At 49.7% G+C, this 121720-nt stretch overlaps 6 protein-coding genes across 9 annotated transcripts; 4 read left to right on the plus strand and 2 right to left on the minus strand.

The window, feature by feature from the left end:
• The first annotated feature begins 7679 nt into the window (after positions 1-7679).
• On the plus strand, positions 7680-14369 carry LOC128849159 (pulmonary surfactant-associated protein C-like). Its single transcript, XM_054049541.1, has 5 exons — positions 7680-7811; positions 9178-9315; positions 10998-11114; positions 12678-12797; positions 14286-14369. The coding sequence occupies exons 1-5, from the start codon at positions 7686-7688 to the stop codon at positions 14367-14369; spliced, it is 585 nt and encodes a 194-aa protein (XP_053905516.1). The 5' UTR covers positions 7680-7685.
• A 3222-nt stretch (positions 14370-17591) lies between these two features.
• Positions 17592-43875, plus strand: FAM118B (family with sequence similarity 118 member B). Of its 2 annotated transcripts, none has more exons than XM_054004855.1 (10): positions 17592-17716; positions 24193-24327; positions 29673-29749; positions 32845-32925; positions 35641-35893; positions 36992-37219; positions 39410-39538; positions 40958-41243; positions 42884-42940; positions 43394-43875. In XM_054004855.1, the coding sequence occupies exons 3-10, from the start codon at positions 29724-29726 to the stop codon at positions 43432-43434; spliced, it is 1101 nt and encodes a 366-aa protein (XP_053860830.1). In that variant the 5' UTR covers positions 17592-17716; positions 24193-24327; positions 29673-29723; the 3' UTR covers positions 43435-43875. The 2 variants fall into 2 exon arrangements, with proteins under 2 accessions (XP_053860830.1, XP_053860831.1); XM_054004856.1 differs by having other exon boundaries at positions 24275-24327.
• Positions 43876-51016: 7141 nt separating this feature from the next.
• Positions 51017-77398, minus strand: SRPRA (SRP receptor subunit alpha). Its single transcript, XM_054005759.1, has 14 exons — positions 77175-77398; positions 72596-72679; positions 69686-69849; positions 66508-66668; positions 65325-65490; positions 63719-63872; positions 62849-62958; positions 62015-62133; positions 60302-60388; positions 59210-59382; positions 57681-57894; positions 56638-56801; positions 56374-56472; positions 51017-52533 (listed from the first exon to the last, which is right to left on the minus strand). The coding sequence occupies exons 1-14, from the start codon at positions 77298-77300 to the stop codon at positions 52405-52407; spliced, it is 1950 nt and encodes a 649-aa protein (XP_053861734.1). The 5' UTR covers positions 77301-77398; the 3' UTR covers positions 51017-52404.
• Positions 77399-77811: 413 nt separating this feature from the next.
• FOXRED1 (FAD dependent oxidoreductase domain containing 1) lies at positions 77812-95621 on the plus strand. Its single transcript, XM_054005760.1, has 11 exons — positions 77812-78006; positions 79936-80156; positions 82621-82731; positions 83514-83632; positions 85276-85370; positions 86738-86839; positions 88339-88412; positions 89501-89661; positions 90275-90404; positions 91478-91582; positions 92081-95621. Exons 1-11 carry the CDS (start codon positions 77871-77873, stop codon positions 92333-92335), a joined length of 1509 nt encoding a protein of 502 aa, XP_053861735.1. The 5' UTR covers positions 77812-77870; the 3' UTR covers positions 92336-95621.
• Positions 95622-97433: 1812 nt separating this feature from the next.
• On the minus strand, positions 97434-108831 carry LOC128823431 (cryptochrome-1-like). 2 transcript variants are annotated; one of them, XM_054005698.1, is made up of 12 exons: positions 108760-108786; positions 107648-107810; positions 106877-107151; positions 105198-105392; positions 104940-105058; positions 103660-103814; positions 103012-103152; positions 102122-102289; positions 101049-101189; positions 99857-100008; positions 99105-99334; positions 97434-98613 (listed from the first exon to the last, which is right to left on the minus strand). In XM_054005698.1, exons 3-12 carry the CDS (start codon positions 107089-107091, stop codon positions 98537-98539), a joined length of 1593 nt encoding a protein of 530 aa, XP_053861673.1. In that variant the 5' UTR covers positions 107092-107151; positions 107648-107810; positions 108760-108786; the 3' UTR covers positions 97434-98536. The 2 variants fall into 2 exon arrangements, with proteins under 2 accessions (XP_053861673.1, XP_053861674.1); XM_054005699.1 differs by lacking the exon at positions 107648-107810 and having other exon boundaries at positions 108760-108831.
• Positions 107993-118859, plus strand: TIRAP (TIR domain containing adaptor protein). Of its 2 annotated transcripts, XM_054005700.1 has the most exons (5): positions 107993-108561; positions 113893-114095; positions 114458-114508; positions 116747-117349; positions 117779-118859. In XM_054005700.1, the coding sequence occupies exons 3-5, from the start codon at positions 114502-114504 to the stop codon at positions 117820-117822; spliced, it is 654 nt and encodes a 217-aa protein (XP_053861675.1). In that variant the 5' UTR covers positions 107993-108561; positions 113893-114095; positions 114458-114501; the 3' UTR covers positions 117823-118859. The 2 variants fall into 2 exon arrangements, with proteins under 2 accessions (XP_053861675.1, XP_053861676.1); XM_054005701.1 differs by lacking the exon at positions 113893-114095.
• Positions 118860-121720: the final 2861 nt, after the last annotated feature.

Here is a 121720-nt window from a genome sequence, read left to right on the forward strand (position 1 = left end):
AGAGCTGTGACAATCAGCTGTATTTTGTATAAAGAGTAAGACAGTGTTAAAGTTTTCCATGACCTTTCCCCAAATATTGTAGCGTGAATTTGTCACTTTGCCCCCCAGCAGTGTCTTGGGAGTGGACAGGGGTAGTGACATCGTCCCACCTTCATGAGCAAGCATAGAATTGAACAGTTTGAATAAAAGTGAAAAAAAGCAATGTAAGCTTCACTTACAAAAGGACAATATTATGAGAACAGAAGCATTATGAATCACAATGTGGATATTTAATGTTGAACCATTAAACTGATTTTTTAACTGTCCTCTTATGTTGGTCTGAGACAGTTCCGTAGTATGTATCCAGGCATTAATTATTGGTTTGATCAAATTTGATGTACATATTAGGGCTGACGATTAATTGCAGTTACCTCACGTGATTAACTCAAAAAAGTTAATCGTGACCACGCCATGCTAGTAGCAAGTAATCTGGTATCATTGCCTGACAAAGCCTGGCAGCGTATGGTCCCGGTGTTTGCTGGCATTCAAGCAACATCCGTTCTTTATCTCGCTGTGTAATCCTCAGGAGAGTGATATCGCTCATGGTAACCTGGTTGAAATACGGGAATTTAATTAAGGGGACAGAGGTGGCCATTCCTACTGGGCTGTTTGCCTGTGGCTGAAAAGAAATCCTTCCCTGCAGTTAGCCAAGCGCGGGGGGGGTGGGGGGGAAAGAATTGGCGCTGAGCTTTTTGCCTTTGGCTAGCAGGGATCTTCCCTGATACCAGCCACGCGGTGGGGGGAAGGGTACAGCGATCATCCCAGATAATACATGGCGGGTGGGATGGGCAGGGGGTTAGTTTGGTTTCTGCAGGGATCTTCCCTGATACCAGCCACACGGTGCGGGGGAGGGATAAAGCGATCATCCCAGAGAATTGGAAAACCGCAGCAGTCAACTGGCTTTGCTTGGTATGTGGGAAAGGAGGGCGCAGAAGCCGAAAGACAATGGCTTACCATGGCCGCATGCAAGCCGAATTCTGTTGCCCAGACCTGCGTCTGTGATCTCTAACACCAAAGCCACAGGCACTCAATATTAAGATGGAAAATGCGACCTTTTACTGAAATCACATGTGCTATGAATTGTGAATAGTGTTTTTCACCGTGAAAGAGTATAAGCATTGTTCTGTAAAATGTATCTTTTTAAAAACTTCTCTCCTTTTTTCCATCCTTCCAGCAGCTGCAAATTTTTCAAGCCTCCCTCCTCCGTCCTGAAGGCTATCTCAGATAAGGCGGCGGAGAAAGAAGACGCGAGACGAGGTGTTCTCGGAAACAATAGAATGCACCCGCAATGAAAGAGCTCATTTGAATGAGTGGAAGGACACGGTATCTAAGTACAGGAAAGATGCCAGTGAACGTGAGGTCATGAGGGACGCTCGAGATGAGAGGTGGCAGGCTGCAACGCTGGGGCTGCTGCGTGATCAAATGGACATGCTCTGGCGTCTGGTGGAGCTTCAGGAATGGCAGCAGGATAACAGAGTGCTGCTGCAGCCGCTGTATAACCTCCCTCCCCCCTCACCATGTTCCATAGCCTCCTCAGCCAGACGTGTAAGAACGCGGGGGGGAGGGGGGGAGTCTCCGTGCACCCTCCCACTCCACCTCAGTGGACAGCCCAACCAAAAGGCTGTCATTATAGTGAATTTTTTCAGTGGCCTTTTACTTCCCTCCTATCCTCCTCCCAAACCTCATCCGGGTTACCTTGTCAGTTCTCTCCCTATGTTTATAATCAATTAATAAAGAATACATGATTTTTAAACGGTAGTGACTTTATTTCCTTTAAAAGCAAGCTGTGATTTAAGGGGGGAAGGTGGTTTGCTTTCAGGGAATGAGTCAATCAAGGTGGTGGGTTTTCAACAAACAGAACTTTCACACCGTAGCCTGGCCAATCATGAAACTGGTTTTCAAAGCTTCTCTGATGCGCAGCGCTTCCTGGTGTGATCTTCTAATCGCCCTAGTGTCTGGCTGCGCATAATCAGCAGCCAGGCGATTTGCCTCAGCCTCCCACCCCGCCATAAAGGTCTCCCCCTTACTCTCACAGAGATTGTGGAGCACACAGCAAGCAGCAATAACAATGGGGATACTGGTTTGGCTGAGGTCTGAGCGAGTCAGTAACGAGCGCCAGCGACCTTTTAAACGGCCAAATGCACATTCTACCACCATTCTGCACTTGCTCAGCCTGTAGTTGAACAGCTCCTGACTCCTGTCCAGGCTGCCTGTGTATGGCTTCATGAGCCATGGCATTAAGGGTAGGCTGGGTCCCCAAGGATAACTATAGGCATTTCAACATCCCCAACGGTTATTTTCTGGTCTGGGAAGTAAGTCCCTTGCTGCAGCCATTTAAACAGAGTAGTGTTCCTGAAGACGCGAGCGTCATGAACCCTTCCCAGCCAGCCCACGTTGATGTTGGTGAAACGTCCCTTGTGATCCACAATTGCTTGCAGCACCATTGAAAAGTACCCCTTGCAGTTTATGTACTGGGTACTCTGGTGCTCCAGTGCCAAGATAGGGATATGAGTTCCATCTATCGCCCCACCACAGTTAGGGAATCCCATTGCAGCAAAGCCATCCACTATGACCTGCACATTTCCCAGAGTCACTACCTTTCGTAGCAGCAGCTCAGTGATTGCTTTGGCTACTAGCATCACAGCAGCCCCACAGTAGATTTGCCCACTCCAAATTGATTCCCGACTGACCAGTAGCTGTCTGGCGTTGCAAGCTTCCACAGGGCTATCGCCACTCGCTTCTCAACTGTGAGGGCTGCTCTCATCTTGGTATTCTGGCGCTACAGGGCAGGGGAAAGCAAGTCACAAAGTTCCATGAAAGTGCCCTTACGCATGCCAAAGTTTCGCAGCCACTGGGAATCATCCCACACCTGCAACACTATGTGGTCCCACCAGTCTGTGCTTGTTTCCCAGGCCCACAATCGGCATTCCACGGCTATAACCTGCCCCATTAACAGCATGATCTCCAAAGCACTGGGTCTCGCGGTTTGATAGAATTCCATGTCCATGTCCTCATCACTCTTGCCGCCGCGCTGCCGTAGCCTACTCCTCGCCGCCTGGTTTTGCAGGTTCTGATTCAGCATAAACTGCACGATAACGCGCGAGGTGTTTACAATGTTCATGACTGCTGTCTTGAGCTGAGCGGGCTCCATGCTTGCCGTGGTATGGCGTCTGCACTGTTCACCCAGGAAAAAGGCGCAAAACGGTTGTCTTCCATTGCTTCCCTGGAGAGGGGGGAGGATGTATCCAGAACCACCCGCGACAATGTTTTTGGCCCCATCAGGCATTGGGATCTCAACCCAGAATTCCAATGGGCGGAGAAGATTGCGGGAACCATGGGATAGCTACCCACAGTGCAACGCTCCGGAAATCGATGCTAGCCCCGGTACATGGACGCACACCGCCGAATTAATGTGCTTAGTGTGGCCGCATACATTCGACTTTATACAATCTGTTTCCAAAATTCGAATTATATAAATTCGGATTAATCCTGTAGTGTAGACATACCTACAGCGTATTCCTTGCTCTGAAGGGTTTACGATCTCCAACCACAAACACACATGAAACAGCACTGGACAGTGCAGGGATAGGAGGGCGTGGGGTGTTATTGGGGAAGTGAAAGAGGGATTACTGAAGAGGTACGGGGAAGGCAGGATTTGAAGGAGGTGAGAGAGGGCCCTGGTAGACTAGGACTCGGTAAGTGATGCAGATGTAAGAGGGCAGCATAATGGAAGGGATGAAGCAGAGCACAGGGGGTGAAAGGGAAGCAGTGTGCTTCCTACATCACAACCACGATCTCTCACAACAGACACACTCCTCTAGAAAAATTATGCAAGTGACCAGTCGTATAGATTTCATAGGCTCATAGTTTCCAAGGCTAGAAGGGACCACTGTGATCATCTAGTCTGAACTCCTATATGACACAGACCAGGAAACTGCTCCAAAATAATTCCTAGAGCAGAGCTTTTAGAAAAACATCCAATCTTGATTTAAAAATTATCAATGATGGAAACTCCACCATGACCCTTGTTACAATGGTTAATTGACCTCCCTGTTAAAAATGTGTGTGCTATTTCCAGTCTGAATTTCCCTAGCTTCAACTTCCAGCCATTGGACCATGTTAGACCTTCCTCTGCTAAACTGAGGAGCCCATTATGTAGTATTTGTTCCTCATGTAGGTTCTCATAGTCTGTAATCATGTCACCCCTTAACCTTCTCCTTGTTAGCCTAAACAGACTGAGCTCCTTTAGTCTATCACCATAAGACATGTTTTCTAACTCTTTAATCATTCTTCTTGTTCTTCTCTGAACCCTCTCCAATTTTTCAACATCCTCCTTGAATTGTACACACCAGAGCTAGACACACTATTCCAGCAGCAGTCGCACCAGTGCCAAATACAGAAGTAAAATAACCTCTCTACTCCTACCCGAGAATCCTGTGAGCCTTTTTGGCCATAGAGTTGCACTGGGGGCTCATGTTACGCTAATTATCCACCACTTCCTGCAAATCTTTTTCATAGTCACCACCAGGATAAAGTCCTCCATCACTTAAGGACAGCCTTCATCACTCCAAATTAGTGGGTGCTCAGCACCCAATGGCAGCCAAGCTCCCCCCCACTCTCCTCCACCCCCCAGTGCCTCTCCCCCACCGGCGGCCCCCCTCATCACTCCTCCCCCTCCCTCCCAGCACCTCCTGCCCTCTGTGAACAGCTGTTTTGTGGAGTGCAGGTCAGCTTTGGGGAGGAGCGGGGATGGGGTGCAGTCAGGAGATGGGGCAGGAAGAGGCGGGGCGGGGGTGGACCAGGGGCGGAATGAGGGATTCGGGGAAGGGGTGGAGTGGGGGTGTTGCGGGCGCAGACCAGGGGCAGGAAGAGGCAGGGTGGTGGCAGGGCCTGAGTGGAAGGGGTGGATTGAGCACCCCCCTGGGTAGAGGGGAAGTCGGTGCCTATGGCCTTCATCATTTGTTCCCAGATGTATACATTATTTTTAGTCGCATTAAAACATATATTGTTTGCTTATGCCCAGTTTATCAAGTGATCCAAATTGCTCTGTATTAGTGATCTGTCTTCTTCCTTATTTATCACTCCCACAATTTTTTTGTCACCTGCAAACTTTATCAGTGATGACTTTTTGTTTTCTTCCAGGTCATTGAGAAAAATGTTGAATAGCATCGGGCCAAAAACATATCTCTGTGGAACCCCAGTAGAAACCAGGGGCGGTTCCAGGCACCAGTGCAGCAAACACGTGCCTGGGGCGGCAAGCCGTGGGGGGCGGCCTGCCAGTCGCTGTGAGGGCGGCAGGCAGGCGGCTTTCGGCAGTATGCCTGCAGGAGGTCCACCGGTCCCGTGGCAATTCGGCAGCGGGGACGCCAATGGCACGGCACTGGCGGACCTCCTGCAGGCATGCCGCCGAAAGCCGCCTGCCTGCCGTGCTTAGGACAGCAAAAAACATAGAGCCGTCCCTGCTAGAAACATACCCATTCAATGGTGAGTCCCCATTTACAATAACATTTTAAGACCTAGCAATTAGCCGGCTTTGAATTCATTTAATGTGTGGCATGTTAATTTTATATCATATAGCTTTGTTTAATCCAAATGTTGTGCGGTACCAAGTCAAATGCATTACAGAAGTCTAAAAGTATATTACATCAACACTCTTACTTTTATCAACCAAACTCGATATCTTTTCATTCACATTACAAGTTAGTTTGACCCAGGTTAACATACATATTTTCCATATACCCATGTTAATTGGTATTAACTATATTACCCTCCTTTAATTCTTTATTAATCGAGTCCTGTAGCAGCTGCTTCATTATTTTGCCCAGAATTGATGTCAGCCTATAATCACCTGGGTCATCCCATTTGGCCGTTTTAAATATTGACACCATATTAGCCTTCTTCCAGTCTTCTGGAACTAATGTAGGAAGGTTGGTTTTAGTGGACCTGAGAAGTTCAATCCAGACTGATTGGACCCAAGGGGAACCAATCCCTATGCCAAAGACCCTTCTTGGAGAATACCCTGCCAGAAGCCTCCTCTCCTTTAAACACACATTTTAAAGTTCAGCAGAACTTATGTCCAAAATGTGATTCCAGCTGCTTTTTTAAAACCTTCCCAGTTCCCAGACAAGAGATGATTTTATGAGGTCCTGTTAGTAATAAATTTGATAGTTTTATAATGGTTTGTTTCTATTATCACGTTTGGACAATCATGAAAAATTCCTGCAGCAATAACAAGGAAGTTCAGGGCTTTAAAAATCATACTGGGAAAAAGAACACTGGATCCCTGGATCCTTTATAAAAGAATGGGCTGGCTCCTGAGAGGGAAAACCGTTGCCTTGGATTTACAGGGAGGGACAGAAAGGATGGATTGCAAAAGTACTACCGAGCTCACCATGCCTGCTCAGCCACCTGTAAGTAACATATAATTTTTGCAGTGGTTAGAAGGAATTGGATACCCCGTTGGTAGCGTGTGTCTTCCAGAAGTATTTCATCAATGCCTGTTAGCTAGTGATTTGATCAAACAAGGAGTTATGTGCAGAGTGTATTTGTCTCAGATGAATCAGCTTGATGTCACACACCTCGATTGAATAGGAGACTGAAGTCTGTCCCCCGGCCATGTTTTTAAACAGCCTGCATTCTTCTAAGAAAGGAAGAAAGCACATTCCCCAGTTAATATCTCCCAATTGCTAAACCAGGATAATGGTATTTACCCTTACTGGGAGGGGGGGCGGAGGGAGAGGAGGGGGAATCTTGTCCCTAGGCTTAGAGAAGATGGTTTGAGGACAGCTCTGTTCAAACAAAAGGTCCAAGTGGTGGGTAGATCAATACAGGTGGGTGGCAAGAGGACAGGTGGGGAGAATGAGAGGGCCGATGGGGAGCAGCTGGGGGAAGTTTGGGCTGAAGCAAACTCCGAACATTTCAATGTATGTATTAAATCTAAGATGCTCTTCACGATGGTAGGGAAGAGCATTGGCAGCATGTCAGCTCAGGGAGGTGAGGCAGATGGCTGAAATGGGGACTTACACATTTTAGACATTGTTTTTAAAATTGAATATCTAAAAATGCATGATTTAAATGAGGGCTGGTACGCACACATTCTAAATATCTTCTCTAGAAATTAAACCTTAACATTTAAATACCTTTCTATAAAGTACACCACTGCCTTCGGTCAGCACTCAGCCCCATCTGGCCTGGGGAAGCCCTTGGCATGCACACCCAGAAGATGCTTATCTTGACTGAATGCACAACCCATTGTATGTTCTGACTTGAGTTTCGCGCAATTTAACGTGAGGCTAGAGAACATACTTCAAATTCAGCTCTGCAAACAAGATTTTTTGGGGGGAGGAATGTTTGGTTTTTGCTTTTGCTACCTCTCTCCAGTTTTGTTCCCCTCATTTAGGGCCTAAGCCTTTAAAACTTTACTCACACTGCTAGTATTTACTCATGAACATAGTCCGCCAAAGTCAGCTGGACTAGTGTGACTGAGAACTACTTATCTGAATAAGGGTTTGCAAGATCAAACCATTTAGTTAAGACTTTACCAGGAACAAGTCTCCTATTTCTGATGTTATCACCACCAGACATACTTTGTAACTGGGAATTATCAATAACACAGGATATTTATTTCTCTTCAGGTTTACAGCTCCATGCCCAAAGTGAGCACAAATCAACAAAGAATCATCCTTGCCTCAGTCATGGTGATTCTCCTGGGCTTCTTCATAGTTGCCGGTGCTTTGGTAGGAGTTTACCTGACCCAAAAACACACAGAAAAGGTGAGTAGAGCAGTCAGTGGGAAGCCTGTGCCATCACTCTTGTTTGTTCAACATGCCTCCGGCAATTTCAGCCACAAACTGTTCTCTGAGATATCAGACCTGGCACAAACATGCATTTCTGTCCCTAATGCACATTTACCAATCCTATCAATAATTCTTAAATGCAAAGTTTTCACCTTACCAGCTCAAACTGTCCATTTCAGACAGCATGACATCATGATCTAGAAATCATCGTGACATCAAGGCACTATTCTTAAACTCAGGTTTATAAACTTCAAAAGGTGTCTGAAAGGGCTCTGATATATATTCATATCAAAGCACGGACTTTTCCAGCTTATCCCTTGGCGGGCGATTTAGCAATGGGTTCCTTGCAATTTGCATGTGTCATTCTAATCAGCCAGCACTATTTATACAGACCCTGCCTTTAATTTAGAAGTTACATCAAGAACTTCCTTCGAAGGTAGGTACTTTTCCCCTATTTACACACACAATATGTACAATTTTATAGAAGTTCTTGATTGTAATAAGTTTGATTGTAGTAGAGTTAAGAAACGAACTAAGATAAATCCAGCTCAGTGCCTGGGGAATTTAGCCATGCAAATTCCTGGGGAATTTAGCCATTCACAGTAAGAGTGGGCAGCCTGGTGCACCACTTTGAAAATTCACCCCCTATTGGCACAGTTAGCCCTCTGATGCGGTCATAGCTCCTGCTGAACTCAACAGAAACCCTATCGGCACAGAGGACGAAATCTGGCTTCTGGCTATAATTTTGCGACCCCTACTGAATTATATTTGCCTCTGGGTGTCTTTTTGTTATTTTTATTCTTGTATTTGTGTGAAATACACTGGGCCAAACTCTACCCTTGGATGCACATGCAGGGTCAGATTGTGTCACTCAAGTGGCTACTTAATGAACTGGCATTAGCAGCAGCCTTTAAAAAAAGCTGATTGTATATCTCCTTTTCTGTACATGGGTGGACTCCCAGCTGCCTCAGGGTACGTTTACACAGCAAAGAAAAACCTGCAGCTGCCCTATGCCAACTGACTCAGCTCCTAGGCTTGGGCTACAGAGCTGTTTCATTGCTGTGTAGACTTCTGGGGCTCTGGGCCTCTCCCACACCACAGAGTCCTAGAGCCTGGGCTCCAGCCCAAGCCCAGAAGTCTACAAGTAATGAAACAGCCTTGCAGCCCGCAAACCTGAGTTGACTGGCAAGGGCCAGCCATGGGTTTTTCTTTGCTGTGTAGACATACCCTCAGAGGCTACGGGTCTTTGGAATGGCTCTTGGCTCACTGCACTTTCACACTTCCCTGACGAATATGCTAGGGTCTACAGATGGTATTTCATACCCTGAAATGTTTCTTTGAGGTCCTTGACATGGTCATCCAGGGAAACAAGGGGGAAGAGGAAGAGCAGACGGCCATGGTAAATGAACGGGAGAACGTGGCCGCTTTCCACATCAAAAGAAAGAAATCCACAGCCACTGTTGTGTACAACTATAACCAAGTAAGTGCAAGCAAATGGGCCGGAAGAGCTGGATTGTACTGGAAAGAGGAAAAGGTTGAGTTCAGATAATCAACAAGCCAGGGCCACTTGTGCTTATGCCAAGAAAGTTCTGCCTTTTCCACTGTGTTCCAGGAATTACAGCAGAGGACCACAATCTTTGCCAATCTGGTCTCTGATAAGCCCTCCCACTAGAATAGGTTCTTCCAGACTACTGTGCAGGAGACAGTAGCTTTTACTTAGGCAGGGAGACCAGGCGGGGCTGTCCCATTCCGTTATTAGTGAACCTATCCTTGGAGCGTGCATGATAAATGGTACAAACAACATTTGGAAAGATCATTAAGTGGTCCGCCGAGACCCTAGCAATTTTCAAGTGGTCCGTGAAAACAAAGTTTGAGAACCACTGGTCTGATCCAAGTCACTAGGATATTCTGTACCTGCCAGAGCACGAGGTAGCCTCTCTCTAACTAATTTTAAACTTTACTGAGCTGAAAATTACACCATCGCTCCTTATCTGAATGGCGCCAGATGGAGGCAGAAATGCTGGATAGACCAATGTTAAACTAAACACCAGTTCATCTAGTTGGCAGACTGCAGTTCAGAGAGAGTTAAACGTAAGTTTGAAACTATTCTAAAACGTACATCCAGGGTTTTATATTTCATTTTGAATTTTCAAGAATGAGCCAATTTTTAAAAAGTCATTATTTTTGCTCAAAAATAAACTACTATTGAATGAAAAGCAGTCTCCTTTTCACTGAAGATCTAAGTGATATTTTCAAAAGTACAAATTTCAAATTTCCTTTCCGAGGAAAACCAGTTGCTGTCAAGACACGTAGAGCCAGATTCTTGACCCCACTAAGGCAAAGCAGGCAATCCAGCCCCTGATCCTTTGTGTAAGGGGGAATTAACAGGTGGACTAAAGCATAGTGGCTCTTCTCCCCCACGCTCAAGCTCCTGGTGTATGGAGAAGAGTTCCCAGAAGAAAAGGGTAGGGTTAGCATATCCCTAAACTTCAGTCATCCCCAGCTGCCTGAGTGGACCCTTGGAGCTGTGGTACTGGGTATAATTTAGTGCAGCATCCAGGTTGCTCTAATGCCAGAAGTTCCAAGATTAGAGGAATGTAAAGGTGGCTTCAAGCTATATTTTCCTCTCTGCTTCTTGTGTCCTAACAGAAAATGTAGCCCTTAAAGTTTAGAATTTGGCTATTCCACAAACATCCACTGAAATTCTAGGTTAAATTATAAATTAATAGAGATATCCTATCTCCTAGAACTGGAAGGGACCTTGAAAGGTCATTGAGTCTAGCCCCCTGCCTTCACTAGCAGGACCAAGTACTGATTTTACCCCAGACCCCCTATGTGGCCCCCTCAAGGATTGAACTCACAACCCTGGGTTTAGCAGGCCAATGCTCAAACCACTGAGCTATCCCTCCTCCCTCCCATTTGTGAAATGGCCCAAAAGAAGAATGGATGACAGCGTTTGCAGTAAACTGTGAAAACTTTTCATAACCTTTGCACACCTTCTCTGCTGGGGGCATAGGCAAGACCAGCCCAGGCATCTCTACTGGGGAAATAAACAAGCTTTTACCCAGGGAAACTTCACAGGTTATCTTGTTGGTCAATGAACACTTTGAACTTTATTTCTCACAAGTGCCTCATACTGATGTTTTGGATGTTTGCTTGTAGGGTCTAATAGGTCTCAGAATCACCAACAGTAAAAAATGTTTCGTGATGAAGATGGATAAACTCAACATACCAAGCTTGGATGAAATTTCCAGAGATCTCCCACATTTTAACGCCAAAGTAAGATTCACAAGTCTGGGCTTTTATCACATTCTTGTATTACTTACTTGTAGACTTTGATTGAAAGCAACGAATTTTAAACCTGGGGTGCCAAACTCCTGGCCTACTTAATGTATTTATCCAGCCTCTCTGAAAGAATCAGATTCGGTAGTATATAAGATTTCATATTTTTAAAGTTATATTTCTAGCCCATATAGCTTGAAAATAAACTTTCAAAATGTAGTAACACTCTCATAGACTGAAGCAGCTCTAAGAGAGATATAAGCTGCTCCAAATTCATCTTGGTGGGTAGTTAACCCTGAAGCCTAATGATCATCTGGGGACAATTTCCAAGTCACCTAAGTGTACAAATTTAGCTAATTTGTGCTCACAATTATATAGGGATACTAAACTGCATGTACAAATGACCAAATAAATGAAGGGAGGAAATGATTCTAAAAGTACCTGGCATCATTTTCCCCACCGAGTAATACTGAATGCAACAGTAACTAGAATATAAGGTTCATATTCTACCCTCAATCATTTGCAAGCCTCCTAGACACAGCAGTGGCCAGTCTGGTTTGGATCCTTGACACTAACTTAATAGACCCAGTCCACAATCTATAACTTAAATTGTACTCTGGCCCCCTCCAAGCTGGACACCCTATTTTAGAACCCACCTTTCCCCTGCAAGTGAGTTTCTGAATTACAGTTGGATACATTGAGTGTACCGGATCTCCCCAGGCAGCTGGTGGAATGGCCAGTACCATACTCTCTAGGATGGCTCTGAATGACACTAGCTGTTTGCTATATAGGGCTCAAATCAGAAACTCAAAATAGCTGTCTACAAATGTGCTTTCAAAGGCGTTTTTCCCATTAAATAGAGAGCTGCTGCACTCTCTGCTGCTACCAAGAGATTCTGCTCTTGGCATACTTGGACACAAAATTCTCTCACCTCAGCCTCTTAGGGTACATCTACGCTGCTTTTTAAAACCTGTGGCAGTGAGTGTCAGGGCCTGGGTCTACAGACATGCAGTGCAGACATGCCCTTACTTTCATGGCCCTTTTATGTCCCCTCCCTCTGACAGAACCTAGGGATAATGTTAGAGATGGATTGTTGAACTGCAGTCCCTGGGATGTCTGACTTCGGGGGTGGGAGAGGGGAGCTGGATGAGTCTCATAGGACTCACAGTGGTCTCAATCATCCACCAAGGTTCCGCTTACAGTTCAATAGATTACTTCTCATTTTAAAAATCTGTAAAAAACTGACCGAGGCACCTGTCCTGCCCTGCAGGGGAAGGTATCCCCTGGTAGCTAGGGTCACGAGATCAAATTGCTGAGTGGCAGCCCAATGTTCTGCATTTGGCTTGATGTCATGGTCATGGGTGTGAAAGGTAGTTCTTGTGACTTTGAGAGAGATTTACTTCTCTAGGTAACAAAACTGTGCTCCACAGCTGCTATAGGAAAGCTACAGAACATTTCCACTGACTAGAGCTCTACTTGGTTTCTTGCTTGCTGGTATCAAGCACCAGTGCTTGTACCTTGCTCATATGAAGAGCTAGACTGTGGCAACTTCTTTTCCAGCAGGTCTCTGGAGACAAAATGTCTTACAACTTCACAGAGGCAGAACCGGCTGACCGTACTACACTGGGAACAACTCTGAATATTCTCTGCAGCGACATCCCCATCTACTGGGCTCTGCCTGTGAGTGTTAGTTTCCTTTTCATTTTAGATTCATTTGGAGAGGGGCAAAAGCCTAAGTCAAAACTCTCCTATCTGAGTCAATCAATGTGGCTTCCCTCCTTCCCCGACTTACTATGCATGCAGCTTCCGGGGCATTTCAGTGGAGTCAGAAAAGGAGATAATTCCATCTCTGAAGCCAAAGTGGAAGAATGTATCAATGATAAACCATCCAATCACACCCTAACCTGCCACTGCTAAGCAGAATGTCATGATTTGGGGGTTCAGCACACTCAGTGCCTGGACATTCACTCTGCAAAATCATCATGTCATAACCTACCTGATTCAAACCTGTCTCAGGAGAGAAGGTGCTCCCTTGTTCAACTAGCACTCTCTTTCCACCCACACCCCACGGGTAGGCACACAAAGCATGGGCTCCTCTGAGCTGGTGTCACAAGGTGATGATGTTTGTGTCATAAGGTTAACATGCTCCTGTAGCAACACAGTTGATGGGAAGTGGGGCATCACCACACCATGTGGCTAGAACCAGAATCCAATCCTACTCCAAAGAGTCAAAAGCTTAGTTCAGTACTGCCCATAACACTTTGGCTTTGAAGAGGTGGGTGTAAGTGAGCTGAATATGCCTAAAGCAAAGCCTCATGTGGACTGACATTTTGGGAGAGTTGCATCATTTATCCAGAGCAGAAAGGGTTCAGTGAGGAGCCTGGATAGCCCAGGATGCTGATAAGAAGCTGATCTAGGGTGGATGGCCTGCTCAATCATAATTCTGATAGGGGTTCCATCTTGTAAGGCTCACAGGGTATGAAAATCATCCTAAATTGCCAAGGGAGCTGATGCAAAGTCATAGTACAAGACTGGGAGGTATGAAGACAGCAGTTAAGATAAGCAAAGACTGAAGTCTCATTCTCAGTAGGCAGGATGAATAGGCCTTAAAGGGAGGTGAATTAGACATTTGGAGAGTGAATGATTTGCATCTGGCGGGTTAGAGTTGCTCCATCCCATTATTTTTGTGACCTGTTCTTGCAAGTTATTAAAAGCATCCCACATTTTCCTTGGGGCCAATATGTTTCTTTGCCCTGCCCTGGCTATGTAATAGCATACCCCACTCAATCACGCCAATGATCTGATCACTATCCAGGAGGTCAAGGTTTAAAAGTTCTAGGCTGTGATTCAGACATTGGATTTCAGTTTGCATCCAAACTACTTAACCTCCCTGCTTCTGGATCCGAGTATGAGGAATGGGTTTGGTATTCATCCAGTGGATCACATGTAACACTTCTTGTCACTATCTTACCTTGAAAGCACAATCTTGAAAATAAGTTTTGTGACTCACCCCGCAAATTTGTTTTTTGAAAGGTAGTCAGATTTAATGTTGTTTACAGTAATTCAGCCATGCTCCATCACTTTATATGAATAACCAGGTACAGCAAAATGGAAACAGTCGGTAGGAGTTCTTTGAGTTTCTGAGTTTTTCCTTTGTTTCGCCCCCAGCGCAAGATCCAAGGAAACCGCAGCAGTTCTGCTCCTTTTGGCTCCCCATGGTGTTTCTTTAGCTCTTTGTGCTTGTGCTTTTGATCTGAAATCTCAAGTTACTGTGTGAATTATGCCTACTTGTCAGCACAGACCGCAGAGTCTTGGATGAGGCAAGCATCAGAATAAAAACAATTTTACAACTTTTTGTACTGGGGTAATATATCAGATCCCCCATGTGTTTCAGAAAACCCTTCACAACTGGACAATGCCATCCTGCAATATGTAGATCAGATACTGCTTCCAAAGCTTTGACACAAACATTTTGGAGACTGTAGGAAATAAGATTACTGCAAAATAGGGAAAAACAAATCCAGTATGGGAGGGAATAAGCAGGAAATTAACACTCTCTAGAGAGGAATGCCCCTCAGCCCTGAAGGCTTCGTCACCAGTTTCTATAAAAGATGCTCTGACATCTGACATCAAACCATACAAGAAAAATTCACCAAAGTTTTTGAGAGATTAAACAAAGCAAAAAACTACTTCTGTCCCCAAGAAACATAGCAAAGCTCATTAAGGCTCAGAATCATAACTATCCCCAGAGCAGGAAGACTTTCAGTTTTCTGCAGACCAATATCCAACATTAACAATCTGAAGACAGCACTGTTTGTCTAATGCAGGAGAAACTATCTCCACTATTGCAAACTCCCACCCATTATAGATTTTGGCACCTGAAGGACAAGCTCTCACTATGAGAGAAGCTCCTTCATTCCTATGATTTTCAGGGCTGCCCTGTGGCAGCAGCAGCTCTTCTCTAACTGCCCTCCCTTCCCCGCCTCCAGCTAACCCCAGCCATTATCGTCTGCCCATGATCTGCCACTGCTCTACCCAGGGTTGTAGGAGGTGGGGGAAGAGCTATTGGATTTCTGGCAGAGATGTGGGACACAGGGGGGAGTCAGGGAAGTGCTGCTTCTTGGAAAATTCCAGTGTTTTTACTGTAACATTATTAATTACATGAATGATTAAGTTATGTATAGAAAGTCATGATAGTGTTATTTTGAACATTTTGAAGTGTTAATGGCTAACCCTGGTTAAAATCCTATTGTAAAAGGGGCAAGTCAGTTTTAACACATTAATTGTTTGAGAACTATTTTCCTAGTGTAGATGTGGCTAATGTTTCAATACCTACCACTCTCTTTTGTTGACCAAAAAGGAATCATTAAATGCCACTTCTTCATATGAAACAGAAACATTGCTTGAGACAGATTGCTATGTCATGGATTCACATGTGTGGGTTATGCTCTGGCCTTTAAACTGGCTGCCAGGGTTAACCCTGTAGTGTGCCAAACCTCCAAGGGTCACCCTTTTCCATAAGGATAGGCCATGTGGCTTCAACATCTCCAAGACAAGGTCTTCAGGCTCCAGCACTCCTTGTTTCTCGCTATGCAAGTACTGTACAGCGAGTCTGACTAAGGTAGGCTCCTGTTCAGAGACTTTTTTACTCCCTTTAGGGGCCAATGCAAATCAATATTTGCAGCGATTCAAAGCAGACTTTTTCAAAACAGGGTAGATTCACATACTACTATTAGGAAGATTACTGATTCACAAACCTAAAGTCATCTCTCAGACGGAATGAGGGGAAGAAGCAAGCGTCCTGAATATCTTAAAATAAGTTTCTTAAGTTCCTAATTTATACTGTTTTTAAATATTTAAGGAACCTAAAAAATTGTTATAGGCTCCTCAAAGAGGAAATGGTATTATCCATATCACAGTGTACCAAAACTTAAAAAATAAAAAGCTTTTCATTTTACTGAGAAAAATCAGACTAGAAGACTAAAGAAGACATTTTAGTTCTAGTATGATAAGTAATACTACATTTTTACATATTCAACAAATGTCATATCATTTGTTCAAAATGATTCCATTGTTCATGTTGCTGTTTGCAAGGACAAGGTTGCATATAGTTACTTAATGTAAGCGCTTGGCCCACATACTGAAGTAGGAGATATTTAAACAAAGTATAATCACTTTGTAAGGACTGAAATGTTTAATTTTATTTAAGAACTACATATCCTTAATTAACACACGCATCTAAAACAAACGGTAGCATGAGGAATGTTGCTAGAACTCCTTTACTTCAGTACTGTAGAAGACAATGCCATTACCACTTAGGGTGACCAGACAGCAAATGTGAAAAATCGGGATTGGGGGGGGGGGGGTAATAGGAGCCTATATAAGAAAAAGACCCCAAAATCAGGACTGTCCCTATAAAATCGGGACATCTGGTCACCCTATTACCACTGCTAGCACAGCAGGTCCTGCAATTACCACAGCCTAAGCAAATGCTGTTTGCAAGGTATTGTTTATATTACTTTTTCACCCATTTAATCAGTCACCGACTTCAGAATGCAATGGCCACACACGGTGCTTTCCAAGTACTCTTACTGCCACACTCCTGCATTTTGCATGGTTTTTGTAGCAACCCTTCTGGTCTCAAAGCTTGCATAGGATTTACATCCAACCCTCTATAGGTACTGTAGTGAGAGGCCTGCACTGAGTTTCCCTGGTTTCTCGTCCCTCCACAGCCTGGCCAGAAGGGCGCTGGGGAGCCTTGCCCAGGTTTCTGCGAGAACTAGGCCTGAGTTATTTGTTTTCACACCCAACACGGCAGGCAGCAACTCCCCATGGGGAGGATGACTGGAGAATGGCTGGGTCCCCCAGGCAGCCCTAGAGGGACCCCAGCCAGGCAAGGGCCCAAGCCCTGAAGCAGCAGCACCCAGGCGCCTCCTGAGCCCCCAAGAAACAGACAGAGACATCAACCCCCAGCTCACCCTGACCCAGCTTCCTACCACACTGATAGGTAACTGACTAACACCGCTCAGGCCCGCCACGGCTTCTTTTATATAGCCCATGAAACATCGCGATAAGACAGAGGGCGCGAGGAGAGCTGGTTAGTGCCGAGCCGGAGTTCTCGCGGTATTTCCCCATACCTACCGCAGCGGGTATGGCCTTGAGGGAGGAGCCGACGCACGCTGCCCCGCCCAGGCAGTCCTACAGCTCTGCAACCCGCCCCCTTGCCGCTAATAGACCAATGGGAAGCGCGGGGAGGAGCCGAAGGGAAACACCCCTTGAGGCTCCCTGTTCGGCTTGTCCCCTGCCCTTCTCCCCCTTCCCCGTTGGCACGAGAGCGAGGCGGGACCTGGGCGTGCGCCTGCATAGAACGGAGAGCCGAGGGCGGGACGAGCACTGCGCCTGCGCACGGGAAGGAGTCGCGTCTGCAGGACATCTCCGCAGTAAGGAACGCGAGGAGAGTGTAACGCGCTTGCGCGGAGGAAGGGGGTGTTCTGGGCAGCACAATGCGCCTGCGTGGGCCGGCCGCGGCTGGTCGGTGACGGTGGAGCCGGTGGGAGCGCCCCGTGGGCGGGTAACAGCGGACGGGGCGCCGCAGCCAGGTGAGTTCGCGGCGGAGCCCGGCCGGCTCGGGTAGTAGGGCCCCTCCTGCGCCCGGCTCGGCTCCTCCAGCCCTCTGAGGGGAGCGTGCCCGGGATAGTCCCCGTCTGAGGCGGCGGGTGGCACCCGGGCCGGCGGTGCTGTCTGGTCAGTGCTCACCCAGCACTGCGATGCAGCCCCCTCTGGGGCGGGGCGGCGGCTGGCACCCGGGCCGGCGGTGCTGTCTGGTCGGTGCTCACCCAGCACTGCGATGCAGCCCCCTCTGGGGCGGGGCGGCGGCTGGTCCCCGGGCCGGCGGTGCTGTCTGGCCGGTGCTCACCCAGCACTGCGATGCAGCCCCCTCTGGGGCGGGGCGGCGGCTGGCACCCGGGCCGGCGGTGCTGTCTGGTCGGTGCTCACCCAGCACTGCGATGCAGCCCCCTCTGGGGCGGGGCGGCGGCTGGTCCCCGGGCCGGCGGTGCTGTCTGGTCGGTGCTCACCCAGCACTGCGATGCAGCCCCCTCTGGGGCGGGGCGGCGGCTGGCACCCGGGCCGGCGGTGCTGTCTGGTCGGTGCTCACCCAGCACTGCGATGCAGCCCCCTCTGGGGCGGGGCGGCGGCTGGCACCCGGGCCGGCGGTGCTGTCTGGCCGGTGCTCACCCAGCACTGCGATGCAGCCCCCTCTGGGGCGGGGCGGCGGCTGGTCCCCGGGCCGGCGGTGCTGTCTGGTCGGTGCTCACCCAGCACTGCGATGCAGCCCCCTCTGGGGCGGGGCGGCGGCTGGCACCCGGGCCGGCGGTGCTGTCTGGTCAGTGCTCACCCAGCACTGCGATGCAGCCCCCTCTGGGGCGGGGCGGCGGCTGGTCCCCGGGCCGGCGGTGCTGTCTGGTCGGTGCTCACCCAGCACTGCGATGCAGCCCCCTCTGGGGCGGGGCGGCGGCTGGCACCCGGGCCGGCGGTGCTGTCTGGCCGGTGCTCACCCAGCACTGCGATGCAGCCCCCTCTGGGGCGGGGCGGCGGGTGGCACCCGGGCCGGCGGTGCTGTCTGGTCGGTGCTCACCCAGCACTGCGATGCAGCCCCCTCTGGGGCGGGGCGGCGGCTGGTCCCCGGGCCGGCGGTGCTGTCTGGTCGGTGCTCACCCAGCACTGCGATGCAGCCCCCTCTGGGGCGGGGCGGCGGCTGGCACCCGGGCCGGCGGTGCTGTCTGGCCGGTGCTCACCCAGCACTGCGATGCAGCCCCCTCTGGGGCGGGGCGGCGGGTGGCACCCGGGCCGGCGGTGCTGTCTGGTCAGTGCTCACCCAGCACTGCGATGCAGCCCCCTCTGGGGCGGGGCGGCGGGTGGTCCCCGGGCCGGCGGTGCTGTCTGGCCGGTGCTCACCCAGCACTGCGATGCAGCCACTTCTGGGGCGATGGCTGGCAGTGCTCTACGGCAATTGCTCACCTACCATTACAATGCAGCCCCCATCCTAGCTGACACTTACCTGCCAGCAAAACTTTGTTGTGTTGACCAGACCTCCCCGAAAGACCTTTTCTTCACTAGGAAGAAGGTGGTGTTTGAACATGTTGGCTAATCCCTGTTAAAATCCTATTGTAAATTGGCTGACCAAGAAAGGACCAATAAATGCTATTTCTAGTGTATGAGGAGTGGAAACGTTGCTTGAGACAGTTTGCTGTGTCACAGATTGACAGGCTGTGGACTATCTCCTGGCCTTTAAACAGCGTGCTGGGAGTTACCCATTAGTGTTCCAGACCCTAAAAGGTCACACTTTTCCTCAGGGATAGGCCATGTGGCTTTAATGCCTCGGAGACTGGGTTTTCGGGCTCCAACACTCCTGTTTGTCACCATGAGCGCTAGCGCTGCACAGTGAATCTGACAGAGACTCCTGTTCAGAGACTTTTCACCTGTTTCAGGTATCAATGCACATCAGTATTTGCAGTGATATCAAGCAGCCTTTTCCAAACCAGAGTAGGTTTTGAATCAGTTGCAATGCAGCATCTAGGAGCACTTAACTTTTGCTTCTGTATGCTAACCTAAGGCAGAGTTTGCGCTGGCAAAAGCTGGGGCTCCGCCAAGCCATCCTTCTGTAGAATTCATCTCTGCTTTCTCTGTCCCTTTGTCTCTGAGTCCCATGAGACTGCTCTGTGTGTGTGAATGAGAGCTGCTGTGTGTGTCTGTGAACACTTCTTATTGCAGGTTCCTGACATCTCCAGTCCATTGTCCTTCTGCTGCCAAATCACACGGAGTTCACATGTTCAGCCTGTCTGGGTCTTCTATTGTTAAGTGTTAATGTTCATGGGGTTCCCATGGTTTTTTCTGGGTCTTCTGTCAGTATGTTGATTCCAGACAGCTCTTGATGATGCCTTCATCTCATCCCAATCAGCTGTGGGACCCAAACACCTCATGTCACTCCTCTGTTCCAGGAGAAGTGTTTCCACTCCCCTGCATCCAGTAGGTAACAATACCAAATCAAATTGCTCAACTGAGACTCCTATTGTTCATCAAAATATTATAGAAAGCTCCCACTTTCATCACTCTACTGTTCCCAGCCCCTTGTTTGCCCTGATGCAGAATCCAGCTGACATCTTGAACTTGGATCCCAGCCCAGTTCTCTACCACTAGACCATGGGCTTACCCCTTTTTGACTCCCTTGCACATTGAGGTATTTCTCTAACTTATTCAGAGGATACCCTCCAATGTCCCTCCCATTCTCCATGACCAAAATAATATTCTGGTCTTGAGGTAAGATAATAGCCAATTACTTAGTGATAGACCTTCTTTTGGTAAGAGGTATTGCTCTGTAAGCCCCTTATTGTCTTCTATCCAGAAAGTGGAGATCTTCCATACCCACTCCTCCTAAGGAAATGAACAAAGGAAACTTGATGGATTAGTGTAATACAGGTTAAGTTTCAGTTGTCAGGTTTTCAGTGTTCTTAGAAGATTTGAAATCTGACTGTTCTGGTTTAACCTGAATCTAATGATTTCTTCATCTCATAGGATTTGGTAGTCTTTGGAACCACTCCTCATCCTTTGATCTCACACATAAAGAACTCACTTTAAAATGTTGGCAGTGCCTGGTTGTTATGCCACTAGCTTCCTTGTTCTGTTTCTGTAGGCCCTGCAGCCCTTGTTCTCTACTGTACCTTCTGATGCAATCTTGCTTCCGACTTACCCCTTTGTTAAAAATACTCCTTCTATAAACTTAAAATCCTCTTTTTGGGTTGCATACTCCTAGTTTTAGAGGGATTTCCCAGCAAACCCTTTAAAGCTGATTGGTGTCAACTTTTTTTTTACTGTGTGTGCAGTCCCAGCCCCGAAAGCCTCCATGCCTCCTATTTACTGATTTTTCTTTCTCTGTATCTTCTTCCCCCCCCCACCTGTCTCACTTTTTTTGATTGAGTCAAGTGTTTCCCTAAATGAATGAGGCTGTCCCTTCCCTTAAGGACTGAGCTTGCTGCCTTTCTAGTGCCTGTCCTTGGCCAACCTTAACTCTTGAAACTTTCACCTCCCAGGTAGCACAACATAGGATGGTCAGCCAGAGAGGAGTACTTGAAAAGAGTTGTTTTGCCACTGAAATTTCTGAGCTTTTATTAAAGTGACATTAGTGTCACGGTCCCGCAGCACTTAAGATCATAAACCAAGTTCCATTCTTAGTATATATAAGTCATTTTAATTTATTGTTCAATATGTGACTAAAATGTGTAACTTTCAGACAAAGTTCTTGGGTTGACCCAAGATTAAACCACACAATCTGGTTCAGCTTTGCAATGGGCAAACTATCTAAACAAATTCCTTCCTATTTATTTCGTTTAGCACTTCCACATGACAGCTCACTCCTCTTCAGTAACTACAGCCTTAGCAAGCTGGCAAAATCTTCAAAGATCAAGCTAGTTTGGGACCTCCCTAGTGAAGTTAACAGACTTCCCATATGAACTCTGTCCTACGTTATTATAAACAAGTTTAATCAAATAAGTAAATTAATCTCCTGTTTTCAGATCAAGAGGGATGCTTTATCTAGCATGTACTCAGTTATAGTTCAGGAGAAGCAGCCTCTCATTGTTGGGAACATATTGGAAGAAGCAAAGAGTATAGATGGAAACTCAAGTACAGACTTAGTTGCTGAGGTTACAGATAAATAGGTAACCAGACAGGAGCATATAGAGGGATGGGAGCATGAAAAAAGCAATACTATTGACTTCTGATGTGTGTAGCAGGATGACAATGCCAAATTAGTGTCCTGTAACTACCTCCCTGCAAGTCTTGTCCAACCAGCTGCACCAGGACTATTGCCTACAGTATTGTCTCAAAATTTAGGTAGGATGTAGGTAATGGTAATCTAAAGAAAAGCAAAAATAACTTGAGAATTAGAGGATGGGTCACTTGAAGAGAGACCGTGGAAGCTGAATTTATATAGTCAGAGATGACTTTGGAGGGGGACATAATCCCAGGAATGAGCTTGGAAGATAACCATGTGTTGTAGGAAGACCGTGCTTAATTCTCGGAAATTGGTAGGAGGAATGATCTGAAGTTAAGGGAGGGAAGTTTGGGCTAGATATTAGGAAAGAATTCTGAGCTCCAAGAGGGATGGTTTAGAACACTATCACTGCTGAGATTCAGGAACTGGTTAGACCAAAAGATACTGAGGTGATTTGTGTGGCTACCAAGGTGGATAAAAATCAATGATTTAAAAAAAAAATCAGATTTTTTTTATTTTAAATGTAAATAGGTTTTCTCTCCAAAATCCGATCTAAAGATAGCTTTGAGCTATAATGTATCTTAATTAAAACTATCTCCTCATGGAATAGGGATTATAAATTCTAATTCTATAGTGTAAGACAATATATTCATGTAATGTTTAAGAAACATTTTGTAAATGAGTTCCAATAGTTCATGGATTAGGGACCCAATCTTATGGGTTTCCACAAGCTTCTGTATAGATTTAGGTTAATCTTTCTATCTACCCAATGGGACTCAGTGCTCAGTGTAGAAGATACCATCAGAGATGCTTAGTTTTGCAATTCTCAAACACAAATCTCCAGATTTATTAACAGCAAAAATGTTTTTAAATAAATATTTAGAGGTGAGAAACAGACCTCAACTCTATTGTCCCTCTGTAAATGTGTGTACAGTTAATCCCTTACCTCTCTCTAAAAGTGCAAAGTTTCAAAAAGTTCAATGAATAGAAGATTGTTGGGGGCAGAATAGATCTGGACAAGGAGAAGTAGTCTGGAGATAAATGTGAGCAGTGAGGGACACATGCTTTTTTGTTAAAATATGTCGAAGAAAAAAAATCCAGAATACTTAACTTTGTTGTTTTAGTTAAATAAAACAATTTAAATGTCTGTCTGGTGATGTTCTCCTCCTAATACAGCATGGCAAGAAAGTCCTCCAAATATTAATGATAGTACACTTCCCAATGACTTTATAAATATCTGCTTCAATTACCTTTGGTAAATGAAATAACCAGACAATCATTCATTTTCTGATATAGCTGTAAAACTAATCTGAAAAGTTTTCAAAATAAATCCCTGTTTAAAAATGTATAGTGTGTCCCTTCTAAAAATGAAACCTACATCTATCTCTGGCCTGGTCCCCACTAAGCCCCCACTTCGGACTAAGGTACGCAAATTCAGCTACGTTAATAACGTAGCTGAATTCGAAGTACCTTAGTCCGAACTTACCGCGGGTCCAGACGCGGCAGGGAGGCTCCCCCGTCGATGCCGCGTACTCCTCTCGGCGAGCTGGAGTACCGGCGTCGACGGCGAGCACTTCCGGGATCGATTTATCGCGTCTTAACCAGACGCGATAAATCGATCCCAGAACATTGATTGCCTGCCGCCGGACCCTCCGGTAAGTGAAGACGTACCCTCTGACTTGTGAAGAATATGTATTAAGGTTATAACAACCAACAAGAATGCACTTCTATGTAGAAATCCATGATTAAATCAAGTCTTCCTGACTAGTGATTTAAATAAATTTGATTAAAATCAAATCCACCCTGGTGGCTACTTTTCGCAAAATGCGGGGAGCAGACAGTATTACACAACATTGCCAGAAAAGCGCAGTTATCTTTGATTCTGTGTCCTCCTATTGCAAGATTCTCAAGTAAACACCCTAGAATTGCTTCCCTAAGGGGAAAATTAAACTTATTCGTTAGGTAACCAAGAGTTTAGCAAACACATCAACTCATGTTTTAGGGGTGTGTGACATTCTTCAGTGAACTGATTAGAGTTAAAAGATGAGGTGCTTAACATCTACAGGATTAGACAATCATAATGTCGATCTTCTTCATACAGAGCTCTTGTTTGTTGTATGCAATTGTCTCCTGACACACAGATCTTTGCTTTGAGAAAAGAAGTATCATACTTCGGAGATAAATTGGTCTGTCATCAGTGACTGTTTTGCAAGTGTGGTCAAGGGTTCTTTAAGGTACATCTCATTACATGCTCCTGTATCTAAGAAACATCTGACCATTGATCTCCTCTCTGTCATAACATAGGAATAATGAGAGCATGTTGGGTAGAACTGGCAAGAAACTCTCACTTATTTGGAGCGTTCCTAACTTTTCTTTGGATCTGCAGTGACACAATCTAATCAAAGGGACGGTGAGAGGACAGCAGAACAAAACATAAAGGTAAGATAACAGGTGTTATAAACATTTTATTCTAAATTAAAAGTGTGCTGTATGTTTTTGTCAGTGAAGGGATGATCTGTTGTATTTGATAGTATTCATTGCATGGGCAGTCTGGTAATGTTGCAGTTCATTGTTTGCAGAAATTCAGAATGAGGTAGAAAAAGACACAGCTCTTGGGTGACATTATATCCTAAAGCGTGCTGGTTCAGTATCTGTTCTGATGTCTGAAGATAAGCCCATATCATAGGGAACTCCTAAATTGAATTACTTTCTCTTGTTAAAGACAACATACTTGTACGGCTAAGTCCTAAAACTCCTGGGGACATGCTACTCCAAACTCCCATGAAGTCAGTGAGAAGTTGGAGCATGCAAAGAATGCAGGATGAGGCCTTAGATCATGGGTAACCAATTATTTTTTGTCAAGGAGCAGACTCCAGAGAAAATCATACAAAAATAATAAGTAAATAGAAAGATTTTGCAGTGCGTTCAGAAGCATCTGTTGGTCCAGATTTGGCCTGCGGTCCTCCTATTGACTACCCCTGCCCTAGATGAATCTCTGTGCTGGTGGCCAGTCCAGGCTTGACCTTGCTGTAGGCTGAAGTCACGCAACAGCACTGGCAGAAGCAGTACAGGCTTCCCCTTGCAGTGCTAACTACTACTGCGCCTTGAGCCTGCACTAGAGGGCCTACCTTTGTGGTGAGAAGGGGAGAGTTCAGTCCTTGTTTTCTCAGTTGAGACTGCCTGTAAGGGAGTCAGTTGTGATGGTGATTTTTGTGTGTATATGTGCTGTGCAAACCTGGAAACTGAAGCTATCAGTTCCTTCAGTTCTAAAATAAAAACTCAGAAAAAATTATAGTATAGTATGGCTTTGTATATGTATCTTAATTTAATAAAAATCCATGTACAAACTCTATTACAATTGTAACTTAAAACCATTTACTCCAGTCGCTGTTCTTAGACTTTCTGATCAAATTAGTAAAAATGATGCATTTTTTTTGTTCCTTACTGTGCTCATGGATGGATCTCTGTTCTCCTTTCTTTTCTGTATGCTCTTGTGTATAGATCTTTCACACAAGACATAACCCCTAGCCCTCCCCTCAAGTAGCTAGATTTCATGGAGGAGGTCTGATGTCACAGTCTGACGTGTTTTTCATGGCTGTGAATTTGTGTGCGTATGTATTACATCTGCATAGACTAAGTGTCTAACCATTCAGTAGCTGAGGGAAGAGCACTGTGTAAGTCTGAGAGGGAATCAGGCAGCACTTACCGATGGGTATGGCCTGCATCTTCTGACTGGCCACAGCTGCAAAGGGGAGAGTCAGAGGCCTCACTTAGTCACTAGCAGCACACGTTAATCACTGCATATGTGAATCAATCGAGCTTTACTTAAAGATGTTGGGGAAAGGTCAAAACCCGGGAGCTGGACTGTTGGATCTGTCAGAGATAAGCATTGGTAAGGTTAAGATTTTGTCATGGTTGTTTTTAGTAAGTCATGGATGGGTCATGGGCAGTAAACAAAAATTCAGAGGGTGTGTTCTGTCTATGACTCTTACTAAAAATAACAGGGGGAAAGAGGGAAGCTGACAGCCCATGCCCTGCTGCCCAGGGGGTGGGAGCAGCTGACAGCTCCAGCCACCCAGGTCTGAAGTCGTGGAGGTCACACAAAATCACGGAATCCATGACCAACTCATAGGCTTAGGCTTTGGAAGCTTGTTCTTGCCACCTATTCTGCCTCCTGAAGATGTCAAAGTTCCTTAGGGGATTTATCCAAAAGGGATTGCCTTGAGCTAAAATGGTGTCTGTGGATTAAACATATCTTTAAAGGGGTAGGTGTGGCACGTCTTGCACTGTAAGGAGCAGATTCTGCAAGGCAACTTGTCACCTGTGTCAGAAGGGGCAATGTTAGACAGAACCAACAGCCAGGCCAGATTTGTCAGGTTCACAGTACCTGTTACATGCATTGTTTTGTTCAGCTGAGTGTCTACTAGTCCTGTGTGAGAAGAGCTGAGCCACACTGGGGAGCGATATTCTGCTACAGAATAGTACAAGACAAGCCCATATTTCTCTAGTTTGGTCTGCCTACCAACTTAAGTCGGTATAACTAAGTCACTCAGGGGTGTGAAAAATCCACACCCCTGAGCGACGTAGTTACACTGACCTAACCCCAGCTTAGACAGCACTATGTCGACAGGAGGGCTTCTCCCATCAACATAGCTGCTGCCTATCGGGGAAGTGGAGTCCCTACGTCAATGGGAGAAGCTCCTGGTGGCATAGGTAGTGTCTTCACTAAGCACTGCCATGGTGCAGCCGCAGCACTGTAAGGGTAGACAAACCCTCCGTGTCTGCACATTGGCTCTCTAGGTGATCCAGCTGTTTTGCTGATCAGGTTGTTTGTCTTATTTTTGGCAAGGCTTTGGTAAGATCTTCCTTGATTTTCAAGGAACGGTCCAATAGAACACCTAGATACAGACTTTGGGTTGTAGTCTTCCTATGTCCATTCAGGAAGATGCGGCGTACTATGCCAATATATTGTGATATTTATCTGATCTATGATAGAAGCTATCTATGTACTTGTATTGAAGATGGTACTTGTATTGATTGATTATGCTTTTCACCACTGAAATATGCTTTAACTTCCTCAGTTGGGGGATCCATTGGTATGTGACCTGTTATTTCTGTTAGCAGTTGTGCTTTTGCTACAGACTTCCTGTGTGACCTTGAGCAAGCCACATAATTTTTCTGTGCCTCGGTGTCCTCATGAGTAGAATGGGTCTAATCTGTAGAATAGCTGTGAGTCTGCCTGTATGTTTGTGTTGAAGCATTTGGTTTTGCTGTAGTTGTACCCTCATTCTTCTAATTTGAATGCTTTTGCACAGCTGTCTGACCCGTACTTGGTCTCGCTGATTGCGTCTTGTCTAAGTGTTATGGATTTATTGTTTGTGTAGGTTTTATACAGTTTTAGGTGACATTTGTGTGTAGATTTAAGGATGATCCATTTTAAAAATCACTTTGGTTGCACATAGTGGTTGTTCAATTATCTCTTGACTCTGCACACACCCTTCGATTTGAAATGAAAGTCACTTCACATTCTCTTAAAAACCTTTTCTAACCTGCATTCAGCATTGTACAGAGCTGTCAGAATAAAGCGCTCAGATTTTCACTCCAGGAATAAGATCAACAGGAACTAGTTATCACAAGATAAATATGAACTGACTTTCTCCATTGTGGGGGGGGGAAAAATTGACGTATTCAAACCATCTGAAAAATGCTTTTGGTCTTCCCTCCCTCCATAGAAGAGGGATAGTCTTATGATGGGAGAAAAGATTTCTTGGCTCCAGAATCCTAAAGAGCTTGATGCTCACACAGTTGCCAAAGTTACTGTAGCATAAACTGGGATGGTTCAGGAAGAATGAACAATTGTTTTTTATCTGCGTGTTGCTATTCATTTTCTCTTCACTTTTGTTCTTCATTGGGCTGCCATTCACAGCAATACCAGCTAGTGTAAGACTCCCCTCTGCAGCCTTCTCCACAATGCAGTTGTCAGGCGCTGTATAATGCCAATACCTAATAACCTAGCCCAAAAGATGCTCATTTTCTCTCCGCTCCATCCCCCCTGGAGAGCAGCCATTTTGCCCTGGCACATGACCTGGAGACTTGCATTTCTTGATTCTGGAATTAAAACCTTGATCTTAAGAACAGTAATCCCTGCCAGTAATAGCCTGACTGCTGCTAATGCTTTAAATATAAGCACTCTTTCCTGAGGTCTGACTAGGAATAATTTCTCTTGTTTTCGATAAGGGGAGGTTCAGTGTGATGGAAAGGTCTAGTTCCTGACAATAACTTAGAGACATTGTCCAGTTAAGTTAAAATCCAAATTTAATTATTCATACCATAAATTCACTTTAAAAAATTGACTTCTCCAGTTATGTTTGTTTACACTTTCCAGGCCCAGTGAAACACAAAACTACTTAGTTTAACTTTTGTTTATAGTCAGTTTCATGTTGACTCCTATGGTTAAGCACAATTTGAGTTTGCAAACAGTACAGGGAAATGCTTGCATCCAAACTCCATAAACAGTTTTGAATGTCAATTGCCTGATATATGATGAGGGGAAACTAATATTAAAAATGTACGTTTTGTTCCTAAACTACCTTGGTGTTTCTCTTTAAAGAAATCGGAAGCTTATGCAGGCTACCTGGGCTTAGAACAGTGTCTCTGGAAAGCTTAAGTGGCCTACATAACTATTCACGTCAGTTTAAAAACTTGGCTGTGATTCCTGTTTTCATTGTGGACTTGAGGAGATTTTGCATATAAAATATTTTGCACATTCATATATTTCAGCTAGATTTCATCTGAGTTTCGTGCTTAAGCACTGATAGTTCATGTCAAAACAAATTGTTATACTTTATTTACACCTTTCTTCGTGGTGTGATTGACCTGCTTCCAAATGGTTCTGTGAGCAATTTTTCTGTTAGCGGGAGTTAGAATGATCAGAAATAACTAAGGGATAGTTTACTCTGACAAAAGAAACAGCTGCTTTTGGACTGAATTTGACTAAGTTTTTTTCACTCTTACTTTAGAAGATAACTACTTCTGGAAAATTTTACCCTTCAAATGACCTAGTCCCAAAATACTTCTGATAATTTCCCCTAAACCTAATTATCTTTTGGCTTAATTTTGTTTATTTCATAGCTCCTTTAATTTTTTTTTTAAAGGGAATTAGAGTACAAAAAAGATGGAAGATTGCTAAACATGGGCAAAGATTTGTTAAGTGGGATTCCAAAAGGCAGATGTTGGAAGCCTTGAGTTCTTATCCTTTTCTCTTCCTACTTGTCACAGTTTCCTGTAGCAGTTGTTTTTGTTCCTACTTTCCCCTTGCAAAATGTCTGAGTTAATACGCAACTCATATTTTTGACTGAGCCTTGCCTTAGAGTGCTTAACTAAAATTGACAAGCCCCCAAACAATACGAGCAAGGCTGCTGTTTCTTTTCTCAGATCTTACCAAGTGTGGTGCTGTACATTGTTTTGTCTCTCTAAAGGATTTCAGGTGGCTTCCCAAAAAGTGCGATAATGAAGAACTGCCAAAGCAAACTCTTTGATTCAGGTGTCAGAAAGCACTTGGCAGTCACCTGAAAGGAAAAGTAGTGGTGCATTGAAAGAATTAACCTGTATGATAAAATGTTCCCTAGGGGAACAATCGCTGACCTGGATCATGTCAGAACTAATATTTTGGGGGGAAATTGCTTTTCCCTGTATGCCCTTTCTGGAAATAGGAGTAGTTCACACAAAAATGTATTGAGTCAGAAGGAATGAGGTGAAATTATTTTCATTTTGTACACTCACAGGTATGCACAAGTGTTGTGGTGATCAGCGTACTGCAGAAAAGAAGTAATCCGATGCCGAAGATCAAAACTTCTAAGAAGTGAGTACCCCCTGCCAAAAAGAGGATACTAGTAAAGGCCATCTGAGGCCTACAAGAGGCACAGCCTGCACATGCTATATCAGCATGTGGAACGAAATCCAGGGTGTATTTTGAGTTCTGTAAACAGTACTCATGATGATCTCACATTGCAGGCCACACTGATAACTTGGCCTGCAATGTGCAGGAGGTCAGACGGGATCATTGCGAGGGTCCCTTCTGGCCTCAAAGTCTGAGTCTTACTTGCCAGAAGCTTGGGAACTGCACTTAGCAAATATAGTCTCTTCTGCACTCCCACGCTCCCAAATCATCCTGGGTCACAGTGTCAGGTCTGTGGGCTGAACCCCTGGACTCCATCTTTGTTCTCCAGTCAGTGCGGTAAGATGCAGTGATCTGTTTTAGAGGTGATTAGGGGACCGCCTGCCCCATGGGATACTTTCTGCCCTGCAGCTGAGAACGTGATGGTTCAGGGACAGGAAGAGATGATGATGATGAAACTGCCATGCTGCAGGGATATGTAATGTAAGTTAGAAATGAAACCTGTTGGTTTCTATGTTGGTGCCTGTGCAGGAGGGTTCCCTCCCTACAAGGCTGTGTGGAAGATGGAGATGAGTGACAGTGACTTCACCTGTATATGGTGCCACTGTAGATTTCACTGCGTGTTTTAATGTCCTCAAAAATGCCATTATCCCTCTAACAGATCTTTAATCATATTAATGTGGATAGTAGCACTTAATATTCTTTCATCTTTGTGTATGTCAAGAAACCCTCAACAACACTGATAGATTCTATTGCAAAGAACAGCTTTATTTAAATGTGTCACTGAAATAAAATTAAGTCTATCAATACAGGCTGAATGTAATGATTGTAGCTTTCTGCAACTTTAAATGAAATCAACCGGAACTGGCTGGCTGAGATTTCCAAAAGACTCGTGTACTCTGAATTAGTGTAATTCTGCCATTGTAGTGGCCAGGCAAGTAAGACTCCCTGCCCTCCAGAGCGTGCCGTGAAGCCAATCACCAAAGTCTCTACCCTACTGAATTTTTCTAGAGCAGAGCATGCTAGCTCACACCTCCTAAAGGTGTGTCATAATGTGTGTGTTCAGGGGATGTAAACGTAAGGTTGCTGAACATGCTGGCTCATGGTGAAGGCTGGTTTTTTTTTGTTAATAGAATTCTAAAAATATGTGTTCTCCCTTCTTTGCATCCTAGTAATTCCTGTTGGACACTGATGCAAGTCAGGCGCATGCATCAGTGGGAGCTGCAGTAGGCTTTTTCTGATCACCATTTAATGTGCTTTGTCAGTGTAAGCTTTCTAGTTCTGGAAACCAGTGACACTGTTAATACAAAAAGAACAGGAGTATGCATATGCATCCGATGAAGTGGGCAGTAGCGCACGAAAGCTTATGCTGTAATAAATGTGTTAGTCTCTAAGGTGCCACAAGTACTCCTGTTCTTTTTGCGGATACAGACTAACACGGCTGCTACTCTGAAACTGTTAATACAGACCCCAGTATTGCATACAACACAGCTGCATTACCAGGGTGTGCATGGAAATTAGCCAGCAGTGTTTGAAATGGATTTGTAGGTTGCATACTTGTAGGAAAAATTTAAAACTATAAATTTCCTAGGTACCTGAAGACACACTTTCCCACCACTTTATTTAGCCATCTTATTTTCAAAAAGATTATCACTTGGCTATTAAAATTCCTGAAGGGCTGGAATTTGAAAGACATTATCAAAACAGGATATAGGAGCAAAGTTTTATTTTTCTTGTTTTGTAAACTACAGAAAATCCAAGTTGGTCACACTTGTATTCTACTGCTGTGGGGAAAACGTTTAGCACTGTTTGCTCTCCTTGGGTTTGTGTCTGTGTTACTAAAACGGAATTGGGACCATGAAGTTAAGATGCAGAAGACATTAGGTTCAGTCCCCCCAATTTACAGCCACTAATATTAAGAGGGCATTGAGTTTTTACCCTAAAATACAATCTGCCTTAAAAGCTGTTTGTTGACTCAGGGGACTACTCCCCTGTAGATCATTTGTTCAGATATGGCCCTGTGTCAAATAAATTCTGGTCTCAGGCTAGTTGCTACTGAACGGACTTCCATGTCACAAAAATGACCATCACATTTAGCACAAATTAGAATCTTGCTGGCCCCTTTGAGATGGCTTAGGACTGAGTAGGCAGTAGAGACTGAGAGAGACCCTCTCTTCCCCTCGGAACAGTCTTGTTCCGGAGGGGCTGACTTAGTAATAGGAGAAAGATACTGGCAATTCTCCTGACCAAGGATTTCATTTGAAGGGGTATTGACAAAGATTTTCAGGTATATAATTTGATGTTTAGACTTCAGAAGATTTTTCATGCTGACAATTTAGATATATAATGAATATGATCATTTACGCGTCACTGAAAAACAAAAATAAATCCACACTTTCCTCTTTTGGAAAGTCAACAAAAATCTTTTGTGCTTACTCCTGCTGGCCCTGGAGCAGCTAGTTTGTTCTCAGAGAGGTGCCAACCTTGCCCAAGGATGCAGGCCAACAAACCAAGAAGAGTGGGCAAGGTAAAATGAAGGTGTTTGACTAGAATTGAGGTATTGCCTTGATGCCAATGCTAGTGTCTTGGGGGAGGTCTGCTGCACAGCTGCAGGGGAGAAGAGGCGATCCCAGTGTCAGGCTGGCCTCAGGAGTGATAATGCAGTGGCACAATGATTATGGATGCTTTTTAAAACCAAATCAACCATGTTAATTTCAGCTATTCGAACCTGAGTGAAAAATGTTAGAGTGGGGAGCTGGTAAGGAATTCTTACTTTTAAGCTTCTGAGAGGATATGTTAGGTAATGGGGAGTTTGAAACTATTTGCGATCAGCATCCATTCGAATAGGCTCCTGGATACTTTGCAAAACTTCATCACAAATAAGTTTTTGGCTCAGTAAAGATGAGCAGCTAGGTTGGAGCTGAAGTGCAGAGTCCAGAATAGTGCAGTCCTTAGCCAAAAAGTGATGAGACAAAATATTTCTTCTTCCTTTACAAAGTTAGTTCTTTAGACCGCTGCAGATCCATTAATTTTGCTTATTGTAAATTTGTCTGCTACAGAAACTGGATGGCTTCTACAGTGAGTGTGAACTTGGATAAAGACGCGTCATTGGATGGAATACCACCTGCAAAAAAGCCCAGGTAAACTTACGTGTACTACATTGACATTGAAATATTAGTAAGAGGCAAATGATGAGAACTTTTTTTTCCATGACCCTGCTTTCATTTTAGAAAGGGGTGTGACATCTGGCACTAAGACTCCGTGATCTTTCCAATGCTTGTCTGACAACGTATGCGGTCTTCAACAATCCATTATAACCACTGTTCTCTTGTCTGTGTGGATAAAAATCTGTTTCTTTGGGTGGGGGGGTCAGATTTTTTTATAAATTTATATTTTCGATATAAATCCGATTTATTTTAATTACATTCTTTTTGAAACTAACCCAGTTTAAAATCTGAATTTAATACAAAATGTTAGTCTACTTATTATAATCTCTAAACATTTAAATAAAAAATAAATCTACTGACTCCATGAGCCTCTATCAAAAATTGAGTGACAGGCTGCTTTTCTATATAAAGGAGGACTCTGGGGAGGGGGGCAGAATCTAACTGTGGCAGTAAAGCTTTATAAATATGGAACAATGGCTCTTGTACTGTATTAAAGGCTTGATCCTGTGAGAGACCCAGGGGCTATGCTACTGGGTGCAACAGACTGGGGAAGTTATCACAGATGTTGGGACCTGACCTCTGACTTCAGGAGACATCATCCTATAGCTCAGTGGTTCTCAAACTTTTGTACTGGTGACCCCTTTCACATAGCACACCTCTGAGTGCGGACTCGCTCCTCCCTCCCCCCAATACATTAAAAACACTTTTTTATATATTTAACACCATTATAAATGCTGGCGGCAAAGCAGGGTTTGGGGTGGAGGTTGACAGCTCGCGACTCCCCCAAGTATAACCTCACGACCCCCTAATGTAGCTCATTACTGGGTAGCAAAAATATGTACCAAATTGAGGCTTTCCACTTGGTAAGTTGCCTTGGTTTAATTCAGTCCATCCTGTTTCTTGTGATGTTTTAACCTGCAGGACAAGGGAGTTAAGATTAAGAAAATCCCCAGGAACTGTTCCCCTTCAAAGCAGAAAAGGGCATCTGCTTTGCTTCAGTTTCTTTAACTCCCTATCAGGCTGGAGGATGCTTAGATATTAGCCAGAACTCAGTGTTCTCTCTGGGTTGGTTCTGTGGAAAAGAGTCTGTCTGAAGAGCTGTTGGAGGAAGTGTATTCAACTAACCTGACTTATTTATTGGCTGTGAGAAGGCAGGAGAGTGGGTGAAATAAAATTTAATTTAAATAACAATAAAAATATCCAGGTCTTTAACTCTTTGTGTGTGTGTGTGGGGGAAACATTTTTGTTTTTCCTCCACCCTGCTGAATTTTAAAATGAACAGAGGAAGCTGGGAGTGTAGGCTGGCTTGGTAGGAATGCAGTGATAGAAATGCCTACTGCTTATCAGTGTGGGAACTGAATCTCTTTCCGAGCTGTTATTGCTTAGAATAGTCACTTTGTTTGGCTCATGCTCTGATACTCAGGATTTCAACCAACAGGATTCTGAAAATATAACAAGGCCTGGTTAACATTTCACTCCCATATTATTAGGGAAAGCTTGTTTCTTTTGTAGATGATGGGGGAGAATTGGGGTTCAGAATTAATCCCCTGAATTTTCTGAATAAACCAAATAGAGCCAGATTTGCAATAGCAACCATTCACACATACTGCACAAACCAAAGGCTCAAATAGTTGTTTTCTCAAATGGCAGCTAGCACATGGGACTGTGCGGATCTCTAACGAGCTTTCAGGCCAATCTACTGCTGTACCCCCACAACTTGGTACAGAACCCGCATTGAGACAGGCACTGACTCTGGGAATGTCTACACTGCAAAACCCCGCTGCAGCAAGTCTCCGAGCCTGGATCAGCCAACTTGGGCCTGCGCTATTGAGCTAAAAATTGCAGTGTAGATGTTCCTGCTCATGCTCTGAGATCTGTTGAGGGGGGAGGTTCTCAGAGCCCGGGCTTGATCCCAAGCAGGAACCTCTGCACTGCTATTTTAAACGCCATAACCCAAGGCCGAGTTAGTTGGCCTGAGACTTGCTGTGGAGGGGGAGGTTGCAGTGTAAACGTACCCTAGGTATCTCTGTATTTGCTTCCCATCCTTGCCGAGTGTCAAGAGTCTACAGATAGTGTTCCTTTTGTATTTGGCCTGCTTCTCTTTGCTCATTCTCTCAGTATTACGTGAAACACTCTGGGCTCCCCTGCTGGATAAACCCCGCTGTAGTTAGTGTTATCACCAGTGATGGTAATTCAATAGGGTGTTGCTAAAATATGACTTAAAACATAGTACAGGTACACCGCCAGCAAAGTAAGGGGGTGGGCAGGCAGACAGTCCCTCTGTAAGACTCTGCGTGGTCCAAGCTTTGACTCTACTCCTTTTCGTGGCTCACCTAAAATCCAGCCATCCTTCTAACCTGCATTTCTAGATGGGGCCAATTGCCAGGATCTCTGCTGTCCTGCAACTAAAGTTACTTGACTTACTCTGCTTTAGAAATTGGCCAGGGTGATGAGGCATTTTGCCTTGACAGGGCTGGTAAAGGACCAAACTGTGAATATCTCATACCTATAGCTGTCTGTTACTGGCCTGTAGAAATGTGCATTGCCTTTTGAGGGAAGTCTGTCACTTCCTGCCTGCCAACCCCTTCAGCCTTGTCCATTGTCTCCTCTAAGTTCTGTGACCCGTGTGCGCATTTGGGACACTCATTTATGTCAGCACAAATGTGCTTCTCTCTTACCTCATTCCAGAAAACTGTTGCCAAGCCTTAAAACCAAAAAGCCCCAGGAACTTGTTCTGGTAATTGGGACAGGGATCAGTGCGGCAGTAGCTCCTAAAGTCCCAGCACTGAAGTCTTGGAAAGGGTTAATCCAGGCCCTGTTGGATGCTGCTATTGACTTTGATCTTCTTGAAGAGGAGGAGAGCAGAAAGTTTCAGAAATGTCTCCAAGAAGATAAAAACCTTGTTCACGTTGCCCATGACCTTATCCAGAAACTCTCTCCGGTGAGTGAGCACATGCAGCAGGATTCATCAACTTCAATGTGTAGAATGTGGCTTTGAGAGCAAGGGGGTGGCCAAGGATTCTCCCCAGCCATTGCCCCCACTGGGCCTGGCTGGACCTTCCAGTCAAAGCTGGGTATTGCTCCCTCTGAAACCCATCCAGTGGTCCTGGGCCTGTCCTTGGGGCAACCTCAGGTTTGAGAGAGTTGCATGAAGTGGCTGCTCCCACCACTTAGTGTGCCAGGATCAAGGCACCAAACCAGTCTGGCTGGGATCAGTGAGATGGCTCCTCGGTCATATTAGCTTGATGGCTGTGGCCCAGAATGTCATGATGCTGGGGGCTCAGATGCCAGTTTGTCTGTGGAGATCAACTTGCTCTGTACGCTGTTTCCTTACATAGCTGTATTGCAGAAAGTACCTGCTCCCTTAGCAGCCTATTTTTGCACTGTGGGAGAGAGAAAATGTTTTTTCCTTAGTGATTTACGGGTAAGCATGTTCTCAAAGGTGGTGCGGCTGGAGGGGGTAGCCCTGAGGATGTATTGTTTGGGGAAGAACGTGCTGCTGAGTTACGGGTTTTGGGGAGGCCTGGCTGCCACTGGTCTTATTTCTGGGGTTGTGGGTTCAGATCCAACCTAAGGCCTTGTGCTCCTCCTTGCTGCTGCCACCAAAGGGCAGCACTAGAGGTACTGCAGTTATGTGTTCTATTTTGAATGATTCAATCTAGATCCCTTCTGCCTGCCTGCGTGTTCAGTAGACAGTAAAGATCCCACTGTACTTGAAGGAAAGAGCAGGGTGCCTTGCTTCTGGCTCTGAGCGATGAGTGTATTAGACATGCCTGGATGGGCAGATGATCAGTTTGGTGTCCTGGCTGACATTCCATCTCCGCTGTTAATGCAGCCTTGCACTCTGTAACCTGAAAGCTCTTTCCTGATCACACAACTGCTGCTCTGTTTGCCTTACACATAATCTGTGCTCCCCGCTAACTCATTGCTTGGCAAAGGGCTTTAGGCTTGTATATTGCCCTCGTCCCCAGTGTATGAAAAGTGCTACAAGAAATCAAATTCCCAACTCTGACTTTGGTTTGTTTGATTCCCTCCACAGCGCACTAGCAATGTCCGCTCCACGTTTTTCAAAGACTGTTTATACGAGGTGTTTGATGACCTGGAGTCTAAAATGGAAGATTCTGGGAAACAGCTGCTTCAGTCTGTGCTTCGCTTAATGGAAAATGGAACACTCGTATTAACCACGAACTTTGATAACCTGCTGGAACTATATGCAGCAGACCAAGGGAAACAGCTTGAATCTCTCGACCTTACTGATGAAAAAAAGGTAAAAAGTGTGTCAGCCAGGCTAAACATTCTGCTCTTTGTTCACAGAAGTCATAGGTCAGTGGTGGTAGAACATCCTGCACCTATGTGAAATGTCATGCTATTGACACTGACATCAGTTTACAGTGGTAGATAATACACCAGGCTGGATCATCTTTAGTGTTGTACGTTTAAGTGCCTCTGGGAGAGGGGTTGGTAAGAACAGTGCATCCTTAAAGTTCTTTGCGTCCCAAATGTCAATCCTTAGAAATGCTGTGATTGCTGGCGGACATCCTTGTAACTCAGGAAAAGCTTTCGTACTGTTTTGTTCTGTTAGGACTCCTGGCTTTCAGCTGCCAATGTACTCCCAGCTTTATTTGACTCCAGGTGGGACTTGGCTTTAAGATTTTGAAGCTATACACCCCAAACAAATCTGATCAGTCTTTTTAGATAAAACATATTCCTTTTGGGGTACATTCTAGAATATATAATGCACACAGGGCCATAACCTTCAATTAACCCATCTACTTTTCTGTTTTTGTCTCCTTTCCTTCTCCCATCCACCATGTGGCTTCTTGTTGTCTTCCTGTAATCTCTACTTTCTTCCATGTAGCCCACCCCTTTTCCTGGACCCCATCCCTGATCCACTTTGCCATGTGTCAGAACTCTCCTCCAAGTCCCTCCTTGCTTCCCCCACAAGGTTTCTGATCCCTAGTTCTTCCCATGATGGATCAGTCACCCAATAGACAGAAAATCCTAACTTTATATTACTTTAACCAACAGCACATTCTAAATTCCACCACTCAGTCACTTGGCGCTCTGCATCCTATTCCTGATCCTTATATTGTCAGTTTAGATCTTGGGCAAGAATCAGCTCTCCATACTGTCCATAAAGTGCCAAGCACGCTGCAGGGGCTATAGAAATAGTGTGAGTAGTTAGTGATTTCCCCCCCCCCCCCCGCCCCCCTTTTAGGACTAAGTAAAATATACCACAGTTCAATCACATTTCTAAACTCCAGTCTCCGACATGACCTCCTAGTCCAGGGGTCGGCAACCTTTCAGAAGCAGTGTGCCAAGTCTTCATTTATTCACTCTAATTTTAAGGTTTTGTGTGCCAGTAATACATTTTAACATTTTTAGAAGGTCTTTCTATTAGTCTGTAATATATAGCCAAACTATTGTTGTATGTAAAGTAAATAAGGTTTTTAAAATGTTTAAGAAGCTTCATTTAAAATTAAATTAAAATGCAGAGCCCCCCGGACCAGTGGCCAGGACCTGGGCAGTGTGAGTGCCACTGAAAATCGGCTCACGTGTCGCCTTCGGCACACGTGCCATAGGTTGCCTACCCCTGTCCTAGTCTGTACTGTTGGATATATTTGCAATGATACAAATGTAGTATTCTCAGTCATCACAGGATTAAATAAGGAGATGAGGTGTATAGGAATGAATTTGCAAACATGGTTAGAAACTATGAAAATGTGATAAGGATTTTTTGTTGTGGCATACAAAGGCTAAACTGCTAAGCTTTCTCAAAACTGTTTTGAGTCTAGATTGGAAATAGAATAAACTTGTAGATTTAAGAGAAATGCACATTGTTTTATCCTTTCCTTGCTGAGTTCTGAGTCAGGATTCCACCTCTTCCTATCAACAGTGGGTGACCAGGACAAACAACTGAATCTCTGGTGCAAATGAACATTGTGGCACCATTTTAGTCTGAGGTATGACAAGCTGTATCCGGAACTCATGAGAGTAGAGACATGAAGGAGAAGCTAACTTTTCAAATAGACTGAAATTCAATACGCTCCTGAAAAGCTACACGCTGTTAATAACGTGAAGCAATTACTGAAAAATGACGACTGCAAGACCTGCAGTGAGGAGCTTGGGAAGAGCATCTGGTTCCCCTATGGAGAAATGGCCCAAGCTGACCTTTGATGGGCTTTGGATAAGCACTGGCCTCCTGTGGTTTAGATGTGTTGAAGATGATTTGCATTTGTTTGTTTTTCTTCACATGCACTGCAATGTCTCTGCATCTCCTCCTCCTCCAGAGTTTCAGGAATGTTCCTTAACAGTTTAATTCCTGGAATGTGAGATTTGGCAAATGAAGACCTCAAGTAATGGCCCACTCTGCCCCCACTAACTTCTGTCTTGCCCAGGAACCCCAACGATGGGCACTTCTTGCTGATATTCCCCAGGCTGTGTTTATTTTGTGCAGGTGCTGGAGTGGGCGCAAGAAAAAAGGAAGCTCAGTGTCTTGCATATCCATGGAGTTTACACAAACCCCAGTGGAATAGTGCTTCATCCTGCTGGGTATCAGAATGTGCTGCGCAATACAGAAGTTATGGTGAGCTTCAGCCTGCTTGTGCCCCCACCTTGTTTTTCCCCCCAAGATACCTAAGCTGAGAATGCTTTGCTTATCTATGGTCTTGTGCTTGTTTGTTTGGCTTTTCCCTTCATCCTTTGGGGGTAATGGGGCTGGCTTTTCCAGCTAATATTTCTGCTTCAGCATAAGGTTCAGATTTCATGGAGTTCAAAAATGTTGCCTTGAAAGGGGGCAAGACTCCGACTGTATTGAGAGGTGGAGTGTTTCCATTTTCACTGTCACTTGTTGCTCCTGGCAGACTTGGTGTTGACTTTCTGCTGATATGATAGTTACCCTGAGAGACTGAATCTTCTCTGCCTGGAGGTAGGATTGGTGGGACCGATGGATAAAATCAATGTTTTCTACCTCCTGGCAATTGCATGTAAATATCTATAGATCTTGTCGTTGAACACTGTCCTTAGTGTGACTAGAATATATTTAGAATAGGATGTTCAGTTACAGGGTACAGAAACATCCAGAAATCCCCCTCTTGATCAAACTTCTCAGGCTACTAAAGCCGACCTTCCTAAATTCATTCCAGAAGAGGGGAAGAAAGCTAATGTGGTTTAAAAAGGGCAAAGGGGATGACCTGAGTGATTATAGGCCTGTCAGTCAGACATTGATCCCAGGCAAGATAATGGAGCAGCTGATACAGGACTTGATTTAATAAAGAATTAAGATGGTAATATAATTAATGCCAGTCAACATAGGTATATGGAAATGGATCCTGTCCAACTAACTTGTAACCTCATCAAAATATCAAGTTTGGTGGACGGAGGTAATAGTGTTGATGTGATAGACTTAGACTTACGTAAGGCATTTGACTTGGTACCGCATGACCTTTTCAGTAAACTAGTACTATATAAAACTAACATGGCACACATTAAGTGGATTAAAAGCTGGCTAACTGATAGGTCATTGTAACTGGGGAATTATGGTTCAGCAGGTGTGTTTCTAGGGGGTTCTGCAGGGGTTGGTTCTTGGCCCTACATTAGTAACATTTTTATTAATGACCTGGCAGAAAACAAAAATTTGCAATGAGACACAAATTAGGGGATTAGTAAATAACTAAGAGGACAGGTCATCGACACAGAGCAATCTGGAGCACTTGGTAAGATGGGTGCAAGCAACTAATATGCATTTTAATATGGCTAAATGTATACACCTGGGCACAAAGAAGGTAGGCCATACTTACAAGATGGGGGACTCTATCCTGGGAGTTTAGGGTGAATCTGTGTTTAGGATGAATGGGTGAGTTGCCATGGGATAGTTCAGTTTGTTAGAGTTCCTAATTTAAATAATTGTAAGGAGCCTGGGATCTAAAAGCCAACTAGTGTGTAACTTGCACATTGGGCAGGTTTTATTGCAGCCTTCACAAACTAAGATTTTTTTTTTTTTAAGGGGGAGATCCAGAAGTTGTATGAAAACAAATCATTCTTGTTCCTGGGCTGTGGCAGGACTGTTGATGACACCACGTTTCAGGCCCTTTTCCTAGAAGCTGTGAAGCACAAGTCGGACCTGGAACACTTCATGCTTGTGCAGAGGGGAGACGTGGATGAGTTTAAGAAGCTCCGTGAAAACATGCTGGATAAAGGGATTAAAGTCATTTCATATGGAAATGAATACGCAGACTTACCTGACTACTTCGAGAGGCTAACAAGTGAGATCTCCACGCGGGATCGAACAGGTACATGGAGTGATGGGCTCTGTGGTGAATAGTAACGCACCACACCCTGGCATGCATCACCTCATCTCTCCAAGCCCCTTCAGCAAGGGCTTCTGTGTTTAAATATGATAGTTTAGCAAGCTCTGAGGGGTTTTTTTATAATGGTAAAGCCCAAGCTACCCATTCTCAGCCTTGAATCTCATTCAGGTATTACTGCCCCTTTCTCTACTCCCTTGGCGACACTAAAATACCAGTTAACAGAAGATTTGAATTACTGAAGATTATTCCTTTGGCATAATCTGTACCTTTTTCACATTATTACTCATTGAATCATTTGTTCTCCCCAAATTATTCTGCTGAAGTAATGCAGTTGGGGTCTAGTTTCACTTTAGTCCTGGCTAAATGTAACTACAGTAGGTTGTTTTGGTGCTGTGGCTTGGGTACTGTACCTCTTACACATCAAACATGATTTCTGGTTTGTTTTATAGCAGTCATCTTTTTCCTCCGCTCTACACCTTCAGTAAAATGAGTGATGGAACATTCCTGCTGCTGGATTGCTTGACCTCCAAATGACTTAAAATAAAGCAGCTTGTGTCTCTCGCTGATGCTTTGATGTATAAAAGGCCAAACTTTGGGCTTTTTGCATTTACCTTTTAGAACTATCAGGGAAAGGAACTGACTTGCTGGCGGACAGCTGGCAAGTCTGATTTATGCTCAAAGAGCATGGTTGAAGGGTGTGTTTGAGTCTCCAACATTCCGGTGGGGAGGAGAAGCTTGTTAGTCCCTGAAGTTCATTGCCTGAGCAAAGCAATGCCGAACACTCAACTTCAGTGTTTGTATGTCTAGTTGTTTATAAATCAAAGAAACACATGGGGCAGCCATTACCACCTTCCAGCAGAATACCCCCATACCAGCTCTGCCTGTTGTCTAATAGTTTAAAATGTTGCCACCCTGACTTATTTCCCCTAGAGACAGGCACTAATGATGGGGGAAGAGAAGCATGGTGAGGAAGGGGGAATGGCCAGACCCACAGAGCTCCTGGCATGGAAGCGTGCAGGGAATCCCTGAAGTCGGCAGGCATGGGAGGGTGGTACCCAAGGAGAGGGGCAGGGATGATGTAATGAGCTCTGCTTACAGAAACAATGCAGTGTGTATTGCCCCCTTCTGTAACAAGCCCTTTTCCCTTCCAACAACTCAGCTGTCTCTCCTCTCTGGGTGCTTCTGTTCTCTGGCTCTCTAGTCATGCTGGCAGTCTAGACACAGGACCTCCATTTCTAAGGGGAAAGCAGATTGTTTGAAAGTAGCTCAGGCCTTTAGCCATCAAAACACCAGATGCACAAGCCAAATAGTTTCCTTTACGGGTCACCTTTTGTAGTTGTGAATTCTACATGTGAGCTCCCAGTGTGAATGGTGGCTGCTCATGCAACCTGCAGTACCTTTCAGGTCTATATTTGAGATGTAAGATTGATCCTTCCCTTCCAAGGTGCAACTTCCAAACCATTCCTTCCCCCTCTTGCACTGGGGGGCACTACTACAGCAGGAACAAGAAATGTTGAGTTCCCTTGGGTTCTTCACTGCTTCAGGTTTTGTTTCCTGGGGTTCTAGTTGGCTGTAGCCATACCAAATAACATTTCTTAAATGGTATCTTCTCTGTTCCCCAGGTCTGCCTAGAAAAGGACAGCTAAATGGCTCTTCTACAGCCCACACTGAAATAAAAGGTATGGAACTTATTTATGTAGCTTGAGAGATCATGGCAAAACTGATAATCCATTTGTCTAACCTGGGGGCATGTCCAGAGGGGGGGTATCCCAAAGGTGCTAAGGATAGCTGCTGCTTGTGCATGGAGGAATGAATAGTGGCAGCTTTGAGATGTGCCAGTAATGCTGGATCTGAAAACAGTAATTCAAAACAAACCATCTATCTTCCTCAACTAAGTGACGGAGGGATGGAATTGAAAGCAGCTTTCACTGAAGGTTAGCCAGGGACACAGATCAAAATGCGGCTTGCACCTAGTCACAAATTAACACTCACCCAGAAGGGAGCATGTCCTCCTCTTTCTCTTCCAGGGGCTACAGCTGATCACTGCTACTGGTAGGTGCTGTGAGCGGTTTAATTAGGATGAATTAAATACTGTCCTAGGCCTGTTTGAAAGGCTATTTTAACTTTTACAGAGGGTGCAGCACCTGAGCCTCTGTCCCTGCAGCTCAACTGATTGTGCTACTGGTTAATCTGAGTTAAAGACCCTGGCACCTACTGCACAGGCCTGTGAACCTCAAAGTCAGAATGAAGAATCTCCCCGTTTCCGTAGCTGGTTCTTAAGCAATTGGGATTCAGCTGTGATCCTGCCACACTCTAGCCAGCTAGAAACTACCAGACTTCACGGTGGTAGGTCCTGGCTGGTGAAGCCGACTTGTAGTTTACACAGCAGCTGTGATATTGTTTCTCTCAAGGTTGCAGACTCTGCGAGGAGAGTTTCTCTCCCTCTGAGCAGCAGCAGCCTGGGCAGTTTCATACCTTGTACTTTTGTATTCTGTACATTTCAGTGAAATGAAACTTGCAGTTTTTATTACTTGAAGCTCTAGTTTTCTAGTTCTTTCTTTATACTGTACAGTATTTTGTACGTTGAAGGTGTATTAAAAGCCTGCTTCACTTAGCTGCTTTGGTTTGATTCATTTGAGGGTGCAATCTGTCTGTATCGACCTGGGCCATGCCGCTAGCTCAGTTTACAATAGGGCTGAAGGGCCAAATACACTAAATGGTTAGCTTGCTATAGGTTATGTTCTTGCCTATGCTGGTCAGGCATTGTCCCTCCAGCAAGAGAAACAACTTGTCTAAGGTAACCATATACACACCACTCAACTTATTTATGAAATTTATTTTTATATAAATTATGTATCTTTTAGCAGACAGCATTCAATTTATTGCACTATAGCACATCTGCAATACAGAGCTACAAGACATCTTAAGAGTTTTGTATTATTCAATGTAGCACTTTAGACCAGGATCTCTAGAGGCACTCAGAAGGGAGGGAGAAGGGGGGCAGGAAAGCAGTAAGCAGCCAGCATGGTCTTCCACTAACGTTTCCTTTCCCTAGCTGGTTATTAGAGGCAGAAGCTAATGCTGTAGGGACAGCAGGCAAGAGTTCTGGTAGCATCAGTTTGATCCTCAAGACTGGTGAGGAGGCATGTGGAAACAGCTGAGGAAGGAAGGGGGTCTTGCAGTACAGAAACCAGCTCTATCCTATACCCTAAGGCAGTGCAGCTTGCCAGAATCCAGGCCATGCTCTTGCAGCTTAGATGGAGATACAGCTCTTAACAATTAACCGTTCCTGCCTGGGGGGGGGAAGTCTGCTTGCCATAAGCTGTAGTGACCCTAGGCAGCCCTGCTTTAGGAGTCCCATTGACAATGGAATTAGGGACCTTAAGGCAACTTCAGCATTTTCCCTATAGGCCCCTGCTTGACAAGCACAGAGGCGTAGACTTACTATTTTTGGTTTATCAACTTTGGTGAGCTGCCATGGTCACAGCTAGCAGCAAGTATTAATCAGGTTGGCGACACTAAAACTGCCACTAAGCAGCATCTATTTCTGCTCTATGGAATGTGCAAAGCTAGCCTTAGAGCTCAGTAGAGGATCAGCCCCTTGCCTGGGACACTTATACTCTTGGATCCCACTAAGTCTAAAAATCCAGATTGGCTCATAGGATCAAGAATACCGTTAACAAACCAAATAGTCCATAGATGCTTAGTGGCAGAGCAGCCCTGAAGTGCTGCAGGTCTTTGACACCACTCACAAGATATGAACAATACAAAGCTCTAATTTCAGCCTCTACAAAGCATGTAGGCTGAGTCACTTAGAATGAAGGAATCCAGGGGGATGGGCTTTCACTGGCTGAAGGCCACAGAGCTGATCTGGCCCAGATGCTCCACTTGAAGGAGACAATTGCTTCCCAAAAATAAGCTTTATAGCCAATAAATATGGAAGAAGTGTAGCTAAACAGAGTAAGCAACATGATTGAAGACAGCAACCTCCTTCCAAGGTTAAAGTCATGCATCAGGTGAAGGGAGGGGTGTGCACTGGTGAAAACCATGAGGAAGTATTCAAGCAAGTAGTGGATGTAGCAGCCCCTTGCTCTGTTATCCCTTCATTCTGTTTTGCACTACACTGAAAAGACAAGTCAGTCACATTGTAAAGCACGTTCTTCTGAGACATCTGCAAACAGCAATTTGGTGCAATAATTGGATTTTAGGCCTTCATGAGAGCGGTGACCACAGCCTTGGCATTAAGACTACGCAGGTCACAGTAGGTTTGTCCAGTACCAACAAACACGATTGGCTTGCTAGTGATGTAAGTCATGGAGATTGCAGCACCAACCTGTGGAAGAAAGATCAATTAGTTGGTTTGAGGTGATCTGCTGAACAGGACTCTGCCTGAATGTACAACCCACTCCTAACAAAACCATTGTGTGATTGGCTAGAGCAGAAGCCTGTACGCTGGGCATGTTGAATTTCCATTAGTGTTACAGTAAGTTGGAAGGGAGTTCTTCTGATAGACCAGAGAACTTAAGGGGGTGACAGCCAGGAATTCGAGTTAAGGTTCTAAACAACCTGAACTCCCTCTCCGCCCCATGGGATAGGATAAATCAAAGCAACTCTGGAAAGTCCATCTCTGCTCCAAGAAAGACTCTTGTGTCCCCAACTGGGAGACCAGTTTGCTTAGATTAGCTAGGGAAGTGTCTCAGGTATCAGGCAGAGTTCCATTGCAAATGGAGGGAGCGTTTCCCTACAGTGAGAGAAGGGACAATGGTTCCTTGAATAGCCAGGTGAACTGGAGCAGGGTCTAGCTGAATCTGATTGGTATGCAAGAAGATGGTGTGACTATTTTAACTAGATGAGGTGTGGCAGCTTAATGTTAGGGTTGCCAGTCAACTAAACTTCAAGGTGCCAGGTTTGTAGCTTTAGAATACAATGGCCTAATTGCTGTACAAAGGTATTAGTGCCTAGGAATTTCTTTAAACTGTGTTCACAAGTCTGAGGGAGTTGCCAGTCAATCAGCACTTCCATAGTCTCACACTGAACAGAGCACAAGTTCTAAAACTGATACCTGGAGCTAAATAAACAGCCTGCAGGACAGACCTTAAAGCAGCTGCTTGTTCAGAGCTCTGAAGGGAAACAGTCTTTCAAAGTCAATAGTTGATTTGGCAGGGAACCAGAGCAAAGATGTAGCATTTAAGCAAATGTACAGTGCAGCTGAAATCTACGTGGGGCAGAGGACAACACCCAATTTTTACCATGCATGGACTCCCCTGCCAGGCAGTGGTACTATGCCAAAACAATCAGTGCTGGTGTCTGTGATTCTTGCCTACAATCTGGAGGAGCTGCAGTGACAGACACCAGCATGAAATCCCACTGGGAAGGGCAGCTCATCCCTCTGATTCCACTATGAAAGGGGGTGCAGTAATGGCCAGGCGCCCCTGCAGGAAGTCAGGCTTGTTCCTCATGTGGCTCTGCATCATCTCCTGTCAGAGCTAAATGCTGTGATAAGGCTCCCCAAGGCTGCAGAGGGCTTCTAGGAAACACACTGATCAATCCACCTGAAACTTCACTGGAACAGGGCAAAACACTGAGCTTGAACATTACCATGGAGGGTTCAAGCACATCCTGGTGTAACTCAGGGAAGCAGCTTTCATAGAATATCAGGGCTGGAAGGGACCTCAGGAGGTCATCTAGTCCAACCCCCTGCTCAAAGCAGGGCCAATCCCCAGACAGATTTTTGTCCCAGATTCCTAAATGGCCCCCTCAAGGATTAAACTCACAACACTGGGTTGAGCAGGCCAATGCTCAAACCACTGAGCTATCCCTTCTTCACTTTCAGCAGGCTTGGGAATTGCTTTGCCAGCCCCAGAATGGGTAGCCGTTCTGCAGGCTTCACCCCCGGACTGCCCCGTATGCTCCAGGGCTAGGGGAAGAGTCAAGTTATTGTGCCCGTGTTGGTGCCCACAGTTTGAGGATGTTGATAAATTGGAGACAGTTCAGAGTAGAGCCACAAGAGCAATTAAAGGACTAGAACCCTGCCTTATACTGATTGTCTTGAGCTGCTCAATCTCTCTAGTTTAACAAAGAGATGGTTAGAGTGACTTGATCGCAGTCTAAGTAACTACAAGGGGAACCAACCATTGATAATGGGCTCTTCAATCTAGCAGGGAAAGGTCTAACACAGTCGAATGGCCAGCACTCAAAGCTGACAAATTCAGACTGGAAATAAGGAGTACACTTAACAGTGAGGGGAATTAGCCACTGGAATAACTCACCATGGTTTGTGGTAGATTCTCCATAACTAGAAATTTTTTAATCAAGATGAGATGTTTTTCTAAAAGATCTGCTCTAGTTCAAACAGGAATTACTTTAGGGAAGTCCTCTGGCCTCTGTTATGCAGGTCACAGACAGTCACAATGGCCTCTTGGGCTTTAACCTGTAAGTTTTCATATTGACCCAGCAGTTGTACTAATAGTAGGAAATTGAAAGCTCCAGTGTGAACAGTCAGAAGGGCCAGCAAAAGTAATGACCTGGTCATTCCTGACCTTAATTTCTTTTCAACTAATTACAGATGTGGATGGCTCAGCATAAAATGAACCATCCCCTGCCTTCCCCACCACCTTTTCAATGGAACTGTAGCAGTGACAACTGAAGCAAGGCTCTTAGTTCCCAACTGAGCCATGTTTGTGAAGTCCAGCACTGACACTAATTGTCAGAATCAGATACCGTTTGCTTAGGTCAGCAACCTCAAAGTTCAGAGGGCTCAAACATCTCTCCAGCAACTATCCCCTGCCTGGAAGAACGATGACACTTTGCCTTTCCAAAGCCCCTGCTGCTAGGTAACACTAGCTGGAACTGGTGTGGAGAGTAAACCTTTTGAGCCAGTGAAGGTTTTTATACCTAACACACCAGTCCAGGGAAAAAAGAGAGAAACAGGCATGCAATGGGCACCCTCTGAGGCCAGCACCTTCTCAGGACTATGCTGACATCCTCCACAGCCTGTACAGTTGAACTGCTGCCATCAATAGGACATATGAGAGTGCAAGAGGTTTTTATGCTGTAAGTCGTGTAAGGGAAAACTGCCTTAGCTCAGCACAGATTTAGAGCAGCTTTAATTTGCCTCAAGTTTTGGCGTTTGTTTTGGTTTTTGGTAGTACTGATCTGCACTAGGATTCCCTGGTGGGCCATTTGTGTCTTGCTTGTTACAGCCCTTCCAAAGCAATCTCTGTTGGGGAGCAATCGGAATAGCTTCAATTTAGACAACCAAACATTCAGATCTACAATAAAGATTCCACTTGCCCTGGTGCAATATTGTGATATTATCCAGCAGTCACCACCCACCCCAAAGTAGAACCTGAAGTCATTAAACTACCGTATATACTTGTTCATTAGCCCTTTCGTTTATAAGCTGACCCCCAATAGCAAAAACTGTATGACCCTTTCATAAGCTGACCCTGTATTTCAGGGGTTGGAAAACTTTGGCTCCTGGCTCGTCAGGGTAAGCCGCTGGCGGGTGAGGATGTTTTGTTTACTTGGAGCGTCTGCAGGCATGGAGCCCCTCAGCTCCCTGTGACCGTGATTCTCCGTTCCCAGCCAATGGGAGCTGCAGGAAGCAGCGCAGGCCGAGGGATGTGCTGGCCGCTGCTTCCCACCGCCCACATTGGCCTGGAGCAGCAAACTCCAGCAGTGGGAGCCATGATCAGCTGAACCTGTGGACACGGCAGGTAAACAAACCGGCCCGGCCCGCCAGGGTGCTTACCTTGGCGGGCTGCGTGCTAAAGGTTACCGATCCCTGTATTAGATATTCAATGATTCCATAGAGTTTAAAATAATAAAATTTGGTGTAGACCTGTTTATAAACCGACCCCCACTCTTCGATGCATCATATTTTTACCAAAAATATTCGGCTTATGAATGAGTATATACGGTACTTGAAAGTAGATCCAAAGACAAGAAGGCCATGTGAGAGGAGTCTCAGGGGTGCGAGTATCTGACTGATGCATCAAAAGAACATGCCCTGTTGAGGTCAGAAACAGACCGCGATTGCAGTTTTTTTTTTTTTTTGGCTGCTTGGGGCGGCCAAAACCCTGGAGCCGGCCTTGAAGGTAACCTACTGCTGCCTCACCTTCACCCAGGAAATATGGCAATGACATTTCAAAGAGCACAAGCCCTTAAAAGCCACACCATGTGCCAGTCCTCAGGATTAGAAAGGGCACATGTCATCACTGATATTGGAACAATGGGATATTCCTGCATTGTAATGCTAGGGAGGGGTATTTTAAAAGCAGATCTGTTTGTTCCACCTTAAGGAAGAGAGTCTGAAGCTTTCTTGCCCACTATCCACCTAACACATTAAGAACAACTGACAAAAGTTGGTGGTTCAAAAGCAGTATGATAAATAGATCCTTGTCCATTGTTAATGGATGAAACCCTCCCCCACAGATCTGCCACCCTACCACCACCACCTCTCTCAGATTGGAGAGGGGGACACAGGTCTGTCATCCTCTCACTCACTTGGACTTCTCTCCTCCTTTCAGGCGCTTCTTGAAGAATTCCTCACGGTTCTTTTGCAGGATCTCATCCTTGGTCAGTTCCTCCCTGTCCCCAGTTGCCGCAGGAGGGTTCTGCTTTGCATCTGGGGCTGCTTTACTGGGGACAGTAGCAGCTTCGGTTCCTGAAGCTGGACAAGACAGAGCCCTCACCACAACGTTCACACGATTGAAGGGAAACAGCTTTTACTCAGTGCTAAAAGGTGATCAAGCAATTGACAAGCACTCAGGAGTCAGAGAATCCCAGACAAGTTAGCTCAGCAATGCTAAACATTTATTCAGGTTTCTACACCCTGCTCATCAGGACATAAACCCCTTTGTGTAAGGAATCTGTGTGTGTCTCTAGCCCCGAGCAGAAGAGTTTGGAACTAGATGGAAGTGAATTTTATATTTCAGTCTGAAGGCAGCAAGGTTTGCAATCATAACCTTTTCCAGAAGTTGCAGTGTTATGAGCTGGCTCCCAGGGAAGCCATCTCCCGTGATTGCGATTTCTGGTATACAGTAAGTTTTCCATTTAAATAGGGGGAAAGAATGGCAAGTAGGGCAGTGACTGAGCCAGTGACAAAGTGACCTGAACTCTGGGATTTCCCTGACCTCAGCGCTTAATCCCATAACCTTAATGCTAGTTTTCCCCTCTGCTAATTTCCCAGGTTTCTCTCAAAAGAGCTTGCACCTGGTGGAGGCTTAAAGGCACTGAAGTCAGACCCTAAATCCATATTTAAGAACCTAATCAAAGGAACCTATTTTTCAAAATGCCGAGCACTGGAGTCAGCATATTTTGATTTAGGTCCCTACCTTTAGGCACCCAAGTTTGAAAATTTTGACCTAAGCTTGTATGAAACAAGGCAGAGCAAATGAGCAGCTAGTCTGCATGTCATGCACCTTGACCTGCCAGCTGGTGGTCCGTTTCACTGAATCAATTGCTACATGCAGGGCAAGGGACGCTGGTAGCCACAGAAGGGCAAAAGCAACTAGAATAGTGGATCTGAATCAACCTGTTCCAGTAACAGATGCTACTGGTTTGATTCATTTGAGGGTGCAATCTGTCTGTATCGACCTGGGCCATGCCGCTAGCTCAGTTTACAATAGGGCTGAAGGGCCAAATACACTAAATGGTTAGCTTGCTATAGGTTATGTTCTTGCCTATGCTGGTCAGGCATTGTCCCTCCAGCAAGAGAAACAACTTGTCTAAGGTAACCATATACACACCACTCAACTTATTTATGAAATTTATTTTTATATAAATTATGTATCTTTTAGCAGACAGCATTCAATTTATTGCACTATAGCACATCTGCAATACAGAGCTACAAGACATCTTAAGAGTTTTGTATTATTCAATGTAGCACTTTAGACCAGGATCTCTAGAGGCACTCAGAAGGGAGGGAGAAGGGGGGCAGGAAAGCAGTAAGCAGCCAGCATGGTCTTCCACTAACGTTTCCTTTCCCTAGCTGGTTATTAGAGGCAGAAGCTAATGCTGTAGGGACAGCAGGCAAGAGTTCTGGTAGCATCAGTTTGATCCTCAAGACTGGTGAGGAGGCATGTGGAAACAGCTGAGGAAGGAAGGGGGTCTTGCAGTACAGAAACCAGCTCTATCCTATACCCTAAGGCAGTGCAGCTTGCCAGAATCCAGGCCATGCTCTTGCAGCTTAGATGGAGATACAGCTCTTAACAATTAACCGTTCCTGCCTGGGGGGGGGAAGTCTGCTTGCCATAAGCTGTAGTGACCCTAGGCAGCCCTGCTTTAGGAGTCCCATTGACAATGGAATTAGGGACCTTAAGGCAACTTCAGCATTTTCCCTATAGGCCCCTGCTTGACAAGCACAGAGGCGTAGACTTACTATTTTTGGTTTATCAACTTTGGTGAGCTGCCATGGTCACAGCTAGCAGCAAGTATTAATCAGGTTGGCGACACTAAAACTGCCACTAAGCAGCATCTATTTCTGCTCTATGGAATGTGCAAAGCTAGCCTTAGAGCTCAGTAGAGGATCAGCCCCTTGCCTGGGACACTTATACTCTTGGATCCCACTAAGTCTAAAAATCCAGATTGGCTCATAGGATCAAGAATACCGTTAACAAACCAAATAGTCCATAGATGCTTAGTGGCAGAGCAGCCCTGAAGTGCTGCAGGTCTTTGACACCACTCACAAGATATGAACAATACAAAGCTCTAATTTCAGCCTCTACAAAGCATGTAGGCTGAGTCACTTAGAATGAAGGAATCCAGGGGGATGGGCTTTCACTGGCTGAAGGCCACAGAGCTGATCTGGCCCAGATGCTCCACTTGAAGGAGACAATTGCTTCCCAAAAATAAGCTTTATAGCCAATAAATATGGAAGAAGTGTAGCTAAACAGAGTAAGCAACATGATTGAAGACAGCAACCTCCTTCCAAGGTTAAAGTCATGCATCAGGTGAAGGGAGGGGTGTGCACTGGTGAAAACCATGAGGAAGTATTCAAGCAAGTAGTGGATGTAGCAGCCCCTTGCTCTGTTATCCCTTCATTCTGTTTTGCACTACACTGAAAAGACAAGTCAGTCACATTGTAAAGCACGTTCTTCTGAGACATCTGCAAACAGCAATTTGGTGCAATAATTGGATTTTAGGCCTTCATGAGAGCGGTGACCACAGCCTTGGCATTAAGACTACGCAGGTCACAGTAGGTTTGTCCAGTACCAACAAACACGATTGGCTTGCTAGTGATGTAAGTCATGGAGATTGCAGCACCAACCTGTGGAAGAAAGATCAATTAGTTGGTTTGAGGTGATCTGCTGAACAGGACTCTGCCTGAATGTACAACCCACTCCTAACAAAACCATTGTGTGATTGGCTAGAGCAGAAGCCTGTACGCTGGGCATGTTGAATTTCCATTAGTGTTACAGTAAGTTGGAAGGGAGTTCTTCTGATAGACCAGAGAACTTAAGGGGGTGACAGCCAGGAATTCGAGTTAAGGTTCTAAACAACCTGAACTCCCTCTCCGCCCCATGGGATAGGATAAATCAAAGCAACTCTGGAAAGTCCATCTCTGCTCCAAGAAAGACTCTTGTGTCCCCAACTGGGAGACCAGTTTGCTTAGATTAGCTAGGGAAGTGTCTCAGGTATCAGGCAGAGTTCCATTGCAAATGGAGGGAGCGTTTCCCTACAGTGAGAGAAGGGACAATGGTTCCTTGAATAGCCAGGTGAACTGGAGCAGGGTCTAGCTGAATCTGATTGGTATGCAAGAAGATGGTGTGACTATTTTAACTAGATGAGGTGTGGCAGCTTAATGTTAGGGTTGCCAGTCAACTAAACTTCAAGGTGCCAGGTTTGTAGCTTTAGAATACAATGGCCTAATTGCTGTACAAAGGTATTAGTGCCTAGGAATTTCTTTAAACTGTGTTCACAAGTCTGAGGGAGTTGCCAGTCAATCAGCACTTCCATAGTCTCACACTGAACAGAGCACAAGTTCTAAAACTGATACCTGGAGCTAAATAAACAGCCTGCAGGACAGACCTTAAAGCAGCTGCTTGTTCAGAGCTCTGAAGGGAAACAGTCTTTCAAAGTCAATAGTTGATTTGGCAGGGAACCAGAGCAAAGATGTAGCATTTAAGCAAATGTACAGTGCAGCTGAAATCTACGTGGGGCAGAGGACAACACCCAATTTTTACCATGCATGGACTCCCCTGCCAGGCAGTGGTACTATGCCAAAACAATCAGTGCTGGTGTCTGTGATTCTTGCCTACAATCTGGAGGAGCTGCAGTGACAGACACCAGCATGAAATCCCACTGGGAAGGGCAGCTCATCCCTCTGATTCCACTATGAAAGGGGGTGCAGTAATGGCCAGGCGCCCCTGCAGGAAGTCAGGCTTGTTCCTCATGTGGCTCTGCATCATCTCCTGTCAGAGCTAAATGCTGTGATAAGGCTCCCCAAGGCTGCAGAGGGCTTCTAGGAAACACACTGATCAATCCACCTGAAACTTCACTGGAACAGGGCAAAACACTGAGCTTGAACATTACCATGGAGGGTTCAAGCACATCCTGGTGTAACTCAGGGAAGCAGCTTTCATAGAATATCAGGGCTGGAAGGGACCTCAGGAGGTCATCTAGTCCAACCCCCTGCTCAAAGCAGGGCCAATCCCCAGACAGATTTTTGTCCCAGATTCCTAAATGGCCCCCTCAAGGATTAAACTCACAACACTGGGTTGAGCAGGCCAATGCTCAAACCACTGAGCTATCCCTTCTTCACTTTCAGCAGGCTTGGGAATTGCTTTGCCAGCCCCAGAATGGGTAGCCGTTCTGCAGGCTTCACCCCCGGACTGCCCCGTATGCTCCAGGGCTAGGGGAAGAGTCAAGTTATTGTGCCCGTGTTGGTGCCCACAGTTTGAGGATGTTGATAAATTGGAGACAGTTCAGAGTAGAGCCACAAGAGCAATTAAAGGACTAGAACCCTGCCTTATACTGATTGTCTTGAGCTGCTCAATCTCTCTAGTTTAACAAAGAGATGGTTAGAGTGACTTGATCGCAGTCTAAGTAACTACAAGGGGAACCAACCATTGATAATGGGCTCTTCAATCTAGCAGGGAAAGGTCTAACACAGTCGAATGGCCAGCACTCAAAGCTGACAAATTCAGACTGGAAATAAGGAGTACACTTAACAGTGAGGGGAATTAGCCACTGGAATAACTCACCATGGTTTGTGGTAGATTCTCCATAACTAGAAATTTTTTAATCAAGATGAGATGTTTTTCTAAAAGATCTGCTCTAGTTCAAACAGGAATTACTTTAGGGAAGTCCTCTGGCCTCTGTTATGCAGGTCACAGACAGTCACAATGGCCTCTTGGGCTTTAACCTGTAAGTTTTCATATTGACCCAGCAGTTGTACTAATAGTAGGAAATTGAAAGCTCCAGTGTGAACAGTCAGAAGGGCCAGCAAAAGTAATGACCTGGTCATTCCTGACCTTAATTTCTTTTCAACTAATTACAGATGTGGATGGCTCAGCATAAAATGAACCATCCCCTGCCTTCCCCACCACCTTTTCAATGGAACTGTAGCAGTGACAACTGAAGCAAGGCTCTTAGTTCCCAACTGAGCCATGTTTGTGAAGTCCAGCACTGACACTAATTGTCAGAATCAGATACCGTTTGCTTAGGTCAGCAACCTCAAAGTTCAGAGGGCTCAAACATCTCTCCAGCAACTATCCCCTGCCTGGAAGAACGATGACACTTTGCCTTTCCAAAGCCCCTGCTGCTAGGTAACACTAGCTGGAACTGGTGTGGAGAGTAAACCTTTTGAGCCAGTGAAGGTTTTTATACCTAACACACCAGTCCAGGGAAAAAAGAGAGAAACAGGCATGCAATGGGCACCCTCTGAGGCCAGCACCTTCTCAGGACTATGCTGACATCCTCCACAGCCTGTACAGTTGAACTGCTGCCATCAATAGGACATATGAGAGTGCAAGAGGTTTTTATGCTGTAAGTCGTGTAAGGGAAAACTGCCTTAGCTCAGCACAGATTTAGAGCAGCTTTAATTTGCCTCAAGTTTTGGCGTTTGTTTTGGTTTTTGGTAGTACTGATCTGCACTAGGATTCCCTGGTGGGCCATTTGTGTCTTGCTTGTTACAGCCCTTCCAAAGCGATCTCTGTTGGGGAGCAATCGGAATAGCTTCAATTTAGACAACCAAACATTCAGATCTACAATAAAGATTCCACTTGCCCTGGTGCAATATTGTGATATTATCCAGCAGTCACCACCCACCCCAAAGTAGAACCTGAAGTCATTAAACTACCGTATATACTTGTTCATTAGCCCTTTCGTTTATAAGCTGACCCCCAATAGCAAAAACTGTATGACCCTTTCATAAGCTGACCCTGTATTTCAGGGGTTGGAAAACTTTGGCTCCTGGCTCGTCAGGGTAAGCCGCTGGCGGGTGAGGATGTTTTGTTTACTTGGAGCGTCTGCAGGCATGGAGCCCCTCAGCTCCCTGTGACCGTGATTCTCCGTTCCCAGCCAATGGGAGCTGCAGGAAGCAGCGCAGGCCGAGGGATGTGCTGGCCGCTGCTTCCCACCGCCCACATTGGCCTGGAGCAGCAAACTCCAGCAGTGGGAGCCATGATCAGCTGAACCTGTGGACACGGCAGGTAAACAAACCGGCCCGGCCCGCCAGGGTGCTTACCTTGGCGGGCTGCGTGCTAAAGGTTACCGATCCCTGTATTAGATATTCAATGATTCCATAGAGTTTAAAATAATAAAATTTGGTGTAGACCTGTTTATAAACCGACCCCCACTCTTCGATGCATCATATTTTTACCAAAAATATTCGGCTTATGAATGAGTATATACGGTACTTGAAAGTAGATCCAAAGACAAGAAGGCCATGTGAGAGGAGTCTCAGGGGTGCGAGTATCTGACTGATGCATCAAAAGAACATGCCCTGTTGAGGTCAGAAACAATTACTCAACTTCTCCCCAGCTGTTTGGTCTCAGCAAGAAGAGGATCCATACAGGGTCATTTAAAAAGACATTAAAAATAGAAGATTCCAATGGGGAGAGAAAGAATGAGCAATCTCCGGGTATAAAGTGAATGGCCATCGTACCTTGTCGTCGATGGTATCAAATTTGGTGAGCACAATTCCATCAATGAGACGTGGCGTCTGGGCCATGGAGTGATCAGCAAGGGCTTTGTTAAACTTGACCTAGAGGAAAAATACAGCCAGGAAATAAGTCCATGTAGGTGTTTCTAAGCAAGTGTCCATCATTGGTATGGGAGCACCTCCCAAAGTGCACACAGAGGCTCATGCCAATAGGGGCCTTCTCCCACTGCTAGAATTTTGTTTGAGGTTAAAGAATCAGAAACTAACCAGCTGATCCACTGCTTCATTTCCCACCAGGGCTTCCCCGACAAACAGGACCAGGTCAGGGGTGTTGACTGCAATGAGTTTAGCCAGAGCCGTCATCAAGGGGGCATTGTCTTGCATGCGGCCAGCAGTGTCCACCAACACCACGTCAAACCCCTGGTTACGTGCTGGGAAAAGAAGTGAAGGGGGTTATTAGATGAAGCAAGTTGAGAGAGTTCTAGTCACACTCACTCTGCTCCTCCAGCTACTGCCCTTCTGCAGAGTATCAGGGTTTACTCAAGTCTCTTTCCCCCCCTTACAATATTTTCTCACTGCAAGACACTCACAACCCATAATAAATCCCCTCCCTGGGACAGGACCAGTCAGCATAAAAATTAGGGGACTAGAACTGTGGGCCCACGCAAGACCCCAGATGAAGAACCTTGCACTCTGGGGAAGGTCAGCTTGATGCTACAGCTTGGGCCCTTCTCTCGAGCAGGTAGGTTCAAACCTTCCCCAGTAGGCAGATTTCTACTCAACCTTCACTAGGCAAACTGATCCCCAACTGGGGAAACTGAGGCACACACTGACCCTTATGAAACTGGCTTACCCCACCCCCTATGCTGTTCAAGTTCAGAAGAGAGGGCACGGCAGCTAATGCACAAGGTCCCTGATTTCCTGGACGAAGGAGGAATCCATCCCCACTGCTGGAAGCCTTCCCTGATCTCCAGTCTGTGCTCCACCCAGCTCTCCACCAGGGGCTGTTCCTGACCTGTCCATTGGGCGGGGACCTGAAGAGGAGGCGGGGTCTATTACAAGTGTGGTGGCGAGGAAGCAGTAAGGAATGGCAAACCTGCAGTGTCAATGACACAGCCAGGAACACAGCCCAACAGTCCAGTTCCCCACCCCAGCTGAAACATTTACGCGATACGCCAGGAGTCCTGACTGGTATTCCCACCTCACACCCCGTGACCACTCCCCCTCCCCTAGAACAGCAGCTCCTGGCTTGGAAAGCAGACTGCCGTTCTGGACGCCCAGGAGTCGGCCAAGGCAGGGCTAGGGCTCACCATACGAAATGGCCTCCATGGCAATGCCAGCAGCATCCTTCCCGTACCCCTTCTCGTAGAGCTGCACCATGGTGCGGCCGCCGTGACTCTCTGGGGGGTGCAGAGCGTTCAGGCGGCGGGTGTGCGTGCGCAGCTGCTCCACGGCTCCCGCTCGGAACGTATCGCAGGCGGCAATGAGGACGCTGTACCCGTTTTCAATCAGCCAGAAAGAGATCTGGGGGGGGGGGGGGGGGGGGGGGAAGAGATCCTGTTGCCATCCCCAGCCTGAGTCCAGCTGTGCTCAGCTCCCAGCCCCATATGCCACCCGCAGGCAGTTTGCTGTGTCATTCCCCACCATCCCAAAGGTCGCCAAAGGAGATTCCCCAAATGTCCCAGCCCAAGGCAGTCACTGACAAATCAAGTAGGGAAGGGCCCAAGTCTCCAGAGGAGAGTGGTGAATATGTTGGCAATGCCCCCCCCCCCCCACTCCCCAAAAAGAAAAGGGAACCTGCTTCATGCTCTTCTATAATGCCAACAATCCATACAGGTGCTTCCATCTCAGGCCCCAGCCGAATCCCTTGGCTGAGTTACAGCCCCCCTGTCCCTCCATCCCCACAGAAATGCCCCTTTGAACACACCACACCGAGGCAGTGATCAAGCCAGCACTGGTTCCTATCTCCAACCCCAATAGAACCCACACATGCTTGCAGGCATCACTAAGCTCTGCCTGTAGTAACCAATACCCTGCATGTCTACACAGCCTTCTAAGGATGCCAGAGCACTTGTGTGTGTGTCCATTGCCTGCTCAGGGCTGTACACACAGGCCAGTCTTGGCTTCTAGTGACAGCTCTATCCTAGGGATGACAACATCACTGCTGCAGTGCAGGGCTGCCTTCCTGCTGATCTCAGAGCATAGCCTGAGTCAGGCATTTAACAGCACTGTTCATATTACCACGTCAAGCCTTCCAGTCAGTTGCACACATTGTAGGAAGAGCTTGATCATCTAAGCCAGACTGAGCCTGAGGGAGGTAAGGACACAGGGAAGAGTCCTAAGCGGCTGCTTCTCCAGATCCTCAGTTTAATTAGCCAAGCCATGGGTTTAAAGATAAACGTGCAGGGCTTTGAAATTGACTAGGCTGGTAGAAGTCCCTGTAACTAGCACGGTGATTTGTTAGTGGGATCTCTTCTCCCCTGCTGACGTTGACAAGGGGCTTTTCAGCAGGGAAGGAGGTGTGCATGTGAATGGAGTCAGAGCACACACCAGTTCTCCATCCCCACTAGGTAGTGCAGACTAGTGGCAATATACTAGTGCATGATTTAGGAAATTGAACTGCCCATCAGCACAACAAAATTCAAAGAGCTGTTGGACCCACAAAGGAAGTGAACTGAACAGAGGTTAGGAAAAACCATTCATTTTGGTTCTAGGGATCTGGGTGCCATAGCCCAAGGGGATTTGAGATGGTGTCTCTGGAATAAGAGTAGGAAAGGAGGGTGGATCCTCCTGAAGTGACCAGGCTGATCCCTGAGAACGCATGCAGACTGCGCCCTACCTTGGCTAGGTTGGTCGACTTTCCAACCCCATTGACACCACAGAAAGTGACGACATATGGCCGGCGGTGGCGCTGAGCGTCCATGACATCACGCAGCATGTCCACACGGCGCTGGGGCTGCAGGATCTGCACCAAGGACTCCTGCAGGGCCTGCTTCACTGTTGAGGTCACCGCTGGGAAAGGAATTAGAGGAACCTTTGTCAGCATTTGATCCCAGATGAGGTGGCTGGAGCACTGCCCATCCTTCCCCCACAGCATCTCAGGAGCATAACAGTCAAATGCAACCTAGATTGGCTCACAACTGCCATGCCCAGGAATGTGGGTTCCCTTTGGAGCAGACTGGCTGTTCCCTTGTTAATCTGCCGATTGTGCCATCAGGTTCACTTGCTGACCTCCCCTGATAGTGCGTCTCTAGAACAATTGCTGCCTCCTCCATAGAAGTCCTCCTTTCTAGCCTGGAGCAGGGATGGATGAATTCATTCACTCCTGCCCCAGACTGCTACGAAAAGGTGTGAAATTGAGCAACCACCATTCTATAGATTCTCAGGCCTCTGCTCATCCTTTGGCCCTCTGCCCGTTTCATCGACTGCAAGAGCTTCCCACTAGCAAATCCCAGCTCTTGGGTGTAAGAGGTTAAACTTGTGAACTGCTGCAGAGGTTGGCACCACAGATTTAACCTTCTCCCCCACATATCCTTTGAAGGCCAAACTACAGGAATCCAGAACTGCAGTGGATTAGACATTCCTAAACCATGGAGAGGTGCTTACCCAGCAGGAGAAACATGGGCTGAGGTTATCCCCTTCTGCACATGCACTGAGAGTCACAAGCCACTTGGCAACTAGAGACTAGGCTATGCAAGCACAAACAGGCCTCAAGGGCAGGCTGGAACAAGCCCAGGGTCCCATGTCCTTTGGAATATTAGAAGGGCTGAAACACAGCCGAAAAGCAGCAGTGATCTGCTGGGACTGGCACGTTTTGTTTCAAGCATCAGGGCAGTGGGTGGGGGAAGAATGAGACGGCATTACAGAGACTTGGGCTAATAGGTTAGAGAACTCGGAGCAGCTCCTTGAATGGAAGGACAGAAACACTTACTGGTGAAGGTGCCCATCACTTTCCCTTCCAGTTTCTTAGCCACCGATTCACACAGCTGGACAGCTATTTCAGCCGCAACGTTCTTCGCTTTGGAAGAGAAAAGCCAAAGGAGCGGATGTTAGCGTTGCGAGACTCTTGGGCTACAGGACTCAGGGTTCTCCCAGTCCCCCCAGAAGGTCTCTATCCCAGCCAGCTCCAAGGGAGGAGGAGTCGGGAGGGTAATCCGCCCCTGAGGGAGAGCAGAGCTTGGCATTGCCAATCATACCCTGCTCTAGAGCAGACAGCAATATGGACAATGAGTGCAGATGCCCTTCTCAAGGCCTTGAAGGGCATGAAATGTGCCCTCTTATCCCCGGTCACAACCCACAGCCCAGATGCTTCCTCAAATGATCTTTCAGCCCCGAAGCAACCCCCCATTCCATGGGAAGGGAGATCAAAGCAAGGACTTCACTGTCAGACCACCAGGGAAGTACAGATCCTGTTTTGGGGCCAATAGTTTCTCTCCACATCAGTCAACGCCAATGATCCCAACCATTTTATCTTCCTCCCCTACCCATCAGAGTCCTCTGGATGAGACAAGAACTTCTGAACCCATCCACATCACTGCTTGGGACACTAGTTCCCTTCTGAGTCTGTTCCAAAAGTGCATTATATTCAGCTCAGCCTGATTCGATTTGATGTGGGTGAATTACCGCCCTCTTAAAAATCTAGGATTGTCACTAGAACCTGACCATTCCCTACCTTGTCACCAGTACAACCCAAGAGGCATTTTACAGAATGTGAGCAAACCAATTAGAATATATAAAGAGTAGGATCTCTTAAATACAATGTGCAGACACACAAACCTACAGGCCTACTATCCTAAGCACCACTCTATCAACTAGTCCAAAAACAGGGTATCATGTCAGACATAACTGGGATTATCCAGCATGTCATGCCACAGGAAAGATACGTGACAGATAGTAGTGGATTTCACCTACGACCTTGATATCACAGAAGAATTGGCCACTCAATGTACCTGATCCACTTGCAAACGTCCCTGAGAGAAATTTTACACCAGCATTGTAGTCAGAGCTATGTTATGGGTTTGTTTCGATATCATTCAAAACACAAGGATCTACCTCAACGTAGGACACTGGGTAAGTGGGTCCCCAGTTCAACAAGTTTAAAATTAGGCCCATGCATCCAGGAAAAGGCTCATCAAGGGGGACTTTTGATGGTGAGTGCTGTATGTGGGACACATCCACAACATCTTTTGTTCTGTTAGCCTCCCTCCACGAGCCCTGTTCTGCACATATATTCAGGGCAGCAGAACACATGCTGTGGAAATAGCATATGCAACACTCCTGCAGCACAGTTTATAGACAGCGTGGAAGGACATAACCGAACTCCAAACTTCGCTAAGGAGAGAGAACAATAATACTGGAAGAAGAGTTGAAGAGAAAGGCTGGAAATAGCAACAGTTCCATGATCACTGGCTAACGGGGTAAAATTCAGGGCAACCTACAGTATCTGTGGCGGAGCTACAACCCCACTTCCTGGAAGAGTCACTTTAAATCCTTAATGCGACTGTTGATACAAAAAAAAGGAAATAGAATTTTAGCGGCAGGACTGGAGAAATGGCTCCTTCCAAATGCAGACCAGTCGCTGTAGAGCCTGACCCCAAAAGCAAGGCCACAGGGTACTAGTTTGTAAGAGATATTCCAGACTTACCGATCAGATGATCCTTCATCTTCTCCAGCACAGAGTCCATGTCCTCTCTTGTTAAGCTTTTGGAACCCACCAGGCCTTTCAGCATCCCAAACATGCCTCCCAAACCACCCTTCTTAGCCCTGTGAACAAGCGAAGTGTGGTTACACATTACAGCTCTCAAGCGTAAAGGGATGGTGATGCTCTTGAAGAGAACAGCAGCTAAAGGGAGGAGAAGACTGGACAGCCATGACTGCAATTCTCAAGCTAATATGCAACTGGTCACTTTTGCGTTCTGGGACTGACCTGCTCCCTAGTTCCATGGCATTTTAATAGGAGAACCAGATTAACAGGCAATAGTTCAAACTGGGCGCTGGTCTGTATTAGCTGATCTGTGAGCAGCACGGACGAAGCTAGGTTTGCAAACCCTACCTTGTACAAAACTTCTGTACGAAACAAGTTCCAAAGTTGTCTGGGAACTAGCATGGGTTTTGCTCGGTTACCGTGCCCAGAGAGGTGCCAACGGTATATCAGGAGTCATTGAGGGAACACAGATCCGGCTTGGAGGTGGTGATTACAGGATCATTTAGTCTAATGACTCAGCCTGCAGAAATGGAAGGGCCATTCACAGCAGACTGCTTATTTGCCATGTGCACCAGCATTTGGGACAAAGCAGGCCAAAAGCATGTAGTGCGTTAAGACAATACTTCCTTCCTAAAGCCAAGGCATCAACTAGCAGTGCCCGAGATCCATGTAAGCTACTCTATACAAGCTTAGCAGGCTGGACATGTTGGAGGAAAAGCTGTAGGAGATAAAGCAAGGAGATAGCTGGGATAGGGGGGCTGCAGGAGGACTTACCTGGGCTGTGAAGGGTTCTGAATAACCTTCTCCTCTTCAGGTTCCTCTTCATCACTCTCATATTCAAGATCATAAAGGCGGCCAGGCTCCCGATCGCGATCTCCTAGGGCCTGAAAAGGATGGCGGTAGGGAAGAGGGGAAGCCATAAAGAGAATCAGACCCTGGCATTTAAGCCTTAGTTGACTTCTTTCACTGGCTCACTGCTACAGAGAACTCGTGAGGGGTCAGTCAGAATAATGTGACCATCTGTAGCACCTGCGGGGACTTCGGGGAGTTTTATTAATATTGTCTAATCACCACAACTCCCTAGTGAGCTAAGTGGTGGTTTCCTTTTACACAGAAGGCTGAAATAACTTCCCCCAAGATCACGCAGCAAAGCAATGACAGACAGGAATAGAATCCCGGAGTACCGATTCCCAGCCCTCTGCTCCATCTACAAAACAACCTTCCATATTGCATGGGTATCCCCCTAAGGTAGGTGCCCCCACCTTCCCCCCCACAGCTTTTCTAGCAGTTGGGGAGCTGATTTCAGTTCCTCCAAGAGATGATTCCTCTGGTGTTGAGGTCCAAAACTGTAAGAGCACCATGAGGAGCCAGATGGGTGCAGCTTTCCACAGCCTAGTGGAGACTGAGCAATAACTTTGGCAAACTAGTGGGAAGGCACTGCCCAACTAAGACCTCATCTGTAGCAGTCACACCCCCAGTTTCTGTTCAGTTCTGCAGGCTCTAATCCAGCCATGGAGCTTGGGCCACTCTCAGGATCTCCATCTGAGAGTACAAGTCAGGTGAAGGTAAGCTGCAGTGGCAATGCCCCAGGGCCTAGCACAGAGGCTAATCATTCTATAGGAAGGGGAATGTTTAGGACCTTACCATGTCAGGGTCATACTCCTCTGTGGGACAAGTGTCTGTGTTTCCGTTGGTAGTGGAGTTACTATAATCGAGTACTTTGGCATTAGAGTTCCCCAGCTCCCACACACGGGGCTTCTTCCCCTTCTCCTTCTGAGTCTCAGGCTTTGGGGACTTGCTGGAAAGGCAGAGGAGAAGCTATTAAAGCAAACTCTATGATGATAGCAGTGACAGTCCCACCATGAGTGGACTACAAGAAGCGATTTTAAGCAGGGGGTGACTCCCATATGAATGGGATGAGTTTATAGGGTTTATCATGTGGGATTGGTTCACCAGGTATTCCATAGTGGCCAATATGTTGATGCTTCAGCGAATGAGAGAACTTCCATAACATCCCTCCCCAGCTTTGAGAATTCTTTTCTGACCCCCATCAGTTTGAAGGGTAAGTTGCTAGCATCCCTTTAATCTGGAGGTAGTCAAGAAAGCATGGGCAACATTCAGTCCAATACAACCCTTCTCTTTTGAGTCACATGTACCACTGAGGAACAGGGTTGTACAATTGTTCCAGATAAAATTTGGTCAGTTTGTGAATCCAAAAAGTGTTTCTCCCCGCCCTCCAGTGAATGACACGGGCATCCTAAAGAAGCCAAAAGCCACAGGAGATGTTTGAATGATGGCAGTTTGCCACCGCTGGCAGACTGAGTGTCTGGCATTCCAATAGCTGCTGCAGCCTGATCAGGTGATTTTCAAAAAAGTTCACATTGAGTGAAATCCTGGCCGCACTGAAGTCAACGGCATACCTCCCATTGACTTCAATATGCCCAGGATTTCACCCTTTGTTTAAGTTCCTGGTCATGCACAGGGCAGACATGTGGACAGCACTGGATCTCTCAGAGGGCCTAAAAAGTGCCATCTCCACACTTTCAAGCAAGCTCAAGGAGATACTTTTTCAAAAGCCAGTGTCTTGTTTAAGACTACCTCATTAGAACCCTAAGGTAACCAGGGCCGGCTCCAGGCATCAGCTTGGCAAGCAGGTGCTTGGGGTGGTCACTCCGGAGAGGTGCGGCAGGTCCAGCTATTCGGCGGCAATTCAGCGGACGGTCCCTCACTCCCGCTCGGAGCGAAGGCCCTTCCGCCGAATTGCCGTCGCAGACCGCGATTGCAGTTTTTTTTTTTTTTTGGCTGCTTGGGGCGGCCAAAACCCTGGAGCCGGCCTTGAAGGTAACCTACTGCTGCCTCACCTTCACCCAGGAAATATGGCAATGACATTTCAAAGAGCACAAGCCCTTAAAAGCCACACCATGTGCCAGTCCTCAGGATTAGAAAGGGCACATGTCATCACTGATATTGGAACAATGGGATATTCCTGCATTGTAATGCTAGGGAGGGGTATTTTAAAAGCAGATCTGTTTGTTCCACCTTAAGGAAGAGAGTCTGAAGCTTTCTTGCCCACTATCCACCTAACACATTAAGAACAACTGACAAAAGTTGGTGGTTCAAAAGCAGTATGATAAATAGATCCTTGTCCATTGTTAATGGATGAAACCCTCCCCCACAGATCTGCCACCCTACCACCACCACCTCTCTCAGATTGGAGAGGGGGACACAGGTCTGTCATCCTCTCACTCACTTGGACTTCTCTCCTCCTTTCAGGCGCTTCTTGAAGAATTCCTCACGGTTCTTTTGCAGGATCTCATCCTTGGTCAGTTCCTCCCTGTCCCCAGTTGCCGCAGGAGGGTTCTGCTTTGCATCTGGGGCTGCTTTACTGGGGACAGTAGCAGCTTCGGTTCCTGAAGCTGGACAAGACAGAGCCCTCACCACAACGTTCACACGATTGAAGGGAAACAGCTTTTACTCAGTGCTAAAAGGTGATCAAGCAATTGACAAGCACTCAGGAGTCAGAGAATCCCAGACAAGTTAGCTCAGCAATGCTAAACATTTATTCAGGTTTCTACACCCTGCTCATCAGGACATAAACCCCTTTGTGTAAGGAATCTGTGTGTGTCTCTAGCCCCGAGCAGAAGAGTTTGGAACTAGATGGAAGTGAATTTTATATTTCAGTCTGAAGGCAGCAAGGTTTGCAATCATAACCTTTTCCAGAAGTTGCAGTGTTATGAGCTGGCTCCCAGGGAAGCCATCTCCCGTGATTGCGATTTCTGGTATACAGTAAGTTTTCCATTTAAATAGGGGGAAAGAATGGCAAGTAGGGCAGTGACTGAGCCAGTGACAAAGTGACCTGAACTCTGGGATTTCCCTGACCTCAGCGCTTAATCCCATAACCTTAATGCTAGTTTTCCCCTCTGCTAATTTCCCAGGTTTCTCTCAAAAGAGCTTGCACCTGGTGGAGGCTTAAAGGCACTGAAGTCAGACCCTAAATCCATATTTAAGAACCTAATCAAAGGAACCTATTTTTCAAAATGCCGAGCACTGGAGTCAGCATATTTTGATTTAGGTCCCTACCTTTAGGCACCCAAGTTTGAAAATTTTGACCTAAGCTTGTATGAAACAAGGCAGAGCAAATGAGCAGCTAGTCTGCATGTCATGCACCTTGACCTGCCAGCTGGTGGTCCGTTTCACTGAATCAATTGCTACATGCAGGGCAAGGGACGCTGGTAGCCACAGAAGGGCAAAAGCAACTAGAATAGTGGATCTGAATCAACCTGTTCCAGTAACAGATGCTACTGGGCAGATGTGCCTGCAGACAAGTATGCGCTGGTTTACCGTCACTGAGGGCTTGGTCACAGCCTGGTTTTGGAGCCCTCTGGGCTATTTGCTCATCCCACTGCACGGATCTGTCAGTTGCATCCACTTACCCTCCTTTTTGGAACCTTTATTTTTCTTGTTCTTGGCTTTCTCCTTTGGTTTCTCCCCTCGAGTTTCTATCATAGACTTGACAGTCTTCTGAGACTTCACAGACTGTTCAAACGTCTTCATGGCAGTTGGAGCTCTGATTTTACTGCTCTCCTCTGCTTCCCTGATCAAAAAGAAAGAGTGTTATTCATGCTCCAAAATACAGTCCAGGTCCAGAACTTAGCATCACACCATGATAATCACTGGAGCAAGAGTCTAGCTGCAACACCTACCATACTGCAAACCTCAACTCCCTGGGGTTAGACTCCAGCTCTTCAAATCTCTGCTGAAGACATCTTTTCTCCCTTTGCTGTGTCCCAGTGCCTCTGCTCACTTGTTGACTAACAGTATTAAGCTCTGGTTTTTGTTATGCAGTTTTTATGTGACTGTACAAAAAGCCAAGGGATGAAAGACATTATTGAACATCTTCTCTTCCTGAAAAAACAGTCTTATCTGTGCTTGTCATCTGTTAGAGAGACAAGCTGGGTGAGATAATATTTTTAATTGGCTCTTTAATTCTGTTGGGGAGAGAGAAGCTTTCGAGCTTACACAGAGCTCTTCTTCAGGCCTGCGAAACGTACTCAGGGCTTGTCTACACTACTAAATTAGGTCGACTTAATTTAGGTTGACCTACAGCCACCATAGTAATTAAATCGGCTGTGGGTGTCCACACTACTTTCCTTCTGCTGGTGTTGCACGTTCTCACCAAGAGCACTTGCACTAACTAAAGTGGGACATTGTGGGTGCTGACAGTCACACGGAGCTCACAGCTGTCCTCAACTTGATGACTAGGATAACGAGGCCAATTGACAACTCTCCAACGTCATCTACTACACCTCTACCCCGATAGAACGCTGTCCTCGGGAGCCAAAAAAAATCTTAACGCGTTATAGGTGAAACCGCGTTATATTGAACTTGCTTTGATCCACCGGAGCGTGAGCCCCGCCCCCCTGGAGCACTGCTTTACCGCATTATATCAGAATTCGTGTTATATTGGGTCGTGTTATTTCAGGGTAGAGGTGTATAAAGAACTCAAAGATGACCCCACACCACAATTTACCCAGGAATTTAAGGGTATCAAATCCTTCCCCAAACTCCTCCAAGAGAAATTCCACAAACTCATCCCCCAAGAACTTTCAACATGCTTCCCAAGATAAATGAACAGGGGAACCAGGCAGACCCATCATCGGTGGCCATGGCTCTCACGGAAAATCGGGACTCATAGAAATCGTTCTCAAATCACTTAAAACACAAAGCCTGCTTTTTCCAGGACACAAGCAACTTCCTTCACAAACTCCACAACATTAACAGCCTCCCTCAGAACACCATCCTCACCACGTCACTGCCCTTTACACCAACATCCCTCACAATGACGGCATAGCTGCCTGCTTCAGATATCTACAAGCCAGTGGACAACCCTCAGATATTCACCCCAAACTCATCCATTTCATCCTCACCCATCACAATTTTACATTCAACAATGAACACTTTGTCCAAACCACAGGAACAGCCATGGGTAGCAGGATGGCTCATCAATATGCCAACTTCTTCATGGGCCACCTTGAAGAAGAATTTCTGGACAAATGCACCACGATATCCTGGGTTTGACATGGCTACAACACTGCATACAACAACTTATTTCCTATTAACAGAGGAAACCTGGAACCTGAGACTCCCATGGACTAAATCTGCATCTTTAAGAAACTGATGTTTGTTCATTCAGTACCTACTACCTTTCCTGGCCTTTAGGAGGGGTTTGTTAGGATGCTCTTCATCAGCTGGTGGAAGCGCATGAAGATTGGAACAAGCCATTCCTATCCCAGAGTTGAAACCCCCACAAATCAATAGGTGCACCGGATATGGGCCAGGGATTAGGCTGTGGAAGCCCCACTGCTTGTGCAAAACACTAGGAAATACCCTGTAAGTAAATACCCTGTAGGTTCCAAGTTCAAACTGGGATGCGGGCAATGGGCAGGATCATTTTTGGGCCTTTCCTATCTGACATTTAGGATTTAATGGTTACTATTTTTGCCTTTTAAATCGTGACCAAATCTTGGCAATTCTATCAGGAACAATCATTCCAGAACCTGAAACCACCCATTTCACCTGTTTCCTTTGGCAGAGGCTGTGATGCTTGTCTCACTGGGGAGGGAAATAGACTTTCTACTCACCGTGGCTTCATATTAATTAGGACATTATCTGCCCCACTCTAACCCCACAATCAAGGATCTCAATCATCGATGAAAAACACTCCAAAGGCTTCTACAGTCAAATAGCTTGGAAATTGGTCAGAGTTGGCACTTGTGAAGGAGCAGTGAGTCATATCAGGGATGCTGGGGGAAGGAGAGGTTGGCTGTATAGGGAGTGAAGATGGACTCAAAAGGAACGCCTTTTATACCACCTGCTTCTGTTCCCACTCACAGTGTAAGCCCTGCCTCAGCACAGAAGATCTGTTGATGGGATGACCCTTGATGTGAAGTTGGGTACAAGATGGCCAAGTGCCACCACCTTGACTGGCATATATCACTGAGAGCCAGCTGGGGGCAGTACAGCTAGCTCAGTTATTTCCAAATTGACAATGCAGCACGACCCCGACCCAAGCGTTCTGACTGAGATGACCTCAGTGTTCTGCTGGTCCAGACAGAGAGGGGCACTGAAAGCAGCCATGCTGGCTGGTCCAATCCAGGACATTGGATGTTGAGTGTCTAGCCCGAGGTCACTTCTATATGAGAAGTCCTTTGGCACAGCAGCCACATCTGCATAACAGCCTGTGATCAGGTGAGCTCCCATCTCTTGCTCCAGTCAGATACAGTTCACAAAGGACTTCAGTTGACGGAGACTTTTTGTTTAGTCAAACTCTTTTGGACACTATGGGATCCTTAGGTTATGCCTAGTGAGCTTCACAGCAAGTCAGGGGAAGTGCACTCAGTCCCCTGCACTAACCATTATACAACACTCCCTCCAACATTCCTAATGGACAACAGCCAGCCAAAACAAGAGCCCAAACAGCACACACTGCATGAGTGCACAGACATAATATGGCTACACAGACCACTTGCCAATTCCTAATACAGGGCATTCAAAACACAGCACAAAGGAGATACACAAGGAAACTGAACGCAGCAGAAATGGTCTCGTTACCGGAGGAGGTGTAAAAAATCCTCTTTAAAATCAAAGGTGCCATTGAGGAGCCCCAGAGTGCCTTTCTGCTGGAATTCATTGCGGTATTTATCTCGGAACTCCTTATGGACGTCATCTATCAACTTATCCACGTAGGTTAGAGTCAGGATCTTCTGAAACCCAACCTGGAAGGAAGTGAACAGAAAGTTACAAGCATTGATAGAAAGCAGACACTATGTGTATTATTAGCTGAAAGGAAGATACCCTGCAACACATTCTTATCGTTACATCTCACTAGCAAGAACCACCACTAAATAGCTTAAATGTGAGAAAGGAGATCGAAGAAGCTGCCATCTTGACAATTAGATAATTTATGACTCTAGGACAGGGGTCTCAAACTCAATTTACCTTAGGGCCAGTGCCAGTCCTCAAATCCTCCCAGCAGGCCAATAATGTCATTCATGCCACTCAGAACCTCCCCCCCCCAAAAAAATTCACCCCCAACCTGCCTAAGGCTCTGGGAGGAGGTCTGGGGTAGGGGATTGGGGTGCAGGCTCTGGGAGGGAGTTTGCGGGCGGGAGTGGGTATGTGGTGACGTGCGAGCGGGGGAGCACCCGGGGGTGGCAGGTGGGGGCAAGGGAGGGACCCGGCCCCAAAATTGCTGGAGTCCTGTGGCCGACATTGGGGAGGTTCTTAGGCCGCAAATGCCCCGCGGGCTGGGAGTTTGAGACCCCTGCTCTAGGACTACAGAGTCCACTTCAAAGCTTTGGAGATCAGAAACTTTCAAAGATGCTGTATGGAAAATTCTATGTATTAGCATTTTAAGTTAAACGGGAAACAATCAACTTAAAAAAGCACAGGTCGGAAAATACTGTATCTACTATTGTTACAAACACCTAAGATGATACTAACAACTATCAGGAAAAAAAAAATCTTCATTTTTCTTGGGCTGTTGCACATTTGAGAGCACTTTGGGTATAGTCAGTTTCTCCTTTGAATTGGACTTTCACAGATAGGGTAGAAAAAACCTAAATAGGAAGATGTTATTGTAAAAATCACAAATTGGCAGGGATACGACATGAAGCCATTTCTAACTTTTTAAAATGTACTAGATTTCAACTTGAAATGTGTCCTCATTTTACTATTTCGAACCATTACATTAACCAAATTAGTTTTTAGAAACTGTAACGTACTATACAGCTTCACAAGCCTGATTTCCAATGGAGACCGATCTCAACCCTACTCTACATCATAAGGCTAGAACTGCTAGTATCTACAGTGCTGGATGATTAAAATAGCCACTAGCCACACACACGTTGCTGAATATAGATCAAAATAGCAGCAGGTACTGCTAAAAACTACTCTCAAAGTTCATTTAGTACACACCCACTAATGCACTTTTTTAGGGTCCAACTCTGCGGTCATTTTCTCCTGCTGAGGGCACATCTCACAGAATCAGGCCCTAAATTATCCCTAAATTTAAAGTGCACTAAAGGGTGAGGGGGATTCTCCTTCATAGCTACTGTTCAGATTATTCTGTACAAAGGCACTGTTTACCACATTAGGAAGGGGGTAGCCATGGATTACCTCACAGCAATACAGAGCCTTCACTCACATCCCCAAATAGAGCAGCTATTCTCAGGACAAAGAGTGTACGAACTGCATCCAAGATGACCTTATAGAGGGACCTGGCTAATCTGGGATTGGCTTTTGACCCCAAGCCAAGGGCATCCAGAACCATTAGGCAGAATAGATCAGATGCTAAATACACGTGCCACAGACACCTTAATCTGCACATTGTAACCCATGGCTATCCTCATCAACCACTAAAAACAAAACTGTAAACTGAAAGAAATCTGGCTAAATGTACATAAAAAGCTGCTGACAATTCAATCCAGGCCAAGCAAAGAATGCAAATATTTGGCACCATCATCACGGCTCAAGGCTCTAAGATTCCCACTTATAGCAAAGGGGAAGGGGGACTCCCATATTACTTTACTTGAGGCTTTTGACAGGATCTGTTAGAGACTGACACACTCAGATGAGACCAAGTTCTCAACCCCAATGAAGTCAATGGGAAATTTGCCACCGACTTCAGTAGGGCCAGGATTTCACCCCAGGCCGCCTCCTGTAGTAAAAATCCCAGATTTTTAGATTTCAGAGAGATTTTTGTCGACTGAGCCTTACTTGAAAGGGTTGTTAGAATCACCACTGGAATTATACCAGCCACCCACACAAAGATGACATCTCAGTGCCCTCTAGTGCCATGGCTCCTAAACCCACTCACCAATGGCACCTCCATTATACATAATGGACCAGAAGCAATCCCAAAATGCAACTGGAGTACCAGTTACAATTGGCCACTGAGTCTTGTATGGATCGTTCTAATGTACCCTGTTAAACCTGGGAGATTCAATTCAACTTCACAAATAAATTGGACAAGTCACCTCACTACAATAGCAGCCGGGAGTCCTTGGTCAATATTATAACAAACCATACACCCTATTGTTGCTCGGTAACAAATGGCTGTTCTGGAATCACAATAGCCTGTCACTATTTTAAAAATGAAATACACCTTGTAGAGCACATTTTATCTAAGGATTTCAAAATATCTTTCATATGTTAATTTCACCTCAAAGGCTCTGCACTTGGAGGTAGATATCCGAGTTACATCACATTGTGCTTCATTGTTGCATCTGTGATAGTAACTGACTCAAGGTCATGAAGCAAGACTGGACAGTTGCTCTGAACAGAGGCTTTTTCAGCCATGCGCAGTGTCTTGAGTTTAAGATGTTCTAATAAGTATCTGTTTATTAATACACCAATATAGCTTATTAGGGGTTTTATGTCATTCCAGGAAGACACAGAGCCCTATAAACCTGCCCCAAACACCTCGACAGAGAGGAGGGGCTGTTAACATAGTTTACTTACCACAAACACAAGCTCAAACTGATTGTCCAGTTTGTATTTAAGTGTAAGAGCTTCATGGTTAAAAGAATTGTTTCCACCTCGCTCCTAAAAGAAAAACAAATAAAACAATTAATCCACCATAGAAGAGCTGTACACATTTCATGCAGCAGGATATAAGCCTGCACTACAGCTGGAGAAGAATTCCCTGTATAAAAATGCCCAGAGTTCTAGTTGCTCGAGTCTTCTTTGCAGGCTCCTGTTGTGTCCTCACCTTTAGTTCATAGCATCTGCCTTACATCAGGAATCATTACTCAATAACATGCTTTTCATAGGGAGAGTATGTAAAACCCCTCATTGCATAGCCCCAGCAGCCTCATGGACCGTCCTCCCAGATCACACACACCCCAACCCCCATAAAAGCTCTCTTCTGCAGCTCATGCCAACTGGAAGAGCCTTCTTGAATCACCTGTTTCTTATCTATCTTTATACCTTCACTTTATATCCCTCAGATGTTTAGCTCTGTAACCAAATAGGTTTAACTCTGAAGAATATGGAGACCCCAATCAAATTAAAGCTGTAAACCAGTCTTCAAAGTTCTCTAGAATCAAGTGGTCGTCCCTCAGTATTCCAAACCACAGGATATTAGACAGTATCTGCATGGCCACACTAGGCCTTGGAACTCCTGTCAACAGTTTAAGACTTAGCAACAACCTAATGCAAACTGTACACAGTTTGCAGCCACACCAAGTACTGTAGTTACAAACATAAGAAACTGCTATAGACCACAACAGGTTGTTGTTCCCAGTAGTACACACAGGAGAGTGTTAACTTCGCAATCAGACTGGAAAAAACCCTTTCTCAATACAGCTGTAGCAGGAATGATTCAAGTCCTCAGCCTATAAGCAGCTGAAGCTACTTTGTAGCAAACAGCTAAATCCCACTCAGATGAAAAGGTAAACACCAGCCAAACATAGCATCTTTCATCCCAAGAGGACCAAATGCATTTCAGTCCATATACAATTGAATCTACTCTCGGAAAGCAGTCACTTCTGAAGCGGATCATGGCAACCACCTGACAATACACAGCTATGATACACAATTGTTTAGCACAAGATGTGAAGAATTCTGTAGTCAACTGAAAATACACAGGGACTTTAGGGAGGTAGACTGTAATTACACTTGGAATCAGTCCTGGACACCAAAGTTAACACTTCAACTCTTGCAACTTATAAGCAGCATAGAATTTTTCCTATGCTGACTAGGATCTCAGTTTCATGTCTCAAATGACATTACATGGGCAGGGAACATGAACATTGCTTAATCTCACCTAAACACAGCTGGAATTGGGACTGCAGTCTATACCTAACCTCCACACTTCCCAGTGAGCAACCACAGCTAAGGAAGCAGCATGAGCCCCCAGCAGCCACAGCGAAGGAGAAGATGGGGAGGCCCCACCACTGTGCAGCTGCCAGAAGCCTTGGCAAATTGCCAGAAGTTCTAGGCCTACAATCAACTGGCATAAACCAGAGATAATCATAGCCCCCTTGGCTCTAACACAGCCTAGGGGACTAGGCCCATCTCAGCATCTCCTGGGGAACAGCAATGGGATACTGTGGGTGGGATACATACAGGCAAGGCCCAGGCAACACCCCCGACTACAAAGCAGTGGGACAGTCTTCCAAAGGGCTGTGTGACAACTGGATCAGAAATTACAATGATGCTTTTTTTCAGAGGGGGCCCTACAGGGAAGCCCTATTCTTTATCAACTGCAACATCTGCCACAGGACAGAATGGGGGGCACCAGGGCCCCCCAGGCAACCCCCCCCACACTAGAAAATTAAGCCAGGGGCACAAGAGCCACTCCCCAAGGATGAGTGGGGGCAACAAGGTTCCAGGAAGGATCTCTCTCTGTGAGAGTGGGTGGACAGGGTCCCGGGGGAAGGGAAAGGTCTCTTCTTCCCCCCCCCCCCCGCCCCCCAGGGACAGCAGGAGGGAGCAGAGTTCCGGGAAGAGATGGGGAAAGTTTCGTCTCTTCTATCCCCTCCCCTTCCGAGGGCTGAGCGGGGGAGGGGGGCAGGGTTCCGGGGGGAGGGGTCTCCCGCCCCGAGGGCTGAGCGGGGGAGGAGGAGCGTTACAGGGGGTGTGTGTCTATCACTACCGAGGGCTGGGGGGGCAGGGTTCCGGGGGGGGTGTCTATCTCTACCGAGGGCTGGGGGGGCAGGGTTCCGGGGGGGGGTGTCTATCACTACCGAGGGCGGGGGGGGCAGGGTTCCGAGGGGGGGGGTGTCTCTCTCTACCGAGGGCGGGGGGGGGCAGGGTTCCGAGGGGGGGTGTCTCTCTCTACCGAGGGCGGGGGGGGGGCAGGGTTCCGAGGGGGGGTGTCTCTCTCTACCGAGGGCGGGGGGGGCAGGGTTCCGGGGGGGGGTGTCTCTCTCTACCGAGGGCGGGGGGGGGCAGGGTTCCGGGGGGGGGGTGTCTATCTCTACCGAGGGCTGGGGGGGCAGGGTTCCGAGGGGGGGGGTGTCTCTCTCTACCGAGGGCTGGGGGGGCAGGGTTCCGGGGGGGGGGGGTGTCTATCTCTACCGAGGGCTGGGGGGGCAGGGTTCCGAGGGGGGGTGTCTCTCTCTACCGAGGGCTGGGGGGGGGGCAGGGTTCCGGGGGGGGGGGGGGGGTGTCTCTCTCTACCGAGGGCTGGGGGGGCAGGGTTCCGGGGGGGGGTGTCTATCTCTACCGAGGGCGGGGGGGGCAGGGTTCCGAGGGGGGGGTGTCTCTCTCTACCGAGGGCTGGGGGGGCAGGGTTCCGGGGGGGGGGGTGTCTATCTCTACCGAGGGCTGGGGGGGGCAGGGTTCCGGGGGGGGGGGTGTCTATCTCTACCGAGGGCTGGGGGGGCAGGGTTCCGAGGGGGGGTGTCTCTCTCTACCGAGGGCTGGGGGGGGGCAGGGTTCCGGGGGGGGGGGGTGTCTATCTCTACCGAGGGCTGGGGGGGCAGGGTTCCGAGGGGGGGGTGTCTCTCTCTACCGAGGGCTGGGGGGGCAGGGTTCCGGGGGGGGGGTGTCTATCTCTACCGAGGGCGGGGGGGGCAGGGTTCCGAGGGGGGTGTGTCTATCTCTACCGAGGGCGGGGGGGGCAGGGTTCCGAGGGGGGGGGTGTCTATCTCTACCGAGGGCTGGGGGGGCAGGGTTCCGAGGGGGGGTGTCTCTCTCTACCGAGGGCTGGGGGGGGCAGGGTTCCGGGGGGGGGTGTCTCTCTCTACCGAGGGCTGGGGGGGCAGGGTTCCGGGGGGGGGGGGTGTCTCTCTCTACCGAGGGCTGGGGGGGCAGGGTTCCGAGGGGGGGTGTCTCTCTCTACCGAGGGCTGGGGGGGCAGGGTTCCGGGGGGGGTGTCTATCTCTACCGAGGGCTGGGGGGGCAGGGTTCCGGGGGGGGTGTCTCTCTCTACCGAGGGCTGGGGGGGCAGGGTTCCGGGGGGGGTGTCTCTCTCTACCGAGGGCTGGGGGGGCAGGGTTCCGGGGGGGGTGTCTCTCTCTACCGAGGGCTGGGGGGGCAGGGTTCCGGGGGGGGTGTCTCTCTCTACCGAGGGCTGGGGGGGCAGGGTTCCGGGGGGGGGTGTCTATCTCTACCGAGGGCTGGGGGGGCAGGGTTCCGGGGGGGGGTGTCTATCTCTACCGAGGGCGGGGGGGGCAGGGTTCCGGGGGGGGGGGGGTGTCTATCTCTACCGAGGGCGGGGGGAGCAGGGTTCCGGGGGGGGGGTGTCTCTCTCTACCGAGGGCTGGGGGGGCAGGGTTCCGGGGGGGGGTGTCTATCTCTATCGAGGGCTGGGGGGGCAGGGTTCCGGGGGGGGGTGTCTCTCTCTACCGAGGGCGGGGGGGGGCAGGGTTCCGGGGGGGGGGTGTCTCTCTCTACCGAGGGCGGGGGGGGGCAGGGTTCCGGGGGGGGGTGTCTCTCTCTACCGAGGGCGGGGGGGGGCAGGGTTCCGGGGGGGGGGGGTGTCTATCTCTACCGAGGGCTGGGGGGGCAGGGTTCCGGGGGGGGGTGTCTCTCTCTACCGAGGGCGGGGGGGGGCAGGGTTCCGGGGGGGGGTGTCTCTCTCTACCGAGGGCGGGGGGGGGCAGGGTTCCGGGGGGGGGTGTCTCTCTCTACCGAGGGCGGGGGGGGGCAGGGTTCCGGGGGGGGTGTCTATCTCTACCGAGGGCTGGGGGGGCAGGGTTCCGGGGGGGGTGTCTCTCTCTACCGAGGGCGGGGGGGGGCAGGGTTCCGAGGGGGGGTGTCTCTCTCTACCGAGGGCGGGGGGGGGCAGGGTTCCGGGGGGGGGTGTCTATCTCTACCGAGGGCTGGGGGGGCAGGGTTCCGGGGGGGGGGGGTCTCTCTCTACCGAGGGCTGGGGGGGCAGGGTTCCGGGGGGGGGGTGTCTCTCTCTACCGAGGGCTGGGGGGGCAGGGTTCCGAGGGGGGGTGTCTATCTCTACCGAGGGCTGGGGGGGCAGGGTTCCGGGGGGAGTCTCCCCCCCGGGGGCTGAGCATGGGGGGAGGGTTCCGGCTGGGGCGCGGCGCGGGCGGGGGCGGGGGGACTCTGCCGGGGCCGCAGGCCGGGCCCGGCTCACCTGGAGCAGCACGGAGCGGATGAGCGCGTTGACGGGCGCGGTGCAGGCTGCCACGGGGCCGCGCACGCCCTGGAAGCACCACAGCACGAGGCCGCCCTTGCTGAAGATGGTGAAGAAGTCGAGCATGGCGGGGCGGGCTCCGGGCCGTGCCCGGGGGAACGGGGGCAGGAGGGTCCGAAGCGCCGGGTAACCGGCCCGACCACCTCGCCACACGTCAGACTAACTCCCCGCGTCACTTCCGCCGGAAACACCACGCCACGGCTGGGGCACAATGCAGGGGGCGGGGCCGGAAGGAGACTTTGATTGGTCCGTTTCGTGCGGGGGGCGGGATCTAGTGACCGTACTGTCCTATTCCTGCAGTAGGGGAGAACCGAAGCGCGAGACCGCGATTGGTCCGTTCTACGCATACAGGACGGCCTGGAGGCTCAGAGTGCCCTATCCGCGCGCGCTGTCTGGAGGCGGAGCCAGTAGTAGCGGCACTGATTGGTCCCTTATGGTAAGACTCCCTAGTCAGTCCCTACCCGTGGGCGTGGTCCAATAGGGGACAGGCCGACATGGAGGACGCGGGTTGGAGGCTTGCCCGGGGGTGGAGTACTGTGCTCGGAGGCCATTGGTTAGCAGGGTGGCGGTAGTTGGGGGTGGGGCTTGTCCGCCGCTGTCTCGGGGCCGCGTGTGGGGCTGCCCTGTCTAGCCGACATGATCCGGGCTGGCCGCTTGTGCCGGGGCTTGGGGCTCCTCCGACCCCGCCCCTTGCCGGACCCCGCCGGGGGCTCCGCGCCGCCGTCCCGACAGTTCCGCACCGGCCACCCCCAGCGCCGGGACCTCTTCAGCGGTGAGGCGGGGAGGGGGCGTCCGAGCTCGGCTTGGGGCCCGGGAAGGACGGGGGGGATCCGAGCTCGGCTTGGGGCCCGGGAAGGACGGGGGGGATCCGAGCTCGGCTTGGGGCCCGGGAAGGACGGGGGGGATCCGAGCTTAGCTTGGGGCCCGGGAAGGACGGGTGGGATCCGAGCTCGGCTTGGGGCCCGGGAAGGACGGGGGGGATCCGAGCTCGGCTTGGGGCCCGGGAAGGACGGGGGGGATCCGAGCTCGGCTTGGGGCCCGGGAAGGACGGGGGGGATCCGAGCTCAGCTTGGGGCCCGGGAAGGACGGGGGGGATCCGAGCTCAGCTTGGGGCCCGGGAAGGACGGGGGGGATCCGAGCTCAGCTTGGGGCCCGGGAAGGACGGGGGGGATCCGAGCTCGGCTTGGGGCCCGGGAAGGACGGGGGGGATCCGAGCTTAGCTTGGGGCCCGGGAAGGACGGGGGGGATCCGAGCTTAGCTTGGGGCCCGGGAAGGACGGGGGGGATCCGAGCTTAGCTTGGGGCCCGGGAAGGACGGGGGGGATCCGAGCTCGGCTTGGGGCCCGGGAAGGACGGGGGGGATCCGAGCTTAGCTTGGGGCCCGGGAAGGAGGTAGGGGGGTTTGCTTGGGTGGCTAGTGGGGTCTGGCCTCGGCTGTAGCCCGGGGGTCTGGGCTCCCCGTGGCATTGGAGTGCGATGTTACATTCTGCTGCCCGGCTGCCGCAGGACGGTCCCAGCTCCCTGGTCCGGGACTGACCCCTGGCAGGGGCTGGGTATGGCCTGGGGCTGAGGTGTGAACTCACCTGCTCAGAGCCCTTACTGTTTTTGCCCTGTCAAGGATGGACAGAGGGCACCAGCGGGCTGTACCCAGAGACATGCTGCACGGGGCTAGCAACTTTAACCAGCGTGCCTCAAGGCACTATATAAAGTTAGGTATTATTATTGTACGTGTTTATAAAGACAGTTAGGTTGTGAAATGGGATTCATCCAGCTCTTAAAGATAAATCCCAGGGGTCAGATTCCAATCTACTGCAAGTCCAGTGGTGGTAGTGAACTTTGATCCATGTTTTATGTGGCAATGAATATGTGATGCACAGGGGTGGTGGAAAGACACTGAACTCTATTTCCTGGGCTCACTTACATGACATTGATCAGGGTTACAAAAGGTTAACAAGTCTGTCACATCGCAGGAGTCGGTGACTCCAGCTACCTGTGGTATCAGCTTTGGGCGTGATGCCACATGAGATGAGAAAAGAGTGACATCTCGGTCTCTGGGTTTCCGTTAAACACTGGGTTGGCATTGGAACTGGATTGAATGACCATGTGCCGATCTAGATCGCTAACCTGCATGCCAAGAAGGGGAATCTATAGAGTGCACCCTGGAACGATGCACAAGTGACTGATCTCTGGAGAGACTGGAATTTATTCTCTTGTTTCCATGGGCGGCACCCTGAGGGTTTTTTTGCACCACCTGCTTGGTCTGGTGGCTCAGTTGTAGGTGAGTTAGAGCACTTCAGTCTTTCCCCTTCCTAGAAAGATCATCTGTGACTTTCGTGGGTTGAACCAGAGCCATATGTGCTTCGTCCACCTGCAGAACTCCCCCAGGTGTCGGGACGTCTTGGGGATGGCAGATGCTGTATCAGTGGAGAAGGGAGATGTACCGTTATCTGCATCTCACTAGAGCCTGGGCCTAGTGTATCTCATGACCTTACTACCGGGTTAATGAAAAATAGAGGAGGGAAGTGTGTCTTGAGCCTTGGCTGAACTCGCCCAGCAAACGCAGTACACCTCCGCCTAGCACCGCCCCGCTCTTCCTGCATGCCACTTGCATAACCCTGTTTGGCCTGGTGATTGTTCCTGCTGTCTGGATTTCTCACGCTGGAACAGGGCAAGCCAGCTAACGATCCCGTCTCTCCTTACAGACCTGGAAAAGGAAGTAGTGAAGTTCCGGAAGAAGTTAAGACAGAGCCTCCCGGGCAGTGATTGGGACCCCTTTGGTACCACAAAGGGTCTCCCTCCTGAGCGCGCAGATGTGGTCATCGTGGGGGGAGGGGTGATGGGCTGGTCCGTCGCCTACTGGCTGAAGGCGCTAAAGCCCCAGAGAGATGCACTCCGAGTGGTGGTGATTGAGAAGGACCCTACGGTAAGTTACCTCTGAGGAGGCTGCTACTAAAATATGCAGCATCCCAGAGTCTCGTTTAGGCAAGGGTTTAGAAAGTGAGCTGAACTCCAAGTTCTGTGGCTGCGCTGCAGACCCAACCCGCCCTGTCCCTCTCCTTGCACCAGATCTCCCTCCCCCACAAGGAAGATTTGCATCCAGAAAAGGTGAGGCCAGTTGGACCGGAGGAGCTGACTGGGACTAGTCCAGAAAAGAGCCATGTAAGGGGTCAGACTCACCCCTGTGGCGCCTCCTGCTGGTTCTCTGGGTAATCAGCTCAGTCCAGCCCAGAGCGTCTTCTGCAGGCCAGTGAGCCGCCTTGTCGTTCGTACTGGCCCCCGTGTCCCTCCCAGGACCCCAGTGCCCCTTGCTCTGGGTGCTGCCCCCTGGCAGTACCCCCACAGGCTGTCTCCCCCCTCCCAGGGAAACCCTCGCCCACTAACCCCACCTCGCCTCAGGATAAGGCCACTGCCAGTCTCCAACTAGCCCCCACTCCCTGGGGCAGACTGCAGTATAGGCCACTCATCATTGGCAAGGTTGGGTTTGGACCTGCTGCCTTGGCCTAGTCCTGGGCTGCCCTCTGCAACCCCCAGTACCCCTTGGCCTTCTCCTGGGGCTTTCCATGCTGGAGCTCCTTAGCCTTTCCCCATCCCTGCTCCACTCAGGTACCCCGTGTCTAGCTCCCTGCAGCCAGGCCCTTCTCTCTCTGGGTGCAGAGAGCAACTCTGTGTCTGAGCTCCTGGCTCCCTGCCTTTATAGGGCCAGCTGAGTCTGTTTGGGGCATGGCCCCAGTTGCAGCCACTTCCCCCGACTCACCTCAGCCTTCCCTGCCCCAGCCTTCTCCCAGGGCTGTTCCAAACCCCTCAGGGCAGGAGCGGGTAACCACCGCGCTACAAGCCAGCTCAGGCACTCCCTATCCGTGGCCCCACGAAGTCGCGGGACCTCCTGGTCAACTTCCTCTTGGCCCTGGCTAAACAGGCCATCTATAAACTAGGGAGAGGAGGTTGGCCGATGGAGGTTCCTGGGACTGTGGGGCCTGTTTCCGATCCTCTGTCCGTTCACGTATCCAGGCAGAGTTCCTCTGGGCGGCATCCACTGGCTCCCTTGACGCCTTGGAGGAGCAGTGGGCGCTGTCCGGGGTTCTCTGCTCGGTGTCCCCATCAGGTTCCCTTCTTTTGACCCATTGACCGCACTCCTGTCCCTGTTTTTACATTAGTTGTCCCCCGTAATCATTTGGGTTTTAGGCCCTGTGGGTCCTCCCCTTAGGCTGGGGGGGGATCCTTTCGCAGTGGAGCCGGCCCACTTCCCTGAACCCAATAAGTACAAGCCAGCTCAGTGAGGGAGGAGAATCAGAGCAGCAGAGTAGCAGTACTAATGCGGGGAGTCAAGGAGCAATGGCCCAAGGTGAAGGAAGGAAAAACTTAGGCTGAGCATTGTGGGGAGAGAGCGGTTCTTAGCAGCCAGGACAGTGGAGTGGACCCCCACCTGCGAGGGCTGGAGGCTGCAGAGACTGATTAGGGAAGGGGGCGGTGGGGAAGGACGTAGTGGCTGACCCTGCAGAGAGCAGGGTTGGGCTGGGTGATCCAGTAGTGACTCTAAGACCAGCATGCAGGGGGTTACAGTGTTCCAGCCCGTTTATTTTGATCATGTTCCATGGTGTTAAAATAGATCAGCACCTGTATGTTCAAGACGTTGCTTAGGCAGAGCCAGGACACACCAGTGGGTCAGTTGGTCTCTGCTCTCTCTGCATTGGAGCTTGATAAATTTAAGAATGAGATTGTATGGGGCTGCCTGGGATGACCCAGGAGGTTCTTTTCAGTCTTGTTATCTTCTGATTTGTCTTTGCATCTGTGAGTTCGTCCTTGTTCCTCCCTATCGTATTTCTTTACCCATTGATGGGTTGGGATGGGACTGCTGCGGGCTTTGGCCACCCATGACTGGGTAACTGCATTCCTGCTCTTTTAGGGTCTTCCTAGCCTGTAGGCTAACCCCCCGCTAGGGACAGCGTGTGGGAACAGGGCTTGCTAATGCGAGATGCGGCAGTGGTTGGACTCCAGCCCAGGATGGAAGGGACCAAAAGTTATTGCATTCTGCAAGCTGTTTGGTGGCCTCTCCGGTTCCCATAGGGCAAGTGCCCACATCACCCTCTTGATAGTCTTAGGAAATCAACACAGGAGTGAACGGTCCATGGAAACCGATCTCCCCTCTGCCCACTAGAGGGAGTTCCCAGGGTTCCTTGGTAGGGCAATATCAGGGGATTCTTGCACCACTGCTACTTTTCCTGGCTCTGCTCCCCGTGAATAGGTGAGTTCAGTCTCCAGGGCTGTCGGGCCTGGGCCTTTCACTAGAGCTTGTGAAAGGGAAGAACTGTAAACTTGCTGCCTCATTTCTGTTCTGGTAACTCTGCCATCCTGACCATCCTTCCCCTGCCCCTTTGGCTTCCCTACAGTACTCGCAAGCCTCCACGGTGCTCTCTGCAGGAGGGATTCGGCAGCAGTTCTCCTTGCCAGAAAACATCCAGATGTCCATCTACTCAGCATTCTTCCTGCGCACGATCAACGTACGTCACACTGGCCAAGGATGGAAGGGAGGCGCTAGGGCCTTGACTCTCCAGAGGCCTCAACGCCTGCAAGCTCCGTGCTAGAGAGAGTTTGGAGTCAAGAGGCTTAGGGAGCTACAGGCATGCTGAACCCCCTTGTCGCCATGGCTGCAGGTGGAGCGTAGTATGGTTCACTTAATTAGCTGTGTGTGTGACAATGTATTCATCGCTGCATTGATTGGACCTGCTTGTGGACCTGAGTCTGCTGCTTGCTGGTGTAAATCTGGAGTTGCTCTGGATTTACACCAGTCTCTCAGATTGCTGTTTGACCCTGTGTCTCTTCTGGAAGAGAATGATCAGTCAGTGGCCTATGCTTAGTAATACCTCTGGCTTTCTGTTGTTCTTTGCATGCTGAAGCACTGAACAAACAGTACCCAGGCCACACTCTGCATGGCCACGCAAAGGACCTGGGTTCGAGTCTCATCTTCGCTCCCAAGCTGACAAGTGCTGGGAAATGTGCGTGGGTGATGCTGTCAGTCGCTAGGGAGACTGAGGGGGCCTATGCAGCTTGTCAGCGACCCCTCTGGCAGAGCGAAAAGCCGCACTGAGGGGCTCCAAGGGAGGTCTCTAGCAGAGGAGGACAGGTCACTCTGAGGGGGTTGCCAAACCAGAGCAGCTCCTCCATTTTTATGGGGAGATAATGCAGTGATGGTCTCTTGAATGGGGTCCCAGGTCTTTCTCCCTCTGCATCTGCCTGAATCAGATCAGTGACCGGAGTGTTGACAGGTGCTCTCTGTCCCCAGGAGCATTTGGGGGTTGTGAACGAGCCGCCCATAGATATTCAGTTTAACCACTCGGGGTACCTCTTCCTGGCCTCGGAAGACGGAGCTGCGGACTTGGAGGAGAACGTGCGCATTCAGAGGTATAGCCCCTCGGCGGGTGAAACGGGAGCTGGGAAGCGAGGCCGTGGATGTAGCGGCTGACCTAGTAGCAAACGGCCCACGCAGTTACCCTTGGAGCAGAGCCAGGCTTGGGCTACTGCCTTTGCCACACCAGTTCAGAGGTATTGAACTCCCTTCAGCTCTGCAGAGATGAAACCTCCAGCATCTGCATGCAGGGGCAGCTGTCATCACTCTGTCCCTTGCTGTTCTAGTTTGGGGTTTTCCCATGTTCTGTGAGACCTCTGCCCCCCCTCACTCAACTCTGCTACTGCACTCCAACCCTGGCCTGCCCACCCCTCCCTGCTAACCTCATTCTTGAGCCTTTCCTGAGATGGTGGAAAACCCATGGTGCTTCCCTAAAGGCCAGGATGAGAGGCCACTAATTATTCCTTTTCCCATGTGACCAAAGCCGCTAGAGCCCAGATCTTTGGATGGGAGGGGCTTGTGCATTAGCCCCTTGCTCCACCTGAGCTCCCCTCCTGCCCCCACTCCCCACCAGCCCTCCCGCAGAGTGAGATTTGACTAGAGGTGCTGGACCCTTGGCACTGAGCAGCCCTGGGTCGCACAAGGTCCCACTGGCATATGCTTCCTGGCAATGAACCGAGATGGTCACAAGTCCTGTGTGAACAGGTGGGTCTTGCCTGGCCCTTTGAAGGTAGCTGGATTTGGCCATTTCCAGTGGTAACTAGGGGGAGCAGTGAGGGCAGAAAACCTAACTTGTTTCAAGACTGAGCCTGATACGTTTATGGAGGGGGTGGTACGATGAGACTGCCTACAGTGGCATGTAGCCGATCTGCGGCTGCTAGCGGCAAATATCTCCAATGGCTGGTGATGGGACACTAGATTGTGGGAAGAGGGGGCCTCTAAGTCACTGCAGCAAATTCTTTCCCAGGTGTCTGGCGGGTGAGTCTTGCCCACATGCTCAGGGTCTGACTGATCGCTATATTTGGGGCCAGGAAGGAATTTTCTCCTGAGTCAAATTGACAGAGACCCTGGGAGTTTTTCTCCTTCCTTTGCAGCACGGGGCACGGGTCATTTGCTGGTTTAAACTAGTGTAAATGGTGGATTCTCTGTAACTGGGAGTCTTTAAGCCATTATTTGAGGACTTCAGTAACTCAGCCAGAGGTGAGGGGTCTATTACAGGAGTGGGTGGATGAGGTTCTGTGGCCTGCAATGTGTAGGAGGTCAGACTAGATGATCACGATGGTCCCTTCTGTCCTTAAAGACTGAGTCTATGGATAGCGATTTCTGTAGCCAGGGGCCTTCTACTGAGAATGCCCCAGTGTGAAGGTCACAGGGGCTGGGGTCTCCAGCTGAAGAGGAGCAGGAAGAGAGATGGGCTTGAGCCAGCCGAGACCTAGCACACGAAGGGCTTTAGGGATGAGGAGCCTTGTACCATTAATATGAAGAGGAGATCTGGAGAGCGAGAAGCAGAACTGCTAGGTGGGGCAGGCTGAGGAAACTTTCAAGTCACAGAAAACATCCTGGGTTTCTCTCTCTTTTTTTTTTTTTTTCCTAGTGGTTATGCTCCATTCTCTCCAGATCTTCTCCCACGTGTTTCCTAACAATAGGTGTATCAGGACTAAAACCAGCATGTTCTGATGTATATTTAATGGCTTTTCAGGAACGAAGGAGCTGAGGTCTCCCTTCTGTCACCAGCACAACTGAAGAAGAAGTATCCCTGGATAAATACCGATGGTGTGGCTGTGGCATCCTATGGTATCTAAATGTTAGACCCCTGCCCACCCCATGGGGAAATGTAACTCCCTTTGCACTTCAGTCTCTCTAAATATTAGAGAAGTAAAATGAAAAAGAAAATGTAATGGATGTCTCTGAAACTACAGAAGGAACTGAAAAGACCAGCTTTCATTATGAAGGCCAATCCTACTTTTAGATATTAAGTGCAAAACCACACTTAAATGCCATGTTAGGGCTGAAAAATCAAAGTCCAAAGTAAGAAAGTGCCAAAAATTAAGGTTTCTGATAAATATTTAACCCAGCTTGTTACATGTCTTGTCTGTTTCATGGCACACCTCTAATAATAAAACCAACAGTGCAACAGGGCTTTCATTTAACAAGGCAGACGGGAATACCATTAAGAATGTATGCACAATATGGCCATGTAAATGTAACTTTTGGGTGCTTGATTTCTCAATTGTACGTTAATATTAGGTTTTTATATTTAATTTCCCTGTTTTTTCCTCAGGGAAATAGAGGGGGGAAACTCCGCAATACTTTTTCTGACCTATCTGCGGAGAACACACTTAACTGAAGTCATCACCACATCAGACTGGGGAGGGGAAATAGAATTCAAATGCATTTGCGTAGAGATGCTGACGTTACACGTTCACGTCTCTAAAATTATCATACTGACTTCCTTCAAATTTGAATTGTTTTCCCTTCCCCATTGAGGTCTATAAATCAAGCCAAGTTTAAAATTTCTAGCTTCACCCACTTGAGTTATCTGAGCATAAAATCCTCAGTTGGAATGTGTGGGGAAGGTGTTTTATCTTCCTGGTTGCTTGACTTGGAAATAACAGGACTGATCTCATTCAAACACTCCAAACAAATTCATCTTTTGGATGAGATCAAAAATGGAACCATTCAGACCAATGAGAATTTGTTTGACAAGACTGAAAAACAAAAATGGAGGTAGAATGGAAGTTGGAATTCACCCTTCGTTAAAGTGCTCGTTGCTGGGAACTGGTGTAACTTTTATGTAACTGTACATTAAATACTTGTCTGTTGCTGAATGATACCTGTATATTAAAGAAAAAAATTGATACCTTCAGCAGCAACAAACCCTAGTTGGCCTAGCTACCTCACCTCCTCTATAAAATAGGGATAATACATACCTGTCTGCATAGTGCATCTGCTAAACGCACAGGTATTTATGCACACACTTACCTTTGTGCTTGTGACTAATTCTGTTGACGTCAGTGGAACCTTTCATGCATAGCATTAAGCGGGAGCACAAGTATCAGTAGGATTGGGGCTGTACTTTGCAGGCATCCTACATTTAGGGAGGTTGAATCGTTGCTTCGTTCATGCCTGCTCTTCCATGTGTCTGTTTCTTCTTTCTTTAGGCCTAGAAAATGAGGGTTGGTTTGATCCTTGGTCCCTCCTCAATGCCTTCAGGAGAAAAGCAATGTCCATGGGCGTCAGTCAGTGCTTCGGAGAAGTGATATGTAAGTGAGCCCCTCTCACTGTTTGAGCCTGAAGTAGTATTGACTCCCCCTGTAGGGTTGTCACAGTACCATGTGCTGAGATCCTCTAAGCTAAGCAGCATTGGATCTGGGTATTACTTGGAAGGGAGCCCTCAAAGGAGCATGGAGGATTGCAAGTAGTAGCATTAGGGATTTGGTACTGATCTAGCAGGGACTTAGGGGTTGCTCAGCTGTTGTTGTGCTGCTATCTTTAAAGTAAGATGAGAAAATGAATACAGCTGATAAAATGAAATAAAGAGCTACCGAAACCACTTAAGACCTTGTGAATCAGAAACATAAATGTGTAGGTGTCAGTTCTGGAAATGTCTTTTAGAAACAATTGAAAATTAATATCATTTGTTGGCCCGGATTGGAGTCCAGGATTCTGTTTCCCCTGCCACCGCTTAGTGGGGCGGTCACAGACTCTAAAGCAGCGCGTGGAATGTAACTCTGTGCCCTGCTTTGGAGACCAGGGATTCCATCAGCTGTAGCAGGAGAAACAGAGCTCTGAGCTCAGGGCTTGGAACCAAAGCTTTTTCCCTGCCAAACATTTAATTAAAAAATAAACAGACAAACCTGCCAAACTTTTTCTAGTCACTTTCCTCGTCTGCTCTTTTCAAATGGTAGTAGATGAAGCATTGGAGAGTATCTCCTGTAAGGAACAATGCAGGCCTGTTCTCAGAGACTCACCTAAATGGTACCACACAGGACAATCCATGTCTGATGTCTGCAATTCGAGGTTAAATTCCATGGCTGTCTATTTGAAGTACTGTGGAATGGGTAAATGAGCAGATGGGGATTAACGGAATAAGGACAGAGCTGGGAGTCAGGGGACATAAGGTCTATTCCTAGCTCTGCCACAATATCAGTAAGTGACTTTGGGCAAGTCACTTAATCTCTGTGTCTTTATTTCTCCATCTGTAACATGAAGCTAAGGACCGTTACCTATCTCTGTAAAGCATTTTGAGATCTATGGCTGACCAGCACTGTATGAGAGCTAAGTATATTTACTGCACACAGCATCTAGCATACAATATCTCTGATGTATCCTTGGTCTTGGGTGGTTTAGCACAAGTTAAATTTCTCAGTAATCTGACTAGTGATTCTCCCCTCCCCTTTTTCCTGTGACTCACTCGTGAGCCGTGTGCCTGCCCGTTACCGATCCCTGTACGTTACGGATCAGTGAGCGAACACCATGACAGAGCAGGGATCATTAAATGTACTGAAAACAAATGAACAGCTGTCAGAGATTTTGGTTTGAATGGCTTATTGGAATTGTGTGCTAGCGAAGGGACTGCAGGCTATTCTCTAGCAGTGATGGGTAATTCTGCACTGCGGAGAGCTAGTCTTTGTGTATTACTTACAAGCTGTGCAGACTACCCAGTTGTGCCTGCTGCAGAGAGGCCCAGATCCTCAGAGGTATTTGAAGGGAGTGAGCAAATTGCTGTTCGCTGCATGTTTCTTCTGTTTCTCTTTCCCAGCCTTTACCATCTCTTCCCGAGAAATAATGACACCTGAGGGGGAGCTGACCTTCTCCCGCATTAATTATGTCTGCGTAAGTAATCCCCCAGCGGTCTGGTCCCACTGGTAGTGTCGTAGCTCAGACAGGAGAGATCTGTGCTGGGTCCTGGGCTTGACCCTGCTGATTGCCTGTGTGGAAGAAAAATATCAGTTCATGTAATGATCTCCTAAGACATACGCACTAGGGGGCTGAGTTGGGGTCATACAGGTAACCCGGACCAGGGGGTATTTGAACAGTGAGGGTAATTGGCCATTAGAACAGCTCCTTGAGGGACGTGGTGGGTTCACCATTACTTGGAGTTTTTCAGATTGAGACTGGCTGTCTTCCAAAAAGCTCCACTGTAGCTCAGCTGCAAGTCACTTGGGGCCCGGTGCAGAAGTCACTGGGTGGAATCTCCTGGCCTGTGCTACGCTGGAGGTCGGACTGGATAATAGCTGGTCCTTCTGGGCTTGAAATCCGAACACACCCCATAACTGAAAAGCTTTCTCCTCCTTTGTGTGGGGCCATGTGTCCGTGGGAGCCAGGGTATCAACACAGCGATACCTCCTAGTCCAAGAACCTAGGCAATGGGTCCCCACAGGAGGTGAGACTCCAGGTTCTACTCCCACCTCTGCCATGGACTCATTGTGTGATGCTCCCTCTTTGCTTCATTTTCTCCCCACTCTCCCCCCCCCCCCCATGAGGTAAATCACTAATATTATCTCACTTTAACAGATGGGGAAAGTGAGGCACAGAGTGATGATGGGACTCACCCAAGACCACATTCTGAGTCAGTGGCGGAGCCAGGAAGAGAACTGGGTTCTCTTGCTGCCCAGCCTCATGCTATAACCACAAGACGATCTTTCTCTCCTCACCGCTTCCTGCTCTCTAGCACCCTATGCACAGCCACTCCTGCCCTCCCCCTTCTCTTGCTCTGCCCCATGAAGCGGTGGCTCCCCAACATCTGTTTCCAGTGCAGGGTAATTCAGGGGGGCAGTTCCCCTCTTTATTCCATGACACCCCCTCTAGTGTAGCCCTGTTGCTCTGCCTGCAGGCTGCCTGGAAAGCCTTCATGGGGCATCTGGCACCCAGGGCTCTTTGGGGTCTATTAAGCTCACTGCTCTCCCTCTTGTGCCTTCCAGGTCCAAATGCCCAACAGTTTGGAGTACCAGCCAGTGGAGTGCTCCCTGGTGGTCAATGCAGCTGGTCCCTGGTCACAGAAGCTGGCCGAGATGGCCGGCATTGGGATCGGACCAGCCAACACCCAAGAAGGGATCAAGCTACCAGTGGAGCCCAGGAAAAGGTGCGGGTTAAATAACATGGCGTGGGCCAATGGTAGAACTAGCACAGAGCGGGAGAGGTGACACAGGATCTGGGGGGGCTCTTCAGGCTGAAGCCCTGGGAGGTCGGGCTCTGTGAGGCATGGGCATTGATTTGCACATTCAGGTTTGATTCCTTTTCCGGGGGCTTCCATGTCTCCTGGAAGGGCGTGGGCTGGGGAAGAGCGTAGCTGGTTGGGCCAAGTGAAGCTTCAGCACTACAGTGACTAGGTTAACCTGTGAAACGAGATGCCTTCCCACAGGGCGATGCGCTGTGCTAGGGAATGTAGGTCAGCGAGAAATACCCTGCGCTCAGTTCTGTCGCTCTGGGAAGGTGGAAGAGCAGGAGCCTTGGAAATTGGGAAGGACTGGGAGGCTGGATTCTGACTGCCTGGCTTGGGCAAGCGCTGGCATAGTGCCCGGTGCTGTCCAGGAGGTTGATAAAAAGGCAGCTCCTGCCCCAAACTGCTCGCACCCTCCAGAAACTTCTTCCCTGTGTCTGCTCTAGTTCCCAGGGCTCTGGCTGAACCCCGGGAAGGGGCGGGGAGGTTGGCGTTCAGTCCCTTAGCCAACTGATCCCGCCCCCGCTACCCCCAGGTATATCTTTGTGTGGCACTGTCCCGATGGGCCCGGCCTGGACTGTCCCATGCTGGTTGACACCACGGGGGCTTATTTCCGCCGGGAAGGCATTGGAGGCAACTACTTGGGAAGTCTCAGCCCAGCAGAGGTGAGTCAGTCGGGGTCTCGAGGCAGTCATAACCAGCGAATCATCTCATGAAGGGGGAAGTGGGGAAGGCTCAGCGGGAGAGCGATAGCCCCGTAATCGGGGAGGGGGGAGAAGGGGAGTGATGACCCTATAGATAAGGGGTGAACTGGATTTGGTCACTTTAGACTGTGCCCACAGTCAGGACATGCCGTGATGCACTGTGCCCCTCCCCCAACCTCCCATGTCTCACCCACAGCAGCGGCCAACTCACACCATCAGGCAACCTGGGTTCAGTTAAATGGGAACCAACCGAGGGGGAGGGACTAAATTTGTTAGTCTCTAAGGTGCCACAAGTACTCCTGTTCTTTTTGCGGATACAGACTAACACGGCTGCTACTCTGAAACTGAGGGGGAGTGTTTTTATTGCTCACCAGCGCCCTCTCTGGCTGATTGGAGTAGTGTTGATGAACTGCAGGGAGCACTCTGTCCTAGGAGGGAAAGGCTGCAGTGTAGGACTCGGCAGGGAGACGGTGTAATGGAAACGGCTTTTGGCAGATCCGAGTCTCCCCCCACACCGACTGAACTGCTGTGCTCCTACGCTGTCAGACATGGCCCTTGAGCACATGTAATCGGTCTCTTTAGAGTGGGGGAATTTTTCATGGGGCTTGGCAGCATCTCTCCAGTGTCGGGAGCAGATGCATCACCCCATCTTTACAGAATCCCAGTCTCACATGGGTACCATTACTCCCTCCCCCCCGCCCCGGCTCCTTGGGAGCTCTCAGCCCTGGAGCTTCACAGGAGCAGAATGGAACCAGCCCTGCCCCCACCAGCGTTCCCGGACGGTGACCTGCTCCCCTAGACTGGGCTCTGTGAGCCCACAGCCAGCACTTGTGCTGTTGCAGCACCAAAGCCCGGCTCCATCACGCTGCCATGCAAAACAGTGCTACTGTCTGAGCTGCCCCCTGAATGCCTGCTCTCGAACAGCCTCTCCCAGCTCAGGCTGCTAACAGGTAGCTCCCTGCTGAGCTCTGGCACCAGGGCTGTGGGTCGCTGTCTGTTTGGGGTACAAAGCCTCACTCTGGTCCCACCCCCAGGAGGAAGAGCCAGACATCCAAGACCTGGAAGTCGATCACAATTTCTTCCAGGAGAAGATCTGGCCCTATCTGGCCCATCGGGTCCCAGTATTTGAGTCCCTGAAGGTAACGGGCCTGCGCATCCCTGTGCTTGTTCACCTTGAGAAAAGAGAATGAGGATGTGAACGTCTCTCCCTCCCTCTCCCTGTCCTGGCTCGGAGAACCCTGGGGCAGGGGAAGGTTTGCTGATGTGATCTGGTGGGTAGCATGGCAGTGCAGGAGCGCCCAAGCTGGCAGAGCTACAGCAGCTCGTATCCCTGCGGCGGTATCAGGACGGGTGGCTGGTGGGGATGATGGGCCAGGTGAGAGGAGAGTGGGGAGCTGCTTTAAAGTGACATCCCTGGGGATGCGAGGCCTCTGTCCTCACGCAAGCTTCCCCCTCACGCAGCCCTCCCCATGAGACACTCCTCAGGCGTGAGAGGTGAGTTTGGTTGGTCTGTTCATTCCTGGGCCTCCCTGCTGGGGCTGTCAACACAGGGAGTCATTGCCAGGTGAGGGGGGTTTCCTGGTGGATAGGTCAGCCCCACTGGCCTGCAGGACCCTGAATGTGTGTTCTTTGGGCAGGTGAAGAGTGCCTGGGCTGGCTACTACGACTACAACACATTTGACCAGAACGCCGTGCTGGGCCCGCACCCGCTGGTGGAGAACATGCTCTTCATCACGGGGTTCAGCGGGCACGGGTTGCAGCAGTCACCAGCGGCGGGCAAGGCTGTGGCCGAGCTCATTCTGGACAACAAGTTCAGCACCATCCACCTGGAGAAGTTGTCTTTCAACAGGTTCGTCTCTGGGGAGCAGGTCCTGGAGAGGAACATTGTCTGAGAGCTTGGAACTAACCACCCAGCAGGTGGGTCCCAGCTCCTCTCCTCCCCAGATCCGTAACACTCTGTCCGCTCCCATGAGCATCTCGGAGCTCTGCAGCCTGACCGCCAGCTTGTTAGTTCAGGATCCTGATGGGGAAACTGAGGCACTGAGAGAAGTGACTAGCCATGGGCCATGCCGTCTGTTGGTGTCTGAGCTGGGAATAGAATCCAGGCCCCTGCTCTACTCACTAGGCAATGCTGCCTGTTGGTTTTGACTCCTGAATCCCTCTCTCCCCCGCTCCCAGCTGTTGACCCAATCACACCATTAGCTGCCCCTGCTCGGTGATGGAGGTTGCAGCACAGGGCTGGCAGCAGCCTGTACTCAGACACATCTATGTGCCCTTTCTACCTGCCTGGTGTCCCGGACGTCTCTCAAGGTCTCTGGTGCTGGCTTATCCGCCCCAGGAATTGACAGCTTCTGTGTATCCCACAAACCATATACAGATCTCAGATAATTGCTGTGTCCAGCTACTGCTAATATGGGCCAGATTCAGCCTACTGATGTGAGGTGAAAGGCCCCATATCCCACTTCACCCCTCACAGCCATTCGCTCCCTGGTCCCGTAGCAGAAACAGGCTATCTCTCCATCAGAGCCTGTGATACATCTGTCTGTCCTGTGTCTAACCTCTCCAAGCTCCAAAAGACACCAGCTCTTTTCTAGGTTGTGCTCATCCTGGGAACAGGAATTAACCGATTGGTTCCACAGCCTATTGTCTTCCAACTCCTGCATGTAGGGTGAAGTCCTTAACAGCTGGGAGACTAAGAACATCCGTGTTAGAGGCTGTTCAGATGGACCCATGGATCTTAGAGTGCTTTATCTTAATCCCACCCTCCTGTTTCTTCAAGGCCTCATTTTTCAGGTCAAATACCAATTTGGCTAATCATTCTGCCTACCTCCATAGCCCTTCCAGTGTCCCTTGTCTTCACTTCCCATCCCAAACTGTTGTATGCTGGTATATAGATGTCACGTTCCACCCCAGAGGGGCTGCATTTCAGCATTATTTAAAATGGTCCCTGTGTGTAGAATTTTAATCCCTTCCCCCCCATGGGGTTGCAAAATGCTTTAGTACCCTTTGGACTGAAGGCACTATAGGCATGGAAGTTCATTGGCACTGCTGGTCTTGGAGGAGGTGGAAAACAAACATCCTGCCACGGCATGTGTTTTTACAGCCAGTGTCTTGTTATTGTCTGTAGCAATCCTCCCCTGAATGCCCTCGGGAGCAGGCCATAGCAGTGCCTAGACACGCAGAGCATTAAATTCCCAAAATGTTCTGAGATCCTTGATTGTAAGGTGCCAAGAGGAGCAAAAACTCATGAATCCCTCCAAGGAGCTGGATGGCTAATTGCAGATTCTTCGTGTTGTACATGGAGCACTGGCCAAGGCACGAGGATAGTGCTGTTCCTCAGCCAGAGACTGATTGGATTACTCCTGGGGGAATTCTGCACCACTGCGCATGCACAGAATTTGTGTCTCCCACAGATTTCTTTGCTTTCCCGCAGAAAAATGACTTTCTTTCAGGGAAGCCACAAGAGCAGTCAAATGACCCTCCCCAGCAGTATGTTTTGGGTGCCCAGGGCAGCCGGCAGAGAGGTAAATCACTATGGGGCAGCGGGTGGGACTAGGAAAGACCCGGCTGGTGGCTCGTACCCTGCGCTGGGCTCAGCTGCTAGGCTGGGGAGGATGGGACTTCCTCTTCCCCTGCACAGCATCTGGCGCTGTGTCAGACCCTCCCCCAGCTGTAGGAAACTGCAAACTGTCCCCCCGCCCCCTGCACTTCCTTCACCTATCGCTCCTCAGCTGCAGGGGGAGGATCGCTGTACAGGGAGCTGCTCCCCCATCCGCCCAACCCCGTGCATCCAGACCCCTTCATACCCAGACCCGCTGGCCGAGCCTCACCCAGAACCCCCCTGACAAGCCCCACTCCCCCTGCACCTGAACCGCCCCTGATCCCCACCCTACTGAGACCCACAACCTGCACCTGGATCTCCACCCCACTAAGCCCCACTCCCCCAGCATCTGGACCACCCCACTGAGCTCCCCACACCCAGACCACCACCCCCACTGAGCCCCAATCACCTTCACCTGGACCCCCCCCTACAGAGTCCTGTTACGGTTGCACCCAGAACCCCCCAACAAGCTCCTGTGCATCCAGACCCGCTCCCTCCCCTGGCACCCAGATCTCCACTGAGCTGCCCATACCCAGAGTGCCCCACACAAAACCCTCTCAACCCACACCTAGACCCCCCCCCCCCCAACCTAAGCCCTTCCACACTTGGATCCTGCCTTGCTGAACCTGCCTGCCCACACCTGGCACGGAAGGGTAGGTCCCTGGAGTTTCTGGGGCAGGCCAGGGTTGGGTGCAGCCTCACCACTGAGTCCGTGTCCTGGGGGGAGCTGCATAGTGATCTTCCACCTCTATGCAGCCAGTGGCCCGTGCTCACCAATGCCATGCTGGAGCCACCACATTTATTTGACAAATCAAATTTGCCAAATTTTGCAGAACTTTAAAATACCGTGTGCAGAACTTTTAACTTTTTGGCACAGAATTTTTCATTTTTGGGGGCGCAGAATGCCTGTAGGAGAAACCTGTTGATGTTGCTAAAACCTCACTCACTTTCCTGAAGTGACTCCATTTCAGAGGAACAGAATTGAAGTCGGGGGTCTGCACAGCCCAGAGAAGGAAGATCAAAGCTATTCCAGAGGCGACACATCACAGATGGGTGAAACACACACTGCTGGTCTCCCGTGATTGGCACAGCATGGCCTGGATGCTTGGGCTGTCTAACAGCTGAGCTGCTGCCAAACCCGGTCTCGTTTGAGATGGGCGTTCCCTGGGAAATGGCCATTGCTGGCAGTGGTCACCCCTGCCTTGGGCTGGGAACCAGCAGGGCCAAGCTGCTGCTATCTAGAACTCTATCCTAGCTTTGAGCCCACCCTTGTTCTGCAGGGAGCTGGGCTAAGAGGAGTGTGATGCCTGGGGGCCACAGTGGGTGAGTGGGGCAGGGGAAGGAGGAGTTTAGAATGGGAAATAGCTCCCAACTGCTGTCCCATCCCAAGAGTGCTGCGATCCTCTAGGAGGGGAGTGGGGGCAGATGACCCACGAGGGCTGTGCCCCCCATCTACCTCACTGCAAGCCTGCGCTGCCTCTGTGCAGCTCCAACTGCACATCAGAGATTTGTGTCAGATCCTCATTTGTGATTTGTACTGAAATAAAGTGATTATGCAGCATGGGCCTGTGACAATGGCAGGGTGTGTGTGTGGTTAAGGATGGCACGCTCACCCCATTCAGGGCTGCACTGCATTTACTGACCGTTGCATTTCATCCAACGTCACAGGAAAAACTCCCATCAGTTTCAGTGAGCTGTGGAGCAGGGCCTGGCTGAGCATGTGTGCCAGCCCCTGCCATGTGCTACTGGCAAACGGCAGTGGGAGAAAGGAACCCAGAGCTGTATGGGGGACGTGGGCTTTCATTTGCATCCCATCTGAGCTGCTTACCAGACAGCTGTGAGGGGATTCAGCTGTTTTAAGGCTCTGCAGTCTTTGAGGGATGCTTTAGGGCACTGTGATGATGTAGCCCACTCCACAGTCCCCAGATCTGAGCTGCCTTCTAAACACACCCTGTTCCAGAACTCCAGCGGGGTGGTGATCTATGCCCCCAGTTTCCATCTTCAGAAGCATGTGGTAGATGTGTGGTATGTGCTACACAGAGGCTTTGCAGAGGATTCTTACCCATTGCTCTTCCTTTAATAGCACAAGAAATAGATCTATACAAAAATAACTCCACACCCTTCCCTGCCTCGCTTTCCTCACCACTCTAGCACATGCTTTGGGTTGGGGTCCTCCTGCTGCAGCATGTGGCCTGTCTTCAGAACCATGGAGACGTCTCTCCCTAGCCCCTGTTCTCCTAGTCCATCCACTTCCTCTTGCGGCTCAGGCAGTGAGTCTCTCTAGTTTAATACATCCCACCACCAGCATCTGGTTCCATCGTCTGCTGCGGGTAATTTTCTGTTCTTCCCAGCCCCCTGTAGACAAGCCTGGGGGAAGTGGCTGCCTTAGCATTATCTTTTGAGCAGTTATGAAATTGAAGTATTTCCCCTTGTCCTTAGTCTGGTGGGCCTGTGCTGGGTCCTGGCAGCTGTGGTGGCTACACAGCAATAAGCTTGCTTACTTGATTTCCAGGAATCTTAAATGCTTCACTAAAAGCCAGCGATTGTCTACGGTACCATAGCACCAGGAGCTCCCAGCTGTAGCCCTGGGCACCACCCACACACACCCCTGCCCCAAAGAGCTTCTAATCTAAAACCTGTCACCATCAACCACTTAATGCATTAATGGGAAGGAACAGAGAAGATGGAAATAAACCAGAAGAAGTAACACAGCTGCTGCCTTCAGCCATGGGTCAGCTGCCATAAAGACCAGTCACTTATCTGCCTAAAATGGTCTAAGTGGTATTGCTCAGCAGAAGTAAAGACGGAGTGGGGACCAACAGCCTGAGCCTCCCCCACAACAGAAGCAAAACCTACAGACACTGTAATTGAAAGAGAAAATGTAAAATGTGATTAAAGCTAATGCTAGTTATCGAATACACAGGTTAAGGAAAGAGTGTCCATACGGCTGGGTGTAATGCTTAAATTAGCCACAAGTACAAAGTTTGGTTTAAAAGTCATAAAATACATCTAGTACATAATGTGTAATATCCCAAATTTAGGTAAATAAATTTAACAGTACAGTTTAGATATTAGCATCCAATATTTGGGTACCTTACTCCTAAAAGGTTATACTAAGAGCAGCTTGTGGAAAGCAAATATAGTGATGAGTGTAGCTTGTTCCTCAGTAACTGAGAATTTAGGATGGGTTGCCCCTCAGTAACATCTCTCCCTAGCCCACTTTCTCAGATATCGGCTGGTCCATCCACTTCCTCTTGTGGCTCAGTCAGAGTGTCTCTCTGGTTTAATAGTCTCACCACCAGCATCTGGTTCCACGTTCCTCTTGCTCAGCACCTCGTGCACCACGATGGGCTTAGGACATCAAGATGAGCTTTGCCCCATGCTTTAGCTCTTGTAAGACTCCACCTAGTGCTTCTAGGGATATCTCTAATACCCCAGGAGACCATAGCCAAGGGATAGTGAAATTATGCCTGGGTTGGACACGCCACAAAACAGGGCGTACAGGTCCCAAGGACGGCGGCAATGAGTATCCAGCATTTCATGCTCAGCACAAAGATGGGCAAAAGGCAACGTCCCTATCCAGCATCCCTCACTTTAGCCTCCCAAGCTGCTGTCTGCCAAAGGGGGCAGCAAAGCTTAAACAGGGAGTTCAATACCCATTTCCAGCCAGGCTGGCTGGGGCATTCGGCACACCAGCAAGTTATTAACGTGCCCTTTAAATTAAAAAAAAAAAAAAAAAATTCTTCCACTCCCTGAAAGCCTGGTGTGCTTTTGGCTTCTGTGGAGCCAGCCCACAATGCAGCAGTCTGGGGCGCTTCCCAGCCCAGAGGAGTTGGTGGCTGCACGAATTGTTTTGCTGAGAGGCAAGTTTAAAATGTACCCTGTGGCTAACTGTCTGCAACAACCCGCATAAAGAAAGCGCTGGGCAGTAACCAGGGAAGGAGACCTTGTGTGGAAGGCACTGGAATGTAGTGCAAGATGTGGGTTCGGTTCCCAGCTCTGCCTCCTTCAGTGATCTGAGCAAGTCAATTATGGCCAGATTTTGAAGGGATCCAGCAGCTCCCATTGGAAATCTGCCTAGTAAGCTCGGTTTCTCAGTTCACTTGTGTGTAAAACAGGGGTGGTGAAACATCTACCTCCCCAAGTGCTGTAGGGTGAATTCACCCTAAGGCACTCAGACAAACTGATCCACTCCATGGCCTTTCCAAAAGAGAAACTCAGCTTCTGGCCTGGGAGCAGCATAGAAAGCACCAGCACCAAAGGACAGTTCGCTGAACAGGCTGAATGAAAGGGTGCAGCATGAAAAAGTTTCCTGAGTCAATAAGAGAGGCAGTGCCATCATGGCTTTCCCTGGACTCAGGTGGCCAGGGCTCCTAGCGGTCAGTCAAGGGATTAGAACAGGGAATGGGCTCTCGTGCCGCCTGGGGTTCTCCCCCTGTGGCACAGAAGAGACTGGCCCGTTGGCAAGATCCACTGGCAGTGCTTGAGGGATTCAGCTGCCCTTAGTCTTTGGTTTCTTTGTCAGCAGTTCGGCCACAGAGGGACCAGCAGGTGTCCTCCTTTTGGCACCTAATGGGAGAAACAAGCAGCCAGCTTATTAGGCTAAAGAGGGCAGGGCTGTCCTGTCTTCCCTGCTCAGACACTGCACTACATCCCTAAGAGCTGTGGATGCTGGCATGTGGTGGCATGGTTGGGAGACTCAGGCATCTCTCAGATGGCAGGGAGAGCCACACAGCAATAATAATAATAATAATAATTAACATTGCGTAGCATCTCTCATCCATAGGTCTGAAAGTGCCTTACAAAGAGGTTGGTGGTGTTATCACCATTTTATATATGGGGAAACTGAGGCACGGGGCAGTCACGTGACATCCCAAGGTCACCCAGCGGGTTAGTGGCTGAGCTGGGACTAGAACATAGGTCCCTGGAGTCCTAGCCATAGCCACTAGCCATGATGCCTCCCCAAGGGAGGGCTGGTCTGGACTGTCTCCTCCCATTCCTCACAGCCAGTACCTTGCACTTCAAACCCCAGCCCGAGAGGCCAAGGGGGGGGTTAATACCTTTCTTTCCACCCCCTCCCTCCAACTGGGCCGTGGTGCTGGACGATCGCCGGGCGTAGGCTGCCTTCATCCGCTCCACGTTCCTCTTGCTCACCACCTCGTGCACCACGATGGGCTTGGGGTAATCTCGGCCAATCACGCAGCCTGCCTGCTCCTGCATACTTCGCGGCGCCTTCCAGGGCTCATAGATGTACTCAGCAGGGAACTTCCGGAGGAAAGGGAGGTACTTCCTGCAGGAGGGTCAGGCCCCAAAGGAACAGGCAAGGTGGGTCAGTCAGCCCCACAAGATACAAGCCGAGGTGGGAATTCAGTGCCGAGCCACAGGTCCCTCAGGGCCAACCGCCTTCGCCAGTGTGTCCTAGCCAGCCCAGGCTGAGGGGGCTAGAGCATGGTATGGGATCTTTGGCCCACTCATTTCCTGGCCTGTCCACTGAAGCTGCCAACCGGGGGTGGGGGTAGCAATCTGACAAGAGCTCCCAACTTCCTGTCCTCACAGACCACCCAACACGGGGGTTACTTCCAGTCACTGTCGGTCTAGAGCTGGAAGGATTCACTGCCACTACCAGTCTCCTGGGTGGAGATAGAAAGACAGAAACCCCCAACCCTCCCCCACCCCCGCTATGTCCCCTCTGCAATGCCATGCCGGAGCCCCACTCGGACTGCAGCGCTCGCTGGGCTGTAGCAGACGCCCGCATGATCCAGGAAGAGGCTGGGCTCCACCGTGGCTCTGCTGGACTTTGCCCTGCACCTACTTGATATACTCTCCGCCCTTGTCCGTCTTCTTGCCGAAGGCGATGGGCGAGTAGACGCGGAAGAACTGGTGGAAGAAGGCGCTCGCCGACAGCCACTGCCAGTTGCCAGCGTTCAGGGACCAGTCAGCATCCAGCAGCAACTCCTCAAAGACCTGGGGTGGGAGGAGTGGATGCTTTGGGGAAGGGTGAGATCATTCGTAACCCACCCCCACCTCCAAAACTTTCAGCTTCCCTTCTGCCTGGGCTCCTGCCCCATGGCACCAAGGAGGGGTGGCAGCTGCTCATCAGGCAGCCGGTCCCCAGGGAGTCAATCCAGGTGGCACGTGGACTCCATTCCCGTTTTCCCCTCCTACTTTCCACCCCGGCTGTGGCAGGGGAACTCCCCCACCCTCACACAACCTGGGTGGGCAAGGCGCCCAGCCAGGAACCCCGACAGCTTTCTGAAAGAATTGGCACCTCCCGTGTAGCACCAGAAGTGGAGGGTAAAGATAGCACCTGTAGGTTGGTGCCATATAACTGTGATTAGGGAAGGGCTGTCAGAGCAGCCAGGGAGAAGGGGCCATTGGAACAGGTTTGCGCCATGCCCGTGGCTATTCACACCTCCCTTTCCAAGCCTGGCTTAGCTGCGTGGCGCTGGACCCAGAGTTGCAGGCAGGGAAGAGCCTCAGACGCTCACTAATTCATCGGAACGGGTTTGGTTTCTCACTGGGTAAAAGGCTGCAGGAGCCTCTGGCCGCTCTCCAGTCTCCATTCCCACCCGACCAGCTGTAGAGCCCAGCACCATGAATGACAGCCTGGAGGTCCCACGTCCTTGCAGGTCTTGTTCAGCAGCCCAAGGGCAAGCCTGATCTCCCCTCTGGCAGTGGGACCACAGGTAGCTCCTGCTGCCAGAGGTGGGAATGGGGCAGCTGGGCTGGAGTAGGGCGGGAATTCCCAGCCTCATTCCCAGTGGCTCCAAGCAGCATGGGGGGTTATAAGGCCAGCCTTGCTCCTCGCAGCCATTGGCCGTGGTGCAATCTCCACCTCCCTCCCCACTGTTTGCTCCTTGGCAGGCAGGGTGGGATGAACTCCAGGCTATCCACATCTGCAGGGCAATGGTGCAACCCTCAGCCAGCCTGTCTGCTTCTTTGTCAACCATGAAGGTCCTGGAGGCCCCCACCATTTCAGCAGAGCCCCTTGCAACATGCCTGACCTTTTGCCCTTGCTCCCAGGATATCCACAGGTCTCCTCGAGTCAGGAAGCAGGCCACAGCATGCCGGGCCAGGTGATGGATCCAGCCTTCAGTGCGCAGCTGGGCCATGATGGCGTCTATGAAGGGGTAGCCCGTCCGGCCCTGCCAGGGAAAGAGCTTGAGCTTAAACCTCCAGCAAGCTAATCCAGGCAGCCATGTGCGGGTTACACTCCTGGCTTCACTTGAGGTGTGGGGCTGGTGGCCAGACCCATAGAGCTAAGCAACCAATTACTGCCACCAGCCAAGGGAGATCTCTGGTACCTCGCGTGGCAGCTACTGTATTTTGAAGCTGAAGGACCAAGGTTCTAGCCCTGGCTGCCAATGCCTGCCTGAGGTATCTGGTGACCATGTCTATTGTCTGCCGAGAGACTGTTCCTCACACCGTCTCTACCTCATCCCTGTATTGAGCACTTCTCCCTTTGAGACAAGCATCAGCAAGAATGGATCAAATTAATCCCTGGTGGAACTCCACTTAGAGTTACACCAGGATGTACTCGGGCCCTGCAAGCACTGGGCATGTAACCGTCCTATTCCGCTCTGCAGCTCCCAATAAACATGTAATTGAGAAAGCTTTGCTGCACTTTTCCCAGCAATCCAAGAGCTCTCCTATGCCAGCCTTGCCTGAGGGCGTGACCCGACAGCCAGGCCGTCTCTAAGTGCGTTCCCTCTAGCCAGCACAACCGCTAACCTCCTTGGCGTCAGCACTCGGTTCTCCAACGCTCAGTGGTGGGAGGCAGAGGGACGGCCCTGCCAGGAGTGCACTAGAACAAAGATCAGGCGTGTAAGGCTGCTGGCCGGGCTCCCAGAGGCCAGGGAGGACTCACCAGGCCCTTCCCTCAGGGCGCAGTTTGTTAATTCAGATTAAACGTTCCCTCCAGCTAACCTCTCTCGGCCCTTTGCAAGGATCACCTGACCCCTTCCTAACCGGGTCCAATAATCGAACTCTCTCCCCCGGCCCTGGCAGACCACCTTGCTACAAGGCTCTTGTCACTGGGACATCATTGTCATTGGCCTACGTGGCCAAAAATGCGTACCTCGCTCCAGGCTCTGAGGTGCTCTGGATTGTTATCCCAATCCACCTGCACGCACACGGGGTTGCCTTCCATCTTGTTGAAGTTGGGGATCCCAGCTCCTGCCGTGTAGAAGAACTCCCTCCACAGGAGCTGCCCGTGCAAAGACACGGGTGGGTTGGAGTGTTTCCTCTGTCAAAAAAGGGCAGACGTCATTCTTGTCTCTGGCACATAAACGAGGAGAGCCCCGGAGAAGGGATCCAATGGTGGTCCCTTGGCAGGGATTACTTCTATTGATTTCCCAGGCATTCATATACTCAAACACAGAGGGGACTTTAAGGCCTCTGGAAAATGAGGGATTAATAGGATTGGCTAGAGCTGGGCATAATCCAAGGAGGGGCTGTAAAAAGCTTCCATCACGCATGCAGCTCCGCCAAGGTACTTCACACCTGATCCACATCAGCCCCTGCCCTTCTAGGCCTGGGCTTTCTTATTCAGAGGCTACGACAGAGCCAAACCCTAAAATCCCCTGGTTTGATGGACAAACTAAGCCTAGGACGAGCCACGAGACAGATTTTCCTTTGTGATTCTAGGGTTTAAACCCAAGAGGTTATGGTCTAAGTCTAACCCACTGCACCATCCAGTTCACCCATCCTCCTCCTGCTGCCATTCATGCCCCATTCCCATTGGCACAGAAGCAGCATCTTCACTGACCATTCCAGGAAGGTTATTTGCCTACCCAGAGCAATAAATCTTACTCCAAATGCCCCACACCCGTATGATCCAGCAGCCCTTGCAGGGCAGAGCACTCTGACCTGCACGGTGCACCTATCGGCTCCTTTAGACCTAACACAAGCGCTGGCAAGCAGCTGCCTGATAAAAGAACTGCCGAGCAAACCTGGTTTCCTCCTTACCCCCTGGTAGACTTCAGCCAACCTCCACCAGAAGGTTCGCACGGACAAGCATCCAAACTTGATGTAAGGGCTCAGCACGGTGGTGCTAGGGTTCAGGGAGTTGGGCTCAGTCTGGGGCTTCTGGAAATTACACACCCAGGCCTGAAAAAGGACAAGAGAAGCAGATGAGAGGTGCCCGAAGCCAGACAGAGGACTCCCTGCCCAAGGGAAGAGGATGGCCTAACGATATATGATGGAAACCACTTCAAGCCAGGAGGTGTGGCCGCACCCCTACTTCCAGCACCTACGATCCTGGGACCAAAATAAAACAGAGAGGGGAGTAGTTCCAGGCACTACCATTCTAATTAGTGTTTTCCACCCGCTTTGCAGTCACTTAGCATAGGGGTAAGTGACCGCGGGTGCCAGACAACAATGAGTTAGGCCTGGGGTCTTTAATGGAGCTGCTGGCAGTGCTGTACTTACAGCCATGCTCCTGGATCTCTCTAGGACGCTCCTGCCAAAGCCCATGTGGGCTCAGCACAACATTGCAGGGAATCAACCTAAGATGCTTCTCTTACACCGTTTGCTTGAAAGCTCAAGGGCTCAGTGTTACCCCTTCGCTGCCCCAGGCCTCAGCATTGATCCCCTCTCCCCCTCTAACTACCATACCGTTCTGTTCATATGCAAGTCAAGCCTGCAAAGCGCCTCAGACTCTCCTCCCGGGTAGAGGCGAAGACCTGCTTGCTCTGGGTCCTGACCCAGCTCCTCCAGCGTAGGGATCCCATACTCTGCATCGCGGTTGTCTTTGCAGGGGGTACAGCAATCTGGGGTAATAGGCACAGTCAGTACTTCCGTGCACCAGCACTAAAATATACCGTACATTTGTCTAGCCTCTTTAGTTGTAAAGAATCTCAAAGTGCTTTATAAAACTAAACAGGGATTGCTGCACCCAGTACTGAAATGCAGCTACCTCTGGGGTGGAACACAGGAACTGTTTTACAGCCTCATAACACCACTACACCAAAGTCTAGGAGAAGAAGAATCCCATTTCCCATGGAAACTGCATAGGGATTTTTGGAACACACAGGGGAAACATAGAATACCAACCACAGAAGCTTGCAGTCAAAGTGCTGGGACATGTCCCCCTAGCAGAGAACCACCACATTGACAAAGGCTTGTCCCATACTTACCGTCCACAGGATCTGGTCTATATTCAGCCTGTTACCAATCCCTTTAGTGTGCCCAGCCCCAAGGATCCACACAGTTCCACGGAGGCAGCCCCTGGCTTCCAGGACTCTGAGACTGGGCCTTTGGGCACCAACAAACCCTGTCTCTCTCTGCGGCTCCCTGCCGCGAATCCAACCAACCCAGACTCCTGCAGGGGCTTGTACTGGGTCTGTCAGGGCACAGTGCTCTCACTGGGTATTTGCAACAACCCACGCAGCCTTTTCCAAACAAGGGAGCCATTTATAAGTCACCTGGCTATCGAAGCTGGAAGGCCTTACGTTAGCCCAGAGAGGCAGAGTTAAGCCATAGGCCACCCAGGCCAAGCCAGCGCAAATGCCAGCCATGCTAGGTCGAACTCCATCTCTGTCCCAGTCTCTCTCCCTTGTCTGGTCCCAGCCTGGGGAGAGCAGCCAGTTTCCTCAGAAGCCCACTCTTCATTCCCACCCAGGCACGACTCAGTCCTTTGTGTCCAGGCAGGGCCACGTTGCGCGCACGCAACCCCCCCCCACACACACACACACACACCGCCCCCGCCTGCCAGAGCGTCCCACTGCTGAGTGCCAATGGGACTTCCTCTTGTCACTCAGGACCCTCTCTTGACCTGGGTTGGTTTCAACCAGTTCCTTCCACCCACATGGCGAGGTGACACACACCTGCAAGGAAGGAAACTCAGGCACATATACAAATCATTAAAATATTACCAAACCCTTTGTTTCACTCACCCTTCAGGTTTTCCAGAGTGGGAGCTGGCACGGGCCGCTTCGGTGGTCCCAGCGCCACCAGGAGCGTCTGCAGGCGCACAAAGGTCAGAGGCACCTTGCCATTGTTCTCAGCAATTACTCTGTGAATAATCAAAGGGACCTATCACTGGGGAGAGCCCCCGGGGCAGAGGGCACTGGCACCCTCTTTTGCTGGGACTCCAGGGGCTTTAATGTCCAGCAATGAGCAAGCCACATGAGGACCCCACTCCTGGGACCCACCTGTCAGTGTCATACAAGGTGTTGGACACTTTCCGAATAACCTGAACGCCATGTTCAGCCGCCAGGCTCGCCACCTCACTATCGCGCTGCCTTGAGTAGGGCTCCGTGTCTATCTCGAATGTCAGCCGCGTCACCTTCCACTCTTTAAAGAGGACCGGGAATATCTCCGTGGGGCGGCCACGCACCACAAACAGCCTGTGGAGACGCCACCAAAACCTAGTCAGCCAGGGGCAAGGTAAACAGCAAGGCCCAGGAGTCCAGGTTTGGTGGCTGGGCTCAAGAGAGAGCATTACATGGTGGGAACTGTAGTCTACACATACAGTCATGCTAGGCCACTTCCAAGCATGGCATGTTGGGACTTGTCTCCATGGGTCACACCTCCATGTCAAAAGTCAGGGCAGCTACAACCTGCTCCATTTTATGGCCTGTCGGGTGGATCCCTCAAGCTCCTGGCTGAGGGACGGTTGAGTTCCTCAGGCTTAGAATGTTGCTCTGGCTTCTACTTCGGACAGCTTAGCAGGGAACACAGAGCATGAGATCGCTCCATGCCGAGTCCCTCGGTAGTCTTACCTTGGGGCTCCAGCCTATGAGCTGTGCAAGGAGCCCCTACCCCTCCACAGCTGGGACACGGATTGTAAGCAGCAGTCTGCTCCTCCCAGGGTGGGAAGGGAAATGCAGGCCACACAGCTGGGGAAGACAGCGGTCCGATGTGGGATCCTGGCAATGAGGATATTTTGGAACCTGACTTCTACCCCTTTGGCGAAGCGGCTCATGTCTAAGACCTCTCAAGCATGCTGCATGCTGCATCTCAATTAGGCAGCTGGAGACACAGAGGGTTGTGAGGAACCTCCCCTCCTGGACAAATTCATCCCCATCAACCCCTCAGTAAAAGCCTTTCTGCTGCTGGTTACTCCAGCCCTGTAGCCCTCCTTCGCTGCACTTGCTCTCATAACGAAGTGCCCTTTAGAAAGGGCCGCTCAATCCCCATTCAGTTAAGCTCAAGCAGCTCCCTGACGTTCTGGGGCTGCTCCTGATCCTACTTTGGGACCATCTAGAGGGATGTGCATTGGGAGCCCATTTCTGCAGTGCCCCACGCCCTCACCACACCTGAGCGAAGTGCGCGTCACACACAATTGAGTCAGAATGGTAACCGTGCACTGGTGTCACAATGTCACAGGGAGCAGAGCTACAGAGAACCAGGCCCTGGGTATTTGGGGTGGGGGGGGGGGCGCGGAAGCAGCTACCCCTGTAGGGCTCATTCATCTAGCAGATGGAAGCATTTCATTGTTTAAAAGTAACAGCTGTGAATTGGGGGGGAGAGGAGAAAATACATTTGTTTGACTGAGATTGAATTTTTCAGAGGAAGGCAGTTCTCCCGGCACAGAACCTGCCAGCACTTTGCACTGTGAATCCGCAGCTCAATGGCACCGTATTCTCCAGGACAGGGAACTCCAGGCAGCTGGGACCAGAGGGACCCAAGGAAGCAGAATTCTAGCATCTACTGGGCCCACCCTGCAAGCCCTGTATGTACACAGCTCCCAGTGAATGCAATGCGGGTCCCATGTGGAGAGGGTTAGCAGAATTAGGCCCATTGTTTTTCCAGGTACCAGAGACAACCCCAGCTAACTGTATTAGCCCTCCCTATACTCGTGCGGAGTATCTGCCTGGACAGGACTTGCCTTGAGTTCAGTTTCTGAAGGCTCTCGTCCAGATCTCTCAACGACTCGACCAGAAACCTCCAGCGGTTGACGCTGACCCGCATGTTCTTTGGGAACCAGGGGTCGAGGATGAAGATGGGATAGAGCTTGCGGCAGTCTGTCGTCGCTGCCAGCAGGGCAGGGTTATCGTGAAGGCGAAGACCCTTACGGAACCAGTGGATCGATATGTGCTTCATCCTGAGGGTTCGGCTCCCTGGTCTGTGCCTTCTGTCTCCTTTGTCTCAGTGTCGGGTCTCCTGGAGGCAAAGGAAAGCACCTTGAGAACAGGCATGTGACCCCTCTCCTCCCCTGCCCCCCAAGCCAAACAGTACTGAAAGCAATGAGTTAGGTGCCTAATACCTTGGGATCTGGGAACTCTAGGAATTAGGCACCTGAAACCTTGGAGGATCTGGGCTCACACACTCAGGCGCAGTCCGGCCACACAGATTGCACATATTCTAAGGCCAGAAGGGACGCTGCCATCACCTAGTCTGAGCTGCATAGCAAAGGCCATAGGACTTTCCCTGACTCAATTCCTGTTTGAGCCACAGCAGATCTTTTAGGGAAACCACACAGCCTGGAAGGAAAGACAGCCAGTGTGGGAGAATCCACCCCAGCCCCGGGTACATTGTTCCAATGGTTAATTACCCTCACTATTAGAAATGCACACTTTATCTCCAGGTATTGCCCGGACAGCTTTGCAGAGGTGGACACTGCAGCAGGCCTATATGCCCATCTCCACTTCCTTCTCACCTGGGTGCTCCTCCTTGGGAGCCCAGCTCTGTTCCCCGCTCAGCAGGGACCCCTCCAGCTACACCAGGCGGCCCCTTTCCCTGCAGAGCCCGCCAGGAACCGGCTACAGCGCGTTCTAGCCTGGGAACCCCCAGCCTGGTTGGGTAACACTTGGCTTCTAAGGCTGGAAGTGAGGTTACAAAACAAGCCGCTGTCAGTCAAGCGGCGTGGGCCTCGCAGGCAGCCAACCAGGGGACTTGGGAACACCCAGCCCGCCCAGGGAGGAGCAGAGACCGGTGGGGCTCTTTGAGCGGAGCTGGGCGGGTCCGTAGCTCTGAGCTGATCGCAAGGGACGGGACGGGAGAGAGCCGATGTCACTGCTATGCAGCCCCAGGCGGGGGCTAACTGACAGCAGCGCAAAGCCGGGATCTCCTCCCAGCAGTGCTGGGGGCAGCACAGCGGGGGAGAAGGGCCACTTGCGGAGCCCGGCTGGGGTCACGTAGAGCGGGTGGGGAGAGACACCGGAGGGGTCCCCCCCTGCTCGGCTCTGGTCTCTCCCTTGCTCTTGGCGAGCCGTATTCAGGGCCTGTCAGCAGAGCCCGGCCGCCCCCCGCCGCCCCAATGCCGCTTCGGCAGCACCTGTCCCCCCAACGCGCCTGGGGACCCCCGGGGAAATCGGTGCCCCCCTCCCCTCCCGCGAACCCACGTGCGAAGCTCGGGAGCCCCGCCCTGGGGCTCCACCCAGCCCGGCCGCCTGGTGTTTCCTTGCAGGGGCGGGGAGCAGCCGCCGACTTCCCCAGCCCGCCGCTTGAGCGGAGAGGTGGCGGGCCCCGGAAAGCCAGACGCGGACGGGTCACGGAGCGGCGCCGCCCTGGCAGTGACCCGGCGGGGAGGGGCGCACGGACCCCAGAGCCCGGCCGGACGCGCAGGGCTGGGTGAGTAGCCACCTGTCGCCTCCCCGCCAGCGCTCGGCCAGGGGCCCCGGGGCAGCCGAGGCGCACAGCGCCGGCCGGGGTGAGCAGCTGCTCCTGCCTCCAAGTGAGCGGGCAGGGCCGCTCCGGGGGGCCGGGGCAAGACGCTGCAGCCGGAGGGAAGCAGGGTGGAGCATGTGCCTGGCAGCCGGGTTTGTTCACCTTTTTCTCAGATCCCTTTTTGAGCGCGCCCGGCTGGCAGGCTGCAGAGGGCAGCTGGTGTGGGGAGCCGTGCCAACTACTGCACAAAACCCAACACCCTGGCCCCGCCCCCTCCGAGGCCCCGCCCCTTCTCATTCCATCCCTCTTTCCTGCAGCTCTCCCTACCCTCACTTATTTTCTCCGCACTGGTGCAGGGAGTTGGGCTGCGGGAGGAGGTGAGGCTCTGGCCGGGGTGGGCTCTGGGCTGGGGGTCTGGAGTGGGGCCAGAAATGCAGGCACTGCCCCCCGCAGCTCCCGTTGGCCGCAATTCCCGGCCAATGGGAGCTGCGGAGTCGGAGCTTGGGGCGGGGGCAGCACACGGAGACCTCCCTGTCTCTGTCCAAGGGACGCAGAGACGTGCCGGCTGCTTCTGGGAGCAGCGCAGGGCCAGGCCAGGCCAGGCAGGGAGCTTGCCTTAGCCCCGCTGTGCCACCAGACTTTTAGCAGCCTGAAATCTCTTGGTCTGGCTTCAGTCGCCTCTGGGAGATAGAGGTTGATTCTGGAGACTCCCAGCGAAACCCTAAGGGGTGCAGACCACGAGCTTTGCGAGCGGCTGGCTGTCAGTCCGTTTTGTGGGGAGGGAAATCCGTGGGATGTAGGAAAAATGCCTAGGGGAGCTCTGCAAAACTCCACCTAAGTTCCCTCTAAGCTGCATGGCTGCATACCTGCCTATTAAGCCCCGTGCAGGGGCTCAGCGCTCCGGCCAGGGGAGGGGTGCCGCACCCCAGCGGGGAGCGGCTGTGGCCAGGGGAGAGGAGCCCCTCCCTCGGCCCAGCCCAGGCCCATTGGAGCTGCCGCGACTGGGGAGAGATGCCTTCCCAGGTCCCAAGCTGTTGCAGCAAGAGAGGGCTGTGGGGAGTCGTCTCTCCCCACTGCAGCCCCGGGGCAGCCTGCAGCCCCGGGGCAGCCTGCACCCCAAACCCTGGCCCCACCCCAGAGCCCACACCCCCCACACCCCAACCCTCTGCCCCAGCCCTGAGCCCCCTCCTGCACCCCAACCCCCTCATCCCTGGCCCAACCCCAGAGCCTGCAGCCCCCCAAACCCCAACCCTCTGCCCCACCCTGTAGCCTGCACCCCCAGCCAGAGGGAACACTGCCACTATCCCCAAGCTGCTGGATATTTCTGTTACAGTGAAACAGTTAATGTTGCCACTTGCATGACATTGTTAGGTTTCAGGGTTATCAGGTGGTGAGATTAACGGAAGAGCCCCTTCCTCTCTGGGCTCTCATTTCAGGCTCTCTGCAGACTTACTCAGATAGCCCGACATCCAGGTCGCTAGTTGGAGGCTTTCCTTGGAAAGGGCTAGAGGGGTTTAAAAAGTGCTGCGTGCGACCCTGCTGTCCTGGCATGATGGCTCTGTCATGACCCACTTCCTCAGGGTCAGCTGGTGGGCCTGGTTGGGGGGGGGGCTGGGCTTGCACCCTGCCCCCATGGAATGACCCCTCCAGGCCTCAGGGATGTTCCAAGAGCTATAGGGCTTCCATGAGGGCAGGACCATTTCACAGAAGGCCAGTGGCTCTGCACAGCTCCCATCTCCAACAGCTGGCCTCACCTGTGATCGCTGCCCCAGGCCAGGGGTGGCTGAGCAGAGGGGGCCGCCACGTAACATTGTGCTCTTTGCACTGACTTATGATGGGGAATCTCCGCCTGGCTGAATGAAGACAATACCACTGAGCCTTGCCACCCCTCTGGCCTAGCCCCTTCCCGACTTGTGGAGCCTGAGCTGTGCCCATGAGAGGTCTCCATGCAGCTTCCCCTACCAAACCGCCCATCACATGACTGTTGTTAGGAATTATGAGGCAAGGCCCAACAACATGCTCGCTCAGCCTTTTATGAGACAAACGTAAGGAGCCCTTGCCCCAAGTAGCCCCCTCTCTAAGGGACAGATGCAGAGAAGATGGGATGTGCTGGTACTAATTTAAGTATATAACTCCCTTCCCAGAGCACAGAGGTCCTTTGCTGCTGTGCATAGCAGATTGTTATCATTTGTGTGCCCTAAGGCTCCACATGCCGCTTCATTTTTGTAAGGTCACTCGTGCATTTAGTTATTACTAAGCATTGGCTCGTTAGAGTAACGTGAGGGCTGAGACAGTGCTCGCTCATCTGCGATTGGAGGGTCATTCATGAGACTAAGACGGCAGATGTCGGCTTGTTCTTGTAGAGTTGTGGGCTCTCGAGCTACACACTGGCTCATTATTGTAGGGTCCTGGGCGTGTTGGTTGGGGGAGGGAAAAGGTGAGCAAGGGGGAATTTTTACCATATTTGAAGCATTTATTTTAGGGGGAAAACATAAATTACAAATGGCAAAAATATATAATCCGATTTTTGGCCCCAACCTCAGCGGTGTCATTGTTTCAGAATCTTGTCTGAAAATAACCAACCCCCGAAGGGTGCAAATCATGTGCGAGGATACCACTCATGGTATATAGTCTCACTGCCCCTTTGCATTCTCCATCTGTTTGTTGCATCCATCATCTCTTGTCATACTTAGACTGTAAGGTCTTCTGGGCAGGGACATCTTTTTATTACACATTTGCATGGTGCTGAACATAGTGTGGCTGGTGCTCTTGGGGCTACCCCCAGATGAATAAATAATTACACACAGCTGGTTTTTTTTAACCTAGGAAATCACGCACGCAGCCAAATTAAAATATTAAAAGAGCAGGTGCTCCCCCATTCTCTACCCCTCCCATCTTGTGTTAAGATCGTCTTTGCTGGAGAGAGCAGGGGAGGAATTGCTGAATCTATTAAATTGTGTTCTTAGTTAAATTTTGTTGTAACCAAGGAGGGAGACCCTGAGATCAGCTTTCCAGAAATAATTGTACTGTGTTCCTGGAAATATAGTGTGTGTATTTAAGAACATAAGAATAGCCATACTGGGTCCAGCCCAGTATCCAGTCTTCTGACAGTGGCTGTTGCCAGATGCTTCAGAGGGAATGAACAGAACAGGGCAATTATCCAGTGATCCATCCCCTGTTGTCCAGTCCCAGCTTCTGACAGTCAGCTGTTTAGGCACACCCAAAGTGTGGGGTTGCATCCCTGACCATCCTGGCTAATAGCCGTTGATGGACCTATTCTCCAGGAACGTAGCTAATTCTCTTCTGAACCCAGTTATACTTTTGGCCTTTGCAATATCCCCTGGCAACGAGTTCCCCAGGTTGACTGTGCATTGGATGAAAAAGTACTTCTTTTTGTTTGTTTTAAACCTGCTGCCTGTTAATTTCATTCTGTGACCCCTAGTTTGTGTGTTTATATGAAGGGGTAAATAACTTTTCCCTATTCACTTTCTCCACACCAGTCATGATTTTGTAGGCACCTGTTGTATCCCCCTCAGTCGTCTCTTTTCTAAGCTGAACAATCACCGTCTTTTTAATCTTTCCTCAGATGCAAACTGTTCCATACCTCTTATCATTTGTGTTGCCCTTCTCTGCCCATCCATGCCAGGTGCACCAGGTGTGGGCAGGCAGGCTCAGCAAGGCAGGATCCAAGTGGGAAGGGGCTTAATGTGGGGGGATCCAGGTGTGGGTTGAGAGGATTCTATATGGGGCAATCTGGGTGCGGGCAGCTCAGTGGGGGATCTGGGTGCGGGGGGGCTCTAGATGCACAGGGGCTTATTGAGGGGTTCTGGGTGCAATGGTAATGGGACTTTGCAGGGGGGTCCAGGTGAAGGTGGTTGGGGCTCAGCAGGGAGGTTGGTGTGGAGGCTCAGTGGGGGGTCCAGATGCTGTGGGAGTGGGGCAGGGATCCAGGTGCAGCTGGTTGGAGCTCAGGGGGTGGGGATCCAGGTGTGGGTGGCTTGTTGGGGTGGTCCAGGTGCAGGGGGAGTGGGGCTCAGTGGGGGAGGGTCTGAGTGTGTGGGGGGCTGGATGCACAGGGGTTGGGGGGATGAGGGAGCAGCTCCCTGTACAGGGATCCCTATCCCTGCATCTGAGGAGTGATGGGCGCAGGAAGCGGGGAGGGGGGGGGGCGGGGAGAGGAGAACTTTGCAGAAATTCCTGTAGCTGAGGGAGAAATCTGGGGGTGGGTCTGACCCAGCCCTGGATGCTGTGCAGGGGAAGAGGAAATCCCATCCTGCCCAGCCGGGACTAGCAGCTGAGCTCGGCACAGGGTAGGAGCCACCACCCAGGTCTTCCCCAGTCCTGCCTCCTGCCCCACAGTGATTTACCTCTCTGCCAGCTGCCCTTGGCACCTGAAACATACTGCTTGGGAGGGTCACATGACCGCTCTTGTGACTTCCCTTTGCTTCCCCGTCAGAAAGTCATTTTTCTGTGGGGAAGCAATGAAATCTTCAGGGGACATAAATTCTGCACATGTGCAGTGGTGCAGAATTCCCCCAGGAGTACTCTTGGTAGTTCAGGAACTTGGGCAGTGCAGATGCCACAGAGAGCACCACAAAGACTGGAGCTGAAACAGAGCCTGCCTGCCTCCCCTGTGCCTGAGAGACACCTGGAGCCAGGGGGAGGCTGAGCCATGAGCCCAATAGACAAACCAGACTGCAGAAGCTTGCACATAGGTGGGACCACCCCAGGGGTGAAAGTAACTTAAAGGAGTCCTGAGTGGGGGCAGGGCCTTTGGGGATTTAAAGGGCCTGGGTCTCCCTGCAGGGGCCGGAGCTCCGGGCCCTTTGAATCCCTGCCCGAGCCCTGCTGCCGGAGCTCTGGCGGTGATTTAAAGGGCCCGGGGCTCCCCGTAGTGGCTGGAACCCTGGGCCCTTTAAATCACCACTGGAGAAGCCGGTCCAGTCCAGCACGCTGTACCGGCTCTTGCCGGTACACCGTACCGGCCTGTACTGGCTTACTTTCACCTCTGGACCACCCCACTGTTTGAGTTGTGCTCCTGGGCGGGACGGAACAGTTGTTACAAGGCCAGAGCCTGCCTGTTTGCATCCTGGGAGGATGGACTGAAGCCCAGGGGACCAAGTGTCCACTCTGGAAAGAGGGTGTTCTGCTCATGCTCCCAAGGATTCCTATTTGGGTGGAAGGGTGCGTTTGGGTGTGTTTCCAGACGCTAAGGTCATCCAAACATTGTGCTTGTCTAAGCAAAGCTTGATCATCAGCAATAAATGGCCTTTGTCTCATTTCCTTATTTTAAAGAAACTGCCTATTCAACAATAAGGATCCAAACGCACTCCGGCTCCTGCTGTTGCAACACAAGAGAACCCGAAGTATCCAGTCTGGCGCTGGCCCTTATGGAGCAGCTGTCCCCTTGCCATGCTACAGCCAATATCCTTAGCAACACCCTTGGTGATTCGTGATGGAAGGGTGTGATATCTGTTGGTGGGCAGGATAGCTTTTAAGTAAGTAGATTTAATGCAGGCTAGATGGCCTGGGAGACTGACGTGCCCAGTCTACCCCAGACCAGACACCCGTGGCAATGAGTGATCTCTTACGCAGCGCTCGCTAATGGAGTCTGCACGTGGAATACGCGGATTGTTCTTCCCCCAGGAGTTGGGGGCACGGGGTGCAATGGTAAAGAAGCAAGCACGATCTTTTTATTCTGGAATTGTACAGCGCCTCGCACAATGTGTCCTGGTCTTTGACTGGGACTCCTAAGAGCTCTGGGCCTACAAATGCTTAATATGCTGAATTTAATACCAACATGAAAGGAAGCAGAACAGCTGCTGACCGGTTGTCCTTCCCCTGCCTCTCTCTGTTACAGGTCAAGATTCATGTGGACACTTCTCACCTGACTGTTACCCCGATATGGCTGGTAAGTAAACAAGCAGCATGTTGACAGCCTGATCTGATTGAGCAAGGGGCTGGGAACAGGAGGCAGAGCGTCTATCCCTGACTCGCTATGAGCCTGGGAGAGTCAGTTTTACTCTGGTGCGGTTTCCCCATTCTATAGACTAGGGATAACATACCCAGCTCTATAAAGTGCTTTGCTCTCATAGCTGAGAAGGGACATAAGCGAACCACTAACCACTCCTCGTCTATTTCAACTCTCACACACCTTGTAAGATTCTAAATGAACCGTATCGGCTCAGAGCAGGGACTTGGCCACTGCTGCGGACAGCCTCAGTGGAGATCTCCGCTCAATGTGCAGCTGCAGTCCAACCCCCCCATGCCCTCCCCAACCTAGCAAGTAAGATGGTGGGCTGCACAAGGAATGGGACGGAGAATACAGAAACCTATCAATAGTGACAGATGTAAATCAACTGTGTGGTCCTCTCTGGAATACTGTGTGCAGTACGGCCCTCCTGTCTCTAGGAGGACGATGGGAGTTAGCAAGGCTTCCAAGCAGGGCAGCAAGAATGATCAAGGCCATGAGAATTTTCCCTAGGAGAAAAGATGGGATTGTTTACCTTAGAAAGGAGACCAGTAAGGGGAAGTGTAGCAGAGGCTTTGGGGCTAACCACTGCCTCAGTTTCCCCTCTCACATGGGGATCCACAGTGCATTTAGTTCACCCAGGTGACCTAACCTTCCAGTTGAGTCAGGAGAGTCCCACCTTCAGTAGTTAGGGTCAGAACCAAACCCCAAATCTTCCACCCCATTCACAGCCCTTCCTCTCAGTACCTGTCCTGTTCCAGAACAATAGCCTTTCTCCTAGCTCCAGTCAGGCACTGTCAAAGAATCCTGAGTTACCACAGTTCATGACAACAAATTCTGGCTGGGATAGTGTGAGGTGATGAGTCATCCCTGAACTAAAGCCTGGCTAAACCACACATGTGGATGAGTCACTCCTTTGCTAGGCTCCAGCCAATCCAGGAGCCAGGAGCTGGTCTGGTGACTCTCAGGGCAGGTATATAAACCGCTTGGGGAAACACAGCAGCTCTGTCTGCCCAGTTCACTTCATAGCTTGGAACTCTCCCCTGCCCGACAGTGGGGACAGACTCCACAGGCCTCAGCCTGCTCCAGCCCTGCTCTGGCTCCAGCCTGGTTCTCAGCCCTACTCCTGCCTTGCTCCAATCCTGTTCTTGACTCCTGATTCTGGCTCTGACCCCTGGCTCCAGTTCCTGGCATGACCGCTACCACCCTGACCACTAGGTGTGACCATCAGTGTCTCGGTTTCTGACATATTAAACTTCCTGCTTCCGGGCTCGAGCTGATCTCTAACTATAACAGTGGGGGGCACTGCAGGATTCTTACATCTTCCCCTAAAGCATCTGGTGTTGGCCACTGCTGGAGACAGAGATCTCAGGTCTAATCCAGTTTGGCAGTTCCCATGTAAACCTGACCTAACTCCTAATTTAGAGCAGCCAGGGATTTGGGGTGATGAGAGCTGAAGTAAGCGGTAAGGAGGTAGATTTTTGCACTTCATCCCCTGGTACTTTACCAACTCTCATAGCCTTGGAAAGGCTGCCCCATCTGGGGCGGGGTGGAGCAGCTGCCATCCCGCAGAGCAGTGAGTGGAGGGGGAAGCTTTGTCCAAGGGCACCCGTGCAAACATTAGTCTGTCAGCCAACCTCAAGAGCCTGCTGTGCAGAGAACCTCAGTACTTACAGCTCACCGGGGTCCCATATGCAGTAAACTACCTGGAGCTTGGATCTCCCTCTGCAGAAAGAAGGGCAGAGTGATCCAAGCTAGGACCCTATCCTGAGGCTCCAGAGAGTCTGGGTATTTTAGACCTGATGCCCAGTGGCTCCAGTTAAAACCTCCTTGAAAGCTAGGATTTTTTTAATTGGTTTTTGATTATAGCCCAGCCACTCAGATCCTAATCTCCCTGTGCCCTTCCATGCCTGGAGCTGTCGGGAAAGGCCTCTCTCTCAAGACACAGTTGGACTAGACCTGTCTGCTCCACCTTAGCACTAGACCTGTCTGCCCAGGTCCTGGGGCAGGGCTGACACTTGGTCTCTGCGACTCAACTCCCAGATGGCCCCATGATAAGAAAGCAGGAGGTTCAATGTCCGGAGCTGCTCCTTGTGGTGCATGGGGAGGGGCTGTGAATCTGCCCAGGAGGTATTTCAGCCTTCAGCGAATCTGACTCTGATCTCTTAAACTCCACAGGCTGGGTCAGGCGGCTCCTGCAGAAACCCAAGCGAAGCTCCAGCTCCGCAGGAAGCAGCTTGAACACCAAACAGTCCCCCTCCTCCTCTTCCTCCTCCTTGGTGACAACCGCCAGCTCTTCCACCAGCAGTGCGGTGGCCAGCCTAGGACAACTGTCTCCTGCCTCCCAGGTGAGCATCAGCAGCGCAGGGAGTGCCCGCTGGGCCAAGAGCTATGACGTGTGCATCTGCCACAGCAACGAGGACTTGGAGTTTGTCGAGGAGATGGTCTCCTATCTGGAGAGCCAGACTGAGGGCATCCGCTGCTTCCTGCAGTTGCGGGATGCCATGCCGGGGAGTGCTATCACGACAGAACTGTGCGATGCTGTCCAGAACAGCCACTGCTGGGTCCTGCTAATAACCCCTAGCTTCCTCGAGGATCCCTGGTGCAGGTACCAGATGCATCAGGCATTGGCAGAGGCGCCTATGGCCAACGGGCGAGCCATCCCCGTGCTGAAGGGCATTGATCGGAAAGACTACCCCCGGGAGCTGAGGTGCCTCTATTATATCGATGTGACGCACAAGGAGAATGGCTTCAGGCCGATTAAGGACACGATCCTGCGCTGTAAGTAAACTGTAGGGGGCAGTCGGCTTTATAATGGGCCCGTATAGGGTGTTTGCTCTTCACTCTGCACAGGCTAAGCTAAACAACCTGGAGTGTCCCTTCGATCATACCCTGCGTTTCTATTGCACCTTCTGGGCTTCAGGACTGACTCTCAGCAGCCATGGGGTGGAACACAGCAGCTGTCTGACGGCCCACAGATACTGTACAACCTTCTGGGATGGGAAGTAGAGAATCCTCTGTCCCTCTGAAACTGCAAGGGAAGAGCTAAAGAGAAGGGGTTGGGGCCTCTGTATCCCATTGGAGTGGGGTACAGTGTAGGATCTCTCTCTGGGAGGAGAGGTACAAATACATTACAGTGTGACAGCGCTGGAACATCAGTCCAGCTGATATCCCTTATAGTGACCCTGGTTTCTGTCTTGTGTCCCTCAGACCTGCAGGAGCACTGTCGAAGCACCGTGAGCAGAATAGAGTGACTGGAGTCCTGCAGGGGAAGGAAGCACCCTGAGAAAGCAGATCCCGGCCGAAGGGAAATGGAACGAGAATCCACACTGCTGTTTCCAAAGTCTCTGGAGCTGCCTCATTTGATCTCAGTGGAGAGCAGATTCCAGGTGGTCTACAGCCAAGTTCTCCGATGCACAAAGCACCTGTAGAATTACAAATGGGAACCGACTCTCACGAGGGCTTCTGGACGGAAGCATTTCTCTCATGTCAGGCTGCTCCCCACCATGAACGCTAATACCAGGCACTGCTGAGAGGACAAGCAAAATGTCTAACACCAATGGAGAGTGAGGCTTACGTGTGGCTTCTGGTGCTAAAGACTTGGAAGAAGCATGAGGTTTGTTCCATGTTGTACTGTACAGTGCAGGGGACTTGGCTAGAATCTGGAGCTTGAGCGTTGGTGACTCCAAGTAATTGAGGGTAAACACAGGTAAATGGAGTTTACCCACTTCTCATTTGGGGAGTAGGGAGTCTAATTTAGGTTTCTTACTTTCAGGAAACTGATAGGCAGCTAAATTTCTAATGACCTTCCAAAAGCCAGTTTGGAGCTGTTACAATACTCACTCTTGCCTATGTTAAATTCCTCCAAGCCCCAAGGAGCATAGGCACCGACTCCATTATATATACTCCACAGCTGTTTGGGTGGCAGCCACCGATCAGTTGGGTGAGGCGCTTGGGGAAGGGCGGAGAGCAGCAGGCAGGTGGGGCCTCAGGGAGGGGCAGAGCAGGGCAGGCAGAGGCGGAGCGAGGGCAGGGCCTTGGGGAGGGGCAGGGCCTTGGGGCAGGACAGTGGAGCACCCCCTGGGGGAAAAAGAAAACTCAGAGCCTATGTCAAGGAGTATAAACTGACATGAAGTTTCCCCTTTTGGAGCTTTGACACTCATATGAAGAGGAGCTACACATAGGCTGGTCTTTGGTATTTTGAGTGTAACGTCAGTTTTAGTTTTGATTTTTACAATTGTAATTTAAATGTGTGTACAAATAAATGCAGAAAAGTGTTATTTTTATCAAATCTCTCATGCTTCTTCTTCTTTTTTTTTTTTTAATGGGTGGATCTAATGCTGGTGAAAGGGCCTAAGCTGACAGCTCACTGAACTGGTTAGCCACTGCCCAGGTTGCAAGCTGTTTTTCTTGTTCTTCCTCTCTGCTTCCCATCTGCCCCTCCTACCTACCTACCTACACACACACACACACACCCCTAACTCAGACCAGGAAAGACTCCGCCTTGGGAGAGGAGTTGGGGATTGTTTAGTCTCTGGCTTTATCTTGTATAGGAAAAAGTGGCTGAGTTTTTAGTTTAGGCTTAGCTAATACTCTAGCTAACCCCAACCTAAATTTGACCATTTTCCTAGCATAGATGCAGAATCACACCTCGTAGCATGTTCCTGGTTTTTTGCCAGCTGAGTTGTAGCCTAGGGAAGTCTGAAAATGTGTTAGTCTCTAAGGTGCCACAAGTACTCCTGTTCTTTTTGAAGAGTCCATGTTACTCTGTTAAGATCCAGAGACCTAAAGACTCTGGCACTGGGTGTTTGCTTTTTTTTTTTTTTTTTTTTTTTTACAGATCCCATTTTTTTTAAAACCTGACTCTTAAAATAATTAACAGATTTTCTTGAAGATTCATTCTGAACTCCTAAAGTGCTGTAATGTTGAGGCTATGCAGTATTTTTTTCACACCTCTCGAAGAGGTTAAACCTCTGTTTCAAGTGCACAGCTCAGCCTTAACTATGGACATGTGACTGGCACCTCCATAGTCACTGGAAGTGGAAGGTGTTCGGCAATACTTGGAAAGTCCAAGTATAGGGTTGTCAACTGTCTAATTGCGCAAACCCAAATACCCTTGTCCCACCCCTTCCCAAGGCCATGCCCCTGCCCTGCCCCTTCTCTGGGCCCTGCTCACTCCAGCCCCCCTCCCTCCGTCGCTCGCTTACTTTCACTGGGCTGGGGCAGAGGGTTGGGGTGCGGGAGGGAGTGCAGGCTCTGGGGTGGGGGTGAGTGGTTTGGAGTGTGGATGGGGGCTCCAGGCTGAGCCTCAGGCAGGGGGGAGGGGGCTCAGGGCAGGGGATTAGTGTACAGGAGGTAGTTCAGGGTGCAGGCTCTGGAAGGGAGTTTTGGGTGTGGGAGGGGGTTCAGGGTCCAGGCTCTGGCCAAGCGGCGCTTACCTCGGGTCGGGTGGCTCTTGGAAGCGGCCAGCATAACCGGCAGCAGCTCCTAGGCTCAGGGGCGGCCAGGCGCTGTGCGCACTGCCCCTGCCTGCAGGCATCACCCCTGCAGCTCCCATTGGCCACAGTTCTCTGTGCTGCGCTTCCTCGCTGGCCCCTGCCAGCTACAAGGGAGCGGCCCGGGGGCAGGCTGAAGTGGCTGCTTTGCCTGCGGAGGGAGGAGGTACATGGCAGCCCACTCCCCCCTCCCCCTGGCAGGTGACTGAGTTGATTCCAGGGGGGCTTATCCTGGCTGGACTTCCTGAGCAGCAGCCTGGGAGGCCTTGTGTGAGAGTCGAGCCAGGGAGGGGGCCCCCCTCCCTCCAGCTCGCTGCTGCCAGTGAGGAGAGGGTTGAGGGGAGTCCTCTCTGGCCCCCCGCTCCAGCCCCAGAGCAGCCTGCCTGATGCACCCTAAACTCCTCATGGCCAGCCCCACACCCTGCACCCCAACCCTCTGTCCCAGCCCAGACCCTGCACCCAGCACCCAAACCCCCTCCCAGAGCCCACACCCAGCACACCAAGCCCCCTCCCGCACCCAAACTCCCTCCCAGAGCCCGCACCCCTCCCACACCCAAACTTCCTCCCAGAGCCTTAGGCAGGGGTGTGTGTGTGGGGGGGTGGACTTGGACCCATTCTGGGCACCACCAAAAATTATACCAACCTGCCGCCCCTGGACTGGGCACGTTAATTGCCACCTTACTTGGGCTGCCCTTATCTTCTGTGACCAAAGACTCCCAGAGATTCCAAGGGTGGGCTGTCTGTAAGAGTAACATTTACAGCCCCCTGGGTGAGATGCGAGGCCAAAGGGTGAGACTTTCTAGGGAGTGTTGCTTAAGACTTGGGGCTCTCACCTTTGGGCCTTGGTGACATCCAACAGCCCACATTTTTAATCCAACCAGCACAGGGGTCGGCAGCGTTTGGCACGCAACTCGCCAGGGTAAGCACCCTGGTGGGCCGGGCCACTTTATTTACCTGCTGACGGGGCAGGTTCGGCCAATCGCGGACCCCACTTACCGCGGTTCGCCATCCCGGGCCAATGGGGGCGGCGGGAAGCGGCACGGGCAAGGAATGTGCTGGCCGCAGCTTCCCACCACCCCCATTGGCCCAGGACGGCAAACTGTGGCCAGTGGGGGCCGCGATCGGCCGAACCTGCCGCGTCAGCAGGTAAATAAACTGGCCCGGCCCGCCAGGGTGCTTACCCTGGTGAGCCGTGTGCCAAATGTTGCTGACCCCTAAACCAGCACTTAATGGTTTGCTTTACAATGTACACTGCTTTGCCGTGCATTTGAAACACTGAAATGTCCCAATGCATCCTGAAGTCCAGGGCACGTGTGCATGGGCCATGCAAACCGGTAGATTTGAACAAAAACACTTATTTGCTGGTTGGAGCAAACCCCTGGCTGGGTGGAGATACGGGCGGAACAAGAGAGATGGTCACAAGTGCTGCTTGGCTTTTGGGCGAACTTGTATTTTTGGGCAATGTTCCCCACCCAAAACCCGGGCAGGGCAGTGGCTTCCTGCACCCGAGGGTGGGGTTCGGTGTCCTGATTTTATAGGGACAGTCCCGATATTTGGGGCTTTGTCTTACATAGGCACCCCACTCCCCTGTCCCGGTTTTTCACACTTGCTGTCTGGTCACCCTAGGCTGGGCTTCTGGGCCCTGTTGCCCTGGCCC

Source organism: Malaclemys terrapin, chromosome 15 (genome assembly GCF_027887155.1).
Source record: "Malaclemys terrapin pileata isolate rMalTer1 chromosome 15, rMalTer1.hap1, whole genome shotgun sequence".
Taxonomy (NCBI): Eukaryota; Metazoa; Chordata; order Testudines; family Emydidae; genus Malaclemys; species Malaclemys terrapin.

Excerpts from the sequence above, each read along its gene's own strand:
- LOC128849159 (XM_054049541.1), top strand. The coding sequence starts at position 7,686 with ATGCCCAAAGTGAGCACAAATCAACAAAGAATCATCCTTGCCTCAGTC. Across the intron at positions 9,316-10,997 it reads TTGTGTACAACTATAACCAA|GGTCTAATAGGTCTCAGAAT; the intron begins GTAAGTGCAAGC and ends GTTTGCTTGTAG. Across the intron at positions 12,798-14,285 it reads CCATCTACTGGGCTCTGCCT|CGCAAGATCCAAGGAAACCG; the intron begins GTGAGTGTTAGT and ends TTTCGCCCCCAG.
- FAM118B (XM_054004855.1), top strand. The coding sequence starts at position 29,724 with ATGCCGAAGATCAAAACTTCTAAGAA. Across the intron at positions 32,926-35,640 it reads CCACCTGCAAAAAAGCCCAG|AAAACTGTTGCCAAGCCTTA; the intron begins GTAAACTTACGT and ends ACCTCATTCCAG. Across the intron at positions 39,539-40,957 it reads TGCGCAATACAGAAGTTATG|GGGGAGATCCAGAAGTTGTA; the intron begins GTGAGCTTCAGC and ends TTTTTTTTTAAG.
- SRPRA (XM_054005759.1), bottom strand. The coding sequence starts at position 77,300 with ATGCTCGACTTCTTCACCATCTTCAGCAAGGGCGGCCTCGTGCTGTGG. Across the intron at positions 63,873-65,324 it reads AAAGGAGGAGAGAAGTCCAA|CAAGTCCCCAAAGCCTGAGA; the intron begins GTGAGTGAGAGG and ends CTGCCTTTCCAG. Across the intron at positions 52,534-56,373 it reads TTGATACCATCGACGACAAG|GTTGGTGCTGCAATCTCCAT; the intron begins GTACGATGGCCA and ends TTTCTTCCACAG.
- FOXRED1 (XM_054005760.1), top strand. The coding sequence starts at position 77,871 with ATGATCCGGGCTGGCCGCTTGTGCCGGGGCTTGGGGCTCCTCCGACCC. Across the intron at positions 80,157-82,620 it reads TGATTGAGAAGGACCCTACG|TACTCGCAAGCCTCCACGGT; the intron begins GTAAGTTACCTC and ends GCTTCCCTACAG. Across the intron at positions 86,840-88,338 it reads GTGCTTCGGAGAAGTGATAT|CCTTTACCATCTCTTCCCGA; the intron begins GTAAGTGAGCCC and ends TCTCTTTCCCAG.
- LOC128823431 (XM_054005699.1), bottom strand. The coding sequence starts at position 107,091 with ATGAAGCACATATCGATCCACTGGTTCCGTAAGGGTCTTCGCCTTCAC. Across the intron at positions 105,059-105,197 it reads ACCTTGTATGACACTGACAG|AGTAATTGCTGAGAACAATG; the intron begins GTGGGTCCCAGG and ends GATTATTCACAG. Across the intron at positions 103,815-104,939 it reads CACTCTGGAAAACCTGAAGG|ATTGCTGTACCCCCTGCAAA; the intron begins GTGAGTGAAACA and ends CTATTACCCCAG.
- TIRAP (XM_054005700.1), top strand. Across the intron at positions 117,350-117,778 it reads TAAGGACACGATCCTGCGCT|ACCTGCAGGAGCACTGTCGA; the intron begins GTAAGTAAACTG and ends TGTGTCCCTCAG.